The sequence below is a fragment of the Aricia agestis genome, chromosome 4, assembly GCF_905147365.1.
Source record: "Aricia agestis chromosome 4, ilAriAges1.1, whole genome shotgun sequence".
Classification (NCBI taxonomy): Eukaryota; Metazoa; Arthropoda; class Insecta; order Lepidoptera; family Lycaenidae; genus Aricia; species Aricia agestis.
The window spans coordinates 5334842-5479020 of NC_056409.1; the positions used below are offsets into that span (position 1 = coordinate 5334842).

Sequence of the window (144179 nt, forward strand, 5' to 3'; positions counted from 1 at the left end):
TGTTAGTCTCAATGAAACTTGAGATCGGCTGAATCGATTTGCCAATTTTTGTCAAAACATTTTCGGAAATTTAGGAAAGGTCGAATGTTGTGATCAGCTAATTAAGTCCAGCTGAGCGATACGAAGTTCACGGGTCATCTAGTATTGACATCCAAAAGAATTCTTAACTAAATTTTAAATGCTAAATTTACTTTGATGTTGAAACTAAACTTTTAAATACTAAATATTGTCATCCAAAATAGATAATTCTTCCAATTTTAACGAAATATGTGTAGTATAAATTTAATATGTAGTAAGTAATATTCATAAAAGTATGAAAATTAATGTTTAATTTCCTAATTCCTTGACCACGCCATCACGTATAAAGACTGGACCGATTTTTATGATATTTGGCGTGTAGAGTGGACCACGGGGAAGGACATATGCTTATTTTCACGGGAAAGTGAACGGTTGCGTTCATTTTTCATTCGGGTTTTTCAATTGTGATACCATAGCAGAATTTAAAATACTTATATAACAGAGGCTTTATATTCTACATCAATTTAAACATTTGTAAAATCTAATTGTAATCTTCCAATCCTCTTTCGGACGATCTCAGGGGCATTAGTGGCATGAATTTACCTTAGGTATAAGAGTTACATGTTGCAAACATACGAAATGTACATCTACATAATTGACTCGAAGGGTATTGTTCTTTCAGATAATAAATCATGTCAGTTCATAATAAATATTAATGGCCGTTCAAATGGGCATTTTATATGTCTAAAAAACAATTTGTAAGTCATTGATTATAATCATAATGATTATATTATATTAGCAATAGAATGAATAGAATAGTCCTTCGATAATATTTCTAAGTGTATACACAACCATACATAAAAAGTGTTTTGTGATACACTTTACGGAAAACCATCACCCCTATTGATTTTACATAGTAATTTTAATTTATATGTAGATGTGATAGTATTTTCTCTTATTATCCAGGTTCCATTCCTGCGTTGGAAAAAGACTGTTCCCAAGTTTGATTAGGAAAATGCAGGATCACCCGATTGTCTGACAAGAATAGCATACATCTGATTGGCATGTAAAAGTCGGTCCTGCGCCTGATCTCTCGCTAGTCGTGTCGGTCATCCGTTCTATTGGATTATGAGAGTGCTCTTGTATACTGCGCACACGCTTGGGCAATACAGAATTACTTCTGCTCAACTAGTAATGTTTCAACGAAACCGGTCACCGCCACCGAAACCGTTGTTGGAGTCTCTATTATCACGGAAGATTTTATTTCAATTATTTATTGTTATAGCGACAACAGAAACATCTACATTATCTGTGAATCTGTGAAAATTACAGCTATCGCGGTTCTTGAGATACAGCTTAGAGACAGACAGACAAAAAGACGGACACACTTCGAAGTATGGGTATTAGGTACGGAACCCTAAAAAGGGCTTTAGGATTTTCAATCCAGCTGCAGACGCATCAGCTAATTAAAATAGTTGAATATTAAATAATCATCAATCCACATTGTTGCATTCCATTTCTCTGACCATCGCCACCGGATGTTACAGTATACTTGACATTTGCCATTCCTTCCATATATGGATAAAACATTATGTCGTTATACTAACCTACAATAATCTTTAACATTTCAATTTGTATTTCATAGCGATTTTATTAATGAGGTTCTAACAGATTAATTTTAAGTGTGACCACTGACCAATCTAAAACATATTAAAATTGACTAATCGTATAATACGTCGTATAATATGGTTTAAAAACAAAATTACGATAATATGTTATTTAATAATGATAAAAAGTATTGTAGCACTGCTTCAGACAAAAAAGAAAATAAAGCTTGAGAATATTTTTGCTACTGGATAAAATTGAATAAAATAAAGAAGAATTTATTTTAATTTAAATACTTATCTAGTTTAATGTGTATGCTACATGCAGATGCCAACATTTGTTGCTGTTGATTGACGTCTTTATTTCTCTTACTTTCTCTGTAATGGGGCTCTAAATATATTTCCTATACTTCCAACATAATATACTGATGGTGCAACCGATGTATTATTGAAGACATCCATTTTACCGCTCTTGAACCTTATGAACCAAGAAATAAAAACGATTTTAATTATAACCCGCTACGTCTATAAGTGTACTCAAGTCGGCAAACAACTTCTGATAGCTGCTTTTTTCTTGGTTGTACATCGGAAGTATCAAGTAGTACATAAAATTAAGGTGTTCCCCCTACGGAGATGCCATAATTTACCGTATTTAGAGCTTTATAAACTCATAATTTGAATGCTAAACTATAATAAAAATACAGCAATAATATTATTCAGAATATCAACATTCCTTTCCTCGTTATTAATTTCCTATTTTCGTTTATTATACTCATGATATTAGCTTCCAAAGTAATACCAATTTATTGAAATTGAAGCGTACTTTCAGCATCTCCCTAGTATTTACAAATTACGTTTATTTGAAACACACGACAATAGATAGGCAATTTCATTAACTACAATATTATTATATTTCCCGTTTGAATTTTTTTAGATCAATTTTGAACTAAGAAAAGTAAAAAAAATAGGATGTTTGTGCGATCTCGGCAACGCGTCACATATTGTATGGTCAAGGTCGTTTGATCGAGGGATGGCCTTAAGTGACTAAATAAGTATGGCACCATGGCAACGTCCATCGCTACCCCACCACAAAAACAATGGTCACCGTCAGTCACTCGAGTCGTAATAATTTTCTATTATTTATTCAACCAATGCACATATCAATATAAATCCCACCAAAACATTAAATGTAAAAAGGAGCCAAGCAAAATATTGCATAGCCATGCAATATATCTGTCGTAAAAAGTTTTCAGATCACATTCAAGCCAAGCGTTCAACTTATTTTGTAATTTAAATCAACATTCAGTGAATTTATCAAAAGTTTTCTTTATTTTATATTTATTATAGTGGCTTGGCAATGAGAACAAGAAAAACAAATATAAAACTTTATATTTGGGGTAGTTCATACTTACACAAACGGCAAGCGTAAAGTGTTTTTAGTATATAACGACGCATGTGGACGAATGATGTTACCCAATAAATCCAATCAGTCGCTGATTATTTCTCTAGTGCTCATGATTAATGGGGGTCTCATACAACAAACACGTTTTTTTGGCCCCTTTTTGCTCTATATCCATAATGGTGTATACGTGGGAGAGCCATGCTATACGTGGGAGAGCCATGCTTCGGCACAAATGGGCCGGCTCGACCGGAGAAATACTACGTTCTCACAGAAAACCGGCGTGAAACAGCGTTTGCGCTGTGTTTCGCCGAGTGAGTGAGTTTACCGGAGGCCCAATCCCCTACCCTATTCCCTTCCCTACCCTCCCCTATTACCCTATTCCCTCTTTAAAGGCCGGCAACGCACTTGCAGCTCTTCTGATGCTGCGAGTGTCCATGGGCGACGGAAGTTGATTTCCATCAGGTGACCCGTTTGCTCGTTTGCCCCCTTATTTCATAAAAAAAAAATGGTAAAAGTAAGGTTTTTGAAAATTTCAGAAAATACTTAATTGTATTTCAACTTTAATAATAAGTTATAAAAAGTACATAAACTTGTGATTTAAGGGGGTCTCCCATACAAATTTACGGTACGGAACCCTATGTACGCCAGTTCGACTCGCACTTGGCCAGTTTCATAATTTTTTCTTTCATTGTGGATAGCGACCTACCTTGTTGTCAAATTTTAAGGTTCTAAGTCTGCTAGAAGTACCTTAGAATTTTGATGATCTGTCAGTCAGTGAGTGACAAAATGTAGTAACTTTGATCATCCGTAACTATTAAACTATTTATCGAAATGTTATGTAATTTGGAGGTTAAGCTAGTTTTGATACTTGCTCCTAGTCAACGAAATTCTAAATCCCTAGCTTTGTTAACATCGAAGATAAAGGGGGTGTGAAAAAGCCGCGAACCGCTTCGAGAAAAGTATGCTACGGCCGTGCCTTTGCTAAAAAGCTTGGCTGGAGCACTGCCGTGCTCCCAGAAAGTAGCCAGTAGCCGATTCTTAGAGTTACTGAAAATGCATAATATAAAATTTGGTGAAAATCAGTAAAGCCGTTTCGGAGGAGTACGGTAACAAAAATTGTGACACGAGAATTTTATATATATGTATAAAATTATTGTATAGCTGCAGTGTCTGTTTGCTAAACACCTCTAATTTTGTATGCTTTGGTATGAGAATTCGCTAACATCTATTCTATCACGTCCAAAATAATGTTGTACCAAACGGTGCACAATCCGGAATCGTGCTATCAAAGTTTGTCTAAGTCCGGGCGCGCACTAGCGGCCAGCGGGGCTAAAATGGTCGCTTTGGATAATTATATTTATATTGAATCATAATATGATTCGTTTTTAAACTCCACTTTGCGTGCAATTCATATAGTGATTTGCTTCGATTAATGATTGGTCGCCGCGCGCGACCAAAAGAGACCAATCATTGATGTAAGCGAATCACTATATGAATTGCACGCAAAGTGGAGTTTAAAAGTGATTCGCCTCGATTAATGATTGGTCTCCGCGCGCGAGCGCCGCTCGCGGGACCAATCATTAATCTAAGTGAATCACTATATGAATTGCATGCAAAGTGGAGTTTAAAAATTAATCATATTATGATTAATTAAATGATTCTCCAAAGCGACCATTTTAGCCCCGCCGCGCGCCGGCCGCGGCGGCCAGGTCGCGGCGGAGAGCGAAAGTATGGTGTGGCCGCAGGTCGCGTTGCGGCCAGGTGCGCGTCGTCTATGGCGGTTTCATACTAAGGTATCTATCTCGATTGCCGCCACGACCTGGGCCGCTAGTGCGCGCCCGGGCTAAATGACAACAGCATTTGAAGTATCCACTGCAATAATATATAAGGTAATGAATGTCCTCAGTTGTTAGTTTTATGATAATTGGGTTTTTAAATTTAGAACGGTGTAACAAAACTTAGAATTAAAGATTATTTTGAAGTAAATGCCTGTGACGTTAAGCGTTTTAGCCGTGTAGTCGAAATATTAAAAACATACTTATCATGGGACTACAAGCGATATTGCTAATTTTGTAAACACATTTTAAAGATATTATTTCAAGTGATCGAATGGCATTACTCGTTAAGATTTTAATTTTTTTGGACGTTTATCATTATTGCAGGAGACCCTTCATTTGAAATGACGACTCTTTGCTCGCTCGAAAGATCCTCATTTGAGGCTCTTAAGCATATTCCTAATGAATAATGATATTGCAAAACAATGCATGCTGGATTGGCTAGTACCGGCAGAACTTGTAGTAGTAAGCTATTAATGAGCGAAATAAACACACTGCATGCACAAACCTAACAATATAGTCTGCCAAACCAACACAAAACGCTATATTTTGTAACCCGCAAGAATAAGGTCATCACTCTAGATAAAGTTTAAACAAAAGGCAATTTGATGACGAATTGGCAAGTCGCCTGAGTTTATAAAGCGCCGAGGACACTTTATATATCTACCTATCCCTGTAAGTCACATTATGTTGTTTAAAAATTTGATAAAAGAGATACTTTAATAATATCTACGATCGATCCTTACTCCCGAAACTGATATCGATTTCGATTTTCGATTTCAACGGTTTTTGACACTTTAGACATGCTTTAGACATCTAAAATAGCGCACGATCGTGCTGCGGATCGGTTTGAAACTAATTCAACCTCAATGGATTTTGCTATTCCTGACAGCTATGCTAGCGCACGATCGGGATGTGGCTCAATTTGGAACTAATCAGCATCGAAACATTCGCCAAATCGAAATCTTAGGTGCTCGCGAGAAACAAAATTGTCTGAGAATCGAATTTCAGATCGTGTACAAACGTCAAATTTCACGGTAGCAACAGAGGCATCGACATAGATTGAGATCGATTGTTGCCGAGTTAGGTAATGTAAACGTTTTTAGGGTCACTATGGTATCGATTGGTATGGTGTCGTTTTATTTTTTGTTGATAATAAATATTAATTCATTATTATTTTAAAATAATAATATAGCTCGCCTGCAATCTTTTTTAATGTGATTGATGGCACCTCCAATGTATCTCTACAGCTATACGGTCCCATTTAAGTTTGGTATCGTGCTTAGCTTGGCTCGCCCGCATGTACCCTTTTGCGATTCCTGGATTTTCTTCCAGGAATCTCAACAACATTTATAGGTTTTTTTTATGAAAGAAGGGGGCAAACGAGCAAACGGGTCACCTGATGGAAAGCAACTTCCGTCGCCCATGGACACTCGCAGCATCAGAAGAGCTGCAGGTGCGTTGCCGGCCTTTTAAGAGGGAATAGGGTAATAGGGGAGGGTAGGGATGGGAAGGGAAGGGAATAGGGGAGGATAAGGAAGGGAATTGGGCCTCCGGTAAACTCACTCACTCGGCGAAACACAGTGCAAGCGCTGTTTCACGCCTGTTTTCTGTGAGAACGTGGTATTTCTCCGGTCGAGCCGGCCCAATCGTGGCGAAGCATGGCTCTCCCATGTATAAATAAGTAAGGTGCGTCTGACGGACCATTATTGTCCAAATAAAAACTAACTTTTGATGTCTACAAAATATATTAGAATATGTATAGGTACTTATGACAATGTTAAGTGTAACTACAAAAGAGAATTTACATATTTGTTTAATGTCAAGATGTTCCTTAACGAAAATAACCATTTTAAACCCACTAAAGTAGAAAATGAGCACATCCATCTAATGTTTCTAAAGAAATGTATTTTTATGGTATGACGAAAAAACACAAACATTACATAATATTTCATATTTTTCGTAACCTTCGAATAATTTTAAATAACAATAAAAACGTTGCCGTAACGACGTTGACAAGACGCCATGTCAACATCTCGATTTTGATACGATTTTGTTCCGGAATTCCTACGCGTTACAATGACATCAAAAACGAAATCGAAATCCGACTCGTATCAAGTTGATATCACTTTCGGGAGTAAGGCACCTGTTGTTATGTTAATTCTCATCTTATGTTAATTCCATACATTTTGATCAGCGATTCTATAATGAAGCGATAACGAAAATATCTTGGCTCACCCCACTGATCAAACTGTTTGCTAGTGTGTGAAAAATTTGGCGGTCCCACTCCGATACTTTTTTTAAACAAAATTAGGATTTAGGAGCAAACAAGCAAATGGATCACCTAATGAAAAACAACTACTGTCGCCCATGGACATCGTCCATGGACACTCGCAATATTAGAAGAGTTGAAGGTGCGTTGCTGGCCTTTTAAGAGGGAATACGCTCTCCTCTTGAAAGTTTGCAGGTATACAACTGGTCCAGAAATATGGACAGTTCGTTAGTTCCAGACCTCTACTGTGCGTGGCAGAGAACCGGACGTGGTAGGTAAACAAATAGAACAATTCTGAATGCACTTGCCTTAAATTTAATACAATTCATAAGTCGATCCAAGTTTTCAACAGAAAATGCTGCATGAGGATCGATTTTAAAAATATTAAATTTCAATTATGTTTTAGTCTCAATAGATTATTGCACGATATCAACATTTAACAAGATAATCTTTGATAAAATCAATACAGACTCCAAATATCATAAGCAATTTTATATTATGTACTCAAATATAAGATGAGGTCATGGACGGCAAACCTTTTTCATGCGGTTGCAATTTTTCACGTTTTATTAAAGAGCTTTACACCCACATTATGACATGATGGTCACATATTATTATAAGGCTTGTAACAATTAATTAATTATCTTTTATTATGTATTATAACTTTATCACTTCATAAACACTCTTAGAAATATTAACTGCGGTTTGCAGATAACTATTTTTATATAATATGACGTAAAATTCGAAGACCTAAATAACGTTGCTACAATTCATAAATGCATAATATTCTCTCTTGATCTTATAAGTCTTAAGAGGATACAACAGGGGCGAGAGAAATTGAAAATAGGTAATTGAAAATGTATTGCTGTCTCACCAATCTCAAGTCTCCCACCGCAGAGCGCGATAGAGACAACACGACAAAAGTTCTAATAAAAGAACAGAAAATCTTTGATTCGTTGTCCGCTGATTCCTTTTCCAAAACTTAACCGATTTAAGTAATTGTTTCATTAAGAATTAAAGCAAGGCTTGAGCTGTGTTTCTATGTTTTATTTTTTTTTGTATATTCTAGCCAGTTTTGTTTTGTGGGTGTTTGAACACAGAGGAAAATCTGGCCATTTTTTTGGGTTTTTGGACGTTCTTATCTTTTTTACCGGTATTATCCAGGGAGGAAACAGGGGACAGCGTTTGTATGGAAAAACGGCGGTGTGGAATCCTCTTAAAGCCTTTCTTTTAATTTCAATTTATTATGTACCTACTAAGGAAAAATTAGGCATTGCCTACTAATACTTTTAAATAATATTATGTCATCAGCTTATGTTTTGGAAATGCTGCGAGCTTAATAAAATTGAATACTTAAGGCGGACCCTAAACGATCAATTTTATTGACAATTGTGCAATATTATTGACAGTTCAGGGTTAATATCGAACTTTCAATCTTATTTTATGATAAAATATTATTCAATATTATTGCAGTTTTTTAGGGGCTGCCTAAATTGGCAAAAAATCTTTTAATACGTCATCAGCTTATTGTTTTGGAAATGCTGCGAGTTTTCTTATTATTAAAATCAAATACTAAAATTTAACAGCCACAGGTTGGTAACTTCTGATTACTCTGAGACTCGACGATGGCATTTACAAATCACTGGAGGTTAATTTGTTTCAGATTTGTTAGCATTTTGCAGATTGTCCAATTGGCCTTTTTATTGTTTATTTTTAAATAGCCTAGACGACATAATATATCATGAGAGAGACATACTTCAGCAAATAAGCCAAATTGAATATTACGGCATCAGAGAAAATCGGTGTAATTTTTAATCTTTTCCTTTTGTCATGATATGGTCCCAAGGGTCAAATGAAGAATGTCTAGGTTTCGCCTATTGATCCATGAGATTTAGAGGGGGGCTCTCCAAATCACATGAGACCCATCCAAAATAATTTCAAGCTGTGACCTCGCCTGCATTGAGTTTGGACTCGCCTCATAGAATAACGTAGTATGAATGTAGGATTCGCCTCATTATTATAATCGTATTAAAACCATAAAGTTAATATACCTAGCGGAATAGAGCAACAATCTCGAGCTGTCAAACGTAACCGAAATTGGTTTCATCTGTGTGAAAAAATATGTGTACGTATACACTTACACAAGCATGATTGAACATGAATTCTATGAGATTAAATTGTCAACGTGCGGCATGTGCCGAATGGACGTCAAAAAAAGAGTGCTGCTGTCATGTATCACACGTCTCTTTGTACCACGCAGTGTTACTGATAGTGACATCTCTCTTGCTCAGGCCTTTGTTTCTCTATTCCGCTAGGTATATTAACTTTATGATTAAAACACATATAGTCAAAACTACGAGACGTCTCATAAGTATTAAATACGTATAATATTTTGACATGATTTTATATCTAGAGTTTCAAAACAAAGGCTTTTCCTTTTCACCACAAAATAGCACTCTCAATACACCATCATAATATATAAAACATCAGAAAATTAAACCTTTTTTTATTTTACGCAAGTCAACGAAGTCGATCTTCTCACGGGCGCATCCAGGTCATCGTGGTGTCGATCATAGATAAAAAATTATTTCTCTTAAATAAACTATTAAACAACAATAATGAGGCATCAGTGAATCCGCTCATTTAGTACCGATGTTGCGCACGACTGTGATTCACTAATCAAGACGCGGGCTCTTGGACTATGACTTATCTCCCTTAATTATAATGTACAACTTCGTATTTATTTTAAATACACACTAAGCTTTATACTATGTACTATTTATTTTTAATCATACGCAATACGTATGTATGAATTATGGCTTTATGATAGACATAATGGCTACCCTTTATTGGGCGTGTGTAAAGCTGTAATATATTTTAATAACTTAATTAGCAATAGTAGGTAATAACATTTTACAAGGTTCTATAAAATTACCCGAATTCAATAATATTTGAATCCTGGATATATGTTTTTAAAATCTATCTCTAATAATAATAATAAATTCTATTTGTTGACCCTAGAAATAATAGACGATATAATATTATGTATCCGGTGGATAATTTCGGATACAGTAAACAGTTAAACTTTGTTAAATAGTTGGGAAAATCAAATGCTTTTTGCAGCTTATGGTTATTTATTATTTCAGAAACGGCACTTACCTTCACAATATTATGTACTTTATTTATCTGCTTATAGTATTTCCTATGCTATATTATTCATTTTTATCATTAAGTATTTGAAAAACTATCTTGAATGACCGTTATTTTGGATATAGAAATCTAATAATAATATTTTCTGTACCTATTATCATGACGTGCATAACATTTTACCTGAAGTTAGGATAATGAACATTTTTTTAAATCTTTTTTATTTAATTAATTTAAATCAAGTCAAAGGCTGTATCTCTAATGGCTGGTTTACACGTATTTAGTAGATAATTAGTAACTAAATTTTAACTTAATTTGAAGTGCCTGCCCGAAATGTGTCAAGTGACAAGCCCCGCCTGCCAACATAATAGAAAATAGTAAAATTTCTAATTTCCTTGTTTAGTACTTAAGGCGAGGATAAACCCCAATTTGTTATTCCGTGACTCCCGGTTTACCTAGTTCCAATATAATAACGAAATGTTAAAAAATATAAGATATAAAGCACAATATTCAAAATACCTTAAACCATAAACATTTTAATAAAACGTAATACTTTGGCTGTAATTAATTTACAAACTTACCTCCGAAAAAACTCTATTTCATCGAAATATAAGTATTAACTAGGATAATTGTACATTTTATTTGAATAAATTGTTAGTAAATCTATATTAAAAATTCTTTAACCGAATAATTTTGTTTCTTAATATTTATTTCCAAAGATATTTAAAAAAAACATGAAAAATAGAGAAGATCCGCCCGAGAACCTGTAGTTTTATGCTAAGCTAAAATGAATCTTATTGCGATGCGTATACGCTTGGTCTTTGGTTGTGTGCAAGGTTATCGTTTTTGATTGAGATTAATCCCCGCCTTAACTAAATTTTAACTTGCTACTTGCTACTAAATTTTGTGTTTACATGCAATAAATAACTTAAAATTAAGTTAAAATTTAGTTAACTACTTATCAATTTTGACGTGGGAGAGCCATGCTTCGGCACGAATGGGCCGGCTCGACCGGAGAGATACCACGTCTTCACAGAAAACCGGCGTGAAACAGCGCTTCCGCTGTGTTTCGCCGAGTAAGTGAGTTTACCGGAGGCCCAATCCCCTACCCTTTTCCTTTCCCTACCCTCCCCTATTTCCTCCCGTACCCTCCCCTATTCCCTTCCCTACCCTCCCCTATTACCCCTTAGAAGGCCGGCAACGCACCTGCAGCTCTTCTGATGCTGCTAGTGTCCATGGGCGACGGAAATTGCTTTCCATCAGGTGACCCGTTTGCTCGTTTGCCCCCTTATTTCATAAAAAAAAAAAAAACTTAATACGTGTAAACCAGCCCTTAAGGTAAGACAATCCTAAATCCGTATCCGAAAAATACGGATTCAGGATTGTGTAACCTATAATAAAATTTAATATTATATAATCAATAAATATGACAATATATCCCAGCATTGTGCACTTATTGGTGTTCTTATTTTGGTTCTGATTTAACTTTATAAGTAGTAAGTAATTCGGTTACGATAATTTTATTACAAAGTACAATTTTGTAAATATCGGACGCACTAGTGTCTCAAAGCTTCTTGTCAATTTTCTAATAAAACGTTAATAGTATAAAAAAATGGTTGTTATAATTTTGTTGTATAAAAGAATTTTCAATTCACAAACCAGAATTAGTCCTAAATTCATTTTTCGAGCAATAGCCAAATTTAATAGTAATATAATATAAACAATATCGTCGAACTGGCCGTAAATCTTCACCATGTTAGCGCAAAGGTTTAGTATCATTTTACTATGAAATTAATGTTTAATTGCGAGTTTCTTCGCCGGTTCTTCTCGCCGGGTTAGTTCCCGAACCGCAGGCATCATGTAGGTAGACTTTTAAGAGAACATTTGCAAAAATTTATTCTGAATAAAAAAGTTTGAGTTTGAGTTTGAGTTTGAATTATCCTATCATAACTATCTCTGAATTCAGATTTCGAGCGCTTGTAAAAATATTGTAAATTTTGGATGCGGTATTGTCCTACCGGCAATAAATCTTTACGATGTCAGCGTATACACTTTAAAGTTAGTTAACAACATTTTTTTTGCCATTTGCCAAAAAAATATTGTTAAACTATAATAATTCCCTGATTTGCCATTTGCCAAAAAATTTATTGTCGACCTATAATTACACAGGAGATACAGCAGTGGGAATATGTGTGGTGGGCCCAAAATGTTGGTGGGGCAAAGCCCGTTAAAAAATAATTCCCTGATTTTTAACTCCTTGAATTCAGATTTCGAAAATTATTATTTTTCGGATGCGGTATTGTCCTACCGGCCATAAATCTTCATGATGTCAGCGCATGCACCTGAGGCTATATAAGCACTTTCACTGTTTGTGCTCGCGAGTCGCGGGATGCTACGCACTCTGACCCAGCCACGCGCAGACAGAGGACAGAGTATTTGTTTGTGTTTGTGACTGTGTCTCGTGATTTTTATTTGAGTGCAGGTGAGTGCACTTCTGTTATCGATTGTACATTTTGGGGATTGCTGTTTATTGGTGTTTTGATGATTTTATTTTTATTAGCTTGTGTTCGAAATTTAATTGATTAATGAGTATGCCGTGATAAAATATAGGACACTACGTTTTTAAATTAATTTAATAAAATACAATTAAGTATATAAATTAAATGATTAAAATAATTACAAGCTGCAATTGGTGGAGTTAATTTTATAAATCTTCCCTCAAAAACTACTTTAAGTTAAACTATTATTGTGATAATTAAATAAATTTTCCTTTTTACTTAAACTTGAAAGTCTTTCAGTTTTTTCAGTACTTTTTAAATAAGACTTAGGTTTATGTGTTTGAATCTAACGCAATAGGCTTCAAGTGTCGATAGCACAATACTCAGTGATAAGGACTTAGGGCCTGTTTCACCACTTCGTGATAAGTGTTGAATAAGCTATCCACCACTTAACTTGACAGATGAAGCATGGAGAATCTGTCAAAAAAGTTGTGAATAGCCTATTAGGCACTTCATCAGCAAATGGTGAAATAGGCCCTTAGTCTATGGTATTATGAAGATGAGGATAACTGTAGCTACTAAATGATACACATAATATGAAGCGACGACTAATAATGTTCTGAGATAGACTGAAACATATACATATCAAAAATATAAATTATAAATTATTCAATAGGAAAAATGTGACATAGAAAAGTAAATATTTAAAAACAGTAAAAAACAAACAACACTCAGCTTTAATATTATTAAATTTTTATCACTATGAATATATTTATAAAACATATTATTATAATATTTCATAATTACCTAGCGAGACGCGTCTCATAAACTTTATTGTTATTAATTGGGTCAGTGTGACTCGCCGAGTTCATTGTCATTTGCTCTAAACTTGTTTAATTATTCATTTTATGAATATCTTTAATATAAAATTACATTATGAATAATTATTTAGCTAAAAAATATAGATAAAATATATTTTTGTTGATAACTATAATACGACAATGTTAAATTATGTGGTCTTAATTTAAATTTCATTTAAATACGAAACTTATTAGGCCAAGAGCCTGTCCGTCCTCCGATTAAGATTTTTTTTTATTAAATAAGGGGGCAAACGGGCAAACGGGTCATCTGATGGTAAGCAACTACCGTCGCTCATGGACACTCGCAACATCAGAAGAGCTGCAGGTGCGTTGCCGGCCTAAAGATAAGATTGTTATAAATGATGAGAGAAAAAAAATACAGCTTTTAAAATTCATCTATTTATAAAAGTTAAAAAATACGTTTACCTTTTTTTGGAAGTTGGTTAAAAGCACCGTTAAAAGTTGAAGGTCGTCTTCCCCTGTAACTGTGCATTTTCCGCAACTTCCAGCAATAGGTTGCCAAAGTTTTATTGCAATTTGCAATACAATAAACGGTTTGACATACTAAGATGTGTACAATACCGCAAATATGCAAATTGACATTGATTTTTTACAATCATTCTAACGTTTAGGCTTCTCGTGTTATGAAAATTTTTATTTACAGGTTATTATTTTAAGTTTGCTCTCAACCAATTTTGTGTTTTGTTGCGGAAAGCTTCGTGCTTGCAAACCTATATCCCATGAGAACTAGACATTTTACCCCCAATAGAACAATAAGTTCATACAGTTGTTATTTATACAATATCTGTACCGATGAAAATATTAATACAACTATTATTTTTGAGCCTGTTAGAAGGAAAAAATCATATCTCCTTTTATGTAATTATTATTTTATGTAAACCTTCTTAAAATCCTATCTAGGTCTAAACATTAATCTAAAATCTAGACGTATCAGTCAACTTTCTAATCATCTTCCTCTTTAAAGGTTAAACATAAGTAAATAGAGGAAGGAGTTTCGTCACTCGGCCGATACGAAAGACATCAACGACACACATTCGCGCGATGCTCATCTTTTTGCTCACTTCTATGACCGATGATATACATACTTTATTTTATATATTAATTAGGTATATCTTGATATTAATATGTTTTCTAATTAATAATACTTTTTATGAAAATCTATATAAATAAAAATAATTTTCAATTTTGTTTGTCCCCCTAAAACTTGAAAACGGCTGAACTGATTTAGCTGATCTTAGTCCTGGAATATTCATGCAAGTCCATAAGGTATTATGAGGGAAGTTATTTGAAATTCACTGGGCTATCTAGAGGTTATAGTAATTTATTTTATTCTTCAATATATTATGTTATGGTTGACACAAAGTGAATGACAAGCGATGTTAAAATAATATTACGGTAAGCGGGTCTTCTGAAGGCTGATATAGCTTGGGCCTTGGATTCGGCTTGGGCTAGAATAATCATATTCAACCCAATGAACGATCTCTCTTGTCACTGAAAATACATCCTTTTAGATTTTAGAAAACAATCTTCAAACCTCGCACTTTAAATTAAGCATAGTCCTCCTGATGATAGTCGGGTAGTAAATCTAGGTTGCTGCAATATTACATAAAGGTCATTAAATAATCCGACCAAAATCCGACATGTTGCACTTATCGTATTAGAATATGAGTGGAATCGTTGTCAAACGTCGAACAATACTTTTTATTTACTGTCAATAGCGGTGCTGCCATCTAGCGTGAAACCATTGCAGTGATTTATTCTAATAATATTATTATTAGGCTATTGCATAGCTTATATCTCGGGCTATGAGTACGGCGACCAAATCAAGAAATTCCGTAAAAAAACCTAACACTAAATAAGACCGAAAATGTCGATGTGGCGTTGTCAGACTTCGGCACGGTGTTTGTGTGCGTGCAACTACACGTATGCTAATAAAAATGGTATAATTTTTTTAAATAATGCTATGCAATATCTTTACCGCGGCAGTCCCCGAGTACCACACGTATTTATTTAATTTAACAAAACACAACAGCCTGTACAAGTGTACATAGCACATTAGTATGCAGAACGCGGGATCCGCTAATAGCAAAGGTCGTCCGATATCGAAGCCTTATGAATTAGTCACGACTTACGTTTTACGATAATCACGTGTGAAGTGGCCGATAAAAAGCTCATAATCATTTATTTTGTTTCGATTTTGATGGATCGCTTCGCTATTTTAAACTATTAGCGCCTACATCACGTTATTGAACTTTTTATCTGAGTTTGAACTCTATTGTTTTCAATTTTGCGTCTTTTCAACATGAGTACTCTACTGAACTTTTCTGTGATAGTTCCTTTCTTTTTTAAAGAAGAGTGTTGAGGTGTTATGGCACAAGCAAAGTATCGGATAAAGCTAATCGGAATCAGTTTCACCCTGTACCTATATTTCCGTTTATGGGTTCCTAAGTCTTCAGAGTGCTAAGGTGTTTTGCCACATGCAAAGTATCGAATCCGAATCAGCATTCACCCTGTATATTTCCGTTTATGGGTTCGGAAGCCTATATTATTTAGCTTATACTTTATTACCATAGCAGTAAACGCCTTATTAATGCACTTGCCAAAAACTTAAGAGCCTCGCATAAAATTATAAGGGGTCTTAATTCTAATGATAATTTGTTAGTAGCATAGTTTTACCGGTCACTTGCAGATGTAATAGTATGATGTAACAGCTTTTCGCAGATAAAAAACAGTTAGAGATGGCCAGCCAGTGAAAATATATAATCATGTTAATGCCATGCATAATTTCAATTTATAGAGATAGAGGCAACGCACAGTATTGTCTGTGATGGTCGATGTGCAATCTACGTAAAAAATTGAAATTTCAAAAAATATTATGTCTAGAATACATTCTCTTAGGTGTGTTTATTCTTAATTCACTTTGAAACGAGTTAGAGAAGTACATCTACTAAAACCGCGCAAAATTGACTTCAGTGTGATCTTAATATTTTCTTACGATAACAGTAGACAAATCAATGTTTAATTGTCTCAAAATATACTTACTAAGCTACATTTTTGGAGTCTATTCGATATAACCGATTAAATAAACACAAGCGAACATATGTATACGAAAAGATGCCAATGTATGCTACAAGTGTGTGCGGTTTCTAATATTTTATTCTTGAAAACTAACCTAGCGTATTATGCGCTATTTTAGTCTTCTTGAATTCTTGAAATTAGTATTTTAGTAATAGGCTTTATTTATGAAGGCACGTTAATTTATCAAAGGCTGTCAAAGGTGAATGCAGCTATTAAGTCGGAATTACCATAGATAAGAAGACATATTGATAAATACTAGCATAATATAACTTTAGACATCAAATTGCTATAATATAATGGGTACAGTTATTTAAAGCGGGTATAGATTATTCCAATCCAGTGATTCATGTAAGCGGGTACCGAAATGCACTGGATTGCATTCCACTGCCCGTTCACATTAATCCAGCACTGGATTGAATCACTGGAATAATGTAAGCTGACCATTAAGTCAGGCTTTATAAAGTTGATACACAATATAAAACAGTTATTTACAAGACAACATTGAGTCACGAATGAGGATCCTTATGTATATTAAATGTCCATGACTTTTAATTAACTTTTTATCATCGTATGCATCATTAAACATACTGTTTTCCATGCTATGTGGCATAGGCGTATTAATATTGATGTCACAGGAATATTTTCTCCTGTGTACAAGTAAAATACCTTATTGAAAATTATGAAATTTTCGGTAATCTGTTGCATTCGTTTTGGCCCATTTGAAACGAGACAGCATCAATATTATTACCTTTTGGGCCAAAAAAGTTTTCTTCGTTTACTGGGTTATTAATTGTGGTATTGTCAGTTTATAAAGGCTAATGTAGGCTTATTAGCGTTTATATACTGCCACTATGTTGCCCATGAGAGCAATAATGGCAATCACGAACGTGTAGAAAAGCGTATTCGTCTTTTAGATGACGCCCGCAACCCCAACGCCAAAATCCATTTATCGCGCGGAAACCGTACATTTTTCTTAACAGAAACTATCCTATGTCATTTCCCGTCTCTTAAAGTGTCTCCAGAACAAATGTTATCTGAATCGGTTCAGTCGCTTAAGTGTCAAGAGATAACAGATGTGCCTGACAGACAGACACACTTTCAGATTAATAGTATTAGTAAGGATTATTGCCCCTGATCGACGTCAATTGTACTTTTTATAAAGGTGACATCACGAATATCCATCGTGACCCAACGTGGAGAGAGGCCTTTAGATAATGCCTAATGGTTACTTATATGATCGTAGAGAGCTGAATAAATTATCCATAATAATATATGAAAGGGCCCATCTTCAGTATCATATAGTGAGCACCTGTAATGTTAGATTATTATGCATCATTATTATGCTTATTTCATATTCATGAAATAAAGTTCAAGTAAATAAAACTTCATTCATAAACTCTTAAGTAGTTCTTGAGATGTGACAACATCATTTAAATGATTCACACGTTTTATGCGATGAGTAAACATCAAAAGATGTCCAAAGAAAGGTGCTATATGTTTCCTGTATTCTTTTATGTTTAATTATGAAATGTCGAATATTTTTAGTTTATTTTAAAGGTGAGACCACACTGCGCGACACGACACGACGCGACACTTCACGTTCCATAAAAATCACAGAATTGACGTTTGACAACCGTGACTCTCACTCTATAAACGTCAGTTCTATGGAACGAGAAGTGTCGCGTCATGTCGTGTCGCGCAGTGCGGTCTCGCCTTTAAACTAAACTTAAAATATCCGACATTCCATAATGAACCATGAAAGAATGTAGGAAACTATGGCACCTTTCTAAAGCAGGAAATTGACAAATGTAACCGAAACCTAAAAAATGTTTGGCAATTGTATTCAGATGTAATTAGACCTATAACCAGGTAAGGCCGTCTAATGTCATAGGTTACATGAAAGTGAAGACGAGCGGTTGCGCAACCGTTACATTGGTTGCGGCTCACAATGGTTGCGGGTCACCGGGTAATACGTCAAACATATCAACAGGTGTAAAAATGTTTTAATACTTTATGTAATTTCTGAGTCATAACTCATATAGAGGTAATATTATATTGAATAACATTTGAGGAGAAGCTAATCTTTTTCAGTTAAATCAATGATAGTTTTTTTACTTACGAGCAGTTTCTATATTCTAAACACATAACGGAATTTAATGATAGATCAAGAAGAGCTCCATAGAGTAATATATTTTGTAAATCAATATCCCAATACAGGATATAATATATAATTAATATGCAGCTTCTATTATATTATATCAGAAAATCATGTAGCGTTTGTCGAATTCTTGCTATTTAATAGTTCAATACGCCATTTAACTGCAGGATAAAGATATCAATCGTCAACACAAACGCTATGTGCAGAATTGCGCTTATCCATGCATCTCTAGTGTGACATTTGTCGCAGAAATTGAACCGACAATTATGGGACCAGCATCGTGACAACTTCATACAACCCTAAAATTATGTTTTAGAAGTAAAGTGGCACTTGAGTGACAGATTTTTTACACCCACGCATTTCTGTCAGTTTAATTTTACATATTGTGTCCAAAGTATTAATGATCGCTGGTGTCATTTTGACTGAAAGCTATTTCGCCTCCACGCCCTCATGACAATGTTATCTAGGCGCTCATCCTTGTAGGTATGTAGGAAAATTAGATAATAAGAATCTATTGCAACAATTTATAATGTGTCAAAAACAATATGGTTTATTAATCTTATAAAGCTCGTATTACTTACCGAAACTAAGATTTGATTAATTTGTATTATTTAAGTTCATTTTTATTACAAGAACTAATTAATTACTTCAATGGACTTAAAAAACTTAAACATTCTAATATTTTATTGAAAATTTACCACTATTTGAACTACTCTATTGCACTCAACTACTAAAATTAGGAAATTGCAATGGCAATATAAGATATAAATATGTTCTCGTAAGAAATCCAATGGTCTCCGAATTCTACGAACTTAATACGATTTAATAAAATAATAAATGTATGTACACTATGCAATAGTATATAGTTCTATTATCTATACTTACATCACGGTCGCTAAAATTCAAATCGCGCCCATCAATGTCTCTGCAGTGGACATTAACTTTAGTTCTACGTTAAGTTATTGCAATAAACATAGTTGCAATTAGACGCGGTACTATACTCATAGATTTTACTCTAAGTTTCGCTCGGAAACTTCAAAACACCCAATTTTGTGCGCCATGAAATCAATAAATTACATATTCGTGACTCATACGTATGTACGCCTATTTGAACATTTATACAGCACTTACACAACTATTACGAAAGAAGATAATTAGAATGTACAAATTTTGTAGATAAAATCAATATTTTACTCATATATAAGTACTCTTTGAATCAACGTACAGGAAAATTATGCTTTGACATAAACATTTTATTGTTTGCATTACATCTTAGCTAAACAAATTCGAGCACCTAAATATTGTAAATAAAAATAATCCTGATCTTTGTATTTTTAAATGTTATATGACTGACATAACAAAACTCGAAAACTCTAAAAAATAATATAATTAATACAGATATTAATATAGGTTCGGAGCTTATAACTAACTGACAGTATAGACTACTAACTTAGTGTACGAAAAATTGTTACTAACTAAATAACTAATACTTATGTATAGTATCCGAAATAAATGTACATTATTATTATTATAACGCAACAAACAAATTAAGACCGTTCTTCTTTACAATATTAATAACTGACGTGGGAGAGCCATTCTTCGGCACGAATGGGCCGGCTCGACCGGAGAAATACCACAGGCTCACTGAAAACCGGCGTGAAACAGCGCAAGCGCTGTGTTTCGCCGAGTGAGTGAGTTTACCGGAGGACCAATCCCCTACCATTTTCCCTTCCCTACACTCCCATATTTCCTTCCCTACCCTCCCCTATTCCCTTCCCTACCCTCCCTTTTTACCCTATTCTCTCTTAAAAGGCCGGCAACGCACCTGCAGCTCTTTTGATGCTGCAAGTGTCCATGGGCGACGGAAGTTGCTTTCCATCAGGTGACCCGTTTGCTCGTTTGCCCCTTTTATTCCATTAAAAAAACGTTATAATATAATAAAAAGGACACTTTTCTTTATAGATAACAATTTCAATGTTACTGTGTAGTATTATTTTACATAGTCGCCATTCTAACATACGCGTATTATCATAAGTCCAGTCAGCGCGTTCGTGACCCGCATGGCATATAGTATGATTAATATTTTATGTTATTTCAAGCTGCGGATGCTAGTGCTGTGACGTACACACTGACTAACATATTGTGCGTGTGATTAGATCATTAATCATATAGTATGGTGACAAGTTGACTTGTTAAATTGACATTTGGCGGCGAATTAAGAACAGGTGAATGATAGGAAGTGTTGGCCAATGATTGTATTCATTCATTTTATGAATTAGATAGTTGTTGGACATTTCTCTTTACACTTACGGCTTCAAATGATTTATACTTATCTAATAACTTTCTGTCAAACTGCTCATACGTCTTGGTGTGCGGCAATCAGTATAATCAAGAAGTTCAACAGTTTACACTATTTATTGTCTCATACAATGATATTATAGTGAAAAGTTTAAAAATATAACCCTTTTCAAAATTAATTTATTATATCCTGTTGACAAAAGAGTGCTGGTTCAAATTCGTTTTAAGAATAATCCTGCAAAGTGCCGAAATAATTATAACCCTATACAGCTTGTATCTTTTTTTTATTCTTAATTTATTATAAAGGCCATAAATCTTAAAGATAAAAAGGGCGCTGAAGGCAAACAAAAGGGGTGCCAATTTTTTCAGCACTAACAGCACCCTGGGCGCCGAAGAAAAATCAGGTGATCAGCCTGCATTGTCCTTACCAAACTTGGAAATTACACGTTGCCAACGCGAGAATCGAACCCACGACCTCCAAGTCAAGAGCCATGCTCTTAACCACTGGACCACGGAGGCGTTTTATATGGTTATAGTGACCGTACACTGTACAGTCAGACAGAGAAGTGTGTAAGTGTGCCGTACGGTGTACCTTCCGTGAGAATCGCTCGGAACAATGTCTGATAACATCTCGTTGACCCCAGAACAGATACATTACCATCACGTTGCAAAACTACGTGTTAAGCACCTTTATTTTTAACCCATAGCAACGATTGTTATGTAAGGAATTCACAACAATTGCGATTTTGAAGACAGTACCATATCCATATCTATCTTTCGTTTATAATATTATGTCGTGTCTTTGTCTTCGCGTTAAAAATATTGAACTAATTTTGATAAAATTAGCTATGAGTAGTCCCGGAATTAACTGACGGACAAACAGTCACACTTTATTATAATATTAGCATGGACTATGGATACACAATCTAGACTGTAACAAATGCTTATGTCTCACAAACATTTTTTTTATGAAATAAGGGGGCAAACGAGCAAACGGGTCACCTGATGGAAAGCAACTTCCGTCGCCCATGGACACTCGCAGCATCAGAAGAGCTGCAGGTGCGTTGCCGGTCTTTTAAGAGGGAATAGGGTAATAGGGGAGGGTAGGGATGGGAAGGGAAGGGAAGGGAAGGGAATAGGGGAGGGTAGGGAAGGGGATTGGGCTTCCGGTAAACTCACTCACTCGGCGAAACACAGCGTAAGCGCTGTTTCACGCCGGTTTTCTGTGAGAACGTGGTATTTCTCCGGTCAAGCCGGCCCATTCGTGCCGAAGCATGGCTCTCCCACGTATACTCTAAACTTTACGAAAGATAATAGCTATGTGTTATCCTTGACAAATTCATGATCGATACAACTGATATATTGGGCAACATCGTACGTAATTGGTGTTTACCATTAATTTTTATATGACGATGGAGTAACGACTATTATTTTCATCTTAGATACATTTCCCACGCTTCGTATTTTTAATGGAGAGCCATTATGATGCGCCTTGGCGTTATGGGCTTTGGGTTTAAACAATACTTTTTAAACAAAACTATAAAAACTAGGAAATAGGTCGCGCGAAACTTTAAGATAGTTTAAGAAAACTGGATGTAAATGGTGTATGATACTAAGTAAGAAATTTGGTCGGGTTGTGTCAAGTATATCTTGATTGCCATAATATGTTGGCTGGCTGTAACATATTAAATGCAACCCATTATTGTTTTTTGACCAGCAATCTCAAAGTTGCGAGCGGTCTATACCAGTATTATGATGCAACGAAATAAACTTTATTATATCATTAAAATTTATGATATTATCAATAAAATAAATTTTAACTGACACTAAAACCCAGTTACAGAAGTTTTAGATGAGTCCAAGGTAAATAAACAAAAATGTATTGATTGCATGCAACATAACATTTGATTTGTAGCTTTCATATTTTGGTAAAGAAATAAAAATTTTAACTTCTACATAATGTAATTTGAGGACATTAATTTATAAGAGTAGTTCGTAAAGCATACGCGAAATTCAGCGTTGATAAAGTTTATCTATAATTCAAGGTAAAAGAAAAAATAAACATACAGTTCATAAAAAAACAACACATTCTACCACAGATTTACTAAAACACGACATTGTGTTTTATACAATCAGTCACTCTTTCAGTACATTCCACTTTTATCTTAAATTTAGGAAGCAAAACAACCCATTTAAAGTTCTAATTCAAATAAAATACATATTTAAAGGCGGATATCCAGTATTCTCTAATTAATAATAATAATTGATGAGACTACCTTTATCCGCTTACTACTGTATTCAACGATTCACGAAACAAAGAAACCACAAATATATCAATCAGTGATATAACAATCAATGATTGATCAAATGTCATTTTTGATAAATGCAATCTCGGAGTCGATTGAGGTAATCCCATAATTTGATATAATCAATGGTGTTGCAAAACTGATTGCCATATTGTCATAACATCTTCACAATGACATCAATGGGCGGCGCGGTAATGGGATTTCTGAATATTAGGATTCAGAAAATGTCAGCTTTTAATATGGTTATGCAAACTTTAATAAGTAATAAAATGGTCCAGTGGTTTAGGGCTTGGCATATTGACAGGTCATGGGTTCGAACTCGCATTAACAAACAACTATAAGTCTTATTAGGATAATGCATAATGACTTATGGGAGATAGTCTTAATAAAAATCGGTATAAGCTGTTCTCTTTGAATGCACTTGTGTAAAGAGTAAAACTTTAGACGCTATGAATCTCCTGCCATTTCAGTGGAACCGGCAACTGACCAAAAAACTGCCAACTAAATATTGTCTTAACTCTTAAAACCTTTTTATTATGTATCGTTCATACTTTCATATTCATAAAATTCATTTGATTTACCTAATTTCTCGAATCTGAAACATCTTTATTGGTATAAAGCCCTTGAAAGGACATAGGTTAGTTTTTATCGCGGCATAATTCACAGTTCCGTGCGATAAACGAATTTCGGTGCAATGCTGTTACTACTTTCACATGACGGTGTAAAATATTATATACTCAGTATACTGTACAGTGTAGTGTACTGTGTACACAACGCATCTACATTTCCTATATCTCACGGGGAAACCTTTGACAGCCTTAGCAGCGGGTGCGAAATTAGTCGCACACAACGTACGGAAAGCGAAAGTTACACGTAACATATTCGCCACATGTTATTTCCATATTTACTATCAACGTCATTGATGTACGAGTTATCTTTCACATATACGTAAATCTATTTATATAAAAATTACTTAAATTATAAAATTTTGTAAGTCTCGGTTTGTCGTAGAGGGAGTCCTATGTTTGATAGATCCAGGATATCTCTATATCTACAGCTGATGGAAAAACCATCTGCGATTCTCCACCACCAGTGGGTAAGCCCGGCGCCTCTCGTCCCACATACCCCCGGGAGTTTCATCTTAACTGAGGCACATTCCCAACCCTTAAAGGGCTTTCCCTGTGTGATCAAAAAAAGTTAGTATATAGTAGCAGGCAACAGCAATATTCAAATCAATATCCTATGTTGATGTTGGTTTGACTTAGCTTTATTTGTATACAATTAAATTTACAAGTAATTTTATTGATTTTTCCAAAGAAATTACAAAATATATCTATTGTCATTTTCCGTATACAATTAGAGAAGTTTGAATGACGAAAATGTCAACTAGTTATGCAGTATTTTACATAATATGTCAAGTGTGAAAGTAGTGTCCGTATGTATGTTTTGCTGTAATCATAATATTGAACTGCACCGTAGGCGGCTACTAAAGAGTAGCAAAGGGTCATTAACATAATATTTAGTTAATACATTTTTATGTCTCAAATCTCAATAATTTAAGTATTGGGTAGTAGATGTATCTTGTAAAATTTTCTATTATGATAAACAATGTTTCAGAAAACAATTTTACTAATTTAATATTTTTGACACTGCTAAATAATAATTTAAAAATATGTATAGTTAAAATTTATAAAACTATATGTACATTGTGCAGCCTAGCATAAATGCTCCTCCTGTTTTGGTAGTTGATTAGAAGCGTAATAAATGACACAACTTGAGTAAACCGTACGCGAGTTATCGTTGATGTCTTTTGTATGAAGGATTTGATTATTTAAAGTTTCTTACAATTTCCTCCCTATTTTCAAATCCGAACATCTAATTATTAATATAAATTTAATTTTTACATTTATAATAATGAAATCATGATGTAGATACTGGTGTTTACATTTTTGGCTCCCGAAACCACATGTGCATACGTAATATTTTTGACTATAATGAAATACTTGATTAGTTAATTTAAACAATTATATTATATGTATACACGATGCACTTTAGGAAATGTAGTTAATAATTTATGAAAAATGTTAAATTGTTTTGCCTCATGTTATTTTAATTTATTCTGTATACAGTAATGACATTCACACACCATTGTTATGGTAGGATATGTTAGAACTTAGAACTATTATAACCATGTTAAACTTTTGACTACATATCTGTGAATAAATGATCTTGATCTTGATCTAATAATATCAGCAGCTATTTAAATTTTTGTTTTCTATGTCAAGTTCACTTAAAGACATTATGTGAATATTAAGAGGCATTTTTAATTACAAATAAATATAACCTATAAAATATTAAACCTTGACAAAATATGAGAAATTTTCAGAAAATTTACTCCTACTAAGCCTTGGCATATCAACATTAGAAACAGGATTGAATGGCCATACTGAAAGATTTTAGTGACAAAATGGTGGATTTCCTTTGTCGATCTGTCACTTTGTTTCTTCTTCCGTAGAAAGAAACAGGTAATTATATGGTGATAATGCTAAGCCTGCTGGGGCCTTAAAATGGTCATTATTGTGAAAATCTCTGTCTTGTCGATTTTTCTTACATAATTCCTATTAAATTCCAATAAATTGTGTGTATGCTAAACGTTTTGTAATGCAACGAAAATTTATCGTGTTGCTAAATATTTATATGTCCATTCTAACCGACCAAACATGTTATGGAAAACGAGAAAGCGACTGAAAGTCAAGTTCACGACTCCTGGTCTATAATGCAGGTTGAAGTACACTCATATAGTATAACGAGCTTTTGCCCGCGGCTTCGCTCGCGTTAACACATATTATTATACAGTGTGTAACAAAAATAAGTGATAATACTTTAGGGTGTGTAAGTGTTCCTTGCAGAGAGTTCACTGTGAAAGGAGCAGCGCTGAAAGACCAATTTTTTTTTTTCACATTTGTATGGGCCCGAGCGTCACGGGTTTCCCCTCTGAACTCTCTACAAGGAACACGTACACATCCTAAAGTATTATCACTTATTTTGTTACACCCTGTATACAAACTTTCATCCCCTATTCTAACCTCTTGGGGGTAGAATTGATCAAAATCCTTTCTTAGCGGATGCCTACGTCATAACGTCTACCTGCATGCCAAATTTCAGCCCAATCCGTCCAGTGGTTTGGGCTGTGCGTTGATAGATCACTATGTCAATCAGTCAGTCCTACCTTTGAGTTTTATATATTTAGATGACTCTATACCAGTGTTTCCCAACCTATAGTCCGCCGACCCCTAGGGGTGTGTCATATTTGTGAGTGCGCGGTGTCATCTCTGAACCATACATAAAATATGCTTATGTCTCGTAATCGCTACGTTTATTTAGCACAGCGAATCCAATATTTTTTCTTAAGGGGATCCGTGAAGACTGAAAAAGTTTAGGAAACACTGCTCTATACTATAATGATTGTATTTTTATTAATGTACCTACATATCCATCTTGCAAAAGATCCTGGACGAATTTTGGTGATAATAATAATTTAGTCACCATTAGAATGCTACATATTAATATTTTATGTATGCTATTTTTTAACATTGCAAGTAAAAATGTATTTAGTTAATCACCTAGCTAGTATAGTAATAAAATGCTAGTGCCAACGACTGTATCATCTGACAACACAGAAAATAAATAAATAAATAAACAACACTTCTGAATGGTACATTATAACTCGTGATTTTCTCAAAAAAATATAACATCTTCTCTTAAGAAATTGGATTAGTGACTTAACATAATATATTATATATTTATCCTGGCTTGTAATCATCCAAAAATCACATAAATCTGGTTATCTCTCTGTTTAAAGCTTTGTTTCTATTAATCAGTATAAAGAAACAACTTATTGAAAAAAATTCGTGACCATAGATGATTACGAAACAGGCGCTCTCTATAACAATATTATCTTAATGTAGTGTAACTACCGGTACCTTTGCTTGAGTATTATTGAGAACTTCCATTTGTCAATCACCAAGTTATTAATCATCACAAGAATTGTTGACATACATTTGCCTATAAACAATTTAATTGCTTATTGATACATACCGATTAAAAATGTTGTAATAAAGATTTATATTTATTGCAAAAGGTTAAAAAACAGCCATAATATATGACATAATCTCAATACGTAGAATCGCTTTTTGCTGCAGTTAATTAAACTTTTAATTGGCAAACATCTTTGTTCGCCAAAATAAAAATTGCTCGTTTATATTTTTAAGCAGGTATGTAAGTACGTAATACTTATACGTACATATTTCATACCAAGAATAAGAATGCAATGTATGTCATTATATTGCCTCTACACTACCCTAATCCGATTTTTATAGTAAAACTTTCAATCCTGGAAAAGGAATAAACATAATATTATTATAATAATATGACATAGTCTTGTAACTACCAGTTTATTTGCCTTCTCATAATAAACTATATTTCCGTGCATACAATTTTATACGAAAAATATATTAAACATTTTTCAATTTACTCCAAAACTTGGAAAATAGAAAATTATTACTGTTTACTTGAATAGGAGATAAAAACTTCCTTTTAGCTTCGGCGTAGTACAGTTAAAAGACCAAAATGAGCTTTAAATCAACTACGATAACTACCGTAACAATCTAAAACTGGTTACTAAATATTCGTTGACCTTTATTAGAGTCGCGGGTATTGAATTTTGTTCCGTATTAACCTTTGCCTTAATGAAGCTGAATATTTCCGGCCGTAGCTATTCGGATGTAAACGCAGCGATGCTAATCATTTAATAATTATTTTATTACGTATCTTTAATTGTAATGTACACGGTTATAATCGCTAATAAGCATTTAAGCAATTATGTTTTGATTAACTATCTATATTTTGATTGGGCATTTGACAAAACGCAAATTAATTAATTCAATGCTATGTTGAATGGGTTTTAACAACGTTGTTGTGTTTTGCATAGGTTTTGATTCTGAATAATATTATAAATTATAGCACTTAACGTATATTTTCGACTATGGCGAGTCAGTAAATTCAGTTTCTATTATCTTTTTAGTAAATTTCAGTTTTTAAAGGCTCATTCAAAAATGCAAAGCATTGAGCTGTCCCCTACTATTAATTTGTGGTAGTTAAGATTCCATTGTCCCATAATAGATACTCTCTGAAGTAGCATAACGCAGACATAGCGCAATATATTTGGACACGGATCCGCTCTAACCACCGACAATTCCTCAATGTTTGCTCAAATAATTTGCTTAGCGTATTGGCTTTAGGTTTTGTAAGATCACTTACTGTTGCAATATGTCCCAAAGAGCATATAAGTGTTTCTATTATCAGTTCATCTCAAAAGGTCACAGTGATTTGTTTATAAAGTTATCGAACAAAACATCTAGAATAGGTACTGCGAATGACAAAATGAGGCGTGGGGTCAAATTATGTCCATTTCGTCGACCGATGACAGGCAAAACGAAAAGTAGTGTAGTTTTATGCATGAGTGTGAGTAACAGTGTGTAAACAAACCTAAAGTTGTATAAAGGCTGTGCGCTATCATAGCTTTATATTTGAACTTAAACTATATAGTATATACATAATACACAATGTAAAAACTGTACTTACATTCTGATCCCCCCCCCCCAAGATTCATAAAAAGTCAGTAATTTTTTACATTACTTTAGTTATTAAATGTTTAAAGACTAAATAATTCTTACATTTTCATAATATTTACTACGTATTATGAGTATATTAATAAGGCATTAAAAATTAACTTTTAAATTAGTTTAAATCGTCCAAGGATGTATTTTGGAATATTTAACGGTAGATCTTATATCATCTAACAGGATTCATCGTTTACCTTGACGTGGTCTGGGGTATAAAACATTTTATATGATAATTGTGTTATTTTAATTATAAATATCAAGTTAAATTGAATTTCGTAACGTGTTGAATATTGTCGCTATTATCATAAATCGATTGTCATTTAAATATTCTTGCAGACATTATGTCATGTATAAAATATAACTAAGAAACCACAAAAATGCAAAAGGTTTACCGCTTAAGTAAGATGATAAAAATTTGCCTTTAAATTGTTTTTTTAAACATGATTGATGTTACGCTCATTTCCTGAATCCTAGTCACGAAGCGTGATATCAACACTAAACAAATGCATTTTTTGTGCTCATCTGTAAAATGAGCTAATGTTGAAAAAAATATTTCAATATTTTTATCACTTGACCTTAAACGAAGGATCCGCTAAGCCGTATGGGAAATTAAAAACAAAGCGCTGGGCAACTTCGCTCCATCATTCTTGACTAAAACAACGTCCGCGAAGACAATTACAAAGACAAAAAATATATTGTACCATTGTTAGAAGAGAATGCCAGCGAAGGAGGCTTTTTCAAAACAGCTTTTCCAATGTTCTGCTCATTTATTTTTAGGGATTTTAGACTATAAAATTAGTACTTATCTACTTTAGATATCTTTTAATTATTTTTTACTATTACTATTTAGGTATCATAATTTAAAATTATTAAAAATAGTATCTATGGAATTTAATTAAAAAAAAAGGTTAAAAAGATATTAATTTCATGTAATGAAATATTTGATTCCTGGAAAATTTATACTAAAATAACTCACTTAGAATATTTTAACCAATACTCGCAATTAAACAAAAAATGTTTATTCATCCTGTTTGCACATTGCCTATAAAAGTTCGCATCTGCCTTTGCGGAAATAGTGTAAGAGCCGACCTCAATCGAGACTCAAAACAGTCGATCACGACAGTGAAAGCACTAGACGTGGGAAACATCAGATGGTCAATTGTTTGAGGGTGACATCAATCTAGCTTTTGTTCGTCATATTGCGTAATGTTAGATTGACAGATGTCCCAATACAATAGCTAAACACAAGCCAAGTATTGTACAAGCTTTTATCTATGTGTCGGCTGCTTTGATGGTACTTTAATCAAAGCCATGCCGGCTTCTTTGACGAGATACATGCTTATTTTTCTGACACAACTAACACCCTAATTACTTCTCTTTTGGACTAGCAAGATGCAACTTACAATTACTACAAAAGATATTTTTTTGTATTATTAACAAGTGTAGGTTTTTTAAGTTATATCATATTACTATAGAAGCTGCAAAGTTCGTTGGCCGAAAATTTGTTAGTTTGAAACCGTATTTTATGCAAGAATTATATTTAGACGTGGGAGAGCCATGCTTCGGCATGAATGGGCCGGCTCGACCGGATAAATACTGGCGTGAAACAGCGCTTGCGCTGTGTTTCGCCGAGTGAGTGAGTTTACCGGAGGCCCAATCCCCTAACCTCTACCCTATTCCCTTCCCTACCCTCAACTATTCCCTTCCCTTCCCTTCCCTACCCTCCCGTATTACCCTATTCCCTCTTAAAAGGCCGGCAACGCACTTGCAGCTCTTCTGATGCTGCGAGTGTCCATGGGCGACGGAAGTTGCTTTCCATCAGGTGATCCGTTTGCTCGTTTGCCCCCTTATTTCGTAAAAAAAAAAGAGCCAAAATAGTCGTATGTCCTTTACTGGGACCCAAAGTGCTTTCTTTCTAAATAAATAATCAAAGTCAACTAAGCAGTATGAGCGTGAAGAGACTCACAGGCAAACGTATAAACAGACATTCATTCCCATATATAACATGAATAATGAATATTGATAATTTACTTCTCAGAATTACAATCGTAAGCGCATAGTGCGCTTCGTTTTTATTGCTATGCAAATTATAGACCGAGAGCCAATGACCGTATTTTCTCAACAATAAACTCTCACCATAAATCACGCTACAAAAATATATCAGTAGGTGCAACCTTCCATTGGTTCGATTATATCACACGCGCACAATAGCTATAATAACATTGCGTCACTGATCTGACAATAGACGTATTAAATGTGCTTTATGATCGTTAACATTACTAAACATACTTTTACTAGCACACCGGGTTCATATTTGCGATCATTAAGATTGAGCCACTGATATAATGTCATTACTAATACATATTCAAAATTCGAAAGTGTGTCCGTCTATCTGATACCTCTTCACGCTTAAACCGCTAAACCAATTTTGACAGAAATTGGTATGCACATACTTTGAGCCCTGAGAAAGGACAAAATAAGGTCCCGGAAAGTATACAGATTTTGATAATATTCTTGTTATTATAATTGAGCCTTACTGATATAATTTATCAAATTTAATTCTGTATTCTCTGATTATATACTCAATTACTAGCAAAAATTAATTTGATTATTTATAGTTTGAATGAGTACTACAAGTAGATAAGTGTACATAATTATATACAAATAACAATTTGACCTATTCTAAATTGTTAAGTATACACGAATCAGGTTGCTCAATAAGCCACTTTTGTATTGGTTTTGAACAATGTTAAGTATTTTTACCTTGGAACATTATTTTGGTTTTTAATTTGTCAACAAAAATGTCTACGATTGAATCGTGATGATGAGTCAATTAACACTTGTAAATGTTGTCAAGAATGTCAGCTCGAAGGTCCCGGCTCTTCGTCTATAATGATAAATTTTATCAAAGGAATAGACAAGCCTATTTGATTTAATAACAAACTGAATCTAATAAATAAGCGCTTCCTCCGTATACTATGTATAAATATGTTAAGTATGTTTGTTTATCACCCTTATTACATTAAAACCACCGATTTTGATGAAAATTTGAGGAAAAGGATACTTAGTTAGAAAGAAAAAAGCTTGAGAGGTTTTAAGTGTCACCCGAATGGAACGATTATTTCTTATGTTCAAAACACCTGTATACATACTATACACTCAAAAAAATATAAAAAAACGACATCTATTGACACCCAGGAATACTATCAATACCCTCTGGCCCTACTATGCAGGTACTAATAAAAAAGTGTCGAGGCCAAATATCATTCTGTTTAGCCTCTTTTACCCCGAACGCGCCATAAGGAACTTCGTTCCAAAAAATGTACGGCTTATACGCGACCAACGAATTTCAGCACAATAGAGTTGAGGGAGAAATCTACTACAAAATATTTTGTTCCTATTTTAAAATTAATTCGTATAGATTAATATTACTTGATAAACGACATAATTGCTGTTGCAGTTTTGGAGTTTGTGAGAAGTGTATTGTCTGTTGATGAAATGACACACATTGCCTAACCACCATTGTTTACTAGAACAAAATTAACCTTGGATCAATAATTTATAACAACGTATTAACTTCGGGTTAAAAATCATGAGAATTTGCATGGGACTTAAGTAATCGAGCCATTCATAGGTTTTTGTTACGCTTTAGCGTATACATAGAAAAACGCCTTGCTAAATTGCTTAATTTAATTGTAAGTTTTGAGTTACTTACAACATAACAAACTATAAGTAGTTATTAAAAATGTTATCACCGATAATAATGTGAATAATGAATATTTAGTGACTATGGTCTACACCTCACGACGGATCAAAAATGTCACACAAAGTATTTCCGTAGTTCAGAAGGGCAAGGCAGCAGGGCGACTTAACAACTAATTGTTTACGAATTATTTGTCAATGAAACCAGCAGGGATCAAAAGGTCTCAGATGTGTTTATGAGAATCTTCGCTTCGGTCTTGCTAAATGTTAGAACAGATGTACCGTGTATATTCTTAATGAACCATCGTGAGAACTAAAAGACTTGAGCAACTACGGTGTTGCGAAAAGTAAAAATCCCTTTGATGCGCCTAAATTATATAAGCATTTGTTGCAGAATAAAGGCAAACACAATTTTAGGTGCTATATAAGCTGGACAGTCCCCTCCTGAAGCACTGGGCACACGTGCATGTATCCGGTGCGCCAGAAGGTGGCAAATATTTAAATTAATTATTTCCTTCTAGTTTAAGAATTTCCTGTGGTATGGGTTATTACCTGAAATAAACGTATTTTATTTTATTTTCATAATACTGTTCAATACGCCACGAGTTACCTACAAAATTTCAAGCAGGTTGTATATTCCTTCGGCTACACGACTATTCAGGTTTTGTGGCCAGGGGCGGCCTGTCCATCAGGTGGCCCATTTGCTCTTTCTCGCCCATTTTTATATTAAAAAGAATACACAAATCTCTATACATATTCAATATACAAAGTGTACCCTTTTGTTTGGGTTTACAAGATTAGTCGCAGTGAACAACCTACAAGTCACAATAGGCCATAATATTTTCTGTGAAACGCAGTTTTCTTGAACATATTTCACAACAGTCTTGTTAAGAGGGAACCTAATTGTTTCAGTAACCCAAGTTATCCTAGCACAGTCACTTAGGTCACGAAGGTTAAATAGTATTAATGCTAAATAATAATTTCGGGGTGTAGCAAAAAGCAATAATATATTAATTTATCCTCCGTTCTCCTTAATTTATAGAGATACATTAAAAGTGGAATGAAATTGCAGTGTTTCGCTAAAGTGTGAGAACGGCTGGACCGATTTACCTAATGTTGGTCTTAGTTATAATATCAAAAAAGTTAGTAAAGGTATTTTAAAATATAAGGTAGGAATTTTTAGAAAATTGGGGAAAAAGATTAACATATTTTAACATAAAGTTTTGTTACCTATCTCGTGATTTAGACCATACTGTAGTTAATAAAATTATGAAAATCAAAGATAATAATGTATCCTAGTAGAAAGCTCCTGTGATTACTTGAATCGCCTTTTAATGAATGTCAACCCGACCTGGGGTCGCAGGCTATTAATTTTTATTGACACTAATTTCTTAGAGCTATGTAACTAATAGGAATTCTTATGTAATCATGAGGAAAATTCTCCTATTTTTATACCATCTCAGAACACCTAAATTATTATAAAAATATAAAAAATTAACACTCATATTACGTTTTTTTTTTATGACACAAACGAGCAAACCTGATGGAAAGCAACTTCCGTTGCCCATGGACACTCGCTGCATCAGAAGAGCTGCAGGTGCGTTGCCGGCCTTTTAAGAGGGAATAGGGTAATAGGGGAGGGTAGGGAATTGAATAGGGGAGGGTAGGGAAGGAAATAGGAGGGGGTAATGAAGGGAAAAGTGTAGGGGATTGGGCTTCCGGTAAACTCACCCACTCGGCGAAACACAACTTATCTGGTCGAGTCAGCCCATTCGTGCCGAATCATTTCTCTCCCATGTCAAATGTACGTAAAAACGTATCTTTATGGTTCTCAAAATTTAATTTTTAGTTAGGCAAAATTACACACATCTGCTAACTTTGTAATTAACCATCAAAATTAACAACAAACCTACATTAATTATTTACAAACAAAGGATTACAAAAGCTTTTAACCGGTTTATTTGTAATACATGATATAATACACTATAATCACAGTCGGTGTCAAAGGCCGACTGTATATCATAAAATTTTGATTATATTCCACACATAATTTCGTAAACGTACGACGTAACATTTAGCGGTGATCTTTGCTCATGAGCTTCAGTCGTGCGGCCCAAAAGGTTACATTGCTATATACTTAGCATTAGAAAAGTATTTGCTAATAGAATCCAGGTTTTTCACGTAAACATGCTTATACAGAGTGTAACCAAACAAAGTGGCAATATCATCGAAGCGCATACTTGTAAGTCTACAGGGTGTCTACAAAACTAAGTGATAATACTTTTCAGGTATCTCTTATCAATTACATCTAATCTATAAACCAGGTAAATAAATGGCGAACCGCTGACCCATTGTGTGCGGACCGAGCATGTTCGAAGATGAACTTCGTTATAAATAAATTTAGGTCTCGACTTACTGATCTCCAGGATTTAATGTCAATATCTCGCACCAATTTCACTACAAGCAACAAACATTGTCACTTAATTTCTCATTGATATGTAAATAAGTACCTTTGTAATTTCCGTAATTACATTGTTTATTTTTTTTATGTGTGGACCGTGAGGGACATTTCATTTCTTAAAATGGACCCCGAAACTAATTAGTGACTAAAAAGTTCACTCTGAAAGTAAGTAGCGCTATAAGAGTTTTTTTGTGATTTGTTGCACCCTTTTTTTACATAGGGAAATGCATTACGCATCCCCGGCGGATTGGGGATATCGGCCGTTGTATGTGGGACTCTCCGACTACCCACTAAAACCCCATGGTGCTCCACTCAGGCAAAGTGAACAGATTTGTTGCGCCCTAGCGTCATGAATTAGTCGATCTATTTTTTTTTCATTATCCTTTCAGCGCTGCTATTCATAGCGGACTCTATACGAGTGACTCATACACAACCTAAAATATTATTTCTTTGTATTGTTACAGCCAGAATTACAAGTATGCGCTTCTATGATATTGTAACGGGGACATGGATGATCAACAGCAAAATGTTGTATAGAAGAAGTGTTTTTTTATTAAAGAAAATAAGACAGAGATTTGTTAAACCAAAAGCATGGATTTTATGCATGTTGTACTTTGAGCTACTCGCCACATACTCCCAAAATCTATCACGAGTGATCTAAAACAACATCAATTATAAAAATTAATTTTAAAAATTATTTTCACGCCATCACACAATGAGGAAATAATATAGAGAAGATTGCAATAAATTAATCAAATTCTTATTGTTTACGTGAACGGCGATATGAAAATTGACAAACATTAATAGGACCTTGTGGTTTCCGCTATAAATATTATAAATGCCAAGGCCTTATTAAGATAACCTTTTGATAGTTCATTGAAGAGGATGGTCTAACGTTAATGAAAAATGTTACGTAGATCCTGCTTGCATACAGTCGCCGACCTACTGTACCACATTCTGATATTAATATGGCAGTTAAGTCAAATTATATAAAAACTAGCCCCCTTACAAAAAAAAATATTATTCCAAAGATTTATAGCTAATAACTCAACAAGCAAAACAACAAATAATAGTCTGATTGTCGCAGTCTGGCATGGAAACTTCCCAAAAAGACAAAGGCAGCGGACCTTTTTTTTTTGCGCAGGGGAAACCCATCATGGGTGCCCCGGGTTGGGGATGTGCCTCAGTTAGCTGAAGCACCCCGGGGGTATGTGAGACTCTTACTCACTAAAACCACCTGCGGTTCCCCTTCAGCCGTATAAAGGAGGGATGTCCCGGATCTAACAAACACAGGACTCCCTCCACGAAAGGCAGTGGACCTTGAATAGTTGAAGTTAATCTAAATAATAATAATAATAATATATATGGACGCTTCACACCACGTCAGTCTGGCCCCGTGCTAAGTACCTAAAGGACTTGTGTTACAGGTACCAGACAGCGGAAATATATTTAATACTTTTATACTATACCTACATATATTTAAGATTTTTATTATATCATACACATATTTAATACACATCCAGACCCGGGAAAATTGAAAACTTTTTGTTCCGTCGGCGGCATTCGAACCCGCGACCCCCGGCTTGAGCTACCAACGCGCTCACCACTGAGCCACAGAGGTCGTCACAATATTTATTAGTAAGATCATATTTCCCGCGACTCAAAAACGCAAAAATTTGTTTGGTGCCCAGGAATTTTTCAGGATAAAATTTATCAAATTTTCATCAAAATCGGATTGTGGGTAAAGATTTGTTAAACTTTGTTTCGAAATTGAGTGAAATCTTTATATGGCTATTTTAAATTACACACATTGGTTGTATCACTGTATATTTATTCCTAAAAGCCTCTTACGGCTAATAGCCAATTCTTATCTCATTAACGAATAACAGTAATTTTCGCGCTGATTTGGCTAACAAGCAAATTGAATTCGTAATAGTACTTAAGATTTTGTAGTAATTATGATGGCTTAAACAATAATGAATATGGTATTCCAAGGGCGGGTTGTGCAATGTGGAATTACAGACAAATTGATCTTCAGACCATAATTAAGGATTCAACTTGTCCCAAACATTGTGAAACTGCACAAAAAGTTGTATGTTCTTTGATTATGAAGCTATAACTTGTAGACATTATACACACAAGGCATGAGAAGAATATATGGCTTCAAAATTATGTTTCAACTTCAAAAAAATTTTTTCCCTTCTTTTTTTCTATCTTTCAATATTTTTTTTTTCTCGTAAGTCCATTTATCTTTTTTTTCAATATATTTCAGTGCATATAATAATAATTAATTATTGTTATGCGTTATAAAATAATAGTAGTAATCGCCACACAAATATTAAAATAACAAAAAATTAATTTAATGTCTAACACACGTGTTTAATAAAAACATAAATTTTTATCAATGCGTCTACAAGGCAAACAACATTTTGTTTCGATTTATCAAGTATAATATGACTTGTTAAATTTTATTATTTCCATTGAAATTTATTGATGTTTAATAAATCTATCAACGAAATATTACCTACCTACGCTCGATTTAATATTCTGGTTTACTACTTTACCAAATTTGATAAAAGAATCGGTTTCATATACCGTGCATATAGCTAAAATGACTGTACAACAATAATTAGAATGGTAAAATTATTATAGTTTTACTTCACGTATTAAGATCCGCTTCACTGGTAAATTTGCATTCGCATACACAACATAATATTATTAACTTTATGTAGTTTATATCTATGATGGTAATGTTTAGGTACATACTTAAGATTAAGAATTCTGTTAACGTTGAGTACTATAGTGACGTGAGTTTAACAAAGCTATATTAAAAATTATATTGCTTACTGATTATAAAAGACCGCAAAAAAATAATCTCAATCGATTCACCAACTTTAACAGCTCAGGCAGACACATTTTCGAAATAATAATATCAATATGGATCACAATTTCAACACAAAATACTCTCAATGAAATGAGATGATTGGTGCATTTTCGCCGTGACAGATGTCGGTTCGCAATTTATAATTCAGCGCTGAAGAAGCGCAACCAGCAACCCGTTCGGCCGGTCAAAGGGCCATGATGTCATCTGACCCTGACATCAAACATAAAAGGCTAAATACAATCCCACAATAAATTTTCGATCTTTTAATAACCTCCTTAGGTAACAACAGTTTTATTGCATAAGCCGAAATCTTCGGCCGAAAAAATTTCGGGCCGAAATGCCTAAGTTTTTTCGAAAAATTCAACCGTTTACGACACTCAGAAATATATTTTAATGATGACTTAACTTTAATTTAATGAATAGATTCACTGAAAATGTACGGTAGAGTCAACATTAAACCTCTCTGAGTACGGCCTTTAGCGTGACAATTTTTTATTCGAATTCAAATGTTTTTTTATTTATGTAACTCGGTTTGCGGTTACTCGTCATTGGGTCAGTAATTATAGTTTAAGTTCGTCTATTTTGATACTTATGAATCATTTATTTTGGCCTCGCCTTTTGAAGCTTGCGGTTTACTAAAATGGTAATTTGTAGTGCATTATCTGAGACGATTTATTTTAATCAACAATAAAAATTACAAGGTGGTATTTAACTTGACTGTCATAATAATAGAAGATTAAATAATAAAGATACTCAAACTGCTTCGCATATAGAGTGTAACAAACAAAGAGATATCACTTTAGGGTGTGGAGTATGTGTCCCTTAGATATAGAGTTCACTGTGAAAGTAGCATCGCTAAAAGAACATTTTTTTGTGATTTGTATGAGCAAGCGGCGGTAATAGCCCACACAAAATCTTGGTCTTAATGTGTTCTCCAAGGAAGTCTCCCTTTTTTCCGTTGATGGTTACAATTTTTATGATGATCGGTTGCACAAGAGTGCAAATGTCAGATCGCACCCACAGTCCCACAGTGAATCAGATGAGCCGCGATAACGACCGCGCCTCGCGCCTCGTCTAGTGTGTAACCTTGGTCCTCATTTCAGCTCTTATCATTTGCGCGTAATTTATTTAAATTAAGTAATTTACATTTTTTGACAAGAATCAAGTACATTTATTTTGGTTGCCTGGAAGATATCGCTACTTTGCGATAAGGCCGCCAGAATTGTGTTGTCTTTTTCAGATTTTAGTGTTTTCTTGTATTATTTTGTGGAATGCAATAAAGTATATTATTATTATTATTATTCTTGATATAAACTTAAATTACTTGTTACGTATCTTAAACTGTTTACTTATAAGAAGTTTTACGCGTCAAGGGTTTCTTATCTTGGGTGTTTAATTAGTAGATACGATTTTAAAATTGTAGTAAAATTTTCTAAAAGAACATCTGCTCAGCTCATCTTGAGTTAGAATTTCGCATACAATTTTCCTTTGCGATTTAATATACGCTAAGAAGAGCAAATTGAAATATAAGCGGTCCAATTAAGGGGGCGACTAGCCCAAAATTATTAATTTTATAATTTATTTTTCTTACTTGAAAATAAGCCTCGAATTGTTTCATTTTCTAAAATAAGAGATAACATTATATTTCAAAGAAATCTGAGCAAAAACACGATAATATCTTAAAATTTTCACGATAGAAAAAATCACAAAGATGCATCTAATTTTCACTATTTTTTCAAATATTGCCATAACCGTGCATTACACTAAGTTCATATTTTAACACATTGTATAATATTCTATCATTGAGAATATGACCTAGCAGATTTTTAAAATGTTGTATATTTATCGAGTTATTAAGAAAAAACTAACTTGGCGATGATTCCGCGTCGTCCTTTTTCACCTGGCATAACATGATAGACGGGCGTGAGTGTGCAGAGAGGACGATGTTTGATTTATTGGGCTAGTCGCCCTCTTAAGTTAAAATTAACGGATAGTAAATATCTTATAGCTAAAATGTATTTGCTAAAGTGTATTTAGTATGACGTTAATTGCGATTTAATTATCTATTCACACTATTGAATGTGAATAATGTTTATTGTTTAGTAATGAAATATAACGCTGATTGTCTGCTAGAATGTCGGAACTATATTGTCTGGATAATTACTACTTCCGATACGTATCGTTGACACAATGGCTAGATCGCGAACAAAGACAGATTTTTTACGAGATTCGTTGACATGTCGATATATTTCCATACTAATAATTTGTGCTGACCAAATATTTAAAATAATTAAAAAATGTAGCTTTTTATTCACCTGTTTGGTGCTTTGGCGGGAACATTTTTCCCGGACTAGAACTACAAAGTATCTTTCCTGCGGCCTGCGAATCGAGTATTATATGTAAACCGAATTTAATTAAAATAAGTGGTTGAAGCGTGTGACAGACATTCTTGTATTCATATGTGTAACAAATCAATTATTTTTAAACGTTCATTCATTCACTTTCGATTTCTGACCCGTCGTCGGCCATGGCAGACATGTTGGTGCCAGATAAAATCAATTGTTTTTGAATGTGGAACGAGAGTTCAACATGTGACCTGCCGCTGGCGTTTTTTATGCCATTTACAATTCGTGCACAGAGTTGCGAAATGTAAGGAAACGTGTGTACTGACTCATCCTTTATTGAATAATTGTTTCTATTCTCTTAAACTGAAAGGTGAAGGATAAGACTAGTGCCCACGTATATAAATTAATAACTTATGTTAAATTAAAATAATAAACTCTTCATTAAACTATGATATATTATTTTTATTTTGCACAAGAAACATATTTTACAAAATAATAGTTACACAGTAAGAATGGGTCTGCTTATTTCTAATAGTATCATGTAGTATTATGTATCATGTAAGAAAAAAATGTTATAAAGTTTTTAGTACGTAGGTATATACCATATTTACGACGCCTTTATGAAATTAATAATTTACTTTTAGTCTGTAGGTACTCTATGTGAATCTACGTGCTTGTACTACTTTGCCATAAAACTACACTAAACGTAAAAAAAAATTTATTAAACCTGCTTTTGGTAGGTTTAACGATGATGTTGATTTTGACGTGGGAGAGCTATGCTTCGGCACGAATGGGCCGGCTCGACCGGAGAAATACCACGTCCTCACAGAAAACCGGCGTGAAACAGCGCTTCCGCTGTGTTTCGCCGAGTGAGTTTACCGGAGGCCCAATACCCTACCCTTTTCCTTTCCCTACCCTCCCCTATTCCATTCCGTACCCTCCCCTATTCCCTTCCCTACCCTCCCCTCTTACCCATTAAAAGGCCGGCAACGCACCTGCAGCTCTTCTGATGCTGCGAGTGTCCATGGGCGACGGAATTTGCTTTCCATCAGGTGATCCGTTTGCTTGTTTGCCCCCTTATTTCATAAAAAAAAAGATGTAAAAGTAATTAAAGTGATTAATTAACAAAATAAACGATGTCATAAAAAGTCATGAAGTTGTAAATTCTTTTTATGTAGTGGCCAGTGCAATCCTCGATGATATAACATCTTTATTGTAAGCACCCGCTGCGTTTTGCCATTCATACTTTAGGCCAAGAGTGGCGAACAATATTTTTACACCGCCATAAAAATTTACATCACAATTAATTCCGTGTTAAATGCATTATCAAAAATGTGCATACTCCATTTTCTGTTATTATATTTATTTTATGCGCCAAGTAAGTGTCATTAACACTAACACGGGCGTAGCCAGGATTCTATTTAGGGGGGGGGGGGGGGGGGGGGGGTTTATCCTAGGCTTCGAATTCGTGACTTTTACCTTAAGAGTATCTCACAATAGTATTGAAGGTGAGATAAAAATAAAAAACAAAAATATATGAGCGTGCAAACTGGGAATTAATGCCTCCCCTCTCACCCCTCTACTCTCTCCGCTCCACATTTAGGTATGAAATTCGTGAGCATTAGTAACCGATCGATCTTGTCTGCTGCTGCCCCCTGCCCGTACCTCGCTACGCCCATGGACATTAAAATAGTATCATTGTAATGTCACTTAATTACAACAACTATTTGTTCAGGAGGTTTAAACATTTTAGTCAAAATAAATTATTGAAAAAAATGCATTATAAGATCTAATAATACTTAGGAATATACTCGAATTATTTAATTGTATGTGCATTTTACTAGTTAGGTTTTTACTGTCATCATCATCATCATCATATCAGCCTATAGTCGTTCACTGCTGGGCATAGGTTTTTACTGTACTTTTCCCGAAATAAAAACTCTGTATAACAAATAACTTAATACCTCCTAATATTATGGCTAAAAGTACAAAAATATATAAACCTTATAAGCAGAGCCCACACAAACATTGCAACACACGACCTGTACATAAACAATTAAGTTTATAACCGAAGTTTTAATGAAGATTAGGCCAATGTGGCAACTCGCATTGACCTGTCGAGATGCGAAAATAAAACGACATTTACTTATTGGTTAAATCGTGACAAATCACTCGTTGCGACACCTTGCGAAATACTCTATATCAGGGGTCACCAAATGGCGGACCGCGGTCCGCATCCGGACCGCCGACCCATTGTGTGCGGACCGAGCATTTTCGAAAATAAATTTCGGTCTCGACTTACTGATGAACCTCCAGGATTTAATGTCAATACTCAATAGCTTGCACCAATTTTACTCTAAACATCAGAGAGATAATAATTAGCTACAAAAAATAATTACACTTTTCTCATCGATAATATAAATAACTTTGTAATTTCCGTAGTTACCTTTGTTTTATATTTTTTTTTGATAAAATAGGTATGTATAGGTATATGGTAATATTTTTGACGTGGGAGAGCCATGCTTCGGCACGAATGGGCCGGCTCGACCGGAGAGATACCACGTCCTCACAGAAAACCGGCGTGAAACAGCGCTTCCGCTGTGTTTCGCCGAGTAAGTGAGTTTACCGGAGGCCCAATCTCCTACCCTTTTCCTTTCCCTACCCTCCCCTATTTCCTTCCGTACCCTCCCCTATTCCCTTCCCTACCCTCCCCTATTACCCCTTAGAAGGCCGGCAACGCACCTGCAGCTCTTCTGATGCTGCGAGTGTCCATGGGCGACGGAAGTTGCTTTCCATCAGGTGACCCGTTTGCTCGTTTGCCCCCCTAATTTCATAAAAAAAAAAAAAAATGCGGACCGCGAAGGTCATTTCATTTCTTAAAATGGACCCCAAGCGAAACTAATTGGTGACCCTTGCTCTATATTATGCTATGGTCCAGTGGTTTAGAGTGCGGCTCTTGACTCAGAGGTCGGGTGTTCGATTCCCGCGTTGGAAACGTTTTATTTCCGTTTTGGTTAGGATAATACAGACTAATCACCTGATTGACAAGACCCATGCGTCAGATGGGTTTATGGAAAGTCAGCCTTTCGCATGATCTCTAGCCAGTCGTGTCGGTCGTCTGTCCGTCCCATAGGGTTATTAGAGTAAAAGAATAGAGAGAACTCTTGTGTACTGCGCACACACGTCTTGGGCACACCTGCGTAACTGGCCTTGTTTTTATGAAATTTGCTACCGTCACCGAAACCAATGTATGAGATATTATTATTAAGATCCTCTTGACACTAATATGGAGATTACCGTGCACATTCAATGCTTTATTGGGATTAATAATACATATACATAATATGAATAATATAAGGATTATTTCCATAAAAATCTTTAAGAATTCGACATCATCAACACCGCAGTCTGTAAAATGGCTTTAAACATTTTTATTGAGTTTGCTCGGATCTTGTTGGAGAAAACCAAATTACCTAGGTCTTATTTGTAAGAAATGAAACACATTATAGATACCATGAAATTATTATACGTGGGAGAGCCATGCTTCGGCACGAATGGGCCGGCTCGACCGGAGAAATACCACGTTCTCACAGAAAACCGGCGTGAAACAGCGCTAGCGCTGTGTTTCGCCGAGTGAGTGAGTTTACCGGAGGCCCAATCCCCTACCCTATTCCTTTCCCTACCCTCCCCTATTCGCTTCAGATCCCTACCCTCCCCTATTACCCTATTCCCTCTTAAAAGGCTGGCAACGCACCTGCAGCTCTTCTGATGCTGCGAGTGTCCATGGGCGACGGAAGTTGCTTTCCATCAGGTGACCCGTTTGCTCGTTTGCTCCCTTATTTCATTAAAAAAAAAATGTTATTCTTTCGTAATAAATGACACGATGCCTATTTCCTATAAACATTTGGCTAAACGATATCGTTGAGCTTTTATTATTAGAAACATTTATTTTATTACGATATTATGCCCCAATTTCACCAACGACTGTTAAAGTTAACACTTGAATTAGCATCACGTTACATCTTTCGTTTTTCTTATGAATGAAAGAGAAGACATGACATTTTAACAAGCTGCTAACACTGACAGACGTTGGTGCAATCGGGGTTTAGGCATGTAATATAATTTAACGATTGTAACGCCTATTTTATTCCATACGAGCTTTTGCCCGCGGCTTCGCTCGCGTTAAGAAGTATTATTATATACAAACTTTTATCCCCTATTTTAACCCCTTGGGGTGGAATTGATCAAAATCCTTTCTTAGCGGATGCCTACGTCATAATATCTACCTGCATGCAAAATTTCAGCCCGATCGGTCCAGTGGTTTAGGCTGTGCGTTGATAGGTCACCATGTCACCTTTGAGTTTTATGTATATAGATAATATAAATTATTTTAAATTGTTTCAGGTCCCCATGAAGCGGCTGTCATGCGCATAGCGGCACTGATAGCAATCGTTCAGGTAATATAATATCATTACATACTTACTTCTTAATAAAATCGGAAAATGAGCAGATTTATGACCTGCTATTAAGTGATTTCGCCGCCAATGAATAGTATCAATATTATGGGAAAAGCCTTTTAGCCAAGACTTTTTCTTCATCGCTTCTTTATAGAATTGCCGATCAAAATGTACGGAATTGACATAAGAGTTCGTTTATGACGTTGACGTTCGACTCGCTTAATGTCAATTCCATTAATTTTAATTATAAAGAAAACGACTCGGCTACCGGCCCTGATCATCAAGCTTTAGTCTTTACCAATGTAATTTTAACTTCAGTTTTCGATGAGACCCTATTTATATATACTTATATAAAGGACTTGTGTTACGGGTACCGGACAACAGAAATAATATATTTAATACTTTTATACTATACATAATTTAAGATTTTTATTATATTATACATAATATATTTAATACACATCCGAGACCCAGGAACATTGAATACTTTTTGTTCCATCAGCGGGATTAGAACCCGTGACCTCCGTGTACCAACTCGCCCACCAACTGAGTCACAGAGGTCGTCGCAGAAATTGTGACCCTAAATCATAAAATTTCGTTACTAACCTAAAGTTTTATAATTATAATCTTAACCTCTGACCCTCTTAAGGGTTACAGCAAGCGACCCACAGCCACGCCTATTATTAGTCACAACTCACAACAAACGGCTGTAACAACTATACAGTTATATAACTAGTTATTAACGTAATATTAGCTTTTGTCAATGAGCACAAGTTAAGTCATACAAGGTGGCCGTGACGTTCTGAATGATTTAATAGTGGTCTATCATCGATAACTGATTGACTTACGGCCGTTCCTAATATTTGATCTATCTTTGGTTTTGCCCTACTAGAGATAGGAATAGCTCACATTAGACATTAGGGACATATATTTTATGTCAATTGTGAGCTATTCCTATCTCTAGTAGGGCAAAACCAGAGATGGATCAAATATTGGGAACGGCCGTTTATATACAGTGGGTAACAAAACTAAGTAGGTAATCATACTTTAAGGTGTGTATGTGTTCCTTATATTATATAGAGTTCATTGTGATGTGCGCTAAAAGGGCACTTTTTTTTATTTGTACTCGTATGGGCCAGCGTTCCATCGTCGTTAATTTGTCCATAATTTTTTTTTTCCAAAAAAATTGCTCTCTCAACGCTAATACTTACACAGTGAACTCTATACAAGAGACACATACACACCCTAAAGTTTTGTTATTATCACTATTATTATTATCACTTACTTTTGTTACAGCATGTATGTCTATTTACATACAATTATTTCTCAAAATAAGCAGAGATCCTGTAGCTTAGAGAAGTGTTTTTTTTAGAACCAATGGGACATCTTTATTATATTTTTTATTCCGTGGGCAAGATAAGGAAATTATAATAATTAAGCTGTCTATTCTACGTCTGTAAAGTGTAAATTCGGCCGCAGTCTGAACTTACTGCCTGGGGCACAGGCCCCATGGTGAAATACAGCAGATATCTCAATTACATGTTTTTCAATTAATTTTACTCCGTTAAAGTATTTTGTATAAGAGGAAAAACTTTTAGTTTTGTACGCAGTCACTTTTATTAATAGTCACTAACCAGTGATTATCAATATCACAGAATATTACCATATATCCGCACCATACTGGGCCTGTAGACAAGTGGCAAAGCGCTAACGCTAACGCTAACGCTACAAAATGTATGCGATTTGACATAAGTCATCGCTTCGCTAGCGAATACTAATGTCAAATCCATACATTTTGTAGCGCTAGCGTTAGCGTTAGCGTTAGCATTTTGCCACTTGTCTACGGGGGCAGATGAGACGAGTCTATCATAGATTCGATAACCTTTAGGCATAGACTGCGGGACGCCAAAATCTACAACCAATAAACCTATCTCACATCAACATTACGTATCTGAGGCTAGTTATTTACTCAACTCGGAAAGAATAACGAAACAATTCGTGAGAGAGAAAAAAAATATCGTTGAGAACATGTCTAACAATAAGAATCAAGATAACGCGATAATTTGAAACATAGACTTGTGTATCTCACGATTGGACCTTTTGACAGAAACCAGTGAGTTGGACGAGGCCACTTTGAGCAATGTGCATCACTAATCTAAAATCTTTTTGGTCAACACATTATTTTTTGTTAATTAATTTTCGTCGTCTAGATCATTTCATTATAATATAATGAATGAATGATCTGGCTGATACTTAAGACAAAATGATAATATTATTATTAAGTATTATTATTTTGTCTTAAATATCAGCTTGACTATTATTATGAAGGCCCACGTTTATAAAGATTTGATTTGAAAATTACTGTTTTTTCGGGATTAAATACCTCGATCGTCGAAGAACCAGACACAATAGCTTATCTATTGTTATCGCGGCCGCATGTTGTGGGCGTTTGGGAGTTGAAGCATCATGTGTACTCAAATGTGCTCAAATTTCGATGGGGATACCATACGAAATTTTAGCAAAATCCCCGGGGCTCAAAGTATCCCCATACGAAATTTTAGCAAAAAATTTTAGCAAAAATTTTAGAAAAAACCGTTCAGCGGTTAAGGCGTGAGGAGGTTACAGACAGACAGACAGACAATCATGCGTTTGGATATCAAATCCCATTAAATTTTGACATCTAACTTGGCTAACGAATTGGCGAATTTTGACTAAGCACTCTTAGTCAGGGTTCCCTAGACTCTTTAACCAAGTTTTGCTGATTACAGAACCCTAAAGGGGAACCCTAACCAGCAGATTTTTTGTATATTGATACGTTATTAGTAATATAATTTAAGAGTTACATTGTCCTACAAATAGGACAATCCATATTTTAGGACCATCAAATGAAAGTATGAAATCCTTTCTAACTCTGTTAACTACCACTTTCGGGATTTTTCGCAGATAAAATGTTGTTCGTCTTATCAAAATGAAGCTACTCACAAAAAATTAGCTTACAACTGTAATCAAAAAAAATGTTCTAGTGCAGCGGTAGGCAACAGGCGGACCGCGAGTCTCGAATCGCGAAATAATGTAATTTATAATGTATCTTATACCAAGTATCAATGAATTCATCGATAAGGTATACGTACCCTTATTGATTAAAATAATATTTTTAAGCTACATGGACAAATGTGTTTTTTCTGGACCTCGTAAAAATTTTCCCACAGTATCCGGACCCCACCAAAAATTACTTGCCGACCCCTGTTCTAGAGAACCCTGACTATCTGTCTTTACCTGTAGCTGTCGCTAGCTACAGCTGTTTCAGATGGCACGCTCACGGCAGCGGAGCTGAACCGCCAACTAGCGGGGAGCAATGACCTCTCCTTCTTCGAGGAGAGTTCGGAGGAAGGAGTGAGGTTCATGAGAGGGTCTAGGTCGGCCGACTCTCCCCTCTCTCCCGACATCGACGTACAATGCGGCGCCGGACACATAGAAGTCACAGTCGAATTCAACGATGTCTTCGATGGTATCATCTACAGTAAAGGACATCTGAACGATCCTAAGTGCAAGTTAGTAACTTTTGATTCAAAGCTTTATTTCGCATTATCTTTGCTTTGGCGACCTCTTTTGTAAGATTCCCGTAATGTACCAATAAAGTAACAAGTCACTGTGTGCTTCCTTGTAATCAGAACTACCAATTATTATCTATGAATAGGTATTATAGCAGGTCTTGTTCTAAATGTGTGCATTGATGGCACGCCCATTCAATCAAATAGCCTGCCAACACTCCAAAAATCGAACGAAATTCTTCTTTAAACATTACCTTGATATGTCTTATAAACGGCATAACTTTCAGGATTAATCCTGAAAGTTATGGTGCCGTTAACGTGCACCTTAATCTGATTGTCGAATATTTTTTTAAATTTCAGCATTTGTGTATGTTTAATGAATATAATTATCCCTTTCATGTTTAATAAATACCGTATTTCAGGTACGTATCATCCGGCGGAAGTCAGACGCGGTACTCGTTCCGTGTGCCGCTGGACGGCTGCGGTTCGCGGCCGCTGTGTAACGCCTGCGGAACCATCGACAACATCCTCGTCTTCCAGTCAGACGACTTCGTGCAGGGGCCATATGATTTCGCTAGAAAAGTAAGTCTTGTGATATTCAACTATTTGAAAGCCTGTAGGTTTGAAACGCTAGAAATTGAAATGCATCAAGTTCGTGTTCTAATTCAATCACTTCAATGCTATTTACTTATTTCATTCATTTTAAACAATGACAAAAAGGGTGTTTTACTAGCTATCTATTAAATTCGGTTGCCATAATGCAAATGAAAAATATCGAATAGATAGGCTAGCTAGTCAAAGATTTATTATAAACGAATATATTTTAGATATTTTTTTCATAAATAATAATTATCTAATAATAATTGGTCCGTCAGCTTACATAAATATAAAAATAACTACCCTAGATAATAAATTATTATAAATTCACTTAAATATAATCTTCTTTATAAATAAAAATGAGTTCTCAGTTTCGCTAAAACTCGAAAACGGCTGAACCAATTTAATTTATATTCATCTTGAAATATTCGTTGAAGTCCAGGGAGGGTGTGTAAGGTGAGAAAACTCAAAACACGTCAAAATGACGTCAATTTTATTTTCCGAAGTGATGTGAAGTTGACTGGATAACAAATAATAATCAATTTTAAGCACCCAAATACAATTTAAAATTAGCCGTTAATAAGTGAATAAAATAACTAGAACGTTTTTAACAACCCTAAAGAATAAAACAATTATTATTAAAACAGTTGACTATGTCGAAACTGAGCCTTGTTCATTTTATTTTGAAATATTAAATATTTTAATGACTAATTGTTATCATATTTTAATTTTTTACCGGTTTACATTTTATTAAAACAATTATGTATAATTTAACAAGCATTTATATAATTAATGCATATTTAATAAAAATGGTTAGTAACGATGTAGCATGTATTACGCATAATGATTGTATAAATTATAATTTATAAATATTACTGATGACTGTATCAAGTAGTTAAGCTTCAATAAATTACTATTTCCACCCATTCTAATTCCAAAACTTTGACATAATATTTTTATAGCAACGACACATTCCAACCACTCTGCTATTGTCAACATGATCGACATTTATATTATGATCTCAGCCTGCCTAGCATACGCCAACGAAATATCTCACTCTCGCGATAATTAAAAACTACTCGTCTCATAATGTCAAAATCTCACAAAACTCTATAAAAATGAGTTATTTCGATTACAGGTCTACGCGAAAAAAAAATGTTTCTCATGCTAAGGTCAATAGAGATGAAGAGACAAACCATCAAACACCGAGAAAATATGTAGAGTGAGATATCTCGTTGGCGTATGCTAGGCAGGCAGGAGTGCCATAGGGGCATGAAAAGATGGACATTAATTTAGACGCCAAACAGGTGGAGTGTCCACTTTTTAGTCATCCTGATAATCTTCTCATGTATCTTCTTCATCGTTCCAGGTATCATGCGCAAGCACTGCACTCGAAGTGTCGACTGGTGGACGCAGGGAGGAATCCCACACGCTCAAGCTGCGTCCATTCATGGTGGACATGCTGGATGTAGTCGCTGTACAGGGTCCGGCTGGTGGAGTGGAGTGCTGGATGGACATACAAAGGGGTGTCTTCCCTAATGTAAGTATAGATGAGATGGAACTTGGAACTGAGGAGTTAGCTTTGCAGCCGACGTAAGTTAGTTGTTACTTTGGCAGTAATTGAATTGAGTTTACATGAAAAAATCGCTAAATAAATCTTACGTGAGCATTTAATGTCTCTTTGAGTACGCTGTTTGATAAAGAGGTAATTAGAACACGAAGATAAGTAGATAATTAAAAATTTAGGTCGTAAAAAGCTTAAAAATCAATACCTTATTTCATTCCTTATTTTCAGACCTCGCCGTTACAAAACTCGATCAAGATAGGAGAACATTTGACGATATTGATATACCTGAAGGATCTTAGGAAGCAATACAGCCTGAAAGTCCACGACTGCTGGGCATACGATGGCGAGTCATACGACGATCCTAATACGAACAAAATACAATTGACAGATAAACAGGGTTGTCCGAAGTAAGTTATGAAGAACTTTGACGGATAAAATTAATTTCAGTGAATCAATTTTTATTTACATAATTTTTAATTACACTAATCTCTTGTATCGTGATGCTAGTTCCAACAAACAAAATCAACCATCCCGATTATAACTATTCTTAAAGAAATTCTATATTTACCGAGACGAGTGACATCTGTTACAGGAAACGAAAGTTAATAGAGCCTTTCGAGAAGTCAACTAACACGGGATCAAGTGGAGCAACGCTAATTGCCTACAGTAAAGTCAGCGCCTTCAGATTCCCTGACACAGATCAAGTATACCTTACTTGTAACGTCGAAGTGAGTTGTTACTCAAATACTTATTTACCCTACGAATAATAAAAACTAAGGAAGTTGGCATTGCGTTCGTTGACGCATTCAATGCGCCAATACGAAAGTTGAATAAAGGAAGATGACGAAATTTGAAGATGGATTAAGTTTTGAATTTGGTTCCTTTTCGCACACTAAAATATGGCAATAGCAACTCAAAACGACATAAAGTTGTCACTCCTATATTTACACGAAATCGTGTACCAAATACAGTTTGCATGTATTTGACATTTTGTAGACTCGTGGACAAATTTTTTGACACAGTTACTCTTCCTTTGTTTTTATTATTAGTAGTATTTACCTTATCTTCATACCTACATGAGTGGTCAATTACTTTTTATGTTTTAAATTAATTTCAGTTATGTACATCTGAATGCGAAGCCTCATGCACCGGAGTAACGAAAGAAGTATCAACAACGGTCCGTCCACAGCAATGCTATCCAGGATCTCCAGATCCTTCATGCCAAAGAGCACCAAATTGTTACCCGGGAAGCAGCGACCCACGTTGCAGCATACCGACGCCAACAGCTCCTTCATGCTACCCCGGTAGTACTGATCCTCGTTGTCCTCGCCCAACTTATACACCTACTACTGAAAATCCATCATCTTACCTTCCTCCTAAGCCAAATTGCTATCCAGGTTCTACAGATGAACGATGTCCCAAAATAACAACCTATGCTCCTCGCTGTTTCCCAGGAAGTACAGATCCTCGTTGTCCTCAACGGACAACACCTACTCCACTTCGCTGCTACCCTGGCAGTACTGATCCACGGTGCCCTCAACAGCCCACACCATCTTTTCCAATAAGTACACCGAATATTGGTACAACACCTCAACAACAATGTTATCCCGGAAGCGCAAATCCCAACTGTCCACAACCGAGCAAGCCAACTACGTATGAACCACCAACGTATTTACCGCCTAGTCCTACAACCCAAACTCCTGCTAGTTGTGTTGAGGGTAGTTCTGATCCCCGATGCCCTCAACCGACACCTCCTAATATTCAATGTTATCCTGGTAGTACTGATCCTCGCTGTCCACAATCCGAGCCAGATCGAACGACTTCTACTCCTCAGTGTTACCCTGGCAGTAATGATCCACGTTGTCCTCAGACTACAAAATCTATAAACTGTTTCCGTGGCAGCACTGATCCCCGTTGTCTTACAACTACGACGACAGAGTTACCTCGCTGTTTTCTGGGCAGCAATGATCCACGTTGCCCTAAAGTAACATCTCCACCACCCCCGAGATGTTTCCCAGGAAGCATAGATCCACGTTGTCCAAAACCAACAACTCCAGTTCCGCCACGCTGCTTCCCAGGAAGCACAAACCCTAGATGTAAGCCAAGTACATCACCATCAACGAATCCACCAGTTACGAAACAAGATTGCTATCCAGGATCTCCAGACCCTGCTTGCCCGCAACCTTCACGGCCTACAACTTTAAATCCTCCGACTTACCTACCCCCATCAACATCTGGACCGAAGTGTTTCCCGGGATCTAGTGACCCTCGCTGTCCTCAACCTCAACCGACAACACCTGAACCTCCAAGATGCTACCCTGGTAGTACCGACCCACGTTGCCCTCAGCCTCAACCAACAACACTAGCACCTCCAAGATGCTATCCTGGTAGTACTGAGCCTCGTTGCCCCAAGCCTCAACCAACAACACCTGCACCTCCGCGGTGCTATCCTGGTAGTACCGATCCTCGCTGTCCTCAGCCTCAACCGACAACACCTTCACCTCCAAGATGCTACCCTGATAGTACAGACCCACGTTGTCCTCAGCCTCAACCAACAACACCAGCACCTCCAAGATGCTATCCTGGTAGTACCGATCCTCGTTGCCCCAAGCCTCAACCAACAACACCTGCACCTCCGCGATGCTATCCTGGTAGCACCGATCCTCGCTGTCCTCAGCCTCAACCGACAACACCTTCACCTCCAAGATGCTACCCTGGTAGCACAGACCCTCGTTGTCCAAAACCAACTACACCAGAACCAACTAAACCGGCCTGTTATCCAGGCTCACCAGATCCAAGCTGCCCGCAACCATCGCGGCCAACTACATTAAATCCCCCGACTTATCTACCTCCTACAACAGCGGGACCAAAATGTTTCCCTGGGTCAAATGATCCTCGTTGCCCTCAACCTAAGCCGACAACACCTGCACCACCAAGATGCTATCCTGGAAGTTCAGATCCTCGCTGTCCTCAGCCTAGACCAACAACACCTGAATCTCCAAGATGCTACCCTGGTAGTACCGACCCTCGGTGCCCTAAGCCTCAACCCACAACACCTGCACCTCCAAGATGCTACCCAGGTAGTACAGACCCTCGTTGTCCTCAGCCGCAACCGACAACACCAGCACCTCCAAGATGCTATCCTGGTAATACTGATCCTCGTTGCCCCAAACCTCAACCAACAACTCCTGCACCTCCGAGATGCTATCCTGGTAGTACCGATTCTCGCTGTCCTCAGCCTCAACCGACAACACCTTCACCTCCAAGATGCTACCCGGGTAGCACAGACCCTCGTTGTCCAAAACCAACTACACCAGAACCAATCAAACCGGCCTGTTATCCAGGCTCACCAGATCCAAATTGCCCGCAAGCATCGCGGCCAACAACATTAAATCCCCCGACTTATCTACCTCCTACAACAGCGGGACCAAGATGTTTCCCTGGGTCAAATGATCCTCGTTGCCCTCAACTTAAGCCGACAACACCTTCACCACCAAGATGCTACCCTGGTAGTACCGACCCTCGGTGCCCTAAACCTCAACCCACAACACCTGCTCCTCCAAGATGCTACCCAGATAGTACCGACCCTCGCTGTCCTCAGCCTCAACCTACAACACCTGCACCTCCAAGATGCTACCCTGGTAGTACTGATCCTCGCTGTCCTCAGCCTCAACCAACAACACCGGCACCTCCAAGATGCTACCCGGGTAGTACAGACCCTCGTTGTCCAAAACCAACCACACTAGAACCTACCAAACCGGCCTGTTATCCAGGCTCACCAGATCCAAACTGCCCGCAACCATCGCGGCCAACAACATTAAATCCCCCGACTTATCTACCTCCTACAACAGCGGGACCAAGATGTTTCCCTGGGTCAAATGATCCTCGTTGCCCTCAACCTAAGCCGACAACACCTTCACCACCAAGATGCTATCCTGGAAGTTCAGATCCTCGCTGTCCTCAGCCTCAACCAACAACACCTGAACCTCCAAGATGCTACCCTGGTAGTACCGACCCTCGGTGCCCTAAACCTCAACCCACAACACCTGCTCCTCCAAGATGCTACCCAGATAGTACCGACCCACGTTGCCCTCAGCCTGAACCAACAACACCAGCACCTCCAAGATGCTATCCTGGTAGTACTGACCCTCGTTGCCCCAAGCCTCAACCAACAACACCTGCACCTCCGCGATGCTATCCTGGTAGTACCGATCCTCGCTGTCCTCAGCCTCAACCGACAACACCTTCGCCTCCAAAATGCTACCCTGATAGTACAGACCCACGTTGTCCTCAGCCTCAACCAACAACACCAGCACCTCCAAGATGCTATCCTGGTAGTACCGATCCTCGTTGCCCCAAGCCTCAACCAACAACACCTGCACCTCCGCGATGCTATCCTGGTAGCACCGATCCTCGCTGTCCTCAGCCTCAACCGACAACACCTTCACCTCCAAGATGCTACCCTGGTAGCACAGATCCTCGTTGTCCAAAACCAACTACACCAGAACCAACTAAACCGGCCTGTTATCCAGGCTCACCAGATCCAAACTGCCCGCAACCATCGCGGCCAACTACATTAAATCCCCCGACTTATCTACCTCCTACAACAGCGGGACCAAAATGTTTCCCTGGGTCAAATGATCCTCGTTGCCCTCAACCTAAGCCGACAACACCTGCACCACCAAGATGCTATCCTGGTAGTTCAGATCCTCGCTGTCCTCAGCCTCAACCAACAACACCTGAACCTCCAAGATGCTACCCTGGTAGTACCGACCCTCGGTGCCCTAAACCTCAACCCACAACACCTGCACCTCCAAGATGTTTCCCCGGTAGTACCGACCCTCGCTGCCCTCAGCCTCAACCGACAACGCCTGCACCTCCAAGATGCTACCCCGGTAGTACCGATCCTCGTTGCCCAAAGCCTCAACCAACAACACCGGCACCTCCAAGATGCTACCCGGGTAGTACAGACCCGCGTTGTCCAAAACCAACTACACCAGAACCTACCAAACCGGCCTGTTATCCAGGCTCACCAGATCCAAACTGCCCGCAACCATCGCGGCCATCAACATTAAATCCCCCGACTTATCTGCCTCCTACAACAGCGGGACCAAGATGTTTCCCTGGGTCAAATGATCCTCGTTGCCCTCAACCTAAGCCGACACCTCAACCAACAACACCTGAATCTCCCAGATGCTACCCTGGTAGTACAGACCCTCGTTGTCCTCAGCCTCAACCGACAACACCTGCACCTCCAAGATGCTATCCTGGTAGTACCGACCCTCGATGTCCTCAGCCTCAGCCTACTACACCTGCACCTCCAAGATGCTATCCTGGTAGTAACGACCCTCGATGCCCTAAACCTCAACCCACAACACCTGCTCCTCCGAGATGCTACCCTGGTAGTACCGACCCTCGCTGTCCACAGCCACAACCTACAACACCTGTTCCTCCAAGATGCTACACTGGTAGTACAGACCCTCGTTGTCCTCAGCCTCAACCGACAACACCTGCACCTCCAAGATGCTACCCTGGTAGTACTGACCCTCGATGCCCCAAACCTCAAACAACAACTCCTGCACCTCCGAGATGCTATCCTGGTAGTACCGATTCTCGCTGTCCTCAGCCTCAACCGACAACACCTTCACCTCCAAGATGCTACCCTGGTAGCACAGACCCTCGTTGTCCAAAACCAACTACACCAGAACCAACTAAACCGGCCTGTTATCCAGGCTCACCAGATCCAAGCTGCCCGCAACCATCGCGGCCAACTACATTAAATCCCCCGACTTATCTGCCTCCTACAACAGCGGGACCAAGATGTTTCCCTGGATCAAATGATCCACGTTGCCCTCAACCTAAGCCGACAACACCTGCACCACCAAGATGCTATCCTGGAAGTTCAGATCCTCGTTGTCCTCAGCCTCAACCTACAACACCTGCACCTCCAAGATGCTATCCTGGTAGTACCGACCCTCGCTGTCCTCAGCCTCAGCCTACTACACCTGCACCTCCAAGATGCTATCCTGGTAGTACCGACCCTCGATGCCCTAAACCTCAACCCACAACACCTGCTCCTCCGAGATGCTACCCTGGTAGTACCGACCCTCGCTGTCCTCAGCCACAACCCACAACACCTGCTCCTCCAAGATGCTATACTGGCAGTACAGACCCTCGTTGTCCTCAGCCTCAACCGACAACACCTGCACCTCCACGATGCTACCCTGGTAGTACTGACCCTCGGTGCCCAAAGCCTCAACCTACATCACCTGCACCTCCAAGATGCTACCCTGGTAGCACAGACCCTCGTTGTCCAAAACTAACTACACCAGAACCAACTAAACCGGCCTGTTATCCAGGCTCACCAGATCCAAGCTGCCCGCAACCATCGCGGCCAACTACATTAAATCCCCCAACTTATCTGCCTCCGACAACAGCGGGACCAAGATGTTTCCCTGGATCAAATGATCCACGTTGCCCTCAACCTAAGCCGACAACACCTGCACCACCAAGATGCTATCCTGGAAGTTCAGATCCTCGTTGTCCTCAGCCTCAACCTACAACACCTGCACCTCCAAGATGCTATCCTGGTAGTACCGACCCTCGCTGTCCTCAGCCTCAGCCTACTACACCTGCAACTCCAAGATGCTATCCTGGTAGTACCGACCCTCGATGCCCTAAACCTCAACCCACAACACCTGCTCCTCCGAGATGCTACCCTGGTAGTACCGACCCTCGCTGTCCTCAGCCACAACCCACAACACCTGCTCCTCCAAGATGCTATACTGGCAGTACAGACCCTCGTTGTCCTCAGCCTCAACCGACAACACCTGCACCTCCACGATGCTACCCTGGTAGTACTGACCCTCGGTGCCCAAAGCCTCAACCTACATCACCTGCACCTCCAAGATGCTACCCTGGTAGTACAGACCCACGTTGCCCTCAGCCTCAACCGACAACACCTTCATCTCCAAGATGCTACCCGGGTAGCACAGACCCTCGTTGTCCAAAACCAACTACACCAGAACCAATCAAACCGGCCTGTTATCCAGGCTCACCAGATCCAAATTGCCCGCAACCATCGCGTCCAACGACATTAAATCCTCCGACTTATCTACCTCCTACAACAGCGGGACCAAAATGTTTCCCTGGGTCAAGTGATCCTCGTTGCCCTCAACCTAAGCCGACAACACCTGAACCACCAAGATGCTATCCTGGAAGTTCAGATCCTCGCTGTCCTCAGCCGCAACCAACAACACCTGAACCTCCAAGATGCTACCCTGGTAGTACTGACCCTCGGTGCCCTAAACCTCAACCCACAACACCCGCTTCTCCAAGATGCTACCCTGGTAGTACCGACCCTCGTTGTCCTAAGCCTCAACCTACAACACCTGCATCTCCAAGATGCTACCCTGGTAGTACTGACCCTCGGTGCCCAAAGCCTCAACCTACAACACCTGCACCTCCTAGATGCTACCCTGGTAGTGCAGACCCACGTTGTCCAAAACCAACTACGCCAGAACCAACCAAACCCGCCTGCTATCCAGGCTCACCAGATCCAAACTGCCCGCAACCATCGCGGCCAACAACATTAAATCCCCCGACTTATCTACCTCCTACAACAGCGGGACCAAGATGTTTCCCTGGGTCAAGCGATCCTCGTTGTCCTCAATCTCAAATTACGACACCTACACCTCCTAGATGCTTCCCAGGAAGCACTGATCCCCGTTGCCCTAAACCTACCGAAGGGCCCAAATGTTACCCAGGTAGTGCTGACCCTCGTTGCCCTCAAATAACAACTCCAACGCCACCTAGATGCTATCCTGGTTCATCTGATCCACGTTGCCCTACACCTACGACTACCGAAGGGCCTAGATGTTACCCTGGCAGTCCCGATTCTCGTTGTCCTCAAACGACTCCCGCTCCACCTAGGTGTTATCCTGGTTCCTATGATCCACGTTGCCCCAAACCTACGACTACCGAAGGACCCAAATGCTATCCAGGCAGTACTGATCGCCGTTGTCCTCGACCTACAACACCAGCACCAACAAAGCCAAACTGCTATCCAGGCTCCCCAGATCCAAATTGCCCTCAGCCATCACGACCTACGACTTTAAATCCTCCGACTTATCTTCCCCCATCTACGGTAGGGCCAAAATGCTTCCCAGGTTCTAGTGACCCACAGTGTCCCAAGCCCACAACTCCAGAAGAGCCTAGATGCTATCCCGGCAGTACTAATCCACGTTGTCCACAACCAACAACGACAGAATCACCACGCTGCTATCCTGGTAGCACCGATCCCCGCTGTCCTCAACCAACAACAAAGGCACCTCCCAGGTGCTATCCCGGTAGTTCAGATCCACGTTGTCCTAAGCCCACAACAACTGAAGGGCCAAGATGCTACCCTGGCAGTCCCGATCCTCGTTGTCCTCAACCGACTACCGCACCACCTAGGTGTTATCCTGGTTCCTCCGATCCACGCTGCCCCAAGCCTACAACTACCGAAAGGCCCAGATGCTACCCTGGCAGTACCGATCCCCGTTGTCCTCGGCCAACAACACCAGCACCAACAGAACCGGTTTGTTATCCAGGCTCCCCAGATCCAAATTGCCCTCAGCCATCACGACCTACAACTTTAAATCCTCCGACTTATCTTCCCCCATCCACGGCAGGGCCAAGATGCTACCCAGGTTCTAGTGACCCACGGTGTCCGAAGCCCACAACTCCAGAAGAACCTAGGTGCTATCCCGGCAGTGCTAATCCACGTTGCCCACAACCAACAACGACAGAATCACCACGCTGCTATCCTGGTAGCACCGATCCCCGCTGTCCTCAACCAACAACAAAGGCACCTCCCAGGTGCTATCCCGGTAGTTCAGATCCACGTTGTCCTAAGCCCACAACAACTGAAGGGCCAAGATGCTACCCTGGCAGTCCCGATCCTCGTTGTCCTCAACCGACAACCGCTCCACCTAGGTGTTATCCTGGTTCCTCTGATCCACGTTGCCCCAAGCCTACAACTATAGAAGGGCCTAGATGCTATCCTGGCAGTACCGATCCTCGTTGCCCTCGACCAACAACACCAGCACCAACAAAACCAGATTGCTATCTAGGTTCCCCAGATCCTAATTGCCCGCAAACATCACGACCTACAACTTTAAACCCTCCAACTTATCTTCCCCCATCTACATCAGGACCAAAATGCTACCCAGGTTCTAGTGATCCACGATGCCCCAAGCCCACAACTCCAGAAGAGCCTAGATGCTATCCCGGCAGTACTAATCCACGTTGTCCACAACCAACGACGACAGAAACACCTCGTTGCTATCCTGGTAGTACCGACCCACGCTGCCCAAAGCCTACCTACAAACCAACTTGCTATCCTGGTTCTAAAGATCCGAGTTGCCCGTCTAAACCATCGACATATGTTCCTCCTTTAGTAACTAAGCCAACACCCAGTTCGTGTTATCCAGGATCAAAAGATCCAAATTGTCCACAACCTTTTGCTCCAAGTAGCACCAATCCGCCATCGACGTATCTCCCACCCTTTCCTCCTTCCAAAGGTGGAGCACAAAAAAGGGATATATCAGAAAATGAGCCTTCCGATGACTACGAACCTTCTCAATCTGACATAGGTATGAAGATTTCTTTTTTTTTTAAACGATAAGTATATATATTTTTTTTTTAATTCACCCTTACGATTTAATATAGTACTGTTTTATTTGGCTACCATTAAAGCTTCTTTTTGGTTTTACAGATACCTTCGACTCCTCACGAATTGAGCCACGTAAAAGGAACGTTAGAATTATCAGGGACGTCAGCAAGCAAGAGACATTAACTTCGCCTCACACTGCCAATGACACATCAAGCTTCATCTACGTAGCTATTGTTGGATCCACAGTAATGGTATCTTTAGCATTAGTTATAGTTGCAATTGTTATCAAATATAGGCGAAGGATTCCACATAAACAGAAGACTTTGGACACAAGATTGTCGTGCTAACAGGCCTAAACAACATGTATGATAGATGTAAATGAATTTCGGATGTACAAGTGTAAATTATCAATTTTTAAATAATCTTCAAAAATGAAGAGTGAATCAGCTCTTGAAAAATCAAGAGCTGATTAACTCTGGAAAATTCGATTTCTGCACTTACACTAGAGGAGACTATTTACATTGATTATTTAGAAATCCATTTTGATAATTCACTCATGCAATATAAAATTCGCCTTATATGCTTTATATTGATCAGAATTATATTTCCTATTGCTGTATAATAGTGCCATAGAAATATCACCAGATGTCTGGTTGCTATGTTTTGATTATTCCTGTGAAACAATACATGCCTAGTCAATATTATTTGTTTCATGGTATGTACACCAATATCCGATGTTCTGCTTGTCATGAAAAGTATAATCTTTTTCAAAACTTTATTATGAATTGAATTGCCTATTATTTCGATTTCACTTCGATTCACAGTGTATTACAGTGGAACATCGTGAATTTGGAAGTTTATGTAGTATATAATAATATCTAATTTTGTACGCGTTATACTCATTGTGATATTCTTGTAAATAATTGCCTGTATCGTGGCCATTTCTTTTAGTTAAGTTTGTTTCGTGCCAAATATCTTGGACTCTATAATATAGAAACTATATTACACACTTGAAAAAGTCTATATTTACTTCTATAGATTTTTTTAAAGAGTGCAATATCATGAATCATATTAGATTCCAAAAAAGATCAACAAGTACACTGTACTGTACACTGTACACTGGATCTTTCAGTAATCTAACGAGATTCCAGGATATTTGCACGAGTTAGTTGGATTACTTTTTGAGACAATGAAAGTAAAACATTCTATGAATGTGCATTTTAGTTTTATTTCTGAGCCTGTCACCTTTGCCATAATATTTCCTTTTGCCGGCCTTTATGGCTTTGAAATAAAGAAGTTATTTTCAACACTGACCTTCGAAACTAAAATATTACCTTTGGACGCTCATCGTAATACGTGTCCATGATTTGAGTCGAAGTGTCAGTATATCACTTCTTGCCGAGAGGACTTAAACTATAATATTATAATTTGCATAGGATCAAAACAGTGCCTCTAGTGGCAAACAATAGAAGGTAACTGATTCGACACCTGCATACAAATTGTCATAAACGTACCAAAAATGTATGTCACTGCAGGAACCAGACAACAGAAATAAATTAAATATCTTTATCTTCAAATAATGCGTATAGTAACATTACGCATTATTTGAATAGACAATATTGTAATTTGTAATAAAAAATTAAAACATAACGAAAAATATGTATATTTTATTATTCAACGAAATACATACAGTACATAGTTCCAGTTAAAATTATCAAGCCATGAGCAATGAAAAGCAGTATTTTGATAGTATTTTAGGTAGTTTTTTCATAGCACATACTAGCACTGCTCACTGCGTATGAATAAGGGTTTCGACTTTTTGTTGATTCATACTGGATGGCATACTATCAGGCACTAGCGCCACATACAATTCAATTATATTTCTATAAAAAGTAGCCACTTTAAGCATTAATAGAAAATTTTTAAACAAGTAATTTATATATTTTTTTAATTTGGTCTGGTGTTCTAGACATAAAATTAAATTATAACGCTCGTTCTAGTTATAACACATCCTTAAGCAAATAAAACATTACACAATCCTTTGTACAACCAAAACTAAATATACAAAACAGTTTTACAATCACAATCATTATCACAACTTGACCTTTAGCCAAGACTTTTCCTTATCGCGTCTTTAATCGCCGATCAAAATGTATGGAATTGACGTAAGCTTTCGTTAATATGACGTTCAAGTTCGACTCATCTAATGTCAATTCTATACAGGGTGTAACTAAACAAAGTATACTTCAGGGTGTGTATGAGTCCCCTATATTGATTTCAATGTGAAAGTAGCATCGCTGAAAGATGAACTTTTTTTTTTCAAATTTTGTAGCAGAAAATTCCTGACGCTGGGGCGCTTGTCCATAAAAAACACGAAGAAAAATTTGCTCTTTCAGCACTGCTACTTTCGTACTGAACTCTAAGGGACACATACAAACCCTAAAGTATTATCATTTATCACTAAGTTTTGTTACACCTTATATAAAGAAGCGATAAAGAAAACGTCTCGGCTACAGGCCCAGGTCTATCGGTCCATGAGTTTGATGCGTATGGGTCCGTCCGGCGTGTACATCGGATGGACGTGGTAGTCCAGCGGCTGGTGGTGGTACTCCATCTTGAATGATTGGACCATCTGGAAGATAATGTTAATTGATAAGGGGTTCGCAGGTTGTGGCAACATTACTAAAAAATATCCAATAACTTGTATAACAAGGTTGCTTTAAACCCAGCCAACAGATCACGACTAAGGCCGGTAAAAATAGTCAGTACTCAAGATGCTCTCGGTCTCAAGACACGGCAGGCTCTGTGATTGGTTGGCTGTCAAAATTTCTACCAATCACAGAGCCGAACCGCGTCTTGAGACCGGGTCGCATCTTAAGTACTAACTATTTATATCGGCCTAATATTGAATTGACACAATCCGACCAAATGACGTGGTTCCGTCAACCGTCTGTGAATCGATTTCTTGGATGGTACATTTTCGTTTAGACCTTAGGTACGCTGTGTAAATATGTATTTTCAATACCTACATTGCACTATATCTGCTATCAAACATTTCGCAAACAAAATTTTTGACAGATAGCAGAATATATCCTCCACCTTACTTGACGCAAGATACGTAATCCCCTGTCGTTTGACACACGAGGCAGGATGGTATCTCAACGGTTTTGGACACCTTGCTTGACAGCAAGATATTGCATACCTTGCATATAATAATATGAATCTCCAGCTCAGCGAACCGTCGGCCGAGGCACATGCGCCTGCCGAAACCGAAGGGCAACGACGCGAACGCGTGCCTCGTGCCAGAGTCGGCTTCACCGCCCCGCAGCCAGCGCTCGGGGGCGAAACGCTGGGCCTCCGTAAAGTACTCCTCGCTGTTGCCCATCACGTAGTGTTGGAATATCACCTGCGTCTGGAATTATAAAAAAGTCAGAATTGAGTCAGTTAAAGTTAGTCAGAAATATATTTCCTGCAACAATATATTCTTTCTAAACGAAAAATAACGTTCGAGGCTTTGCTATTTCTACTTTTCAGTAATAAATTTCAAACTCGTATTTAACTTTTGGATTGTAGATCTATTTTTAACAATCGATACTGATTACTTACTCCCTTAGGGATATTATATCCGCAAATAACTGTGTCTTTGGTCAGCTCTCTACCGTTGCCAATAACCACTGGGTACATCCTGAAAAACCACATCGAAAATGTTACAATAAATTGTAAATTTGTAAAATTTGCTTGCGACGTTACATTTTGGACCCAATTTTCATCACCGTTGAAAATCTAACAATAACTATGTACTATCAGAGAAGTTGATGGCGAACCAACGTAATTTGGTCAAGTTATGTGAAACCCAGCCTACAGATCACGACTAATATTGAATTGACATAACTCGACCAAATTACGTAGGTCCATCAATTGCCTATGAATCAATTTCTCCGATGGTACAATAATATGTATTTTATTTAAGATAATAATCATACCTTAGAACCTCCTTCACACAAGCCTTCAGGTACGGCATCTGATTGATGTCTCCTGGTCTCAGCTCGCGCCCCTGCAGCACCCCCGATATCTCGTCGTATAGCCGCTCCTGTACGTCCGGTCTTCGGGACAGTTGATAGAGGGTAGACGCCACAGCGTTTGATGTCTGGAATTATAAAATTCATGAATTATGTTCGCAGAAATAACGAATGCAAAATAAGTACAGGCGGCGAGGCGCGTTGATGTCTTTTGTATCAGAAATAGGTTGTAAATGAAAAAGGTGCCAAATTAAATTGGAACTAGTTGATATAATGTTTTTAACTACTCTGGTATCAAAGATTATATTATATATCGTATCGATCCCCACTAGGAACATGTCTAAAGAGATTATTATACATTAATTTTATTCTTCTGTTCTCATAAAGAACTTACCGTATCGATCCCCACTAGGAACATGTCTAGGGAGGCCACAGCGGCGGTGCGCGGTCCGGCCGCTTCCAACAGCCGCTGCAGCAGCGATCTGTTGCTCGTCGTCTTCATCTCCTCCAAGGCACGCTCCACGTGTCTCAGGGTGACGCTATAAATAGTGAAGTAGGTGGTTTGTAAAAAAAATACAAAAGGCTAAATACTATGTCCAATCATCCAATGTATTCCTTAGTCGTATGGAAAAGCAAAATGGTCTAGGCAAATGGATTCAATACCTCACTTTTAATTTTGAGATAGGTGTCAGTCAGCTGATATGAGGATATAAAAATAGACTAAACGTAAATAATGAAACCTTATGTGTATAACCAAGTGTACATATACTACAGAGGAGTAACATAACTGCACTTTACATCTCGACTCGCGTAGTGCATGTATCAAACTTATACAGGCACTGTCATGATTATTATTGTCATTCAATAGCGTCACGACTTACGAACGAGTTGTATTCAATTGTTCGTCAAAGAGAGTAATAAATAAGAATTTTTAGTAAAGAGAATAGAAAAGAAAACATATTATATTTAAGACAAATGCCATAGTGTTGTTAGAGTGCAGTTAGTTACAAGCAAAATAATAATGTCTCACCTCAGTATTGTATCCAACGCCGCTACATATCGTCGGAACATAGCGGTGGGGTATATCCGCCACCACGGCGCGCGCAGCTCCAGCTCACCCACGCACGTAAAGAACGTGTTGACAGCGTCGATCAGCCGCTGCGTCTCCGAACCCTCGGCGGACTCGAAACAGCCCAGCCGCGTGTCCAACGCTATGAGTGCTAGGGCTGAAAAAATGTATGATAAGTTTTATGGTAAGGATACACGACGACACTAGGCCAAACCGCAGCGGTTTTCGCGACGGCCATCGAGATAATCACCTTAGTAAGAAACCGCCATAAACCACGCGCACCTGGCCGCACGGCGGCCAGCGGCCACATCATATTACTTTCGATGGCCGCCGCGACCTGGCCGCTAGTGCGCGCCTGGCCTAAACATCGACAGTTAGTTGCAGATGTTGTGTGGACGCAATCGACACTAGTGTTGACATTTCTGTCGAGTGTCAGTGTCTTCGTGTAAACTTAGCTTAAGTTATTTCCGTTTGAATTACGAGTAAACTGAACTAGAAAGATGCGTTTTTACTAATACGGCAATTTACTTGACAACTTGCCCTTTTTATCACGCATGCAGTGCAGGTGAAACTTATGGTAAGTACCTTACCTTATGGTAAGTACGCTAGCTAGACAAGTTAATACTTACATTCTAAAGACCATTTGTGGACCTCGTTGAGAAAATCGTCCGGTGTTTCGGAGTTGCTGTTTCGAACTTTTCGAATTCTGAAATCATACAAAACCATGGTTGTTATTATTTAACTTAACCACATGCTGATAGGACGGCTCAACAGATGAACCTTGCATTCTGTTGAGCCGTCCTATCAATTTATAGCTTATAGCTAAGACGTTTTCTTTATTGCTTCTTCATAGAATCGCCGAAAATATTATGGGATTGACATTAGACAACTCGAGCGCCGACGCTTAGGTCGTATCCATACATTTTGATCCGCGATTCTTTATTGAAGCGATAAATAAAAGATATTGGCTAAAGGGTACGGCTAATTCTCTCTATCACTATAGCATAGAATGAGACAGCTGGGAACCTTTTAATGAACTCATCGGCAACTTCGGCGACTTGTCCGGTGTACTGCGCCGCGGCGCTCGTGCTCAGCGCCACTCGAGACACCTTCGTACGAAACGCCGCCCACGAGTCGCCGTGACTGAAAATACAAGGATTAACTTACTGCAGATACAATCCCGCGTTCTACTTGACGTTAAAAACGATCAAAACGCACAAAATATGAGGCATTTTGAGCGTTTTGATCGTTTTTACCGTCAAGTGGAACGCGGGGAATATCTTACTAACACGAATGAAGTACAGAAAAAAATGAAAGGCGCATGGATGGTAAAATTATTAATGACGTTACGCTTTAATGCAAATGCAAGATAAACGAATTAACAAGCAAGTGAAGGAGCAAAAAAAAGACAATAAGTCGAAGGGAATGAAGTATTAATAACAAAATAAGTTGATATTGAGTTCCTCGTATTCGCTGATTATGATATAAAATTATATTCAAAGTAAACTTACACTGCAATCACTCCAGCACAATCTTTTTCAGCTCCGAAAAAGTCTTTCCTCAAAGTATGTTTGTAATAATTCAGTGACGGCATTGAGGGCCTAAAACAAAATATATTAAAAAAAACTTAAAACAGTGAACACTGAAAAGGTTATATCGACTTTTCTATTAATAACTTATTACAACTAGCTGGTGGCTGTATGTCAGCCTTTCATAAGCGCTACATCAAATACCCAGGCCATTTAGCCGAAACTTTTTCGTTTTCGCTTCGTTATAGAATCGCCGATCAAAATGAATGGAATTGACATTAGACGAGTCGAACGTGAACGTCATATGAACGAACGCTTATGTCAACTCCATACATTTTCATTGACGATTCTATAACGAAGCGAAAACGAAAAGATTTTGGCTGGTTACCCCCTACCCCCCTGGTTATTTTTTTTCCATTGGCATTAGGCTGCTGTAATACATGGTGCAATTTAACCTTCCTGCCAAATTTTGATATATTGATCCTTGTTAAAAATAAAATACACGTATTTTTTCTATTATAATCACTCAGTACTAAAATTTTGAGAAATAGCTTCCGAAAATTATCCAAAAAAACACTACAATGGACACTACGCATCGCCCGCGCATGACGTGCGGGCCCGCGCGCGCGCCTCTCCCCGCGTCACCCCCTGCTCATATCCACCGCCGCGAGAGACCGTTCTACAACGATTTTAATTTGGATAAAATATATAATTAAAAAAATAACATCCTTATGATACCTAAGCCCTGGAAAAAAATTGGCAGGAAGGTTTAATTGCACCCTGTATATCTTTGAAACATTGCGGTAAGGCAGAGCCGACGCATCTCTATCAGTTTCATTGATACAGCCTTTTTATTCTTCATTACTATTACTAAATATACATAATATATTATGCTGCGTGATATAAATGAAATGAAAGCTGAGATGCAGCATTTTTATATCGATATTGTTTCATTATTTGCTGCCGCCTTTGGTGAAATTAAGTGCATCTTCGTATTACCTGTGTGGAGCGGCGTCCTCTCCTCTGAACACCCTTTCCACTTCATCAGCATCAAACACGAACAGCATGTCAGGTCGGCCCAGCAGACCCGCCATCTTCACACACTTGCCGTACTGCTTACGAACAGACAGACAGACCTTGTCTACGTGCTCGACGGAGTAGCCACCTGGAATAAGAAGAAATTCAATATAATATACTAACAACACCGAACAAATGCGTTTTGTCTACACTGATAGTAGACAAAACGCATTTTAGTTCATAGAGACAAAATGGCAGGTTTCTTTATCAAAAAATTATATTGTCTATACCTACTCTTAGCCGGCCCCTAGGCGATCAATTGAATTGTGCAATATCACGCTTCAATTTAATTGAAGTTTATTTGACAATTAGATTGAACGCGAGCGATGTTCAATATCTACCACAGACGGTCAATAATATTACACAACATTTGATATTGTGCAATAAAATTGTTCGTCTAGGGGCCCGCATATAAACAAAAACTTTTCTATGGTAGTTATACTGCTAGAGTTTCGTAAAACACAGATTAAGCAGGAGGCTTTGTTTTGTATATTTTATTTTGAAGTACTGCCTATTGTTTATTAGGTTTTTTCTTTGTTGTTAAGATGTAATAAAATATAACCCGTTATTTATGCATCACCCATCGTATTAACGATAAAGGCTTACGCAATCCTATTTTCGAAACAAATTGTCTGCTATAATTTACTTCAGCCTACGATTCCGCGACGACATAATATTAATATTCTTTTACCTTCTTAAATGTCGAGTGAGAGGTACCTTAGATCATCAGATATCATTTATTAACTCTCTAGTCACGACCTAACGTTTTCCATACAGTGAGAGTTTGTGGATATTATACAGTATACAACTATACACTGTATATTGTATAACATTCTCGCGGTTTACCACCGTTTATGACTTTACTTTACTGACGTACTAAATACATAGAAGAAGCAAATTACAACACTGTGTAATATTTAAAAACTCCTATGGCTAAAAGCTTAGTTCTCCGAAGTTTATTTAAGAAATATCAAGGTGTTATATTTACTTGATTGCAAAGAAAAAATTATACATTCGATGGACAGGTATAAGGTCCTATATTATAATCAGGGTGAGCGAATACAGCCTTAGTAGATCTCACAACCTGAGCACTTTTGTGGTACACGATACGGAAAAACTATCACGCCTATTGATTTGTGCTTTAACATAGTAATTTTTATTTATATATGTAGATGTGTTATCATCGGTCAGTCAAGGTTTGGTTACTATTGAAATATAAAAAAAACTGCCTTAAAGAATACTACCACACCGAAAAACGACGCGAGCCCACGCCCCTCACAAAACTCGGCTTTTAGCTAGTTACTCCAATCGTTTTCGTGGTTGGTTGCCACTGTTGATCCTGGCGACACAGGAGTTGCAGTGGTGGGAATGTATGGTGGGCCAAAAAAAAATCGTTACTCCAATCGTCAATCCTGTTAGGCATCCGCCTCTACCAGTAATTTTTTTTTATCCTCTAAATATATAAACAAAATTATTACTTTCATTTCTCTCCATACATACATACATAAATGTACCTAATTTGTTTATATCTTTCATTATAATGTTTATGGCAATTTAATTACAAATTCAACAATTATTTACTAATTTTACGGTTATTACCTTAAGGTTTTTCACCTCGACGATTATGATAATTGCCGTATGTTGCGAAACACTTGCATTGGCAGCGAAACGGGGTTATGTGCAACAGCCAGCAGCATTTTTCACATGCAGACGATGCAGTCACGGCAATCAACATCAGCATCATCATTTAAAATCACTATCGCAATGTCGAAAGTGAATCTGTCTGACTTTTGGTCTACCTGTCAGCTATATCTAAATGCTTAAACCATTGAAGTGATTCAGATAAAATAATACAATAATAATATTCTATGGACGCTTCACACCACGTCAGTCTGGCCCCGTGTTAAGTAACTGGAGGACTTGTGTAACGGGTACTAGACAAAGAAATATATTTATTACAAAATATGTACTATACACATATTATATTTTTTTTTGTATCATATCATAATATACATATTAATTACACATCCATGACCCAGCAACATTGAAGACTTTTTCAGCGGAATTCGAACCCACGACCCCCGGCATGAGACGCCATAATATGCTCTACTTTACTACTACTCAGAAAAGGATATAGAAAAACTTATACTGAGGCTAAACGTACCGTTCCTATGCCATATAGGTACGATATTATTTTATTTATGTTATCTAGCATATTGTATCTACATCTAATTTAGTGTACTATAACTTTATCATTACCAGAAATTGAAATATTTTTTTCTTTGAAACGCAAAAATGGCTATACAACCATTAAAAACATTATGTAACGTTATTTGAGTCCGAATATAAAAGTTTAAATAGAAATGAAATGAAATATATTTATTGCAAAAATGTAGTGCATAGGTCTTCAAATTATAAAAGAGAGTTAGAGTTTCAAAACTAGTATTTAAGTTGATTTCGTCTCGTTAGCCATTAGCATTTATATAAATCTCTAACCTACATAGCACTTGAAATGTAAAAATACAAGTTCCAGTCACTCTCACTTAAGTCACCTCACTTATATTGAGAAATATGTATGACATTTCGCTCTCCGTATCCTGATGACATACATACAAAACATACTATGTCGCGATATATGACTTTATATTCCTAGGTTTGCTTTTTTTTTTAATAATACCAATGTTAAATATTGCAACAATCGTTATGAATGTTGATACTCTATTTCAATTAATTTCAATATAAGCATAGATAAAAAATTTAAACGTGACCAAATTAATAATCTTTTTTTATTTTTTTTTTATGAAATAAGGGGGCAAACGAGCAAACAGGTCACCTGATGGAAAGCAACTTCCGTCGCCCATGGACACTCGCAGTATAAAAAGAGCAGCAAGTGCGTTGCCGGCCTTTCAAGAGGGTAATAGGGGAGGGTAAGGATGGGAAGGGAAGGGAATAGGGGAGGGTAGGGAAGGGAATAGTGTAGGGGTTTGGGCCTCCGGTAAACTCACTCACTCGGCGAAACACAGCGCAAGCGCTGTTTCACGCCGGCTTTCAGTGAGAACGTGGTATTTCTCCGGTCGAGCCGGCCCATTCGTGCCGAAGCATGGCTCTCCCACGTATATAATCTTGGTATATTATGTGATATTAATACTTAGTGAAGGCATACTATTATACTTGGCTTCTTATATGCCCATACTGTGCCCATATTGAGTTTATTTACATTTTCAATACAACTCGAGTGCTTTAAATAGAATTTTTTATTTTGATTTTAAGAAATAATCATGATCTGTGATCAGTCGAGGCTTCTTTAAAATCCCCGCAACTGAATCCATCAGAGCAATCATTGTCTTTCGTAGTTATAACATAATTGATATTCACATGGCATCTCAACCTTTTTGGTACAGCCATTACAACGGAACGTGCACAGAGACTACCTCATGTTGTTTACGAAACTTTGATGACTGTGACATAATATGTAAAATTATTATAATATTAAGTTACATTAGAAAAAATTACGAACTTAATATTATTATTCTATAATGTTTAAATGAAAATCTAAACATACAACTAGCTACTAAGTAGTAGCTATATAATATCTCTATACATAATATAAACATTTAATATAGCGAACAAAGTCTCAAAACTTATTTGCGGCAAAAACAACATCATGGTGAAAAGACTTCAACGCGCATGAAGTTTACGTAAAAATATCACTAACTTACTCCTTAATATCACCTTACTATTTACTAATAATAAGATTAACACTGTCTAATATCTATACTGAGTGTAACAAAACATGGTGATAATACTTTAGGGTTTATATATGTCCCTTACATAGCGGTCATTGTGAAAGTAGCAGCGCTGAAAGACTAAACACTCTTTTGTGATTTATAGGGACAGGCGCGCAAGCCTGACGAATTTTTCCATACAAAAGTTAAAATATAAATTGCTCTTTGAACTCTGTACAGGGGACTTATACACACCCTAAAGTATTATCATTTATCACTACGTTTTGTTACACCTTGTACCTTGACGTTTGTTTTGTATGTTTTGCATACAAAACAAACGTCTGCATGTTAGTAATGCAGACTATGAGTCTTTTTTCAGTAAATAGTAAGACGATATAAAATAAACAGGGTGTTTCGCAAATAGGGTATAATAAGCCGAAAGAGGATAACTCAGGGGTCATTTTGAACAACTTTAGTCCTATGACTTTTGGAAATTCGCGAAAAAAAATATTGATTCTCCATAGAAACTTTGTTGGTCACCTGACTTTTTACTATGGAAAAGCAAAATGTTTGTTTCGCTAATTTCCAAAAGTCGTAGGACAAAAGTTGTTCAGAATGACCCTTGAGTCACCCCCTTTCGGCTTTATATATTTTATTCGAAACATTCTGTATAATAAACACCACAAGTGTGTTTATACATTCAATATATACCTACTAATCTTATATCTTTCAATGAGTAATTCTTGTATACAGTGTATAAAAAAAATAAGTGATAATATTTTAGGGTGTGTACGTGTTCCTTGTAGAGAGTTCACTATGAAAGTAGCAGCGCTAAAAGACGAAAAATTTTTTTCACTTTTGTATAGGCAAGGGCCCGAGCGTCACGAGTTTTCCCATACAAAAGTGAAAAAAAAATTGGTTTTACAGTGCTGCTACTTTCACAGTGAACTCTCTACAAGGAACACGTACACACCCTAAAGTATATTCACTTATTTTTGTTACACCCTGTATATATATATATATATATATATATATATATATATATATATATATATATACTAGCTGTCCCGGCAAACGTTGTTTTGCAATATAAAGTATTTCTAGGTAATTTCTAGTGTAGACAATAAATAAGTGACTTATTGTAAGTGTGTAAGGATGTGTTATATGTGTGAAATAGCCATGGAGCGTTGTTAACGATGAGGGAATTGTTCAGCCGAAGTATGTAACCTATTTAAAAAGATACATTTGACAAGTATATTGTGGCATATAGTTAGCCTATTAACATGGCTTGTAGTAGCAACATCTAGGAGTAAATAAATACAGTTATTAAAGCTTTACAGCCTTTGAGTGACTCAATAGGGACCTTCGCGTTCTAAACATGGTCCATCGAGCAAAAGAATAGACGAAAACAAAGAATGTTGTGATCACTATCGCTACCTATTTAAAAGGAGGTGAGTGAACAGTCCATACATATAAAAGGAGAGAAAGAAAAGAGCCTTAAAAGAAAAGTGAATAGAAAATAATATTATAAAGGAAAGACTTAAATATAAATAAAAATACGTAACATTATAAATATGTATTATAAAAAGTCATTGTAGAAAAAATTATGCTAAAGACGTCAAAATAGTCAGAGAGAGAAAAAAGGTTTTATTTGAGGAAAAATACCTCCAGATAAACGTCATAGAATTTAGACGAAAGAATGACAACAGTATCAAGACAAAGTAGAAGGATTTGAAAGATTATTGTATCTAAAAATAGGCAAAATGGAACGAGTAATTAATGCTCAGCTGGAACTTCTAGAACAGATATCTAGAATGTATAAGAAGTTTATTACAATGCCTAAGCACAATAGACATAACGACCAGTAGTTCGACTGCAAAGAGACGGACAGGTTTAAATATCTGTCAAATTCGTCGGGTTTCACTAGGATTATGAACGGAATGTGCCTCTTGCTGGCTGATATAATTTATTTTAAATATTTAAAATAAAGTTTTCAAAATTGGATTCTGACAATTTTAATTACATGTGCCAAAACACAAACAACAATACGACCAAAGAGGAACACGTCCATCGAATATGTCATAGTTTTAAATTCGTAGGTGACACCATGATGTGTGTTAACAACCCTAGGACGATTTTCGTCATAATACGTCAAATTTAAAAATTTCAACATCAGTTCTAAGTTGGCATACTCCATAATTCTGTCTACTCTGGCCTAAGGGAGATAAATGTCCAAATTATATTAATATAAAGTTACAATTGCTTCACAAAGTATGGAACAGAGTAGAGCAAAATCATATTTTGCTTTTTAACACGTATGATAGTGAAAAATTAAGAGTCACTAAGTACATTACTGAAGATGTATATTAAAATTGCGAAGAAGAATACACTAAAACGAATATCGCAATGCTAGAGGCTTTACAAAGTTTCGAAAGAGTTAATGAAATTACCGCACATACTTTTCTGGCAAACGCTAATAAACTGAGTCCAATAGATGTACAAATTCCTGCAATAGAAATTCCAACTTTCAGTGGTTCATATACTGAGTGGAATTCGTTTCATGATCAGTTCGTGTCATTAATTGACAGCAACGAAGCACTGAAAGATATCCAAAAACTTCATTATTTAAAGATACACGTAGTCGGGGAGGCGGCAGCCTTACTCCGCCATATACCGGTCACTGACAACAGTTACCGACAAGCATGGGAAAGACTGAAAGTACGATATAGCAATAAAAGAATAATAGTCAGTGCGTATTTACAGAGATTGTTGGCTATTAAAAACTGTAAGTACGAGTCAGCTAGCGCAATAAAGTATGTACTGGACACCACAACCGATTGCTTGAGCGGATTAAGCAGCATCGGAGTGGATACAAGTAGTTGGGACGCTATCATTGTACATATACTTGTAAATAAACTAGACGAAGAGTCATTCAAACAGTGGGAAGAGAGGATAAACAGAGAAATAGCAGATAAAATTCCTACTTTTAAGATATTTGTCGACTTTTTAGAATATAGATTTAGATCTTTAGAAGGCATTCAGGCAAGTAAAAGCAGTCGAACTAAGGAAGTTGTAAATATTGTAGATACGGAAAAGACAAAAAAGATGAGAGAAACAACACACGGAAGAGTTCATAACACTGATAAGTCGAGGATTATTGAATGTAAATATTGCGATAGTGAACACTATATTAATAAGTGTCAAAAATTTAGGAGCCTTACATAGGTAAGGCTCCTAAACTTTTGACACTTATGCTATAACACAGGTGCTTGTTTCTAATAAATCTGACCTTCTCATCATAGGATGAGAAGGTCAGATTTATTGGAAACAAGCACCTGTTTAAATTTTCTGTGTTTATTATTCTATTGTAATAATTTACTATTATTTCTTCAACAAATGCACTTATCAATATAAAAAGTACCCAGTAGCCGATTCTCAGTCAGACCCACTGAATATATATATATATATATATATATATATATATATATATATATATATATATATATATATATATATATATATATATATATATATATATATATATATAAAATATGGTTAAAATCAGTAAAGCCGTTTCGGAGGAGTACGCGGACTAACATTGTGACACGAGAAATTTATATATCTACACTACTATTATAAAGAGGAAAGATTTGATTTTTTGTTTGTTTGTTTGTTTGAGTCGAATAGGCTCCGAAACTACTGGACCGATTTGAAAAATTCTTTTACCATTGGAATCCTGCATTATTTCTGCTGAACATAGGCTAATTTTTATTTTGGAAAAATATAAGGTTCCGTAAGATATTTGGGATTTTCGGACGCAAGGTTTAAAAAATCAACCAGAAAAGTTACTTATTTTGCGTACGCTGCCTAAACTATAAAAGATAGAGGCATAAAATGTTCTAAGTAATTATAGATCTTTTAAATATCTACAAAAAAGTCCGCGACACACTATACCTATCTATGTTGAGTGAGGCACAATAACCATTTTTTTATTAAAAAATCTAGAATTTTTTTTGGACTATATTTAAATGCGTTTATTTAAATCATGCTATTGACCCTTATCAAAATAAATTATTTCATCACTAAGTACAGTTAATGTAGATAATATTTGGTCTTTAAATGATTAAAATTGGACGTTTGGTTTTAATGTTATGGCGAAATTAAAATATTACGATTTCTGCTGCACGTTGCGAATTGGGCGTCAAGGCGCGATGCGCGGGTGTGCGTGCGGTAGGGGAGAGATTTAATTATCAGTGCCACAGACTCGCCCGGAGAGTCCACGTAAATATTACCTCGATCGTGGGAATCGCAGACACAATAGATTTTCAATAGTTATGCGACAGCCGGGTGCTGCTTTATTGATTTGATATAGACTATCGTGCTTCATTATTATAATCCTAATTTCAAAAAAGCTTTAAAAGTTATGACTACGAAAGTAATATTTTTAGAACTTTTTAAAATAAGTTTTGAATGACTATTATTTTTGATTGCTATTATAATTAACTAATTTCTTTAACTATAAATCTCCAATAGCGGCAGCCGGCTGCCCGCATAACAATTGAAGATCTATTGTGTCTGCGATACCCACGATGCCGATGCACGATGGAAGTATTAATGCATATTTTTAATCCACACTATTTCTGCTGAATATAGGCTATATTTAATGAGAGAAAAAAGGGAACCGTATTAAGTGTTAATAATTGTGTGAAAAATCTACCAAAATATTCCTTCTTGCTTATGCTTTATAAATTATAGACTATACTTTAAAATAAGTTTTGAATGACTACCTATTATTTTTGATTGCTATTATAATTAATTAATTTCTTTAACTATAAATCTCCAATAGCGGCAGCCGGCTGCCAGCATAACAATTGAAGATCTATTGTGTCTGCGATACCCACGATGCCGATGCACGATGGAAGTATTAATGCATATTTTTAATCCACACTATTTCTGCTGAATATAGGCTATATTTAATGAGAGAAAAAAGGGAACCGTATTAAGTGTTAATAATTGTGTGAAAAATCTACCAAAATATTCCTTCTTGCTTATGCTTTATAAATGCTATCGATCGACACCGTCACTAATATCGAAGATGCAGTCCATTATCCACAGGAGTTTTTAAATTCGCTGAATCCTTCTGGACTTCCACCACACGAACTGACGTTAAAAATCGGAATTCCAATCACGCTTTTGAGAAATTTATGCCCACCAAATATGTGCAATGGGACAAGGCTGCTTATTAAAGAATTAAAGGACTCGTAATCATTTTTAGAAAATGACATTTTATTCGTGTTTTCTCGAATACCGAGCAAAGCTCGATCAAATAGCTAATATATACTAATTAATGTAATACACAACGCGTGATTTTAGTTGTTGAATACCGGAACTTGCGTACGTAACACTCGATTTTCCTTATACACTACGAGTTGTTGATTTAATTGGATATTATTTCTACAGTTGTACTTTTGCGCTGTAAATGGACATGTAAATCAATAGGCAAGGTAAGGGGTTAAGCGTGAGTGTGATTGTGTTGGTTTGTGAGATATTTGTTACTAGATGACGCCCGTTACTCCGTCGCGCCAAAATTCATTAATCGCGCGGGAACCGTACATTTTTCCGGGACAAAAAGTATCCTATGTCCTTTCCTGGGACTCAAAGTATCTCCATGGCAAATTTCAGCAAAATCGGTTCAGCGGTTTGAGCGTGAAGAGGTAACAGACAGACACACTTTCGCATTTATAATATTAGTATGAAAGTATGGAAGTATGGATGAAAGCACATTTTATTTATTTGGTATATAATAAATCTATCTCATATCTATCTATTATTATCTATGCTATCTAATATAGGTACAAATGTATTTGTACCTATATTTGATAGCAGGATGAAGCTTTAAGAGTAAAGCTCTTAAAGATACGAACTCAGACCAAATAGAGGTTTTATTTGGTCTGACTTCTGAGGCTACGAATCATAACAAGTAACATCTAAATAGAAACAACGAAAGCCCCCAAAAAAAGTCAATTAGTGTGTGTCGTTTTACAAGCCTTATTCAATATATTAAATAAAGCTTGTAAAACGACTAATTGACTTTTTTGATAATTTTCTTTAAAAAACTTTGATGTTATAATACAGAAGCGTGGTTAAAAGCCATAATTTTTTAATTATCTGTGTGTACGTAGTATACAGTTATTGAACCGAAATTCGCAACCGGCTAAACTAGTAACACGACTTTTGCTCGTGTACCGTTATAACTACTTTTATAATTAATGCTTCAACTTAAGCCACTTAAATCTTTATAGCTATAGCCATCGTCGATATAACAAATAATCTGAAATATGTTATAGTGGGCTTCGTATATTTTTAGAAACACGAAAAAATCGTAGTTACTATTTATTTTTACTTCTACGCAATTTTAAGCAAAACATTTCCGACAGTGTTCAATTCAAAAAAATGATTTTAGAGATCTATTTAACTCTATCTAGATATATAATCAGAAGTTATTTACATTGCTAAACAAGGTTTAAATTCTTATAATATATAAAATATTGTCATTTGTCAAGCAATAATTGTATTATAGTAGTAGACGCCCGCAAATCCGTTGTACCAAAACTATAGTTTATCGCGCGGGAACCGTACATTTTTTTGGGATTTTTAATACCAGAAAAAATTTACGGTTCCCGCGATATCCTACGTTCTTTCTCGGGATTCAAAGTATCTGTATACCAAATTTTCAGCAAAATCGGTTCAGTGGTTTGGACGTGAAGAGGTAACAGACAGACAGACAGACTTTCGCGTTTATAATATTAGTATAGATTATTTTTCGCTCACCGGTCATGTATCATTATTGCTTAAGAGGATTCCACACCGCCATTTTTTCCATACAAACGTTGTCCCCTGTTTCCTCCCTGGATAATGATAGTAGAGTTATAATTTTTTTCCTGAATATCTACGGCCACTAATACAATGTCCATATGTTTTCTTTTTTTTCATAATTTAATTATTAAATAAGATATGAACGTTCAAAAACCTAAAAAAAATGGCCAGATTATCCGCTGTGTTCAAACGTCCAGAAAACAGATTTGGCTAGATTATACAAAAAAAAGCAAAACATAGGAACACAGCTCAAGCCTTTTTTTAATATTTAATGAAAAAAGTACTTAAATCGGTTAAGTTTTGGAGAAGGAATCAGGGGACAACGAATCGTTGATTTTCTGGATTTTCTGCAGTTGTCTCTATCGCGTTCTGCGGTATAGGCTTGAGGTAAGGGAGACAGCTATAGATATTACACGTACTTTTTTTTCATTTCTCTAGCCCCTGGTGTATCCTCTTAAACACGATCGTAACTCTTTAATGTGTTGAATTTTAATTCTTTTAGTAATGTTACAGTTACGAAAAACAATTATTGGAACAAGGTCAAACATGTCTTTGACCGCGGATGTCCAGTGGATTTTAAGCGATTGCATTAATAGGAGGATTGTATTTTTTATCTGCTTAATGTAATTGTTTATTTTCTGGGCTTAAGTTATGGTCAAAAACCTAAATTATCGATTCGAATTTAAAGATGTCTCTACATTCGTATAGTCGTAACACATAGTTAAGTGCATAATAATATATAATACTAGCTGTCCCGGCAAACGTTTCTTTGCCATACAAAGTATTTCGCCCGTATTATTTTCTTGAAGTGACTAATAAGTATGTCATCATGGCAACGTCCATCGCTATCCCGTCGCACAAACAATGGTCGCCGTTCAGTCTCGAGTTGTAATAATTTACTATTATTTATTCAACAAATGCACTTATCAATATAAAAAGTACCCAGTAGCCGATTCTCTGACCCACTGAATATGCATATAAAATTTGGTTAAAATCAGTAAAGCCGTTTCGGAGAAGTACGCGGCCTAACATTGTGACACGAGAATTTTATATATAAGATTCAGATCATATTCTTCTGACTACACTCAGAGATAATTATCAATTTCTAAACTGTAATTAAACGAAGATTTTGCCATAATCCCCATACATTACATGTCAAACTTTTTACTAAATTACACTTTAATCATCATTAAGGCCGTGTTCAAACCAAACTGACTGTAAGCCGCCGAATGTGAGCAGGCTCACTGGGGAGCGTGAACGTGAAAATAAACGGTATCGAATGTCCGCGCCTACGCCTAGCGTAATAACTAATGACGTATTGTCGGTTAGGTGTGAACGAAAAAGTGAATATGTATGGAAATGCAATAAACTGCGTAACGTTCGCTCACTTTCGGCTGACAGTCAGTTTGGTTTGAACACAGCCTAAATGACTCTGAGTCCGGCTGTAAGAATTAATTTGATGTCTAACTTATATACTTAGGCCCACTTGCGCAGATCTGGGTTAAAGTTAACCCCGGATTAAACGTTATATCTTTCGTAAAATATAATATGAATAATATGAAATTTATACGTGGGAGAGCCATGCTTCGGCACGAATGGGCCGGCTCGACCGGAGAAATGCCACGTTCCCACAGAAAACCGGTGTGAAACAGCGCTAGCGCTGTGTTTCGCCGAGTGAGTGAGTTTACCGGAGGCCTAATCCCCTACCCTATTCCCTTCCCTACAATCCGCTATTCCCTTCCCATCCCTATCCTCCCCTATTACCCTATTCCCTCTTAAAAGGCCGGCAACGCACCTGCAGCTCTTCTGATGCTGCGAGTGTCCAAGGGCGACGGAAGTTGCTTTCCATCAGGTGACCCGTTTGCTCGTTTGCCCCCTTATTTCATAAAAAAAAAGAATAATGTAAGAGACAACACACTATTTAACCCGGTATTAACTTTAACCTGGATCTGCGCAAGTGGACCTTACTATCTTTAATAATATTTAGGAGTTAACCAAAATTGTAGTTGCGATGTGAAGGTAGATCTTATGGTTTAACAATTATCAAACCTTGTGTTATTAATCATTATATTATATTCAGTAGGCGACGACCATAAACAATCATCAAGTGCTTGACCTACTTCATGGCTATATTTGTATCAATCCATAGCGTGTCTGTCTGTATGTCTGTCTGTTACCTCTTCACGCCCAAACCCCTTAACCGATTTTGCCGAAATGTGGTACGGAAATACCTTGAGTCCCGGGAAAGGGCATTGGATACTTTATATCCCGGAAAAATGTACAGTTCCGGTGCGATAAACGATTTTTGCCGTAACGGAGTGAGCCGTCATCTAGTACTAATTTATTGTTTCGGTTTAAGCTAGATTACATAATATATTATAGTTCAGTTAAGTATCCGCCACTTAAATAGTAAAAAATATTTAAGTGACGGAACAAACATAATTAACATTAAAAAAGTTTTGTTAAAGAGCGATAAACTTTCCTTAATGTACCCTTAAATTGTATGTTACATTCATTTTAATATTTAAATGTACTTTACATGTTTTAGAAGTAGAACGAGAGAAAGCCTGTGGAATATTAATAAAATCTTATTTAAAATACAGAAAACAGTTACGATGTAGGCCTGTCTATTGTATTGCTAAGACAATAAGTCTCATAGAATGTATTTTCATCTTAACAATCGGACAATCAACATGTTTTGCTTTTCTTTAGCTACTTGTTAGAGTAGTATTCAGTATATATTCAGATTATTAAAAACATAATTTAACATAATATTAGGTACCTACCCAGTCACGGTTTTTTTTGTTTTTTTATATCTTTAAAAATTACCATTATCTGTTACCGTAAAAGTCATATAAAAACTATAAGATTATTTTAAATTCTTTCATGTGGCCGGTAAGTATACTACAAAAACTGAATCATGTCAATATGTAAATTGGTTGCAGTTATCAGTAAGACGCTAAATTTGCTAAATTCGGTACAAAAGTGTTCAAATTGCTACAGTAAACACTGTGACAATACGGATACATACAAATGTTATGTAATGTTACAATATGAGAAAGTAGCTCATAATACATAAAGAACTAGATGACTAGACATATAAAAATTGTAACTTTTGTCAACATATAATACAGGTAACATTTTTTCACTGCAAAGTTTTAAGTGCCAAAGATTTCTCTCCTATCATAGCGCGTCACGCATACGTACTTAATATTATCAATGCGAGGGTATGTCTATTTGTCTGTTACTTCTCATAGAGAATATATTTCAGTTAAAAGTATAGGGATATTATGGGCCTGTTTCACCACTTCCTGATAAGTGACGAATAGGCTATCCACCAATTAACTTGACAGATCCAGTATGGAGAATCTGTCAAAAAAGTTGTGAGTAGCCTATTCGGCACTTAATCAGGAAGTAGTGAAACAGGCTCTAAGAGTTCAGGGGAAAGGACATAGAATAATAGTTTAAATTTTTTTTTTTTTTTTTAATGTAATAAGGGGGCAAACGAGCAAACGGGTCACCTGATGGAAAGCAACATCCGTCGCCCATGGACACTCGCAGCATCAGAAGAGCTGCAAGTGCGTTGCCGGCCTTTTAAGAGGGAATAGGGTAATAGGAGAGGGAAGGGAAGGGAATAGGGGAGGACAGGGAAGGGAATAGGGTAGGCGATTGGGCCTCCGGTAAACTCACTCACTCGGCGAAACACAGCGCAAGCGCTGTTTCACGCCGGTTTTCTGTGAGAACGTGGTATTTCTCCGGTCGAGCCGGCCCATTCGTGCCGAAGCATGGCTCTCCCACGTATAAAATTAAATAGCGATAAGTTAACGTCTCCGGCGCTAAACATAAATTTCTGCGCAATCATTAGCAGGTAACATTTACTTAGTATAAGTACTTACCGATATAAGGTATGAATCTCCAGGTGTTGCCAACCAGTGGCAGTGGTTTGGGCCCAGGCACTTCTTCCCACGGTTTGACGGCGGAGCCCAAGGTTTCCAACCCGGGTTCCACCACCGCAGCGTGAGTGGACCTGGCTCGACCGTGTACTGGACATTTCGGTTGAGTTATTCCTGAAAATATGTGACAAAATTTGGGTACAACGGCAAACAAAAAAAAAAAGAAAAATTTGTTATTATACGTTAAAAAAACAGACGATGAATGAAAATGAATAGTAACGAACGTTCACAGGTTGTAACTATATAGTATTCCTTATTCAGTGGTCTGTGATCGCGCAATATCGTTTGACCATATTATAAGTTATTCGTTGATTAAATAGTGCCTACAATAAGAAAATCATTTAAGTTACGGTTTATTTTTAATTTTTATTTTAATTTTAGACAGAAATAATAACAATCTCTACCGAGTAGTTACAATAGTTTATAGTTTTACTTATTTGCACGAGATCTACAGACTTAAGTTATTAACAATATCATTTTTAGTGATAAGTTAATATTGACCTAACCCTGACTAAGCCAAACATGGCTTTGTTTGACAGACGTGCCCAAAACCGCTCAAATTACATAACTCTGTTTAACTACAAAGTTTTTCGTTTGACAATGGTTTACTAATTAGCGAATATTTACATAAGAGTATAGAATTATTTGTTTGTTTAGCCCTAATGGAGTTAAAGGTATCCATACTATAATATTATAAATGTGAAAGTGTGTCTGTCTGTCTGTTACTTCCGCTCACTTTGTCGGCGCGTGCCGGGGCATGTCGGGGTGGATCTGGGCTCAGCGCAGCGCAAAATGCGCTATAGCACACTATTGCCGGGCCGGGTCGCATCACATTTTGAGTACTTTGAATAGCTCCAGTGAGACCACTCTTAAATCACTCGTGACTCGATATATCAAAAACGTTGCTATATTCTACTAAAATCTACTAGACCGTGTTTTAGCTTCTACCGAAAATCTACCTTTATTAATCAATGTATTCGAAGTGGTTAAAACTAAAATAAAACTAAAATGTTTATATGGACTGTCTTAATTATCCATTTTAAATTTTTGTATTATTTATTATATAATATCGATCTTCTATTAAAATTTACAAAAAAATTTTGGACTACTAAATCGTCATTCATTTGACCTTAACCAAACCAACCAACCAAAAAGTGGAAATCTATGTGAAGTGTGGTCACACTCTTGCCGGGGCGCAACGGGTTTGTCGGGCCTTGCCAGGCCTTGTCGCATTGACGGAAATCCGCTGCCCCCCGACACAGTGAGCGATACGCTCATCCGCCTCCATACAAATTGTATGGAGGCGGATTCTTGCGATGCGCCTCGGCACGCTGAGCCCCGGCACGGCCCGTCTCAATGTGCTCACTCGTTTAACCCCCAAACCACTGAAAACATTTTGCTAAAATTTGGATTGTAGATACTTTGAATCACGGGAAAGGACATAATATTAATAAATGATAATTTTAATCCCGAAAAAATGCACGGTTTCAACGCGATAAGCGAATTTTGGCGCAACGCAGTTACAGGCAGCATCTAGTTAAACAGCAACGCAGTTACAGGCAGCATCTAGTTAAACAGCAACGCAGTTACAGGCAGCATCTAGTTAAACAGCAACGCAGTTACAGGCAGCATCTAGTTAAACAGCAACGCAGTTACAGGCAGCATCTAGTTAAACTGCAACGCAGTTACAGGCAGCATCTAGTTAAACAGCAACGCAGTCACAGGCAGCATCTAGTTAAACAGCAACGCAGTTACAGGCAGCATCTAGTTAAACAGCAACGCAGTTACAGGCAGCATCTAGTTAAACAGCAACGCAGTTACAGGCATCATCTTGTTAAACAGCAACGCAGTTACAGGCAGCATCTAGTTAAACAGCAACGCAGTTACAGGCAGCATCTAGTTAAACAGCAACGCAGTTACAGGCAGCATCTAGTTAAACAGCAACGCAGTTACAGGCAGCATCTAGTTAAACAGCAACGCAGTTACAGGCAGCATCTAGTTAAACTGCAACGCAGTTACAGGCAGCATCTAGTTAAACAGCAACGCAGTTACAGGCAGCATCTAGTTAAACAGCAACGCAGTTACAGGCAGCATCTAGTTAAACATAACATAACAATATTAACGTATAACCTGTGCAGTGACGGATTAACCCCATCGATCGTGGAATAACGAGACACAATAGCTTATCTATTGTTATCGCGGTCGGATGCGGCCGCTTAGGGCTTCATGAATTAATCAAATTAAGCAATTGCCTAGGGCATTACGTCTGAGGGGGCACCAGAGGAAGCACAAAAAAATCCATCCTTTGGGCAACACTCTCTTAATATGTCACCAAAAACCACACCAAAAAAGTTTCTAGGAAAAAAAACCTAACTTTTTAGGCGATAAAGGTATAAATACCGATTTTAGTTGATATACAGAATATAGGGGGGGCACAGGCATTGATTGCTTAGGGCATCAAGTAGTCTTAATCCGTCACTGAACCTGTGCAAAATGTCTATGTTATACATGTACTAATTTATTATAAATTCAAATGAGCGAAAAGACACTTTGACTTTTCGCTCAGATTTTGATTTTTAAGCGATATTGCCTTTGTGATATTTTAAGCCGTGGGAAAGGTCAAAGACAAGTATCGGTTACGACAAAATAAACAAAGTAGCAGGTGATATCTGGTTTTAGATATTTTATTAATGGCTAAACAAACGTCCCTAAAATTGTACAGCCATATTAAAAGTTTTCTATGTAGCCTTTTCCAGTTTTAGAACAACTTTGCAAGCAGTTTATGAAATGAAAACTAGCAATTATTAGCTATAAATCTACATCAGAAGGTTGGCACGCGAAATCATACTTAAAATATACCTTTATCATAGCCTTCGGCCTGCCGCGTCGGTACTGTCGTGCTCAGAAGCCGCCTGTTCAAACTCCGCAGGGGCCATTTCACCACGAATACACGATTTCTCATGCTATCACCTTATCTCTGAAAGACAAAAAGTTTCTTTCTTATCTTATTAAGGGAAAAATTTTAACTCCTGACAAAAAAGAAATAAGAACCAAACACGTGGACTGATTTTGATCTAGTTTTTTTTATTTGAAAGCTGACATTATCGAGCGTAGTTTAAGCTATAGTTCATCATCATCAGCCCGTTCAGTGCTGAAATTTTTGAGTTTGATCTACTTAAAGTATTAGACTCGGGGGTTGTTTTTAAATTTCATAATTTAACGTTATTAAATAGAACTGTTTTAAAAATTGCACAAACAGACGAAATTATATTTTATTTTACTTTAATTTAAATCTATTTTACTTTAATTGATTTATGTTTGAGGCATATTAGAGAGCCAAGGTACCTAATAGACATAGGTACGTAGCTTTAGGATGAAATAACTTTCCCTTTTGCAACATATTCTTCAAAATGTATTGTTTATTTTATTTTTTTATTGTCCAAGACGCTTACAAAATTACCTTACGAAAATTTAATGGATATTAAGTTTTAAAATATTGTATCTGCTGAAGCATATAATAATATCCGATTTTAGGAAATGTTATGGACCCAAAACTTTAAAATATATTACTATAGATAACAAAAAAATTATCTTAATATTTTTCTTTGCTTATACTTATAGTTTACATAGAACTCCAAAGATAAAAAAATAAATTGTTCCAATTTAATTAACAAACAAAAATTTCCTACCTTTTTAACCACTTCCAAAGACTTTTTATGACACCTTTAGATATATTTTCGTAGCACACACAAACACACACAATAACCCGGTGGTACTCGGTAGAGACTGTACGTCACTCGCACCACGCTCGGACTAACCGTCTACAAGGAACCGCGGCACGGCTTTCTTCACGCAGCTCCATTGTCGACCGTCAAAGGGTGGAGGCTCGCCTTTGCCTGTTATCCTTATGTTATTGGCAATGGAAATAGGTCTATCGGATTTTTGAGACTTTGATGGTATTAAAAAATTATATTATCTTCATTAGATCATTGTATGTATAGACTATAGAGTTTAGTGTATTTAAACTCATAAAATATTTTTTTTTTATGATATGAGGGGGCAAACGAGCAAACGGGTCACCTGATAGACAGCAACTTCGCCCATGAACACTCGCAACATCAGAAGAGCTGCAGGTGCGTTGCCGGCCTTTTAAGAGGGAATAGGGTAAGGAAGGGAATAGGGAAGGGTAGGGGATTGGGCCTCCGGTAAACTTTTTCACGCCGGTTTTCTGTGAGCCCGTGGTATTTCTCCGGTCGAGCCAGCCCATTCGTGCCGAAGCATGGCTCTGCCATGTACGGACGTACGTACCACGTATTGTAAATTTTTCATTGAATGCATAATATTATTATTATATTTCTGTTAACCATTTAGTCAATAGCAGGTTTAACTGTCAGCATTTCTATTCTTTCGCATTTCTACTGTGGCCAAGCCAAGCCTGCTGCTCGTTTGGTAAGTACTAAGTCAATCAAACTTGTATAACAATTTCCATGTAAATGGTTCCGTTTGTATATATTTTTCTAGGTAAGTAAGGTTTAAACATTAACAGGGGTTATCATCTCTTCAGAAAATAAACCGTCCGAATGCCGTCCGTGTAATGAAAGTACAATGGAAATGTTCATGAACGAAGACGTAATCTTCGATGACAAGTTGCTATTGACATTGAATGCTGAGTGTTTGCACAAAACAATAAGCCTGTTTATCGCCAAACTACAACATAATCGTTAACAGCGAAAGTGGACCATTATGCAGACGACATTTACGATTTACGATTACGATTACGTTCCACAACATTTATTTATTTTTATGTATATTTTATTTATTTAAAGAAACTTAAAAATTAATACAATTTAACCTCGCCAAACCAACGTCAATCGTATCGGCGTACATTAATGAAAGAACATAGGTACACAAAAGAATCCATAGCCAATGGGGTATCGCAGTCAACAAGGAACCCTTATTATAGTTTTGGTCTGTCCGTCCGTCTGTCTGTCTGTCTGTCCGCGGTTTTACTCAGAGACTATAGGATCTACAAAGCTGTAATTCGGCATGAATGCACATATTAATGGTGCTGACAAAATAGTACCTATATAAAATCTTTAAAAAATATTTTTTATGGGACCTCCCTCCTACACATCAAGCGGGGATGATTTTTTTATTTCGCGCCCACCCCACCGTGTGGGGTGGGCGCGAAATATAAAAATCATTTCAAAAAGTCGTTGGATAGGTTTTTTAAAATATATAGATCACTTTCCGATTTAGGGGGGAAAAAATCGTTAGAGTCCAGTGTCCCCCCCCCCCTTCTACCAGCTAAACGGTTGCTTCTAGAAATGTGAAAAAATTTACGAGAGTAGAAAATATGCTGAATTTAAACGGTAAACTATCACGGCTAAGAAGACTTCATAAGTTATTGAGTAATAGTCGATCAACTAAAAAATGTATTCGGCGAAGTTATAAAGGAACTTTTCGTTCAAATCCTTTGAACGTAACTAAGATGTTGTTAGTAATGACTAGTGTAAACACGTTATAAATGTCTTTTGACCAATAAAAAAATTGCGGTACTACTGAACCCTATATTGCGCGTGGCCTATCACGCACTTGTTTAACCTCGACTTAACGACATAAGAATTTACTTGAATTTGAAATCGTAAATTATAAAATTGACGGTAAATTAACTTCAGCTGAATTTTTATGTCATAAGGTTCGAGTGTTGAGAAGGTTAAATTATACTAATAATGTCTATTCTACTATCACATTATTATTAATGTAAATGTTGTAGAATTATCAGTTTGTGAGAATTTATTGCTGAATAGACCAAAAGCTAATGGCGAATTTATTTATTTCTATAAATTTAAAGTATCCAGTTAAGAGTGTCAAGTATAAAAAAAATATTTATAAATATTTGACACACCTACATTCCAAACATGTAAAATATTACTATTATAAGCGCACATTTAGAGGTCTCCGCTATAAAAAGAGTCGGGGACGTCAAGACCAGCCACAATACTATCTACCAACCAAAATATCCATACTAATAATAGAAATGCAAAGGTGTGTCTGTCTGTCGGTCTGTCTGTTACTCACGCCCAAACTATACCTATACTGTTTATCCCTGAAAAATTTACCCGCACGATAAACGAATTTAGGCGCAACGGATTTGCGGGCGTCATCTAGAAATTTATATTATTATCTCTACCAGCGACCCTAGCATGGCCACAGTAGAAATGCGTAAGTATAGAAAAACTGTAGAGAGCGGCTATCCGCGACCGACAAAAATTCAAATAAAATGCCACTTTATGAGATAGGCTATAGTCCTAAAAATTCAAATAAAATACTTCTTTATGACATAAGTCTATGTCATAAAGAAGGATTTTATTTGAATTTTTGTCGGTCGCGGCAAGCCGCGGTAAAGATCGGAACGGTACCTTCAGTTTATCTCCACAGTTTTTCTATACTTTCGCATTTCTACTGTGGCCATGCTAGGGTCGCAGTTGATGCCCGCAAATTCCTTTATCACAGAAATTCCTTTATCGCGCAAGAACCTCCCTTTTTCCCAGCATAAAAAGTATGTCCTTTCATGGGACACAAATTATGTCCATGACTTTCATCCAAATATGTTCAGCGGTTTAAGCGTCAAGAGGTAACAGACAGACCGACACACTTGCGCATTTTTATATTAGTATGGAATATAAATAGATTCATATGTATTTGAACATAGAAAAAACGTATCTGTTCATAATATTTTTTAGCATACTCATCTAGGCCCCTTCCTTTCTAAAATTTTGAAAGTGTTTCCTTGGCCGACTGGCTGATGGCCTACAATTTATTATTACTGAAAATAAAATATTAATATAATGTTTGAAAACTTTCAAATTTCATCCACGTCGATAAAACAGACTATATTTCACCAAGAATATTTTTTATGTACTTACCATCAAACCGTGATGATTTCAGTAAAAGCTTTATAGATGCGCGCGCAGCTCTCCGTTCGCCTCACCCGATGACACTTTTCGTAACGCTGCCGTCACTCATTTGCCAGCCTACTCCCCAAGTCAAGCGTGCGTAAAGAAGTTTTACTTAAAAAAGGGTTTTCCGCTTCCGCGCACACATGCTGTTAGTTTCCTGAGATCTAACAAAAACTTCTATTTAAACTTTAAATAGAATTCTTTGAGATCTGAGGGATATTTTTTCGTGTAAGTTCAAAATTCAAATAAAATTATAATCTAGATTCGAGGTGCGAGAAATGCTGGCCATTTCTCGCACCTCGAATATGGAATCAAAAGGGAAAAGCCTGGGTGTAATGTGCCTGATCTTTCACCACATGTCGAGCGGAACACATTGTTCTATTCACATGATGGTTCGGATTAGTTACGGCTTAGAATAGAAAGGCCACTTCACCACTCTAGTTGTGGTGACACTGGCTGTGGCGAGAGTAGCAAATTACCTTAAAGTACAATCTTACTTATATTTTATACTTACTTGCAATCTGCTTTGATCTTTACGGAAATAAAGCATACTTAGTACGTGTCGCTAAAATTCTATAAATTTAGATTGAGCAATATAACGGTCATGCAGTTATTATTATTATTATTATTTTTAATGAGATAAGGGGGCAAACGAGCAAACGGGTCACCTGATGGAAAGCAACTTCCGTCGCCCATGGACACTCGCAGCATCAGAAGAGCTGCAGGTGCGTTGCCGGCCTTTTAAGAGGGAATAGGGTAATAGGGGAAGGTAGGGATGGAAAGGGAACGGAATAAGGGAGGGTAGGGAAGGGAATAGGATAGGGGATTGGGCCTCCGGTAAACTCACTCACTCGGCGAAACACAGCGCAAGCGCTGTTTCACGCCGGTTTTCTGTGAGGACGACGTGGTATTTCCCCGGTCGAGCCGGCCCATTCGTGCCGAAGCATGGCTCTCCCACGTCTAAAACGGAGTTAAGACGGAGTTAAATAAAAATGGTTATATTTTCTCTTATTCCCGTAACCCAACACGATCATTGGAATACCACTTGATGATTTTTATGCAATTTTAATAATAATGAAAAATACATAAAAATCATGCATGATTAAATATTTCACATGTACAATTGGTGGCGGTTTATAACAAGCTCAGCTGGGAAGTTGACTTAACATACCCAATCAAATATCGTAGGTTCACGAACTGTTGATTATTTATTTAAGTATTGATTTCTCTGGACTCTGATGGTACATGGTTTGATCGAATCATAATAGGTCGAAGTTTTACCATCCTAAAACCTTTTTGCTAAGAAATGACAAATATTTTTCAAGGTCGTAAAATTTATCAGTGTGTAACTTGTCTACTTGTCACACATGGCTCTACAAGGTGTAACAAAACTAAGTGATAATATTTTAGGCTATAAAATATACAGGAATTTGCCCATAAAAAACTTAAAAAAGCGCTTTAACGCTTTTAGCGCTGCAACTTTCACAGCGAACTCTATACTGGGGACCCATACACACCCTAAAGTATTATCACTTACTTTTGTTACATCCTGTGTATATGTGAATGGTCTAGATAATATTATGTACTGTCAGCTCATATTGTATCTTGCCGAGTGAGAGTTTTTGTCGTAATTCAGAACACCGGTCTGTCTGTATGTCGTCACATTTTTAACTTTCTCGAGCATAATTAGTTCGAAAGCGGATTGAAACGACATCTGGATATTCATTTTGCTCATTTCCGGATATGTGTAGACTGAGTAGTGACTAATAGGAACTAGCTATGTATTCGATAAAATAGGAATAAAATGACATTTTCTAAAAATTATTCCTAGCTAGATCGATTTATAGCCCCCGAAACCGCCTATATACTAAACGAGCTTTTGCCCGCGGCTTCGCTCGCGTTAAGAAGTATTATTATATACAAACTTTCATCCCCTGTTTGAACCCCTTGGGGTTGGAATTTATCAAAATCCTTTCTTAGCGGATGCCTACGTCATAACATCTACCTGCATGCCAAATTTCATCCCGATCCGTCTAGTGGTTTGGGCTGTGCGTTGATAGATCACTATGTCAATCAGTCAGTCACCTTTGAGTTTTATATATACAGATTTCATGAAAATCGTTGGAGCCGATTCCAGGAATTGCTCGTTTAAAGATATAAGATATGTATTAGCTGGTATAAACAGACTTAAGGGCGTTTTCCTTTCCTTTCCACAGGACGTTTTTTAAGCTCGTTTTTATCGATAAAAACGGAAGGAAGCCGACACGTTTTAAACTTTACATCTGCCAAAATGCGATGAAAACACGCAGAGGACGCAGAGCGCATCAGAAACGCGCGTCCTCAGTGAGCAAAAGTACGTCGAGTGGAAAGGCCCTTAGTCATTACTCATTAGTCATATAATGCTACGACAGTATATATTATGTCTATGGTCATTACTGACTGTTCATGTTTAAACTGATGAGTGATGATTATAAAAGAAATACAAGCAGGGCTGGATTTATATTTTTATGAGTATAGGCCACTTTAATTTTGCCGCCCCTATGTACGAAGTCTGCCGCCATGTGGCCGCCATCCTAGGACGCTGCCGATAATGTAAATTCAATGTTAGTCGTTATACTTATTTTAATTTCTGTCGGTTGGGTTTGAGTTTTGACACAAGATTAAGTAGGTCAGTCATCTGCCTATCAATTAACTTCTCTGATATTACAAACAATATAGAGTGTACTCAAGTATTTAAAATCTAATCACTAAATTGCTATTAAATTTATGCAGGCGTTTCCATATAATTTAAGATCAAAATCCTCGTATCGCAACCCTTGAATTGTGAAAGGATCCTAAGTGCATTCTGCAACACAGATTGAAATGTCGATTAAGTTATTGTGTAGTCGTAATTACGGAGTGTTTCGCAATGGGAAGAAGTCATTTAAAGTCAAGGTTAATTTGGCAACGCCATAATAGATAACCGTGACACACATGTCTGGCCCCACTCTGTAGGTGCATTGAAAAATGTTAGTTTTAAAGATGGGTGAGCCGAAAGTTTGAGTAGGTAGTTTCGCAATAGAAAATTAAGTGATGAATAAAATATTGACGTTATCGAAAGGTTTTGTCACTATCGCTGAGTACAAAGTAAGGGATAACTAACAACGAAAGGAGACTTAAGGCGATGATAATATTTTATATTATTAAAAAAAGTCATTAAAAATTGAACCTAATTAGCCGCGTACTGACCAATCTAGCTGCCTCGCAAGGCTCTGGCGGCGGGCCGCACGCTAGGGCGAGGCAGCGCGTACGTTGGCCTCGGGCGAGGCACGTTTGACCGAACGAGGGTGGAGACCATACGAGGCAGCCTCACGAGGCTGCTCCCTCAATCAGTACGCGGCTAATCACTACACAAAACGACACATTTCAGCGATAAAATTAAAAAAATAGTACCGACTTGAGACACCCTGCGGTGGAGGCGGTGCGGCATACGCATTGCGTGTCGATTCAGTGCAAACTGACCCTAAAACGATTAATGGTTCAATAGTTAGGTTTCTCTAAACTGTTTAAAGAATGGTTGGTTGAACTAACTAGAGGCAATTCAGACGTCATTATTTTAGGAGAATGGAGGCAATGTTTTCCCAACGTGGAGAAAGTTATTTAAATTGTAGTTATTACCTAATTTCGAAATGGTTATTACTAACAGTGAAATTATAGTAAATACAAAAGTCAAAGTAAAAAGTTACAAAATGAATATTGTAAGAGTCGATTTGCATAATCGATATAAAGTTTGTGACAACTTGGATTTCGAAACGTGAATTGATTATCACATTTAAATGTACAAATGTGTAAATTATGCGGATTTTATTGATGTTATATTGCAACATTAACTAAGTAGGTACTTGTTGAAAACCTAGCGACTAAAGCAGAGTATAGGGTAAATTGTACATACCTAAATAATAAATATACTTACCTAATGTCAGGTCTACCTGACTACCTACCTCAGAACTTGACACCGAATGAAGAGGAAACAAAACGTGAATTAGCCATTCATTAAAACAATACCGAATTCAAACTTTTTTGGGCTACTGACCCTACGGGCAAAAACGGGACAATATTACCATAGAGAAAACATTATACTCGGTCTCTGCTATTACTAAGACTTCGTTGTCAGTCCGTCTGTCTGTCTGTCCGTCTCCAGGCTGTATTATATATAGTTATATAGTATATATAGCTATTACCGTTCTTCGTTCGAGCGTGCGGAAATGCGGACTTTAATAATTCAGAATAAAATAAAATAAATGTATGTTTTTGGCCTATTTTTGCTCTTTAACAGTACGGAACTCGCACTTTGTGGATTTTTTTTGGTTTGGGGCGACGCGTCGCGTTAGGTTTCATCGTTTTCGGCCATTAGTATTAGATGTAAGTTGGCCCTTAGTGTCAATTTTGATTAATAACATTGGAACTGTGAATTATTCCATGAACTGTCTGTGATCAAATAAAAATACAATTGTAAAACCATCATTTATTTACATTTCTAATTAAATATTATTATCAGTGTGATAAGTACAGAGTTAAGAACTAGGTGTATTACGATAAAAACAATATTTATTATAGAACAATATTATTTTACATAATCTAAACTTAATAACGATAGCTAAAATATTATTGTTTATACATTTAATAGCTTTCCCTGCATAAAATCTGCATAAATAAATAAAGCACGCGGTCGCTTAAGTTTTATGAGGTTTTATGCAATCTATGTGACATGCAAACTTAGCTTGGTCAAGATTGTACCATCGAAAAAATTGTTCCATAGGCAGATGACGGACCTATGTCATTTGGTCGAAATTTGTCAATTCAGTACTTTAGAAATGCATTTACGCGTCGCGTTGTGGTCTGAATTGAGCCGTAGTGGTTGTGATTTGTCGGCTGGGTTTGACATACCGCGACCAAATTACATAGGTTCATCTGCCTATGAATCTTCTATGAGTCTTCTCTGCGGCCGGACTAATATTTATATAAGTTGTCATGGTTATCGCGGCAGCATGCGCAGGCGCAGCGGTCCGTCGGGTGCGTACATGAAGGTGACGGCGTACTCCAGCGGCTGGTGGTGGTACTCCAGCCTGTACCGTCGCAGCAGCTGCGGAAGAGAGATGGAGTTAGTGGAGAAAGAGATGATATGAGTATTCGACGTTTGTCTTTGAGACCTTTCAAAGATACTACAACGTGGGAGAGCCATGCTTCGGCACGAATGGGCCGGCTCGACCGGATAAATACCACGTTCTCACAGAAAACCGGCGTGAAACAGCGCTTGCGCTGTGTTTCGCCGAGTGAGTGAGTTTACCGGAGGCCCAATCCCCTAACCCCTTCCCTATTCCCTTCCCTACCCTCAACTATTCCCTTCCCTTCCCTTCCCTACCCTCCCCTATTACCCTATTCCCTCTTAAAAGGCCGGCAACGCACTTGCAGCTCTTCTGATGCTGCGAGTGTCCATGGGCGACGGAAGTTGCTTTCCATCGGGTGACCCGTTTGCTCGTTTGCCCCTATAATTCATAAAAAAAAACTATTATTGTTGTGGTATGTACTACATAATATGTTTTCTGCGTCTTAAAGTAATTTCGAATGTGACAATTTCATCATCGTATCCATAACATTCTGAAGACCAAGTCAAATCTTCTGAAATAAACAAAAGAAAATTGGTTGGTAATTGGTGAACAACTTTTTTTATTGAAAATAAGTTTTTCATGTTTTTTTTTATTAAATAAGGGGGCAAACGAGCAACCGGGTCACCTGATGGTAAGCAACTACCGTCGCCCATGGACACTTGCAACATCAGAAGAGCTGCAGGTGCGTTGCCGGCTTTTTAAGAGGGAATACGCTCTTTTCTTGAAGGTTTGAAGGTCGTATAGGTTGTTGTGTGACAGGCGATCTTATAATGAAGGAATATGTTAAATTTTCTCACCTTAGCCAGAAGCACTTGTATCTCGAGATCAGCGAACCTCCTGCCCAGGCATATCCTGGCTCCGAAGCCGTAGGGCAGGGAGGCGAACGAGTGTAGTCGTCCGCTACTCTCCAGCCAGCGCTCTGGCCGGAACTCCTCGGGGTTGGACACGAACTGATCCATGTTGCCCGTCACTATGGTCGGGAATACTACTTGCACCTGCGCAGGAAATGTATAATATAAAAACAATAATAAAATATATATGAACAAGTTAATAGAATCAGACTTTACTTTGCGGAAATCGATAACATAAACTTTAGTTTACTTCTAGCAAAATACCGCGGAATTCACCTACCTGTAAATAATCAAAATAAGACGTGAAGAGTTGTGATAACTCTTATTTTTGCGAACTTGTGTGTTTCGGGATAAATAGAAGGCTGTGTCTACCCATTCTCTAACCTAAAATAGTACCTACTTGCATAATATGAAATTGTATTAAAATACGTTATGTAGTTTTTAACGAACTTTCATAAAACACATTTCAAAAATATTGACATATATATGAGTAGTTAGTAGTAGCATTTGTTGACGTTATATAGACATAAACAGCCCTAGTAGACAAGTGGCAAGCGATTATCGTAAACGCTAACAAAATGTACGACATAAGTCATCGCTTCGCTAGCGAATACTAATGTCAAATCCCATACATTTTGTGGCGTTGGCGACTGGCGTTTGCGATAATCGCTTGCCGCTTGTCTAGGTCCTCAGGATAAATACTCACTCCCTTGGGTATGTGGTATCCGCAGATGACGTCATCCTCTTGTAGTGTTCGACCGTTACCGATCACCGTAGAATACATTCTGAAAAACATAAAAATATTAATTATTCAGGTTTATGAGAACAATATTAATGTCAATTCCCAGATATAAAGTAGAAAAGGCAGACACACTCAAAAAATTATCTATATATTAATACGTGAGCCAAAAACTTTGTATCCTTTTCGACGAAAAATGGGGAAACGAACGGAATGAAATTTTGCACAGTTATAGTTTATATGGTATTTTAAAATTAAGCTTTTATCATACGTTTTTTTAACAAATACAACATTACACACACTACAACACACACACTAGGAAAAATTACAGATTTTCGAGTGACAAGCCTGTACATACGAATTATACTATTTTATTTATGGTTGAAATCTGTTGACAACATTGACAACAATGTGACAAATTGAAAATGGATAATAGTTTTTTTTATTGAATCTTAGATACTTTTAGACAATGCTTACACGTCCAGTCTGAGATCAGTTGAGTCCCAGAGGCAAGAGTTGAAAAAATATGATAAAGTCAATATTTTTTACAAAATATAGCTGTAGTAGTCCTAATGTCGTTGAAAGTTGAAACTAAGGTCGAATTTCGACCATAGGGCGATCTCGAGTAATATTAATTTAGTAAGAATTTTCATATTTTCACAGAGTTCCGGCGTTAAATCAACACTGTATAAAAATATTATGTTTCAATCCTGTCAATGATGCATTGCCTTTTTAATAATATGCTGATCCAGTACCGGATTCGAATGATGCAATCGAGTACATAACCATTATGGAGATATTAATGGTGCAAGCGAGTACCGTACTACCAATCACCATTTTACTACTTACTTAAGAGGATACACCAGGGGCTAGAGAAATGAAAAAAAAGTACGTGTAATATCTATAGCTGTCTCCCTTACCTCAAGCCTACGCCGCAGGACGCGATAGAGACAACTGCAGAAAATCAACGATTCGTTGTCCCATGATTCCTTCTCCAAAACTTAACCGATTTAAGTACTTTTTTCATTAAAGATTAAACAAAGGCTTGAGCTGTGTTCCTATGTTTTTATTTTTGTATAATCTAGCCAAATCTGCTTTCTAGATGTTTGAACACAGCGGAAAATCTGTCCATTTTTTTGGGTTTTTGAACGTTCATAATAAATTATCTTATTTAAATTTAATAATTAAATTATGAAAAGAAGAAAACATAGGGACATTGTATTAGTGGCCGTAAATATTCAGGAAAAAAATTACAACTCTACTACAAAAATTACATTATCCAGGGAGGAAACAGGGGGCAACGTATGTATGGAAAAAAAGGCGGTGTGGTCTCCTCGTAATACATACCTAAAGACTTCCCTAACGAAGGCCTTAGTGTAGTGCAGTTTGTCGAGGTCGGCGTACGTGAGCGGCTGGTCGGGGTCCGGCAGCACGCGCCTGATCTCCTCCGCCATCTTGTCTTGCTGCTTCAGCCTGGTCGCTGCCTGGTAGAGAATTGAGCATACTGCCATCGATATCTGGAATTACATAAATTTGTTTTGAAACTGTATCTAGGACAAAAGTATGATCATCAATTCAAATCAACATCAAAATTGTTTTATTTCTGAATTTTAAAATAAAATTTCCTATTTATTCATTATTTTGGGTAATTTCGTAGTAAGCCTTTAGACTCTAGAGTCTAGACAGATTTAGCATAATACTTTTGCTCAGGAAAAGGAAACTTCCCCAGCTAGTCCTGGCGTCAAATTCCGAGAGGATATTTCAGGTGCTGTGAGTGTCCCCAATCTTTGGTTGAATTCTGGCCCCTGACAGTTGACACCGACAGGTTTTGGTTAGACACATTTGCGACACTTTATTTCCTAGCGGCTACTGGCAATGCACCGTTAAATAGATAAATTAGTATAGTTTTTGCCACCTAGTGCCACATACCCTTAAAGTACCCTGACTTTTACAAGGGATGTAAGAATACATCCCTTACCTGCGAAGAGCATAAAACCTTTCCCTTTTCAAAATAAAGGAGTAATCCTTACCGTGTCAATCCCAACTAGTATAAGATCGAGCGCCATAATAGTAGCTATCTTCGGATCTCCCTCGCTGCGGAGGACCCGCTCCAGTAGCGACAGATCGTTCTCTGACGTCACCTTCTTGGTCTTCAGACGTTCTAGCGCTTCGTTTATGTAGCGGCTACATAATCTGAAAATACGAATATTTCAACATCCGGTAAACTCACAGAAAACCGGCGTGAAACAGCGCTTGTGCTGTGTTTCGCCGAGTGAGTGAGTTTACCGGAGGCCCAATCCCCTACCCTATTCCCTTCCCTACCCTCCCCTATTACCCTATTCCCTCTTAAAAGGCCGGCAACGCACTTGCAGCTCTTCTGATGCTGCGAGTGTCCATGGGCGACGGAAGTTGCTTTCCATCAGGTGACCCGTTTGCTCCCTTATTTCCCCCTTATTTCATTTAAAAAAATCAGAGCATTATGATCGTGCTAGCTCCGTTTTTCTTTGTATTTACGAAACAGGAGACTTATAGTTTTTCTATGTACGGTTTAAGGCTGACTCTTGAGTACGACGGTAACTATGCTAGTTACCATTATTTACGTAGTAACTATTAAGTAATCTGTGTTATTATTCTAGGTCGACGATTTTAACATTGTCGACGTATTGAATGCCATAAGCTGGTAACAAAGCATTGCTCAATTCATCTCCTTTCCGTCGTTACATTAAAACAACTGCACATTTTACCGCCAACGAATGACAACGCAATGGATCAATGCAGCATATTTATCAGATAATATTAAGTAAAATTCAGATCCATATTGCTTTGGCGACGCACTATAACGCAACGGAATTATTCAGCTTGTTACTTCTTTGTAAGTTTTGTGGTTGTTTTATTGACACGGAACAAAGCAATGCGTTTTCGTTGCAGATCTAGTAGTGTTTGTTGTGCTTTACTTGTTCGTAGTGACGAATCAATTTACTTCACTCTTAATACGTGTAATGTCCAAATTATTGAATAAACGTTTATTTATTTAATACTCACTCAACGAAGAAGTTCATATTATTGACGTATTTGGTCCAAAGCGGGGTCGGTATGTATCTCCAGTAGGGTGCCCGTAGCTCGAGCACGGCGACGTTACGCAGCGCGAACTTCGCCGCGTCGATTATCCGCTGCGGTTCGGAGTCGCTCGCCCAGTTCGGTGAGAGACACCCTAACCTCACGTCTAGGGCGACTCGGCCGATACCTGAAGGGTTGATTGTTTTCTATTAGTTAAGCAATGAATAAATCAAACCTTGGCGATTTAAATACATATTACATAGGTATATGTACTTGTGGACAGAAATAATAAATTATTATGATTATTATGATAATTGTATCCTACGAATAATAATAAAATAGATTGTATCTTAAAAACTTGACCATGTATTGTAAAAGATGAATTTTGTGTCTATCTTTTTTTACCAGCAAATGGGGCAACTCTCATCAGAAAAGAAAGTACACTTGTTCACGCGCTCATGCTTCCGACAAACAGTATTCTTTACAACTACATAACTTTTCCATTTACCTCCAACTCGAATAAATGTTTTTGCGTTAGGTCTTTGAAGCTCAATAGGTAGTAAAAAGATTATTGTGTGTTCATCATGTTTACAGACAATTTGTTTATACAGTGTTCAGTTTTTTCAAATAGGGGTTTAATGTTTTATTAAACAAGCGTTTATACACATTACACAGTGTGGACAAGAATAAATTCTTATGTACAGTCCATTATCATGCCTCGTCCACTTACACTCCAAAGACCACCGATGTATATCGTTGTCGAACTCGTGCGGTAGATCTCCGTTCTCATCCCTCGCTCCCTCCATGTAAGTGATGAAGTCCTCGGTGACGTTCTCTATGGGCGCGACATATTTCTTCACCGTCTGCGGCTGCAGGATCGGCCGTTGGACCTTCGAACGGAAAGTACGCCATTGCTCGCCGTGGCTGAAATAACAAGATTTTTGTTTATTATTATTTGGATCAATGTAATTTTAGGGGTAACGAGCAACAGTCTAATAAAAAAAATTCTAGTCGCATAGTTCGCAAAGATATTATTATTGGTTTCGACAGAAAATATATTTTGAGGAATAATTGTAAACGTATATTTTTAACTTTACTGTCGAACCACACGAATACAACTTGACTAAAAAAAATATCCACAGCCGAATATATAACCTCCTTGTTTTTGGGAAGTCAGTTAAAAATATGGTCTACACTCTACAAGCTGTAAAGATATGTCCACATTATGCGCTTTTGTCTTCAATTATTGTCATCTTCTTTCAATCAACTTTCGTTTTGGCGCATTCAATAATTGAATACGTCAACGAATTCAACGCCAACATTGTCATTTTTTTTTTTTTTTGGATACGCTCAGAGGGCATGCGTCGCGGGCATGCCTCACGTTCGCTGTTGATTGCGCTATAACACATGCCCTTGACGAACAGATAAGGCACAGTGTGGACAAAGCTTAAGGATGAAGCCAAACGAGCGTAATTTGTGAGTTGTGACTTGTGAGTCGCAGAATTTCGGCTGACAGAAATTCTGCTGTATTCAGTTTCATACAAAAGTCCTGTTTGATTCACACGAGCGCAATTTTGTGAGTCATGATTTGTATGAAAAGATATTTACGCGGCAGAAATTCCGCGACTCACGTCTCACAAAACTACGCTCGTCTGGCTTCACCCTAAATCCTAATTGTAATTTCTTTCAGTGTTCTTTCTGTCACCGTTTCACAAAGACATATTATCTAGACTTTCTAGTTGAAGTACCTATGGAAGGTTTTAAGATAATATGTTTAAGATTAAATTCACAACCGTTATTTGCTAACAAAGAGGCGGTCACTTACAAAACCTGTCCATACCGTCATTAACACACTTTAACCGAAGGTTGTGTTTACATTTACTTTAAAAATATTTTATAGTATTGTTTTACAGAAGATTGGTAAGGTTTTTAAGTTTATATTATTATTGTTATTGTTTATTCGTTTAGTTGGTAGGTGAAATAAGTAATAAATAGGCTCAACAGGTAGTTCAATTGATAAGTGGCTGCTGTGACTGCTAAAAATAGAGTCAACTTATATGTTCAGAAAAAAAAGAACTACTTAATTAAGAATATTTTCGAAATAGAGAAGATGTGAACGCAAATTTTTCCTCATTCAAAGGTGATGTGGCTCCGCCTTGTGTCGTGATGGATAACAATGTTTATGAAGCGTGCAAACACAAGTAATCATAAACGAATATGACCTTCTTTACATTCTTAATAGCTATGGAGCATCATATGGGCCAAAGTCTATGAAGTGCATATAATCTCCTCGTTTTGAGGGCACATCTTTAACCATCTCCCCTAGCATTGAAATACTTGGCGTTAACATATCAAGCGAAGTCCAGTTTCGATACCATCTAGAGGGTAAGGCCAATTTAGCCTCAAAGAAGCTCGGTGTTCTGAACAGGGCGAGACAATTCTTCAGTCCGTACCAATGCCTACAACTCTACAAGGCGCAGGTTCGGCCATATATGGAATATTGTTCTCATCTCTGGGCAGGGGTGCCAAAATACCAACTGCTCCCTCTGGATCATATCCAACGAAGGGCCGCTCGAATTGTTGACTGCCATAGTGTTTCAAATAGCTTGGACCCCTTGGAATTACGCCGAGATGTTGCTTCACTCTGCATCCTCTATCGGTTGTATCACGGGGAGTGCTCTGAGGAATTGTTCGGAATCATACCACCTGCAACTTTTCGACATCGTCCCACGCGAAAAATATGCCATCCTCATCACCTTGATGAGTGGCAGTCTTCCACCGTGCGTTTTTCGCATAACTTTCTGCCGCGCACTGTAAAACTCTGGAACAAACTGTCACCGGCAGTATTTCCGGACCTATACCTACGACCTGCAAACCTTCAAGAAAAGAGCGTATTCCCTCTTAAAAGGCCGGCAACGCACCTGCAGCTCTTCTGATGTTGCGAGTGTCCATGGGCGACGTTAGTTGCTTTCCATCAGGCGACCCGTTTGTTTGTTTGCCCCCTTATTTCATAAAAAAAAACTGCAATCTCCGCAGCGCGGTGCGGCAAGGTCTACGTTCACCTTAAGGCTTAAATAATAAATAGTACTTAATGTTTACCTTCACCTTAAACTTATTTGCCAAGAACGTAACGTGTGTGGAAAGGTAAAAATAGCTCGCTAGCAACACGCATCACACGCAGAGCATACTAACACAGTTCATTGATCGAGGGTTCTAAAAACTTTTGTCAATATTTGAAGACAGCGCACGTCTTAGAACTATGATGATATCATAAAGTTAATACAACATACCATCGAAGAAATTGATTCAGATGGTGGACCTATGTCATTCGGTCGGATTATGTCAATTTATTGTTAGTCGTGAATCGATCTGTTAGGGCCTACCCACACGTACCACGACCACACGACAACCACAACCACATATAGCAGACACTGAACTAATCATTGCCTCGTACTTTTGGGCCAGTAACACATGACAGACCAATTGATTGCAACAGAGATTCCCAAAGTGTGCGCCGCGGCGCCGTGGTGCTCCGCCCGGGCGCCGTAAGTCGATACTCCATCATTATCCGAAACCACAAATATTTTAAACTGCAGTTTAATTTTATAATATTTGTGTTACAATATTAATTAAGTACAGCAGGTAGATGATTAAATATTTTATCATTTATCTGCTTAACCTAACTATAATCATTAAAGGCATTTAAAGGTGTTTGTTTTTTTTTTATAAAATAAGGGGGCAAACGAGCAAACGGGTCACCTGATGGAAAGCAACTTCCGTCGCCCATGGACACTCGCAGCATCAGAAGAGCTGCATGTGCGTTGCCGGCCTTTTAAGAGGGAATAGGGTAATAGGGGATGGTAGGGAAGGAAAGGGAATAGGGGAGGGTAGGAAAGGGAATAGGATAGGGGATTGGGCCTCCGGTAAACTCACTCACTCGGCGAAACACAGCGCAAGCGCTGTTTCACGCCGGTTTTCTGTGAGAACGTGGTATTTATCCGGTCAAGCCGGCCCATTCGTGCCGAAGCATGGCTCTCCCACGTATAAAATTGTTTATGTATCTTTTTCTAAAACTCGGGAGAGTAGGGCGTCCGTAACAAAATATAGCGACGTGTAACTGCACCGCAGGCTGAAAAAGACTGGGAACCCTTGGGTTACAACATACATACTGCTTCTAAGTACCTGCAAATGATAGTCGCAATCATATCGTAACATCTAATCTATTTGATTATTGTAATGTGGATGCGTTAATACATATTAATGTCACAACAATGATCCTGGGACATGCGTCCAATTGTTTCACAATCTTTTAAATGCTTTAATAATTGTATAACAAATATTAAATGTAGTTTTAGTACCTAGTAGTTTTAGTGATAGTTTTAGTAGGTATTAATTAAATATCAAGATAGTATTATGAGAGTGATGATATGAATTGAGAAAAGTCATTTTAGCCGCTACATAGATCTTTAATTTCTGGATTGAAGTTATTTTATAAACATCCTTAATAATGTAGTAAGTATAGTATTTACTCAATGCTGGAATAACAGCATGTTTTAATGAATAGAATATTATTCAATATGCCTCTAATGTGCTCTTGTCTTTATAGCTACATATAAAAATCATTAGTATGAGGAAACCGTATCGAAAGATGGCCCGATGATTGCGTGTCGTGAGACTATGCACTCCTCTGCTTTACTTTACGATGATTCATGGAAAGTACTTCTCAAATCATACAGTATAATAAAATGATTTCAAAGACTTTAAAACTACTTTCAAGCTGGACACCGCACAATGTGTAGGTACGTATTTGACATGATCATGACAAGAAAAAATTACAGCTCCAAAATGGGGTATTCTAAATGACTTACTTTTTTGCTTTGCTGGACACCGCACAATGTGTAGGTGCGTATTTGACATGATCATAACAAGAAAAAATTACAGCTCCAAAATGGGGTCTTCTAAATGACTTACTTTTTTGCTTTGCTGGACACCGCACAATGTGTAGGTACGTATTTGACATGATCATGACAAGAAAAAATTACAGCTCCAAAATGGGGTCTTCTAAATGACTTACGGCGGTTCCCAATATTTGATCTATCTCTGGTTTGGCCCTACTAGAGATAGGAATAACTCACATTAGACATTAGAGACATATATTTTACGTCAATTGTGAGCTATTCCTATCTCTAGTAGGGCAAAACCAGAGATAGATCAAATATTGGGAACGGCCGTTAGTTTTTTGCTTTGACATGCAAAGTTATACAGGATGTGCCTTGTAACAAAAGTAAGCTCGTATAGGGTGTATAATTATATTTGTCCAAGAGAGTTCACTGCGAAACTAGCAATGATAAAAGAGTTAATCAGTTTGGTCATATTTAAAATAATTTTGATAACTGCACTTTCATGAAAATAAGTTAAAACGGAGTTTTTTATTATTATTATTATAATTTGGGGCCGTCTATGGGCTGTCCGCCCCTATCCTTTTTTATGTTATGTTGTTTTTCGCACCAAGGATAATTGATACAATATTATTAATTGTAATCATTATAGTCCATTACGCCATGTAAGTGAATTCTTAGGTTGTAAAATGGAGTTTACAACCTAAGAATTCAAGTGAATTCTTAGGTTGTAAACTCCATTTTACCAAGCATTTCTTGGTAAAGGCTCACAAACACATTACGTGTGACAAAAGTGTGGGAAGTGTGAATTTGCGAGAGGATGTGTACTCTGTGGTTTAGCATAACAAATCACTTGAGCACACAAAGTATTATCAGTAACAACTAACATAACCGAGTATGATGACCAAAAACTACTTGTAGGCCTATTTTTTAAATTTTTATCAAATCAAATGCAACATTTTATTTATTTATTTATTTCATAACATGTAAAATTACAATTCTGACAAAATATCATCTTTAACCCGTAGCCGAGTTGTGTAGATTGAATGAATGAATATTAAAAACCGATTCCAATGTTTTTTTTTTTTTATATTTAATATATTGGAATAAAATCATCGTTTTCAAAATAAAATGATGATGCAATATACCAATACTGCCATGATTTTAAACTGTCGATTTATGTTAAACTAATTTAAGGATAATGAATAAAAAACGTATTTCCCATCTATTTTGAATGTACGAGTAACTTACTACTTACAATACAAAAAAATAAGTCGTGACCGAATTTCAAAATACAAAAGATTATTATTTTGAACTTTATGACAAAGGAGTTAAGTTATTAACCTCAATATAAACTCGCAACTCGTTTTTGTAGGACCCACCTTTCTCAGAATACAGACGTGTCCTACATACTACATTACCTAAGCTACGTTTAAAACTTCAATACTGGTGTTTATCAATATTTTGTTCATTTAAAACTAAATTTACATACAGCAATGTGTTCTAGCTTAAAATGAAGAGTGCGAAAACATTTTAAAGGTTTGACATACAAAAGACTTCAACGAGCTACAATAATTTTCAGTTTTTTTGTGGTTAAGATGATTTTAAAGTTTTAATCACTTTTTTAAGTAAATCCTATCTACAAATAATTCTTACTTTTCGTAGACAAGGCGTATATTATTAAAAAAATAAAATATTTAAACGAGTCAAGGCAACAGCCTGACAGCTGTAATTGTCGTTGCAAAAGAACTTGTGTAAGTCAGAATTGGATTTTTAAAGCTATACCATGAACCTGATATTATAATATGGCTAGACGAAAAGAAAATCCTTACGGACCGCGCCTGCTTAGGGGGCCCACACAAAACTGCGAATTCGCATCGCTTCGCAAAAATCTGCGACAAAACTCATATTAAAAGTGACATTTCGATGCCATGCGATGCAAATCGCAGTTTTGCATCGCATCATTGCAGTGTGGGAGCCCTAAAGTAAATGATTATTTTCGATTCGCCTTAAACAAGCACAGTTTAAAACAAAAAACTAACAACACCACGCTAATTGCTAACATTGCTACGAACCGCTAATATCGGAGTAAACACAAGTAGGTGACAGAGCAGATACCCATTGTCAGACGTGTTAGCACCTATGAGTTGTATTGTATAATATTGTTCATTTGTTCAGTCAAGGACAATGCATTTTATGCAGACTCATACAGGCTGTTCAAATTCAGATAAAGGTTATTACGCTGTCGCTTTCTTGCGCAGATTGCGCTACCTCAAAGACTTCTATTTAATCTTTGGTTAAATATTTAAAGCCTTGGTAAATATGTTAACTCTGTTGGACTTCTTGTTTATGAAAGAAAAGATAACTACGTGGTTCACTGTATCTTCATGGCAATAGCAACTTGCTAGCCAAGTATGGCTTATACATGGGAGAGCCATGCTTCGGCACGAACGGGCCGGCTCGACCGGAGAAATACTACGTTCTTACAAAAAACCGGCGTGAAACAGCGCTAGCGCTATGTTTCGCCGAGTGAGTGAGTTTACCGGAGGCCCAATCCCCTACCCTATTCCCTTCCCTACCTTCCCCTATTACCCTATTCCCTCTTAAAAGGCCGGCAACGCACCTGCAGCTCTTCTGATGCTGCGAGCGTCCATGGGCGACGGATGTTGCTTTCCATCGGGTGACCCGTTTGCTCGTTTGCCCCCTTATTTCATTAAAAAAGATAGAGTATGGAGAATCTGTCAAAAAACTTGTGGATAGCCTATCTGGCACTTATCGGGAAGTGATAAAAGGCCCATAATATTATAAATGCAAAAGCGTGTCTGTCTGTTTATCTGTCTGTCTGTTACCTCTTCACGCCCGAACCGCTAAACCGATTTCACAGTAATTTGGTATCGTGTACTTTGAGTCCGAGGAAAGGACATAGGATACTTTTCATCCCTTAAAAATTAACATCTCTTTCGCAATAAACGCATTTTGGCGCAACAATGTTGCAGGCGTCATCTAGTATGTTATAAGAGCCTGTCCCCTTCTTTACCCTGGTATCAGACAGGTAGAAGAGGGTACCCTTACTTTAAGGCAGGGGTTCCCAAACTTATTTTGTCTAACGCCCACTTTGAGAACAAATTATGTTTTAGCGACCCCCTTGTTTCAATTTAAAATGCATCCATATGAAATAAATCACCCCCCAAGATGCCCCAAGCCTCTACACAACGCCCCCATTTTTTTCTGGGACCACACCGCACCCCTTAGACCTTCAGCGCCCACAAGGAGGCGTTATTGCCCACTTTGGAAAGACTGCTTTAAGTTGAACGTTTTCAGTTACAATAATAAAAAAACTAGGCCTTTACATCCGTTTGGATGATTTATACAGTATTTTTCAGAGCGAAGTAATCACTCCTCAAATACTGTAGTGCCTGGGACAAGATTTAAGAGGATTCCACACCGCCGTTTTTCCATACAAACGCTGTCCCCTGTTTCCTCCCTGGATAATACCGGTAGAGTTATGATTTTTTTCCTGAATATCTATGGCCACTATTAGCATGTCCCTATGTTTTCTTTTTTTTCAGAATTTCATTATTAAAAAAGATAAGAACGTCCAAAAACCCAAAAAAATGGCCAGATTTTCCTCTGTGTTCAAACACCCACAAAACAAAACTGGCTAGAATATACAAAAAAAATAAAACATAGAAACACAGCTCAGGCCTTGCTTTAATTCTTAATGAAAAAATTACTTAAATCGGTTAAGTTTTGGACAAGGAATCAGCGGACAACGAATCGAAGATTTTCTGTTCTTTTATTAGAACTTTTGTCATGTGGTCTCTATCGCGCTCTGCGGTTGAGTTTGGTGAGACAGCAATACATTTTCAAATACCTATTTTCAATTTCTCTCGCCCCTGTTGTATCCTCTTAAATGTCCGTATGGTTGCCCAAGCGCATACGGCATTCTCGCATCATAGTCGGCCTAGTCCAGAGGAAAGAACTAGTCAATACGTCTGGGACCAACTATGTGCGGGTTTCCTCACGATGTTTTTCCTTCACCGTACGAGCGTCCGTATTATGTACTTGAGATCGGAAAATGTCTCATAGCTACACGCCTCCACCCGGGTTCGAACCTGCACCCTCTAGGAGTGCGAACCGAAGGTCTACCCATTAGGCCACGGACGCTCTTACAATAATAATATATCATTATTTTCTCCAATTTTCTAATATACTTACATCAAGATTATATTTAATGGAGGTTCTTACCCCTTATTCATTGAGATCAGCGGTCCGCAACATTTTAGATATTGCAACCCAAAAATTAAAAAAAGAGTTATGAGCGACCCGAGAAATAAAATCCAAGTGCAAAGGTTGGTTCAGGTAACGAAGTTAGCTGTTTTTATTTCGTAAATTATTTATATTGAAGAGTTTATTTATTTTGGATTTATAATGCAATTACTGGACCTTGTTGAATTTTTTGGCGACCCCATAAATAAAGTGTGGGGGGACCACATGGGGTCGCGACCGCAGGGTTGCGGACCGCTGATTTAGATGACAGTAATGATACTCTAAGGGTCAGATTACACAATATTGTTTCTATTAATACTTCACGTCTTAGATCATTGCTTGGCAGTGACACACATAAAGATTATGCTCCATCACGCCTGCATACATATTCAAGGACGTAACTTAGACCTAGGTATGTACTTGCATGTCTTTGTAATGCGATCGAGTAGACTGCAGAGCTATCTATGTCAGCATATTATTTAATACTAGATTTTGTCCGCAAAGTTGTCAGCATTTTGTTTACGTGGGCATACACTTTTTCGGGCAAAATCTTCATAATATTATTATGAAATATGAAGTGTTTCCACACCAAATCCGTACTTCCATACTACGTCTGTCTGTCTGTTACCTCTTCACGCCTAAACCGCTGAATCGATTTTGCTGAAATTGGCTATGGTCGAGATACTTCGAATCCCGAGAAAGGCAGCATGACCTTTCTCGGGATTACTATAATATTATAGGATACTTTTTATCCCGGAAAAATGTATGCGTTTCCCGCCCGATAAACGAATTAAAGCGCAACGGAGTTGCGGCCGTCAGGGAGAGAAAATAATGACAATATATTATTGTAACGTTCACCTTAAACAGTCTTCCCCGAAGTGGGCGATAACGCCCCTTGTGGGCGCTGAAGGTCTAAAGGTGTGGTCCCAAAAAATAATGTTTAAGCGTAAATAGGTAACAAATAGACACAAATTCGCATTTATAATATAAATTATAAAGCATCAATAATAATGTTGAGATTTGTGACTGATTATTATTATTATATGAAATACTAGCGACCCGCCCCGGCTTCGCATCGCAAATATATAGCCACTGAAAAGCTGCGTGCGCCTGCGTTTGCAATGTAAGCGGAAAAAAATATAATTATTTACGACACCACATTAAAAACCCCAACAATAACAGTATTTCTCCACTATTTAATGAATGTTATTATACCTATAACCTTCCTCTTGAATCACTCTATCTATTAAAGAAAACCGCATCAAAATCCGTTGTGTAGTTTTAAAGATTAAAGGGAACAAAGGGACATGAGGGAAAAAAGCGACTTTGTTTTATAATATATATATACATATCTACCCCCTTACTAATAAACGTTGTATAAGCTTTGAATATAATAGTTATACAGTGTTTTGTCTTCTTCAATCCAATTAAAAATGTCACTTGTGTGACAGGAACAAAACACTGTATAACTATTCAAAGCTTATTCAGCGTTTATTAGTAAGGGGGTGTATGTATAGTCTAGAAGACAGTGACAGAAAATAACTCGACACTAATCGAAGGTGCTTCTGTGCATTTCGGTGAAAAACATAGCGCTTCTGTGGATTTCCTTTAGCTAGTCATCTAATTTCGCCAATAGAGAACATCTCCTAACAAAACTAGAACGTATCAATTAATAGCTCCCAGCAACCAGTCTCACAAGAAATGCAATCGCTAAAGAAACATTAACCTACTTTCAAGATTTACTTCTACGTCAGAACGTCTAGTTGTAACTATTACTTTGGATCATTAAATCAATCTTTTAGCAAGTATGACGTATTATGTTTACAAAGAAGTCTTTAGAAATTAGCTCCTATTAATCCAAGTTGATTTCACCGAGCTAAAACGTCGCATGTCGCATGAAGTGAAAGCAGAATTCCTACTATGAATCTATTATTTGTTTGACGTTGGTTACTTTTCAATTTGTAAAAAAAAAATATTTTGTAATATTTTACCAATTATGAAGTATTTGGCAAACATTATTTATTGAGAAACACCTAATGAAAATTCCTAATTAAACAAGTTTGTAAAATTTGTTAATTACTTCGACATAACTTGATGTCTAATAAAGGTACTCCTAATTATGTTACTCGCTTTTTATTCCATCTTCTATTAGAAAATTTTAAAGGAATCAGTAACAATATTTAGGTACTTACACTCCGACAACACCCGGCAACTCCCCGAAGAAATCCTTCCTGACTTCCGACTTGTATTTCACCAGGCACGGCATGGCGGGGCGGAACGGTGTCGGGCCCTCGCGCCGGTACATCCGCTCGATCTCATCCGCATCGTACACAAACAGCAGATCCGGCCGGCCGATCAGTCCGCCCAGCCGGACGATCCGGCCGTACTGGTCCAGGAACTGCTTGGTCACCTTAGCGAACTCGGAGATGTCGAACTGGCCGATGACGGGGATCATGCGCCACGTATTGCCCAGGATCGGGATGGGCTTGGGGCCCGGGACCTCGGAGTAGGGCTTCGCGCTGGCGAAGATCTCCTCGTTTAGGGCGGCGGTCGGGGCGACCTGGGAGCGCTGGCGCTTGGAGAAGGGGCATCCTGTGGTGGCGGCCCGGGCGTTTGGGGCGACGAAAGGGCGCTGGTACACGCACAGCGAGCGCAGCGCACGACCCATAGCGGTTAAGGCCGAGTCGATGACTGGCGCGCGTACCACTTCGAGATACAGAGATTTTACCGTTGCTCGCTACGGGCTTGTGGCGACTCGCTCACGGACGGGCGTTCTCTTTTTTAATTTCACTCGATGTAGTAAGTAGTAACATACTTTTTAAGGTCGCTTACTGGTAAACAATGTTTTTGAATGAATATAACATTTTTCCTTTCTAAAATATATCAATAACATTTCAATTTTATTCGCAAATATTAAGATATAACAGGAATTTAAACTAATTTTTTGCTCTCAGGTTCACAATTCATAAAAAATTGCGATGTTGTAGCCTTCTACGAGTATCTAGAATCTAGATACTACAGTCTAGAGCAGCTGCAGTTCTAAATATTTTTTTGGTGGCGGTACCCTTTTGAATAGTGAATATTTTGAGGGAATCCCAAAATAAAAGTTAAGTACGTGCATTTTTTATTAATAAAAGTTAATCATTGTAATATAAATATTTACTTAGTTATTCAAGCGAAATCGAACATATAAAAAACCAATGAGTTTCTAAAATACTAGAGTAGTACATGTCAGTGTCTTACAAAAGATTCTCATAAATGCGTAACCACTTTTTTGTTCAAAAGACAATGTCAAGTCATATATTCGTTATGTCATTATGTATGTGAGATATGCCTGCAGGCATCTTCGAAGTGGCAACGCGTTGCTACCGTAAACTTCCAATCTAGTTACGTTAGTAACATAGAATATCATTGTAAAAAACTCAATTGGGACACTGATTCATAGCAAAGGTCTGTGTGTTTTCTTCATTAATACTGGTATTCTCACGGAGCTCCTACAAAGGCTTCGCGGAGCATACATTGAGAATAGCTAGTCTAGACTATGCTTTTGGTTACGGCAATTTAAATATAAGACTTTATCGCTTGTCAAATAGACAATTTCATACCAGCCACAATTTGTATAGTTGTTAATAGGCGCTTCGCCAATGACCTCAATAAAATTTGCGCAATCAAAATTAATAGTGAATACGGCTGTATACTGTATATTATGTAGTCGCTTTTATAGGCCTGACGGAATTTCATAATTTGTCGTCTATTTAGTTGCTTTGGTAAATTTTAAAATTAATTTATCAATTATTATTCGTCTTTAAATTATTAAAACAGAAAACTGTAAGCGTGCGATACCTTTTTCAAAGTTTCTTGATAAATTCATATAATTTTATTATTAGATGACGCCTGCAACTCCGTTGCGCCAAAATTTAACGTGCGGGACCCGTACAGATTTCCGGGACAAAAGGTGTCCTATGCACTATCTCAGAGAAGTTGATTCCTAGGCAGAAGGCGGACCTAAGTAATTTGGTCGCGTTAAGGCAGGGATTAATCTCAATCAAAAACGATAACCTTGCACACAACCAAAGACCAAGCGTATATGCATCGCAATAAGATTCATTTTAGCTTAGCATAAAACTGTAACAACTCTGGCGGATCTTCGCTATTTTTCATGTTGTTTTTAAATATCTTTGGAAATAAATATTAAGAAACAAAATTGTTCGGTTAAAGAAGTTTTAATATAGATTTACTAACAATTTATTCAAATAAAATATATAATTATCCTAGTTAATACTTATATTTCGACGAAATAGAGTTTTTTCAGAGGTGATTTTGTAAATTAATTACAGCCAAAGTATTACGTTTTATTAAAATGTTTATGGTTTAAGGTATTTTAAATATTGTGCTTTATATCTCATATTTTTTAACACTTCGTTATTATATTCGAACTAGGTAAACCGGGAGTCACGGAATAACAAATTGGGGTTTATCCTCGCCTTAAGTCCGGATCACAGCTAAAATAAATTGACATAAGCCGACCAAATGGCGTACCTACTTAGGTGTAAGGTGCGTTTAAGCTGCTTCCTCGATGGTATTTTGCCGGCACTCAAAGTATATCAATTCAGCGGTTTGGGCGTGAAGAGGTAACAGACAGACACATTTTTGCATTATAATATTATGAGTATGGATTATTTATAGAGATGCAGTTTCCCGATATTTCTGTAGGACGTGCCGTAATGACGCGGATGTTACAAAATCCCGTCTACAGATATTTTGACTGGCTTGTAATAATCTATTTTTTTAACGAAATAAGGGGGCAAACGAGCTGACGGGTCACCTGATGGAAAGCAACTACCGTCGCCCATTGACACTCGCAACATCAGAAGAGCTGCAGGTGCGTTCCCGGCCCCCTAAGAGCGAATACGCTCTTCTTGAAGGTTTGCAGGTCGTATAGGTCCGGAAATACTACTGGTGACAGTTCGTTCCAGAGTTTTACAGTGCGCGGCAGAAAGTTACGCGAGAAACGCACAGTAGAAGACTGCCACTCATCAAGGTGATGAGGATGGTACGATCCAAAACGAGCAGTTAGTATTTTGGCGCCCCTGCCCAGAGATGAGAACAATATTTCATATGAGGCCGAACCTGCGCCTTGTAGAGTTGTAGGCGTTGGTATGGACTGAAGTACTGTCTCGCTCTGTTCAGACTAACCATAGCCAAGCTTCTTCGAGGCTAACTTGGCCTTACCCTCTAGATGATATCGAAACTGGACTTCGCTTGATAATAATATTAATATGTTAACGCCATTACTGTGGTTATTATAGTGCGCGTGAAACTAGTTGGCCGCGCCTTAGGTAGGGACATGGCACAGGGTTGCTTGCTGCTCGACTCAGCTCGAGATATCGTGAACAATAATTATTCAAGTATTGAAAATAATAAATTAAAGACAATTGATCAGTTTTATATTCTGAACTATTGACATCGGATTTCCGTTTTTTAAAAACGTACCTACGCACTTTGAAGATTATCTTTTTATCGGCGGTAATCATGCGGTAATATTGCAATCTCTTGTGCGTTTTGTCTAAATTAGCCAGAGCCCAGAACTGTCAAAATCAAGCGCCCCCGCCTCTCCGTCGGCCGTCCCACCGCGCCGCTCACATACCTGGCGCTGCACTGTGGTTAACTCATGTATGAGTAGTGGAATATAATAATATAACTATACAACCATTGGTAAATAATATTATTTTTAAATAATACAATTTATATAATATGATATTTAATTACAGCATTTATTCAGGTACAAAATGTTACATAACCCTAGTGAACTACTCTTGTTGAGAGTTACGTTCGAACTACTCTGAATACGCTTTTAAGGCGCTTCGGATTAAAAAGCATTTTTTGCAAAACTGAAAAGGGGGGGGGGGGCGACCGCCTTGGGCGCCGGATACAAATAATGGGGCGCTGAAGGCAAACAGAAGGGCGCTAAATTTTTTCAGCACTATCAGCACTCTGGAGTCTGGGCGCCGAGCCCGCGCCGAAGAAATGTCGCCCAGGGCGCTGGTAGTGCTAAAACCGGCCCTTAAGGGGGCGACTAACCATAAAGTCGATTTTATAATCCATTTTCATACTTGAAAATAAGCCCCGAATTGTTTCATTTTCTAAAATTAGATACTACATTATATTTCCGAGAATTCCATCTGAGCAAAAACACGATATCTTAAAATTTTCTCGATAGAAAAAAATCACAAAGATGCATCTAATTTTCACGAATTTTTCATTTATTGCCATAACCGTGCATTGAACTAAGTTAACCCTTTACTGCATATGAAGCCATTTCTGGCTCTTCAGATTAAACATTTTTTTCTGCCTTTATTATAATGAGAATGGATTATATATTTTCACTCCTACATAAACTACTTCTCTGTGGATCGAAACGTATTTTTTTGCTGATGTCAAAATGTCAACTGCGAATGTAATTTCACTTTTTAGCGGCGCAGGCGCATGAAACAGACGAAGTAATTTTTTATGCGAATTTGACGTTGTATAATATTGAATAAAAGTACGATATTCGTGTGTTAAAAAATCTGATTATAATGTTCAAAGGTTCTTTTTACTTTCCGTGATATTTGTTTTACAATAGATTTGGTTTTTTTGCTATTTTTCTGAATTTTCCGCGGGAGCCACTTCTGGCTTCGTATGCATTCACCTATCTTACTTGCACGCTTTTATGGTACCAATAAGTTCACAAGAACTATCCCTGGTGATGATTTCATTAGTGATAAGTTAGGATCTGACTCAAATGAGGATAAATTACCGTTTTCTAACTTTCTCTATTTCAAATACAATAAAAGCGTTGTTATTGTGGCGATATGTGGAGGTCCAACTAGTACTACAATTCTGCATCGCACTATCGAAGTTTTCTAAACGTATCGGATAATATATTATTACATAATTCATAAATGCACCACTTCGGCCTGACCGACAAAACACGCTTGACCTGTCGGAAGGTCTTTTGCGGCCTCCACCATAATATGACCACATTAGTAACCCTCGACAAAAATACTCCTACTTTATTAAAATTAATAATTATGTTTCGATCACATATAAAATGTGAAAATTGTTACGTTTTCTTATGCCTAAACGAGAGAAGAATCTGATTCAAAGACTTTTACAATGCGAAATTCTGTATTTGTTACGCATACGAAGCCATTAATGGCTTCTAAAATTATTTTCTAAAATAAGGTACTAAAAATTTTTTTTTCCTAATAATTTTCTTAATTACCCCTTAAGAAGCAATATTAACCAGCAAAACATTTTTTTTCTTCATTCTATCATAATTCATGCAATAGAGGGTTAATAATTGAACACATTGTATCAAATTCTATCATTGAGAGATCGACCTAGCGGATTTTTAAAATGTTGTATATTTATCGAGTTATTAAGGAAAAACTAATTTGGCGATGAAACCGCGTCGTTCTTTTTCACCTGGCATATGAAAGACGGGCGTGAGTGTGAAGAGAAAAGGACGATGTTTGATTTTTGGGGTTAGTCGCCCTCTTAAGCTCAGTAGGTATATTTTAGACCTTAACTGGGTTTTTTTATTATAATTTCAATATTTTATGAAACATTCGTTTTACACAATTTTTAATAAAATAATATTCAATTTCATGTATCATACAAATAGTTGTTACTCGTTGGTGGCCCAGTTTCTTACAACACGCCTTTTTTGAGGATTTTTATTAAAAGAATTTATAAAAATATAAGAACTGGAATAAAAAGTTACCTAAAAAATGAATACATTAATTATTGAATGAAATAAATCAAAATGCCACAAATGTTTGTTCTGTGTAAAAGTTGCACTTATAAACTACTCAGTAACACTTATGGTGCGCACAGGATGATTGTACTAGTAAAACTAATAAACCTACTGTTTTGGCTTAGTTGCCAATTGCCATACTGACCATATCTATACAGGGTGTACCAAAAGTAAGTGATAATACTTTAGGGTGTGTACGTGTTCCTTGCATAGAGTTCACTGTGAAAGTAGCAACACTGAAAGACAATTTTTTTTCACTTTTGTATGGGGAAACTCGTGACGCTCGGGCCCTTGCCCTTGTTTTAATTCTCTATTATGTACAATTTTGGAGTCGTATTTACCTTTTTAAAATACAGATATAGATTATTATAATCTTTACCATTTTACTTTTTGTCTATCTATTGCCAAGAATAAAGATTCTTACCTACCCAGACAAGCCAAAGGGCTTGTTTGGGTAGAGGTATATGCCTAAAATACAAAGTAAAATATTATATTGCCAATTTACCTAAAGCCGCAACATAATATCACATAGATTCTAATTTAAAATTATTAGGGTTCAGAGGATTATTTGGATCGTACAATAACAAAATACCAGTTATTTTATGTATAGCCTGTGAGGCTTGCCATGAGTTCATCTCACTTAATTTTCTAGTTACTGTCCGTCCTATTTCATCATATTCTGTATTATCCAAGCCGAATGCATCATTTTGTACACCTTTTAAAATTGTCACTAGATTTTGTGCTATGTTATTGCAAGTATCTTGTTCAAAGCTGTCACAATCTCGGAAAAGGAAGTCATTCTGGAACAAAAGGAATAATCCTAATTTTAAATTTTATTTTGCCTTACATTTAGCTTATCTTGACACGATAAAGAGATAAACTGTTCACAACCACCAACAAAATTTAGTTTGATTGAAACATTATTATTGACTCACATTTTCAGTTACTTCATCTTCACAAGCTTCATCCACATATTCATGTTTTAACCCTTTATTAACAGTTAATAGGAACTGGCAGGCATCCCACAAATGCCAGTTTACTTTATATTCCTAAAAAAGTAAAGAAATGTATCAAAGGTATTTATTTACTTATTCATATTGTCTAGGGAAAATTGGGTGTCAGAGTAGCTCTGCTTTAGCAGTGTTTAGAGTATGTGAAAAATGTGGAGGTGTATAACTAATAAAGTATGCTAACTAGAAACTTACTTCTCCATTTGTTTTGGTTTTACCATTCTTAATCTTTCGTAAATAATTCGCAAATGTTGACCGTATATTAGTCCACCTGTCTTTCACGGCCTGTCCAGTAAATTCGTTGCCATATTTTTCTGCAAACTCTGCGTAAGTCCGATCTCTTATTGCCGCAGAAGTGTATTTAGGATGTTTAGGATTCCAAATATGAGGTCTCCTCTCAATAAATTTAACCAGCTTGAGGTTCATCTTTTCGGTCCAAAACACTTTTTCTTTGGCGAAATCAGAAATCATGATTTATGTTACTAAAATACCTAATTATTTCCTTCTCCTTAGTGAAATATGCTCCTCGAAAACTTATACCTATTTTATGTAAAACGTAGTGATTATATTCTCTTTGATTTTATGGTATTTGTTTACATTTCCATTCTACTTTTTTTTTCGAGACTACTTCTTCTTTATTATAAATTCCTTAATGTCGGCTGTATGTACTGTCAACTGGTTTACATATTCTTTGCCTACACTACTACGTATAAAAAAACAATCAGTAACATTGACAAAATATGCCAATGTCAAATAGGTGCGTTCCTTTTGTCAAACAGTATACTAACAGTCTAATTTACGTGATATGATTAGCCATTGTGACGTCAGATCTTTCAGGTCGTACTTTCCAATAGACTAGGAATAATTTAGGAACGCTTGGTATTTATAAACCTTTGTTTTACATTTTGATTTTTGTAACAAAATTAAATAGGATTATTTAAAAATTTGTTTTAAAACAAATTACGATTTAAAAACATAACAAATGGATTTAAATAATTTCTTACATAACTACAAATCTGTTTGGTGTGATATATATGATAAGAATGGTATATTTCGCTATAAATTAAAAGAATCCGAAGAAAGAATTTTAAATGAGAAATATTTGCTTACAGTAAGTTTGTCCTTCATTTTAGATAAAATATTGTATTGTATTGTATAAATTTGAATCAGTAGACCGTACTCGGACCAAATATTCTTATATCACTTTTATAAAAGTTTTACAGCTAAATGAATATATTTTATAAATAATTTATTTAATCCTTACAAGTTTATTTTAATACATTAATATTGAGTTTTACTGTAGTATAATGCTGAAAGAGGTTACAACAGACGTAGGCCACAAGAAATTCATAACATTTGCCAGCCATTCAATGAAAACAAATTTAACTTTAATAAAGTGAGTCCAGAGGAAATAATGTTTACATTCGCCGATCAACAAAATGGTATAACAAATAATTTTCACCTTCAATGATTAATAATTATTATGTAAAGACTACATTGAGAAGCTTATAAATACATGTTGTTTTTATTTAGCAATTACCAGTGGCGGCCTTACCCATTGTGAGGCCCTGGGCGGCAGGTCTTTGCAAGGTCCCTGTCAGCAGGTCTTTGCGAAGCCCCGGTCAGCAGGTCTTTGCGAGGCCATTTGGCCGTCTGTCCACTGCCGCCGACACCGAGACCTCATTGCCAAAAATTCTAATAAAATGCCACTTTAATAACTTTTGCTTGACACAAGGCTCCTGTAAGAGCGCGGCCCCATGCAATTGGCCTATTTGCCACCCCCTAAGGCCGCTACTGGCAATAACACTTCAATACACTTATCTGACCAACTTGTTTTGGTTCATGCAATAATCTTCTTTTTTTTTTCGCTTTTCTTTATATCAATGTTTTTCAACCTTTTTATGAATAATTTTACTCAAATCAATTAAAATAAAAAACTTACATGGTACTGTTATTGAACTATAATAATTTATTTTTAGGTGAGCACCATTTGGTTCTAGTGAATGTCAGCCCTATAGCAGAATATCACACTTTGCTTTGTCCCTCAGTCAATAAGTGTTTGCCTCAGGTTGTCACTGAAGAAAGCCTAAAATTAGTATTTGAAATAATGCTTGCTTCTTTGGACCGGTGAGTGTAGGCAAGTACCTTGGTTTTCTGACCAACTAAAATATAATATTTTAATTTTTTTTAACAAACTCGACAATTTTGTGCACTTACTTATATTTTTACAGGGATTTAAGAATAGCTTTCAACAGCCTATGTGCATTTGCTTCAGTAAACCACTTACACTATCATTTGCTCATAGCCAAACAAAATTTACCCATTGAAAAGTTGGTAAGCATTTTATCTTTTTAATGTTTTTAACATTAGTATAATTTGTATATATAGCTGACTGCTAGATGCGTCAGCACACAGGCCAAAAGTGGGATCCTTACTGATAAAATTATTTAGGCAGAATATTATAACATTCAAGGTTTGCTAAGTTTTGCCATCTCTTTAATCATTTAGATATCAATGATTATGTGCTTGGATTAGTGTTTTAGAATTATTATTTTTTTCATGTTACTGTATTCTTAATAAATATAACTTTTTTCAGAAATGCAAGCAATTGAGAGGACCTCTGTACATACTTGATGACTCATATCCAGCTTCTGCCTTCTGTTTTGAAGTAACATCACCAGAGATACACAAGGAAATATACAAATTAATTCATTTATTCCTACAAAAATCAATAGCACATAACATCTTTATTACTAGAGGTGATTCATTTGATGGTAGCAAGGAAATAACAAGATGCATAGTTTATCCAAGAAAAAGTAGCTCAGGTATAAAACAATTGCATGATTTCAATGTGGCTGCTTTAGAGCTCAGTGGGTGGATAACTGTGTATGGTAAGTTACTTTTAATAATGTTAAGTCTAAAATTTGAAATTTGAATTTTTAAAAAATTCAATACTTACTTACCTAGAAGCAGAGACCAGACATAAGAAGTAACGTTATTAAAACTGCCAACCTAATGTCAGCCTAGTACTGCTCAATGTCACCTAAATATTGCAAATGTATTGAAATGTGTACCTAAGGTACACTTTTTTGACAAGTATTGTGGAGCATGTTTTTTGACGGAGTTACTTTTTCTTAGTTTTTATTATTCGTAGGACAAAACTATAAAGTACTTACTTACATAGTGTAATTTATTTTTCCAGTTTCATGATTTTTTATGCAGTAATTATAAGAAATGGAGGTTCCCTAATCCCTAGTAATTTTTTCAGATAAAAATACATATGAAAATCTTAAGGAAAAAGATATTGATGATGAATTAAGAAAATGGAAGTATGAGGCATTCGAAGAGTTATGTGAAGAACTTACAATGCTGTACTAAACAGTATAGACTATAGCCATAATCTATTCTAGTGTAAATTACGAAAAAGGTACAAATACATTAATTATTTATTAATATACTTACTTAATTTTTCATTTCTTTTAAATTAACAAATTAGTACTTCGAAAAAATTGCAGATTATCTAAAAGTGAAGCAGACAATATGGCTTATGTACGCCATACACGCTACGGTTTGCTAGAGATGTCTGCCTGCACAGGTAGACCGGAACGTGTGTGGGAATAGACCTGTGCAGTTTTTTAGGCCTTAGTCGACCGGAGCAAAATCGAAAATCAATTCTTTCGACTGATACCTGCACAGCCTCTTCATTAAACCGTAGTGTGTATGGCGTACATTAGCCTAAATAAACTCAATTGATACTTTATAAAATTGCCAAAAGATAAAATCTTGAACTGATAAAAAACCGAATTTGTATAATAACAAGTAGTAAGTACTACTTTTAGTAAGTAGTAGCATTTTCAATATTTATATTGCAGATAGTGACTGTTTTACACTGAGTCTCTCTAGTATCGATTTTCAAGTTCCAAGTTCAATGGTCAGACAGTGATTCATTGGCAAACAAATGAGTCACTGTGCGTAATGCGGCAATTGATATGTTTGTTTACTTTCATTAATTAGATTTATAACTGGATATAATTAGATATATAAAATATGTAGGTAAGTAAAATAGAAAAGAATTTAGACACACATAAATCATTCTTCTTTTTATACCTATTATGTAACGAATAATTGTTATTGTAGTTCTTAATATAATATTTTTTTACAAACAGATTGTTATTGTCCGTGACCTAGCGCTGTCGGGACACATTGATAAATACGCCCCATTTAATAGCTTCAGTCGTTCAGACAAGCTCGGCCGGCGAACTTGTGTACAATGAAGCTAACATTTATTCTGTTTACATTAGTTCTCATAACGATCTGTGAAGCCCGATACACAGAGTCGTTCACGCATAATATAGTGGATACTATTACAAACAAAACCTCTCAGTTCACCAACTACGTGAAGGCAAAAGGACGAAGCTTGAAGCAATTTTATGTGGACAATGTAAAGAATAAGATCACGTCTTACTTGGGCTGGGCGGGCAAGAATGAAACCATCGACGTTGGCAGCGACGTTGAGAGAGCTAACAGGAGATTTAAAGGCTATCTGGATGAAGCTGAAGCGAATAATCAAATCGTTTTTGACGCTATCGCACCCGAGAAAGCTGAATACAACTACAACGATGATGATCCAACGATCCACATGACTACGCCTCAGCTGATAGCGGCCAACGGGTACCACTCCGAGTCCCATACCATCGTGACCGACGATGGGTATATTCTCACCGTGCACAGAATTCCCTACTCCAAGAAAGATGAAAATAAGGTGGTCCCCAAGAGAACAGTGCTGTGCCATCACGGGTTACTAGGAAGCTCCGTAGATTGGGTCATGGCGGGGCCTGAAAAGGGATTAGGATACATTCTGTCTGACGCCGGCTACGATGTTTGGCTCGCTAACGTCAGAGGCAACACCTACTCGAGAGCACACGTATCGCTGAACACTGATACGTTCCATTTCTGGAATTTTACCTTCCACGAGGTGGCTCAACACGACCTACCAGCGGTTATTAATTACATAATGGATCTCAAAGGCAAAGACGCGAAAATCGACTACATCGGACATTCAATGGGAACTACCATTCTTTTCGCGCTCCTGTCCACAAAGCCGGAGTATAATGATATATTGAGGGCTGGATTCGCTTTAGCTCCAGTGGCATATATGACTGACATCAGAAGCCCTATTAATCTTCTAGCGAGATACAGCAGCAACCTGGAATATCTTTTGAAACTTCTCGGTGCGAACGAGTTTTTACCTCAAAATTCTGTTTTGCGCTGGCTATCTAGACACGCCTGTGAGATAAACCACTGGGAGGAAGCTATCTGTGAGAATTCCTTGTTTGTGATCTGTGGGCATGACTCCAAGCAGTTCAACAAAACTCTATTGCCAATGATTCTAGGCCACACGCCGGCCGGTGCTTCCACAAAAACGTTGGTGCACTACGCTCAAGAAATTCGCAATGCGGGGCGCTTTCAGCAGTTTGACTACGGAGAGGATGGGAATTTAAGAGAATATGGGACTGATACACCCCCGGCTTATCCTCTTCATAAAATAACCTTACCCGTGGCTCTGTTTGGGGCTCTAAACGACTGGTTGGCGAGTGACAAGGACGTAACGGAACTGTACGTCCAACTGGCTAACCCCATCGAACATTACATTGTGCCATTGAAGGAATTTAACCACATAGACTTTCTGTACGCTATTGACGCACCCACACTTGTGTACGACAAGCTCCTGCAGTTGATGAGAAGGGATTTAGGGAAATTTCGTATTTATAGTGAACCAGTTGTTCAAAATTACCTGTAATTAAGTAACGACAGACGACAGTGATAGTTGTACTTATCTCAAAGCTTTAATCATTAATTTTGTGTAATAAATTGTTGCTAAGTAATAAGTAGTGTGTTTTTGTTGTAATTTACTTACCAATATAAAACCCATTTCCGAATACCAAAAATTACTTATCAAAATATAGTACCTAATATGTAGGTACTTGGGTTATCGCGTGTTAGTATAGTACGGTGGTAAAATTATTTTAATTTAGCATACAATATTTTGATTTTTGATTCAACTCGTGTGTAACAGCGTGACGTGCTTACTTGGCTCCTTTCGTTTAACAAGAAATGTATGATGAAAATATAATCATAGCTCGCGCATTGAGTGAATTTGGGTGTACTGTGACTACTTAAATATTATATAAAAAATATATTATGTAGATAGTAATGTATTTAACATGCAAACGTAAACTAGCTGATAAGAATAGCACGCGAAAGGACCTAAATGGAATGTCGTTTAAACAGAGTTAATGAGTTTTAAATGGTTACGCACTTCTGCCTTATCCTAATTACAACCTTCGCTAGCATTCCAAAAAAAACTGATGAGGATATTTTTATTGGAATGTCCATTGCTTAGATCGCCAAACTGAGGCTTGTGAAAAACCCTCCGGTGGTCGACCGCCTATGAGGTTGACTAACTACAAAGTGTAAATTACGATTTACGACAAAGTTTTTTACACAATATTATGACATTTTATAAAAAATTTAATAAGTCGAAAAGTTAGTTCTTCGCTAATTTAAAAATAACAAAAAAATGCGAGATATGACATTCAGCCTTGGTACTGTCAATGTCATTTTTGACATTGTCAAAAATGACATTGACAGTACTAAGTAGGTACTTTCATTTTTCAATTTTCAAAACACCAAGAAGAAGAAGAAGACACCAACATTTCACATTTCAAGAACAGAATTTAATGAATTAATAAATGATTATGTAAATAAAACAAACGCGCTAAATAATTTTAATAATGGCTATAACTAGGGGTACAGCGGCTTTAGCTGCATTTCTTGGCGTTTTAGGACTCGCACTATATCCCATAGCGATTAGTCCTATGATAGATTCTTCTGAATATAGTAAGTTTATCTAAGTTAAGTACCTATATTTTAAAAGATATTTTGAACATTTGATTAGTAAATAAGTATAACCTAAAAAATCTTTAAGCCTTTTTGAAGGTCAGTCATATTTTTAAGTAACTATCCAAAACTCCAACTGAACACTTAGAAATATTTTACATGTCCTTACAGTAAGGACATGTAAAATATTTCTAAGTGTTCAGTAAGGAGTAAGGCTTACTCCTTATTCAAGTAGATAAATTGATTTTGAAATTTAAAATTGTGAACATACTTCGTTGTACACTACAAGTTCTCGATTTTTTTATAGAAGAAATCCAGAAAGTAACAAGGAAGAATATAAAACAAGAGGACATTCAACCAGGCAGTAAGTGCAAATTATTAATTATTTTTAAATGCAAACTAAATAAAAAGTGTGGATTATAGGTAGACAAAAATGAAGATTGTTTCTAATTTGAAGAATCCACAGCAATATTGATGAATGTTCAAAAAACTTTTTTTAACCCTTTAACCACTGATGTAAATTATGTCTGTGAGACATAGGCGCGCGACAAAAACGATAATATCTTTTAAAATCTTTGTCGGATGAATTTGTTGTACTAGTTCCTAGATACTGGGAACATACCCAAAGTACCAGAAATGTGGTGAAACTCAAATAGGTAAAAATACACACTTTGTGACGTCTGTAAGACATATTGTCTGTGATAATGTAAGTTTTTATTTTTTGAATTTAATTTTTTTCTGCTTTTAAATAGTTTGATATCAACTTTTTTTAACGCTGAAGTTGCGATTTCTATTGGATCGAGTATAATAATGAATCTAAACAATCAAATTTTTCAGAATTTTGTTGAGGAAAACTTTACTTTATCGGAGTCGTGACTATTTTTGTGTTGATGAAAATGAGGTCCCGCTACCTGAGACTGAAGAGGTCACATATTTTGAAATCCCTCATTCTCATTTCATCAGATAGCTCAGTAATGACAGTGTTCCCTTAGCAGAATTATAGAGGGAAGCACGGACGTAGCCTAGTCTAATCACAAGTGAAGCATAGTTATGGCCGCCCGTGTAGGGTGTGTGCGTGTCATTGGTGCCGTCACTCAATGTACAATGACAGCGGGTTGTAGTACCTAGTTGTGTGTGTGTCGGTCATGTGTACAATAAACGAAATTGTCGTACCTTGCATGCTTCACCTCTTTATAGTGTAATGCTACGTCCGTATTTTTTTACGTCAGTGGAGGGAAGCACAAAAATATATAATTTTTTAATCTCAAGCTGAAGGAACTATGTCATCAATATGCCATGTCGCAAAAAGTGTCAAGTCCATAAACACATGCATTTTATTCCTTTTTATATCAAAGAATATTTCGTAAATAATGAGATATAAATAGTTCTGTCATGATTTTAGACAGAAAAGTTGAGTTTTTTAGCTAATAGAAAATTTATTTGGCAGGCATTTGTATTAGTGCAACTCCACAGCCAACATTTAAAAATAAACAATACAAATTACCCTAGGTTAATGCATCTTATTTATATTTTACACCTTAGCAGTAATAGAGTGATCTTAGCAGTGATTTCTTAGTTTTTATTTGAGTTAACCTTTTAATCCCCAAGCGGCCGGATCCGGCCGCCACAGATTATACTGCAGCCATTAAATTCATTTATTTTGATATTTTATTTTCAGATATGAAGGTGTGGTCTGACCCCTTTGGTCGTAAATGAAAATTAGCATAATGCATTATTTATTAGAAATAAATCAATTAAGGGATATTTTAAATAAATAACAGTTATTGTTAAAAAGATGTTTTATTTATAATTATTGCAAATCTATGTGATCACTGATCATATTTTCACACCAAGCATAATAATTATAAAAATCATGTAATACCAACATTGACACAATCCCCTTTTAAAAAAATATTTCTAGATTATATACATTTAGATATATATAACATATTGTTAATTGTGTGCTACAACTACACTCTTGTAAAAATTTAGAGCAATACCTATGTATTGTGAGAATGAACATACCAATTACCAACAGCACTTATTTTGTATGTATCACTCATTTTTTTTTAAACTGACATACCGTAATTAGTTATAATATAACTAATTACGGTATGTCAGTTTAAAAAAAATTGAGTTACCTTAAAATATTTACATGGTTATAAACAAAAATAATAATATTTTCATATTTCAGGTCATTATAATATACATTAATAATTATTTAAACTAGTCAAACTATAATTGTTAGATATTTAAATTGAAACAATTATTTCTACAATACATACAAAATAAAACAAGAAATTTGTGTAAACAATAAGTATCTTACAAGAATGAGCAAATGCAATATCAAAAGATTGGATAAAAATCACCATAATAATATGTTTTCACAAAAAAAAAGTTGCTACACAATTAATTGAAATGGTTAGTTTCATTGACTAAATTATAAAAATAATAACGAACTAAGTCATAAATTGCGCGATTAAAGATGACCACTCATTTGCGATCAATTGTTTCGATCATACTAGAAAAAACTGGTTTGAAACTCAATATAAAAAAAACCTTTTTATGTTGAGTTAACAATCAAACCGATTTTATTCTGATTTAATCGTTAACACTCCATTGCAAATGACCCCTTCCTGTCCCCTTGACTTTCATAAAATTATAATTAAAATAATGAATTTATGTTAAACATGCATGTTGGACCCATAATATAGAAAATTATTGTTGACAACCACAAAAGCACACTATCTATGGTGACAAAATTACTTCTACAGTTAAATGAATTCGCCTTAGCTGCTTATAAGTTATAAACAAAATTTTTGTGAGGATTGACTATTCTATTCATGAATTTTTGTTATCAAAAAATATGTCTATCTTATCTGCTCACATTAGTGCCAAGAAAGGAGATGAAATCTTAATTTGCTGCTTACAGGATATTTAAAGATATGTTTGAAATGACTGGTTCAGTTGTGCGATACTTAATAGAATAATTTGTCTTATGTGTAGACACAAAATTATTTATTTCACTTACCTATTCAAAAATGAAAAATATGAAATTAGGTTGACTATTCATATTTAAATATATGAAAGCAAAATAGGTTTAGTAGCAATAAATATAAGATTATTCTAATAAAGGACAAAAATCACATTCAATATAGTCTGGTCGCGAATTTTAGAACCTATGGATCGGAGAGAGACGACCCATCTTTTCCGTCGCTCGTGACTGGATCTTAGACATTTAATGCAAAATATTTCTACTCTGCTATTATATAATGAACAAAAATATATTAATAAAACTTAATATCTAGTAAACTAACAATCATCTAGCATTGTCTAATGTAGGTAAAATCACAAAAAAATATATATATGGTTTCTATTATCCTCATTATTGCCAATTTGGTATTTACAGTCTCATTATAAATTATAATTTTTACAAAAAAAATACATTACCATTATAACTACTCAAGGTTAACGCCTCAAGCCCCAAGTGGTCACCGCCGACTTGTGTCTAGATTTCCCACAATCGAGGTATTAATAGTCAAATGTTACCATTAACAAGTTGCGCATAACTCTAAGATCTACTACAGCTAGAAAAGGAAGTGGGCATGGTAGATCAATAATAATAATAATCAGACGATACTGGTAGCCCCTCCAGTTTCACCAAGGAGTCTTAGAAGTTGTGCGCGGTTTATATATCAATGTTAAATTTTTCATCAGCACAACCGTTTTAAAGTTTTTAGTTTTTTTTCAGTCAACTAAATTGTGTACCATGGTAAGAAATGACTATTGTATAAATTGCCACAGTGCGCCATAGACTAATGTAAAATAGACAACAAAAGCTACAAACTTGTTGAAAACTTCACTAAAGTTATATGACCTTAAACTATCGCACTGTGCTAAGCCCAAAACATCGTAGATTTATTACACAAGATTATAACTTTATATTATTCAACAATTTCTCAATTTACAATTATATTAAATTGTACCAAAAATATCTTTTTTGTATATAGAACTATTCTTAGAACTTCTGACATTATCTGCGCAGTCATTGCATCGTAAACATCATTCGCTATGTCCACACTATGCAATTAATTCATCTTCAATTTTCGTCATCATCTTTTTATTCAACTTTCGTTTCGCATATTCAATAATTTAATGCGTCAAAATCCACCCGCGTTGGAAAGAAAAGTGTTATAGCGTCGCGGGCATGCCTCACGTGCGATGTTGACTGTGCTATAATATAACGCATGCCATTGATGAACAAAAAAAGGCACGGTGTGGACAAAGCTATTGACGATGAAATAAGCTAAATACGACGCAATGAATTATGACGGTCCATACGGCCCGATTCCGAGAGCGCAACGTTATATTATCTAGCAGGCCTATGCGCTACACTTAATTTATCCCGAAACAACAATTTTGTTGAATATCAATGCAAAAATTCGTCGTCGTCTCCCACCTGAAAAAGATTTTTTTTTATCAGTTTAAGTAAAATATTATGTATTTATTTATATAGCACACTACCTGGTTTTCATATTATTATGTTAGAAAATAAACTGATGTTAGTGGCAAAGAGACATGTAAGGGAAAAATTAATTAGAAACAAAAAACTTTTTGAGAAAAAGCTTTTATTTAAGCACTCTAAAATGAAGAAAATAAATTTCTCGTTAAAATGTTTAACTATTAAGTTATAACTTATAACCTCAATATATTATACAATTTGCATGATAATAAAAGCTTGTCGCGTGATTTGTGAATAAACTAGTACCAATTTAACTAGGAGTAAATTGATAAATTATATTTTTTTTATTTTTATCAAATTAAATACTGACAGATTATTAAGTCTCGCGACAAGCTTTTATCATCATGCAAATTGTATAATATATTGAGGTTATAAGTTATAACTTAATAGTTAAACATTTTAACGAGAAATTTATTTTCTTCATTTTAAAGTGCTTAAATAAAAGCTTCTTCTCAAAAAGTTTTTTGTTTATAATTAATTTTATGTTTTTTAGTTTGGCTAGATTTCTTAGTCTGTTTGATTATAGTTTGTTTTGTTTCAAGAATTTGTTAAAATCTGATTAACTTAAGTCCAAGAAATCGTACTTGATTTTGATCAGTGAAAAACCGTGTCTATATTTAGCGAGTTCCGTTTATTTCTGCGTGACTAAAAAATTAAATTTCACTTAACAAAAGTGACCGAATTCAACCCGGCTGGATTTGACCTGACATTTAAACATGACATGTCACATGACGCGACACGACACGACACGACACGTCATGACGCGACACGACATGACATGACACGACACGACACGGCACGACACGGCACGACACGAAACGACACGTCACGTCAGGACACGACACGACACAACACGACACGATACGACACAACACGACACGTCAAGTCACGACACGACACGTCACATCACGTCACATCACGACACGACACGACATTACACGACATTACATTCGTTACCGAGTTACTCTCAACGAGCCCTTTCATTTGATACCCATATTTCAGAAGTGCATTAACAATAACTATTCCCGTGTCTTGGATGAGCCGCCATATTTGATGTAGAGTGACATTACATTCGTTTTCATGTTACTCTCAATGAGCCCTTTTATTTGATATCCATATTGCAGTAGTGCATTAAGAATAACTATTCTCTCTTGGATGAGCCGCCATATTGGATGTAGAATGACATTACATTAGTTTTCGAGTTACTCTCAAAAATCCCTTTCATTTAATATCCATATTGTAGGACTGTATAGAAAATAACTATTTCGCCACCTTGGATGGTCGGCCATATTGGATTTAGAGTGATGTTACATACCATATCGTGCATTGTCATCCAAACTAAACGTGTATGCAAAATTTCAGCTCAATCGGTTAAATATATCTACTTCAAAATTGAGTTGCAAGATTTCACCCGAACATACATACTCACATACATACAGAGCAAGTTAAATAAAAGCTTTTAAAAAGGGGGAAAATACAATATTAAAACATTATTGCTTTATACTTTATAGATATCGTAAAAATGTTCAAACTTTGGTACCTGCAAGAAGTATTCAAAGTCACTACGGTGGCAGTTTCCTTCAGCCGAGAACGTGAATTTGTGGAAAGTTCCGTCCTCACATATTACTGTAATAAAAATAATATATTTTGTTTAAGGCAACATATTAAAGATTGTATTTTATGAAAATAATTTATGTACCATCGACGAAATTGATTCCTACAGGCAGTTGACGGACTTACGTCATGGGGTCGGCTTATGTCAATTCAATGTTAAGAAGCGCTTACACGGGCAATAATTACGGCAATAAATCTGAAGCATTTAGTGGAGCAATATATTTCATACCGCTCAAAATATATTCGATGGTCACATCACTCAATATTGTATTGCGCAATATTGCTACTTGTTGCCGCAAATTGCTTGATGTAGTCGTGACGTCAAAGTTGACGAGAATTGACTGGAGTTGAGCAATTTTAGTTGCCCGTATAAGTGCACCATTAGCTGTGATCGGTCGGAACTCGGATGGGTTTGATTTACGCCTCTAGTACACCGACGCTGCGAAACTGTAATAGAGCGAGATGCAATATAACGCATTGTCGTATGGCGGATGAGACAGTAAATCGGTTCGCCGCTGTTTCGCAGTTCGCAGCGTCGGTGGACTAGAGGCGTAACGCGGCCAAATTACTTAGGTCTGCTATCTGCCTAGGAATCAATTTCCTAATTGTACCTTTCGTGTGTCTATGAATTATGATAAAAAATAGCAAATTGTGGGCGCTAATAAAGAAACACTTGTTTGACTTGTCAGACATACATTGATGTGTGAAGGTAGATGATTTGTGCAAACAGCTTCTATAGGTACATATTATATACATACCGACAGCGTTGCAGTCGTCAGCGAGCGCACACAGCGCGGGGCAGGGCGGCGCGGCGGGCGCGGCGCACACCCGCCCGTACGTGCGAGCGCTCCACACGTGCAGCGTGCCCTTGTCCGACACGCAGCACAACATGGAGCCCGACCAGTTGAAGTTTATACTGGAAATACGATTATAAAAAAATAATGACAGAAAATACATTAAGTTTTATATTTATGTGTCGTGACAATAAAAATATTAATATATGCACTGTTATAACGTGCAGAAATTAACTTTCTACTAGATATAATGCTTGGACGGTCGGAGATTCTCCCGTGAGATTTATAGGTCTACCAGAATCTGGTGGCAATTTTTGACAGCAGATTTTCAAAAAATATCCTTGATTATTGGCAATATTTTTTTTATATTTGCATGGATCACACACAAAATAAGCCGCTAAAGGAAACAAAAGGGATCAAAATGTTTTATTCCAATTACCCCGGTATTGCTAGGGTCAATTTATTTTCTCACTTTTTGCCATCAGATTCTGGTAGACCTATATATGCTCGTATTATAGTATATTAACTAATAATTAAAAGATAGATTACCAATAAATATCCGCGTAGTCTGACCCGCGTCGCAGTTCGTGCAGCAAATGCTTAGTGGCGGTATCCCACAGTCGGACAATAGTCCCGCGAGCGGACGCCGTCGCCAGCTTCCCGCCGCTCGGCGACACGCAGACCGCTGCAATATCACTCTGGTGGCAGGAGAGCACTGCGGGCGAACTGGACGCCGCCCCCTTTACCGCCCTCGACACGTCCTGAAGCGAGATAAAAATACATTAGAAAGAGATGGATCCCTCAAGTGGAGACTGGTGTGACATTATGGCTGGTTAGCTGGACGTCACACGACTATTTCATAAATGTGAAATAAGCCATTGTGATTCATTTTGATTTACATACAAGTAAACAAAGTTTAGCGTCTGTATAGCTACTAATTTGAATGCCTGTTATTTGCAGTACTTAAATAAATACAGCATGATTATCGACAATGCTGCCCTGCAGTGGGCTTTCGACAGCAATGCATTCGACAGCAGATAGTTTGATTGCTGTTGCAAGATACTTGCCCGTTTTCACCAACAACACCTAAAATTTAGGTGTCCCTTAAGCCAATATAAGGGGCACCTAACGTCAGTTTTGTTTCAATAATATAGGGGATGAATTGACAACCCCGTAACTCTTAGGTGACGTATATCACTACATAGTATAAAACAAAGTCGCTTTTTCTGTCCACATGTCCCTTTGTTCCCTTTAATTGCGGTTTTCTTTAAGGGGCTCCAATACGCGAATGACCTTGGGCAAACGAGTGTTTCCACACCCCACTTCCGTACCTCACCCCCGCGCCATTCGCAATAACGACATCTAGTGCAAAATCCAACAATCAACACAACGCAGTCTAAAATACCTATTTTAATGTAAAGAGGAAAACTATTTTAGACAGTTTGCTTATTTCACACAAGGTTAACGAGTCATGGTAGCGCAATGGTCAGAAGCATGAATATATAACATACATTATGAGTCTCAGGTTCGCTACGCGATGAAAATTTGGTTTTTATTAATTGCTACAACATTTATTTGGAATATTTTATTATTAATTGGGTAAAACAAATGTTTTTTCTTCAAAATGTTATTTATTCAAATTGCTGTTTTAAAATCCCTTCAGAATGTTTAGCTCATTAAAATGTAACTAGAGTAAGTACTCAAAAAATACGTAGCCTGTAATGAATGATAGCTTATTTATTGACTTTTTTTTAATTTTTCATTCAGAAGTAACGCGGCGGACGGCAGGCACACGGCGCGCCGTGCCGCGGGACGCACGCTTTTAGTAGTCGACGTAGTTTCCGTGGACGTTTTTTGCCAAATAATAAATTAGTAAATAATCCATGGTAAATCTACTCGACATAACTGTACAGTGTACACGCTCGAGATCAAAATTATTATACTAGCAGCGCTAAGGGTCGCTGTACACCGGAATGGCAGCGGCGAGGCGAGCACTTTCAGTGTCATACGGTTTTAAACTTTATCTTCTGTCTACTAGTCTAAGCGATAAATTGAGAATGGCGAAATATAGAGATAAGGGTCATAAAAATACGTGCGTAGCTCATTAGATTCGGGAAGACGTCTAGAAAAATGTATCGGAAGCGTGTATTAGCACACAAAAAATTGCAAAAGTTATAAGCAAATTAGGTTGCCAAAAAAAAGGTATTACGTTTTTTGTTAAAAACTCCGGAACTATTAACATTTAAGAAGTTTAAAAAAAAGATTCTTAAAGAGGAGGAAATTTCCATAAGAAAACTCCCAACCTCCTAACTCCTAAATAGGGCATCGAGACCGGGTTTTCCCGAAACCCGAAAACCCGGGTTTTGGGGGTCATGAAAAAACCCGGGTTTCAAAAATGGAACCCGGGGTTTTTGAGCTTTTCGGGTTTTTCGTTTTTTTGATAATTATTAAAGGCCAGACCTGATTTAATGGTATTTATAACAAATTTTATAACATATTGTATAGGTTTAATTATTTATATTGGTCACAATTAAACAACATATAATATTTTTAAGAAAAAGTTTCGTTTTAGGAGCATTAAAGACTAATTGTCATAAAAATATTTATTAATAATAATTAATAATACATATTTTAAAAAACCTACCAAAACTATTCAATGTAAAAAAGCCAAGTCTCTTCAATCTATCCTTCGCAAAAAGTTTTCAAATTTCATAGAAGCCAAGTCTTGTTAAACTTATTTTATAGTTTTCAATCAACATTCAGTGATTGACTACAGTTTTGTTTATTATGTGATCACAGGCTTACAAAATAAAGTGTGGACAGCTTCAAAGGGTTCTAAAGACTTAGAAGTAAGTCTGCTGAAAGTACCGTAGACTTTTGATGATGGGCAAGTCAGCCACTAGGTGACAAAACGTTGAAACTTAACATTTTAAACTTTCGCGTTGCATTATAATTAAACTTTTTAATCGGGACTTAACGCGACTTATTTAAGTAGTAATGCTACTACGAGTACATACTTTTTCTCGACGTTTCGGCCGTGTTGCAACGGCCGTGGTCACGAGGGGACTGAGAAAAAGTATGTACTCGTAGTAGCATTACTACTTAAATAAGTCGCGTTAAGTCCCGATTAAAAAGTTTAATTACGTTGAAACTTGTTGGTGATAAAATACACCCATCAACAAGGTCTTTGGGATATTTGTATTTTTGGAATATCTAAAAACCTGTCAGGAATTTTTGGAAACAGTGTATGGAACAATGATAGCTTATTTTTTAATATTTAATAAAATATTATTAAAAACACTTTTCCGAATTTTATCGTTTATAAAGCAATCACAGGTATATACAATATACAGTCACAAAAATTCAATAATAAGTAAACAAATCTTTATTTCCTTTCATAAACTGAAAATTTTATTCGAATGAGATATTTTATTGCTGATTGTCAAATTAATAGTAATAATTTATACTGATCGATTTTTGGCTGCATACAGTATTTTTACAAAAAAATATTTATTGTATCCTGCTGCGGTATGATACCCAGTTTTCTTTGCAATTTAAAGTCATTATTTTCAGTCGTCTAACTTACTAAAAACACTTAAAGGTTTTTGTTTGTCGTTATGCTTTTTGTCATTATTTGTTATATTTACAACATAACAAAAAGCGACAATATGAAGACAATGCCATTAGTAAAAAGGTTCCAGGAGAGCAACCAGCCCCTAGAAACTGACAAAACCATGCCGAGGAGTTTCCATCAAGTATATTTTGAACCCATGTTTTTGTATTGCCATCTGACAAATGCGGCAGATTGCTTTTTATTGGTTGAGAGACTGAAGTTGGTAACACATAATAGGACGAATGGTGGCTTTCTTTAGCCGGCCGTGGATATCATACTCACTGCGGAATTACTAAAACACGTGATTTCGGTGAATCGAGATGAAATATAACAAGCAGAGTTTTTATCAGCACCAGCGCCAGAGACAATTTCTTGTGTGTAACAGCATGCCACCATGGTTAATCTTCCAAATTCATTAAAAGCAACATTCCGCATTTGCCATAATATTATGGTCTGGTCTGATCAATTATATGGTAATCTGACATGAATTTTGTCTATTGTGACTAGAACTAATGACTACAAAAAGCTTTGAGGTGTAGTGTAATGTAAGATTTTTCAGTAATGTAAGATTTTCCAGTTTGTTGGATAACAGAAAAGTTACCTTAAATTGCAAAGAATATTCGGCTTCATACCGTAGCAAGGCAGACAAAAGGCAATTTCAAGTAAAAACTAGGCACAAAAATTTAATTACAGGTATATCATCAATAAGGACCAAATAATTGATAATAACGTGACAATCAGCAATAAAAATGTAAAAGATGAAATAAAGATTTTTTGGCATACGTTTAATATTTAAGGTTATTCTTCCATTTACTGTCTTCAAAATTTCTTGATAGATTTTTATATATAAAAAACAAATACATTTAATAATATAATTATGTAATTTGGAGGTGAAGCTTGTTGTAATACTTAATCTTAGGCCGAAAATCTTAATCCCTAGCTTTGATAAGATCCAATATGTATAATAGGAGAGGTAAATAGTCGCTTTTCTAAAAGTATGTGACCGCACACTATGGTATTTAAATAGTATTTTACTGAAAAGGTGTTGGCAATCGCTAAAAATCATATTTAAAGTATTTTCGCTTCGTTAATCTTTGAATTTTAAGAAAACCCGAAAAAACCCGAAAAATCCGGGTACCCGGGTTTTCGTTTAAAAAACCCGAAAACCCGGCTTTTGAAAAAAGGGTCCGGGTTTCGATGCCCTAGTCCGAAGCCTCCGCGCGACATTTTTAAGTAGCGCGCGCGGCTTCAAATTTCAAAACCGAGCACGTCACACTGATTATTTTTTTAAAGGTATTAAATATTGATTTAAAAATTTCAAAAACTTATGGTGTATTCCGAACAGTTCAAAGAATTTGCTCCCGTTGGAAATTTAACTTCAAGTTAATTTTTCAACAAATTAGACAAATGTTAACTAACGAAATTTTTTCGTGGTGCCCTTGTTACAAACATACTTAACAAGATCACGCCATAAAAGTTTAAAAAAATTAATACTTTGTTTATAATAATTTTTTAACTTGAAGAAAAAACTAGAAATCCAAGTAATATTGTCAAAAAAATTTTGTTTCATTTATTATCACGTAAGTAATTGTTTTCATATCAATGAAGGACACGTATTAACTAAAAAAAATGAAAAATTTATAAACCAATGGACTATTTCGATGTTTTTAAAAAAAAAATTTCTTACCTTTATTCTCTTGAAAATATTATGATTTTTAGAAACAATTTTTTTTCTTAATAACAATATTTTATTGTTTATAATCGTTTTTTTAATATTTCAATTGTTTGAATTATTAGTTTAAAATTAAAAATTTTCCTCTTAAAGATCATGATTGATCGTCCTCAATATGGTTACAAAAACAAAAATTTTTTTTTCAACAATTTCATTGTTTATTAACTTAACAATTTGTTAAAAAAAATTCCGAACTTTTTTATATCCATCAACATCGTTGTTTTTGTATTTTTTAGGAGATTCAGAAAAAGAATTTGTTTCATTTATTAATGAAACAAATTTTTTTTGACAGTATTACTTGGATTTCTAGTTTTTTGTTCAAGTTAAAAAAATATTATAAACAAAGTGTTACATTTTTTTTATTTTTTATGGCGTGATCTTGTTAAGTATGTTTATATCAAGGGCTCCACGAAGTGAAAAATTTTTACGAAAATTATTTAAGATTTTATTTAAAGTACAATGAGGACGGAAGTTCGAAAAAATTTCGTTAGTTAACATTTGTCTAATTTGTTGAAAAATTAACTTGAAGTTAAATTTCCAACGGAAGCAAATTCTTTGAAGTGTTTGTAATACACCATAAGTTTTTGAAATTTTTAAATCAATATTTAATACCTTTAAAAAAATAATCAGTGTGACGTGCTCGGTTTTGAAGCCGCGCGCGCTACCTAAAAATGCCGCGCGGAGGCTTAGGAGGGAGTTGGGAGTTTTCTTATGGAAATTTTTCCTCCTCCTCTTTAAGAATCTTTTTTTTAATTTTCTTAAATGTTAATAGTTCCGGAGTTTTTAACAAAAAACGTAATACCTTTTTTTTGGCAACCTAATTTGCTTATAACTTTTGCAATTTTTTGTGTGCTAATACACGCTTCCGATACATTTTTCTAGACGTCTTCCCGAATCTAATGAGCTATCGCACGTATTTTTATGACCCTTATCTCTATATTTCGCCATTCTCAACTTATCGCTTAGACTATACGGCCGCCCGTAGCCGCTCGTGGCCGCTCGTGGCCGCTGGCGGCCAACGATATCAAACTACTTAGATTACGACGTACATGCCGTCTAAACTGTAGCAATCAGCAAGGTTTTTGCATGCAAAATGTGCATCGAGAAAATATTGTCGTCCTTTTTTGTCTTACAGTAATATAAGACTTATTATTACAAACGGACGTTTTATTGTTGTTCATTTTGACGGGCTCATTCATGGTTTCAAGGATAACGGTGTTTATACTTACACACTGTATATAAATGTATATCATAATATATGTACCTACCTATACATATAATAATTATATTATAAATATACATGTAGTAAAAAGAATAATTTCAATATTACAAACGTCCGTTCGTTATATTGAAATTCACTCCAATTTTATTTATTTGTACATATAAATATTTTGCACGTATCATTACATAATAATATAATATTTAAAAAAAAAATTGCATCGCAATCGCGTGCATTTGTGACCTTGACATCGGGCACGCCCACGCCGCCGTCTATTCGGTGGGTATGCATGTTACTATAGCAAAGACAAGTTCATTATTGTTCTGAATAATTATGACAGATGGCGTGCCTGATTTTACGTAATTTAAATCGTAGGCGCAGCGACGCGAAGCGACACAACCTCCCTCTGCCGCCCGCGTCCCGCTCCGACCCCTCTCTTCAAAAACAGCTATAAGTTGTCATATCTAATAAAATATTGCATTAAATAAAAATTTAAGAAAACACATTTGTAAATGACATAAATACTCATAATTTAAGCCAAAATTTCTGGCAATATATTTTGAAACAACATAATTATAACAATATTTGTAGGAAAATTATTGCGTTCAAATTTATTTTTTTTCTCGTAAACTATACTTCTAAATTAGAATTTTTTAAAAAGGAAATGAAGGTCAATAATTTAGCTATCATTACGTATTTTATATTAAGTACTCTCTTTACATTTGAATGAGCAATAAAGGAAAACTCTGCGGGCAATATGGTATTTTCACGTAATGAAGCCCCTTAATAGATAGAGTGATTAAAGAGGAAGGCTTGTGATAAATATAAAGATTTTTATGGGAGTTCGCTATTTTACAAGTAAAATATCAGACGGCCATTCGATAACAGATTCATTGTCAAGGCAACCGTCATCTAACGTCGTCGTCGTTGCCACATACGTCACCTAAGTATTACGGGGTCGTCAATTCGTCCCCTAAATTATAAGGGTCACCTAATGGTTTGGCGGATGAATCGCATAATAGGTTGTTTTAATCAAAATATACGTCACCTAAGTTTTACGGGCTTGTCAATTCATCCCCTAAATTATAATGGTTTAGGTGTTACTTAAACTTCGGTAAAAACAAAACTTCCGTTAGGTGCCCCTTATATAGCCTTAAGGGACACCTAAATTTTAGGTGTCGTTGGTGAAAAGTGACCCTGCGGAAATAATTAAAAGGAGACAAGTATTTAAAGTATTTCCAAGTATCTTGTTTAGTGAACCAAAAAAAAAAAACTCACCAGTAGCTGCAACGAGCCCTTTCGATGCGCGGGTGCAGCTAGTATCTGCAGCGCGTTAGGGTCGGTCGCTATAGCGCATAACGGCCGCGCGGTCGCCGGCGTCCGCAGCAACGCGACGCGCGTTAACGTCGGTAGCGACAAAACTTGGACTGACGACGCTAATACTACAGCCACCCTGAAAATTATTTATAATTGTTTAAAATATAATGCGTATTTGCGTTTGTTCTATTGACATTATTAACGTTTGACGATGTGGTTTAAGTAAATATTATGATCAACAAATAGGTATGTTTCATTGGAAAATAGACGAATTATACAATTGGAATCAACCATTTACAATAATATATAGGTATATTATATAAAATTCTCCTGTCACACCGTACTCCTCTTAAACGGCTTTACTGATTTTTACCAAATTTTATATGCATATTCAGTAGGTCTGAGAATCGGCTACTGGCTACTTTTTATATTGCTAAGTGCATTTGTTGAATTAATAATAGTGAACTATTACAACTCGAGACTGACAGCGAACAATGTTTGTGCGACGGGATAGCGATGGACGTTGACATGGTGCCGTACTTATTTAGTCACTTCAATAAAATAATATACGAAACACTTTATATGGCAAAACAACATTTGCCGGGACAGCTAGTATATTATGTTTAATAATATTAGGTATATATACGTTAACGTGATTATAAAATATATGTTACAACTTACAATACGAGTACATTTTCCTAGTATATTTAAAAGTGTTGAGTAACTTTAGTGTAACTTGTAATATTAATTTAGAAAAATAAAATACGTCTTAGCACAATTTGAGATCAATCTAAGTTGCGAAATAGTTTTAATCAGGAAAAACCTTGAGATTATTCAAAATGTCTACGTGATATATTATGTTATTTTATTATTTAGAACAAAGACATTTGGTACATTATTGTACGGCATCTGCATGCTAGTAACTTAATTATAATTAGTTTTAATGGATACAAGTATCTAAACTGTAACAAAATTTTAAAAATCTAATAGAGTAAAGTTTACTCTTTTGGTAGAACAAATTGATACACAATACAGTATTGATTTTTTACCAACAAATAATGACGTATACTAGGAAATATCACCGTCATGGTTAGGAACGTGACTTTATTACTAATAACACTTAATAGCAACGACTGCCTAATGTGGCAGTTGTGGGACAGAGGGACAGAATGTACCCCATCTTCTGGTTCAGAGTATATTATAACAACTGCCGTCGACATAGACTGCTTTATTACTAACAAATAGATCCAGACTAGTGACATTATTTTGATAAACTCTAAGAACTGAGTTCTCACGTAATTTTATAAGATGAAACATAATATCTAAATATTTTAAGTCGGGTTTTCCTTCCTGACGCTATAACTCCAGAACGCACGAACCGATTTCCACGGTTTTGCATTCGTTGGAAAGGTCTCGGGCTCCGTGAGGTCTATAGAAAAAAAAATCAGAAAAAACTTCAAGAGAAAAGCAGGAAAACAGGTAAAATCATTTTATAGCAAAACAACATTTGACGGGACAGCTAGTTATAGATATTTAAGTAGATATATTATTACTCTATTAGGTCAAGGTCACATAATATTATCTTATCATAATATGCGCATTGACATGTGTTACAGTTAACAAAGCCACGGTGATTCAAACAATTAATAGATTAGGAAGTGTTAGTAAAGTGTGTTAAGGTTGAAAACTTGAATCAACATTTCTGCAATACATTGTCTACACTCTAGTCTACGATCTACATCATCTATATAGCAGCTATACTCAAAATATATGCACGGGCACGCGGCCCGAAGCCGCAGCCGCCGGGACTTCGCAAAGTCGTCGAGAAAGAAAAAACACTGATCTATAGCTGTAGCTCCGTTTTTATTTTTAATAGAGGCTCCAGGACTTGCTTAAAACAAGTAATCTTGCAAAGGTGTTATTCTAAATAAGCTCTCTACCTTTATTTCCTCAACTCTACTGGGTTTAATCTACCAAGACTCCTTGGCATATCCTACTAATATTATAAAGGCGAAAGTTTGTTTGGATGTATGGATGTGTGGATGTTTGTTACTCTTCTTTCACGCAAAAACTACTGAACGGATTTTAATGAAACTTTACAATAATATAGCTTATACATCAGAATAACACATAGGCTACAATTTTAACCAACTTTCAAAATGGGGGAGGTGTTATGTTCGTTTTCTTATATTCAACGATTACTCCGCCGTTTGTTAACCGATTTTCAAAATTTTTCTTTTATGGTATATAGGGTATCATCCCAATTTGGTATTATATTCACAAAAGTGGTGATCTGATGAAGGATCCATAAGTAATCGAGGGAACTCCTCAAAACTTATAGGGAAACATGTGGTGACTTCGGTTTCGTGAGAAGTTTTCTGAGCATATGCTACCAACAAGTAAGATTTTGCACCGAGATATACCTGGTATACCGTGGTTCGGAAGTAGCTGAGAGAACTCCTGATTCTTTATAGATACAAGTTTGGGAGTTTCGGCGTTGTTTTAAGAACGGAAAGCATATGCTACTATGCAAATTACATTCATCATCATCATCATCACTACCATATTATACCATTTCATAGTCTTAGATCGAGACTCAAGTTTGTCAAGCGATAATTAAAAAAAATCTATACCTACCTAATATTATAAACCTGAAGAGTATGTTTGCTTGAACGCGTCAATCTCAGGAACTACAGGTCCGATTTAAAAACTTATCTCAGTGTTAGATAGATCATTTATCGAGTAAGACTATATGCTATATTATATTATCACGCTAAGACTTATACGACCGAAGAAACTCAGGAAAATGTGGGAAAAACGGGGGAAATATTTTTATGGGAAAATGTACGGTTTCTGTAAAATTCCTAATTTACGCGGGCGCGGGACATCTAGTAATATTATATGTCATGGATCTTCCCTTTTATGATTAGTCATTTGAACATGCGATTTGATTACTAAGAACTTAGTATTCTCCCATTCTATAGTTTCTAATCCCCGCGACCTTCGAGATACGAGTGTTGGACTTATAGATCTAAGTACTAGAATTCAGGGGTGGCCAACTTAATTAGATCTTCTACTGTTTACTAACGAAACCCTGTGCCATCTACCCAGTACTATCAGAGAAGTTGATTACTAGGCAGATGGGGGACCTACGTAGTTTGGTCGCGTTACGTCAAGCCCAGCCGACAGATCACAATTTAGTACACACTTTCGCATTTATAATATTAGTAATGTAGTATGGATTTAATGTTCTAATAACTCACTTATCCTTTCTCGCCTTCAACGCTCGTATCGGCGACTTGAACAGCACCTCTGCCTTGAAGGCGCGTTGCTGGTCGTCCAAGAGCATGAGGGCGCAGGGCCGCCGCGCGCGCACCACTAGCAGCCAATTGGTGCGGAACACCATCTCGCACAGCGACACCTCGCCCAGCTCCTCCTTGCCTGGTGACGTCAGCACAGAGTGAGAGGGAGATACAGAGTGACAGAGAGAGGGATACGAGCAGATAGAACAGCATGAGGACGCAGCTCGCGCGCGCACCACCAGAATCCAGTTGGTGCGTAACACCATCTCGCACAGCGACACCTCTCCCAGCTCCTTCTTGCCTGGTGACGTCAGCACGGTGAAGTATAGAGGAGAGAGAGAGAAAGGCCTTAGGGCTGTCGCCGATTAATTGCAGTGAGAGAGAACGAAACAGCTAGATTAATATAAGAAAACTTAAAGGATTTCGAGGAGAGTCATTCCTAGATTTATAAACAGGCCGTATAGGCCGCGGCCTAGGTACGGCAGCCTCCTAGGGAAGCGGCAGTTTTTTGTACATGGGGCGGCGGAAATAAAGTGGCAGCCTACATTTATAAAAAATATAAATCCGGCACTGAGGAGAGTGAAATAGAGGGAAATGACAGAAAGAGAAAATAGTTCATTTTAAGGGGCTTTTAAGTAGGCTATATAAATTGCAATACATATTATATTGGTTTAAATGTATTATCATGCAATTTGCCACATCTAAAGGTTTACAACTCTGTAGTGCAATCGTTTCACTTAAAATAATGTAGCTTTGATATACATAGTTTAAAAGATTATAATATTGTAGCAATGTAGGTATGTTCGCAGTTCGACACATTTATATACAGAAGTACCTAGTACCTACTGCGTATGCGTCAGTCGTCACACTCACACATGTAAACACGCATTATCGCCACCTGCATTATGTTTAAATGAAGTAAAAAAATATTATTATTACGATTAATCATCATCATAAACATAACTACTTACTGTTATAATCTTTCACATGTACGATAAGTTTTTTAACATTATGAAACAATGTTCTAAAAATAATAATTAATCAACAGAAAAGTCACTCAACTACTCTATTATTTTGTGATGAACACTTCTACTAAATTAATTTAATTACTAAATATATCATAAAAAAAATAGAAATAAAAGTATTTACTCATTGTAAACTTTCATAAGAGGCCTATGTCCAGCAGTGGATGACTATAGGCTGATATGATGATGATGATGATGAAACTTTCATAAAGCTAGTAAACAAGAACAGCAATGAACTTTTTGAAGTTATTAAAACCAAAGAATACAACTTACTGTAGTGCGCCTTCTCGACAAGTGGGTCGACATTGTACACGCGCAGACCAGATGTTAGGCAGCAAGTGAAGCAGCCTGAAATATAATCATTATATTGAAATATAATCATAAAAACTATATTGTGTTGCTTTAGGTTAATATTTTATAATAATTATTCTACAATGGCTGAAAACAACTTATTTGGTATTCTGATTTTAACACAGAAGAACTTTTATACAAATTAATGAACAATTAATAGTTAAATAAAAGATCAACTTTCAAGTACATTTAAACAAAGTAATTGTATTTCAAAATTATAAAAATTATAGCTTATCTATTTTTATCGCGGCCACATGTGGCCGCCTGTCAGTTGAAGCATTAATATTTAATAGTAAATACCACATAATTCCTAGCTTGCAATTATAGTAATGCAATAAATATTTTGTCTATGTTAACACTAGAAAGAGCGGAGCGGTCAAATGACCGCATTTTCGTTTTTAATTTGCG

General features: G+C 36.7%; 7 protein-coding genes across 8 annotated transcripts in view; 3 read left to right on the top strand and 4 right to left on the bottom strand.

Moving 5' to 3' along the window:
- Positions 1 to 12678: 12678 nt before the first annotated feature.
- On the top strand, positions 12679 to 60796 carry LOC121726065 (mucin-2-like). Its single transcript, XM_042113291.1, has 9 exons — positions 12679 to 12760; positions 44978 to 45030; positions 48313 to 48581; positions 49004 to 49163; positions 50548 to 50718; positions 50974 to 51152; positions 51338 to 51473; positions 51863 to 60380; positions 60503 to 60796. The coding sequence occupies exons 2-9, from the start codon at positions 44998 to 45000 to the stop codon at positions 60745 to 60747; spliced, it is 9711 nt and encodes a 3236-aa protein (XP_041969225.1). The 5' UTR covers positions 12679 to 12760; positions 44978 to 44997; the 3' UTR covers positions 60748 to 60796.
- Positions 60797 to 62430: 1634 nt separating this feature from the next.
- On the bottom strand, positions 62431 to 86425 carry LOC121726531 (probable cytochrome P450 49a1). The gene is made up of 14 exons (XM_042113929.1): positions 86338 to 86425; positions 85508 to 85625; positions 82592 to 82762; positions 68017 to 68182; positions 67000 to 67089; positions 66515 to 66631; positions 66118 to 66194; positions 65450 to 65645; positions 64814 to 64958; positions 64384 to 64547; positions 64007 to 64085; positions 63603 to 63812; positions 62920 to 63032; positions 62431 to 62498 (listed from the first exon to the last, which is right to left on the bottom strand). The coding sequence occupies exons 2-13, from the start codon at positions 85608 to 85610 to the stop codon at positions 62925 to 62927; spliced, it is 1626 nt and encodes a 541-aa protein (XP_041969863.1). The 5' UTR covers positions 85611 to 85625; positions 86338 to 86425; the 3' UTR covers positions 62431 to 62498; positions 62920 to 62924.
- Positions 86426 to 94524: 8099 nt separating this feature from the next.
- On the bottom strand, positions 94525 to 111397 carry LOC121726533 (probable cytochrome P450 301a1, mitochondrial). 2 transcript variants are annotated; one of them, XM_042113934.1, is made up of 8 exons: positions 110764 to 111397; positions 100135 to 100328; positions 99390 to 99591; positions 98378 to 98540; positions 97702 to 97864; positions 96315 to 96400; positions 95555 to 95752; positions 94525 to 94732 (listed from the first exon to the last, which is right to left on the bottom strand). In XM_042113934.1, the coding sequence occupies exons 1-8, from the start codon at positions 111237 to 111239 to the stop codon at positions 94625 to 94627; spliced, it is 1590 nt and encodes a 529-aa protein (XP_041969868.1). In that variant the 5' UTR covers positions 111240 to 111397; the 3' UTR covers positions 94525 to 94624. The 2 variants fall into 2 exon arrangements, with proteins under 2 accessions (XP_041969868.1, XP_041969867.1); XM_042113933.1 differs by having other exon boundaries at positions 96315 to 96393; positions 97695 to 97864.
- Positions 111398 to 116634: 5237 nt separating this feature from the next.
- Positions 116635 to 117912, bottom strand: LOC121726544. Its single transcript, XM_042113947.1, has 3 exons — positions 117578 to 117912; positions 117308 to 117421; positions 116635 to 117172 (listed from the first exon to the last, which is right to left on the bottom strand). Exons 1-3 carry the CDS (start codon positions 117851 to 117853, stop codon positions 116897 to 116899), a joined length of 666 nt encoding a protein of 221 aa, XP_041969881.1. The 5' UTR covers positions 117854 to 117912; the 3' UTR covers positions 116635 to 116896.
- A 443-nt stretch (positions 117913 to 118355) lies between these two features.
- Positions 118356 to 121398, top strand: LOC121726540 (GDP-D-glucose phosphorylase 1). Its single transcript, XM_042113944.1, has 7 exons — positions 118356 to 118493; positions 118686 to 118824; positions 119362 to 119509; positions 119614 to 119716; positions 119979 to 120273; positions 120651 to 120809; positions 121255 to 121398. The coding sequence occupies exons 1-6, from the start codon at positions 118365 to 118367 to the stop codon at positions 120758 to 120760; spliced, it is 924 nt and encodes a 307-aa protein (XP_041969878.1). The 5' UTR covers positions 118356 to 118364; the 3' UTR covers positions 120761 to 120809; positions 121255 to 121398.
- Positions 121399 to 121533: 135 nt separating this feature from the next.
- On the top strand, positions 121534 to 123270 carry LOC121726534 (lipase 3-like). Its single transcript, XM_042113935.1, has one exon. It carries the CDS (start codon positions 121653 to 121655, stop codon positions 123180 to 123182), a length of 1530 nt encoding a protein of 509 aa, XP_041969869.1. The 5' UTR covers positions 121534 to 121652; the 3' UTR covers positions 123183 to 123270.
- A 5214-nt stretch (positions 123271 to 128484) lies between these two features.
- LOC121726538 (WD repeat domain phosphoinositide-interacting protein 4-like) overlaps positions 128485 to 144179 on the bottom strand; it is an 18063-nt gene continuing 2368 nt past the window's right edge. The window contains exons 2-8 of the mRNA XM_042113941.1: positions 143694 to 143768; positions 142357 to 142534; positions 139055 to 139229; positions 131762 to 131973; positions 131177 to 131334; positions 130345 to 130430; positions 128485 to 128741 (exon numbers count right to left, since the gene is read on the bottom strand). Coding sequence (XP_041969875.1) covers positions 128712 to 128741; positions 130345 to 130430; positions 131177 to 131334; positions 131762 to 131973; positions 139055 to 139229; positions 142357 to 142534; positions 143694 to 143768 — 914 coding nt within the window. The 3' untranslated portion in view covers positions 128485 to 128711. The remainder of the gene's footprint in view (positions 128742 to 130344; positions 130431 to 131176; positions 131335 to 131761; positions 131974 to 139054; positions 139230 to 142356; positions 142535 to 143693; positions 143769 to 144179) is intronic.

What these genes read in the sequence shown, in the direction of transcription:
- LOC121726065 (XM_042113291.1), top strand. Translation starts at nt 44,998, where the DNA reads ATGCGCATAGCGGCACTGATAGCAATCGTTCAG. An exon ending in AAAGGGGTGTCTTCCCTAAT is followed by an intron (nt 50,719 to 50,973) that starts GTAAGTATAGAT and finishes CCTTATTTTCAG; the next exon opens with ACCTCGCCGTTACAAAACTC. An exon ending in ACCTTACTTGTAACGTCGAA is followed by an intron (nt 51,474 to 51,862) that starts GTGAGTTGTTAC and finishes AATTAATTTCAG; the next exon opens with TTATGTACATCTGAATGCGA.
- LOC121726531 (XM_042113929.1), bottom strand. Translation starts at nt 85,610, where the DNA reads ATGAGAAATCGTGTATTCGTGGTGAAATGGCCCCTGCGGAGTTTGAAC. An exon ending in GGCCGAAGGCTATGATAAAG is followed by an intron (nt 82,763 to 85,507) that starts GTATATTTTAAG and finishes ACATATTTTCAG; the next exon opens with GAATAACTCAACCGAAATGT. An exon ending in TCCTAGTGGGGATCGATACG is followed by an intron (nt 64,548 to 64,813) that starts GTAAGTTCTTTA and finishes TTATAATTCCAG; the next exon opens with ACATCAAACGCTGTGGCGTC.
- LOC121726533 (XM_042113934.1), bottom strand. Translation starts at nt 111,239, where the DNA reads ATGGGTCGTGCGCTGCGCTCGCTGTGCGTGTACCAGCGCCCTTTCGTC. An exon ending in TTGCCGGGTGTTGTCGGAGT is followed by an intron (nt 100,329 to 110,763) that starts GTAAGTACCTAA and finishes TTGTTATTTCAG; the next exon opens with CCACGGCGAGCAATGGCGTA. An exon ending in AATATGAACTTCTTCGTTGA is followed by an intron (nt 98,541 to 99,389) that starts GTGAGTATTAAA and finishes TCGTATTTTCAG; the next exon opens with ATTATGTAGCCGCTACATAA.
- LOC121726544 (XM_042113947.1), bottom strand. Translation starts at nt 117,853, where the DNA reads ATGATTTCTGATTTCGCCAAAGAAAAAGTGTTTTGGACCGAAAAGATG. An exon ending in AAACCAAAACAAATGGAGAA is followed by an intron (nt 117,422 to 117,577) that starts GTAAGTTTCTAG and finishes TTACTTTTTTAG; the next exon opens with GAATATAAAGTAAACTGGCA. An exon ending in AAGATGAAGTAACTGAAAAT is followed by an intron (nt 117,173 to 117,307) that starts GTGAGTCAATAA and finishes CTTTTGTTCCAG; the next exon opens with AATGACTTCCTTTTCCGAGA.
- LOC121726540 (XM_042113944.1), top strand. Translation starts at nt 118,365, where the DNA reads ATGGATTTAAATAATTTCTTACATAACTACAAATCTGTTTGGTGTGAT. An exon ending in ATGAGAAATATTTGCTTACA is followed by an intron (nt 118,494 to 118,685) that starts GTAAGTTTGTCC and finishes GTTTTACTGTAG; the next exon opens with TATAATGCTGAAAGAGGTTA. An exon ending in ATTCGCCGATCAACAAAATG is followed by an intron (nt 118,825 to 119,361) that starts GTATAACAAATA and finishes ATTTATTTTTAG; the next exon opens with GTGAGCACCATTTGGTTCTA.
- LOC121726534 (XM_042113935.1), top strand. Translation starts at nt 121,653, where the DNA reads ATGAAGCTAACATTTATTCTGTTTACATTAGTTCTCATAACGATCTGT.